This window comes from Perissodus microlepis, chromosome 4, assembly GCF_051167445.1.
Source record: "Perissodus microlepis isolate ML-2025 ecotype Zambia chromosome 4, ASM5116744v1, whole genome shotgun sequence".
NCBI classification, from domain to species: domain Eukaryota; kingdom Metazoa; phylum Chordata; class Actinopteri; order Cichliformes; family Cichlidae; genus Perissodus; species Perissodus microlepis.
Window position 1 is genome coordinate 5,104,012 of NC_140464.1, and position 128,625 is coordinate 5,232,636.

The 128,625-nt window shown below is 40.3% G+C and overlaps 9 protein-coding genes across 12 annotated transcripts; 1 reads left to right on the top strand and 8 right to left on the bottom strand.

The window, feature by feature from the left end:
• Positions 1-1,647: 1,647 nt before the first annotated feature.
• LOC146388097 (uncharacterized) lies at positions 1,648-13,970 on the bottom strand. 2 transcript variants are annotated; one of them, XM_084925200.1, is made up of 8 exons: positions 13,658-13,970; positions 7,640-7,699; positions 7,336-7,392; positions 5,237-5,296; positions 5,002-5,085; positions 4,872-4,910; positions 4,347-4,406; positions 1,648-4,254 (listed from the first exon to the last, which is right to left on the bottom strand). In XM_084925200.1, exons 1-8 carry the CDS (start codon positions 13,874-13,876, stop codon positions 2,014-2,016), a joined length of 2,820 nt encoding a protein of 939 aa, XP_084781326.1. In that variant the 5' UTR covers positions 13,877-13,970; the 3' UTR covers positions 1,648-2,013. The 2 variants fall into 2 exon arrangements, with proteins under 2 accessions (XP_084781326.1, XP_084781325.1); XM_084925199.1 differs by having other exon boundaries at positions 4,851-4,910.
• A 1,907-nt stretch (positions 13,971-15,877) lies between these two features.
• On the bottom strand, positions 15,878-27,547 carry LOC146388098 (uncharacterized). The gene is made up of 11 exons (XM_084925201.1): positions 27,288-27,547; positions 23,719-23,772; positions 23,548-23,643; positions 23,384-23,443; positions 22,169-22,219; positions 21,973-22,056; positions 21,855-21,899; positions 21,313-21,390; positions 21,155-21,214; positions 18,673-18,732; positions 15,878-18,561 (listed from the first exon to the last, which is right to left on the bottom strand). Exons 1-11 carry the CDS (start codon positions 27,501-27,503, stop codon positions 16,321-16,323), a joined length of 3,045 nt encoding a protein of 1,014 aa, XP_084781327.1. The 5' UTR covers positions 27,504-27,547; the 3' UTR covers positions 15,878-16,320.
• Positions 27,548-28,656: 1,109 nt separating this feature from the next.
• On the bottom strand, positions 28,657-36,522 carry LOC146388099 (uncharacterized). Of its 2 annotated transcripts, XM_084925202.1 has the most exons (9): positions 36,236-36,522; positions 35,134-35,190; positions 33,359-33,412; positions 33,166-33,249; positions 33,029-33,073; positions 32,701-32,772; positions 32,550-32,609; positions 31,453-31,512; positions 28,657-31,340 (listed from the first exon to the last, which is right to left on the bottom strand). In XM_084925202.1, the coding sequence occupies exons 1-9, from the start codon at positions 36,449-36,451 to the stop codon at positions 29,100-29,102; spliced, it is 2,889 nt and encodes a 962-aa protein (XP_084781328.1). In that variant the 5' UTR covers positions 36,452-36,522; the 3' UTR covers positions 28,657-29,099. The 2 variants fall into 2 exon arrangements, with proteins under 2 accessions (XP_084781328.1, XP_084781329.1); XM_084925203.1 differs by lacking the exon at positions 32,701-32,772.
• A 644-nt stretch (positions 36,523-37,166) lies between these two features.
• On the bottom strand, positions 37,167-42,377 carry nucb1 (nucleobindin 1). The gene is made up of 13 exons (XM_084925204.1): positions 42,269-42,377; positions 40,957-41,080; positions 40,751-40,858; positions 40,480-40,612; positions 40,069-40,172; positions 39,688-39,873; positions 39,501-39,591; positions 39,330-39,388; positions 39,012-39,104; positions 38,836-38,925; positions 37,884-38,054; positions 37,673-37,790; positions 37,167-37,584 (listed from the first exon to the last, which is right to left on the bottom strand). Exons 2-13 carry the CDS (start codon positions 41,074-41,076, stop codon positions 37,499-37,501), a joined length of 1,359 nt encoding a protein of 452 aa, XP_084781330.1. The 5' UTR covers positions 41,077-41,080; positions 42,269-42,377; the 3' UTR covers positions 37,167-37,498.
• A 501-nt stretch (positions 42,378-42,878) lies between these two features.
• Positions 42,879-44,475, bottom strand: ccndx (cyclin Dx). Its single transcript, XM_084925205.1, has 4 exons — positions 44,209-44,475; positions 43,879-44,094; positions 43,384-43,704; positions 42,879-43,163 (listed from the first exon to the last, which is right to left on the bottom strand). The coding sequence occupies exons 1-4, from the start codon at positions 44,473-44,475 to the stop codon at positions 43,014-43,016; spliced, it is 954 nt and encodes a 317-aa protein (XP_084781331.1). The 3' UTR covers positions 42,879-43,013.
• Positions 44,476-49,303: 4,828 nt separating this feature from the next.
• On the bottom strand, positions 49,304-59,188 carry tbc1d17 (TBC1 domain family, member 17). Its single transcript, XM_084925206.1, has 17 exons — positions 59,095-59,188; positions 57,335-57,430; positions 57,168-57,245; positions 56,957-57,068; positions 56,699-56,882; positions 56,432-56,543; positions 55,317-55,487; positions 55,101-55,226; positions 54,161-54,264; positions 53,640-53,734; positions 53,437-53,553; positions 52,247-52,347; positions 51,523-51,622; positions 50,765-50,862; positions 50,449-50,565; positions 50,276-50,362; positions 49,304-50,063 (listed from the first exon to the last, which is right to left on the bottom strand). Exons 1-17 carry the CDS (start codon positions 59,119-59,121, stop codon positions 49,902-49,904), a joined length of 1,887 nt encoding a protein of 628 aa, XP_084781332.1. The 5' UTR covers positions 59,122-59,188; the 3' UTR covers positions 49,304-49,901.
• A 3,725-nt stretch (positions 59,189-62,913) lies between these two features.
• Positions 62,914-71,576, top strand: akt1s1 (AKT1 substrate 1 (proline-rich)). Its single transcript, XM_084925207.1, has 6 exons — positions 62,914-63,057; positions 64,678-65,406; positions 65,499-65,766; positions 66,957-67,040; positions 67,126-67,301; positions 69,443-71,576. The coding sequence occupies exons 2-6, from the start codon at positions 65,014-65,016 to the stop codon at positions 69,578-69,580; spliced, it is 1,059 nt and encodes a 352-aa protein (XP_084781333.1). The 5' UTR covers positions 62,914-63,057; positions 64,678-65,013; the 3' UTR covers positions 69,581-71,576.
• A 110-nt stretch (positions 71,577-71,686) lies between these two features.
• On the bottom strand, positions 71,687-81,176 carry LOC146388104 (tripartite motif-containing protein 16). Its single transcript, XM_084925208.1, has 5 exons — positions 81,103-81,176; positions 76,259-76,285; positions 76,086-76,148; positions 72,851-72,990; positions 71,687-72,437 (listed from the first exon to the last, which is right to left on the bottom strand). Exons 1-5 carry the CDS (start codon positions 81,155-81,157, stop codon positions 72,033-72,035), a joined length of 690 nt encoding a protein of 229 aa, XP_084781334.1. The 5' UTR covers positions 81,158-81,176; the 3' UTR covers positions 71,687-72,032.
• A 7,103-nt stretch (positions 81,177-88,279) lies between these two features.
• On the bottom strand, positions 88,280-94,727 carry emc10 (ER membrane protein complex subunit 10). Of its 2 annotated transcripts, XM_084925210.1 has the most exons (8): positions 94,591-94,727; positions 94,389-94,455; positions 93,641-93,753; positions 92,851-92,964; positions 91,027-91,211; positions 90,695-90,788; positions 89,715-89,812; positions 88,481-88,593 (listed from the first exon to the last, which is right to left on the bottom strand). In XM_084925210.1, the coding sequence occupies exons 1-7, from the start codon at positions 94,678-94,680 to the stop codon at positions 89,726-89,728; spliced, it is 750 nt and encodes a 249-aa protein (XP_084781336.1). In that variant the 5' UTR covers positions 94,681-94,727; the 3' UTR covers positions 88,481-88,593; positions 89,715-89,725. The 2 variants fall into 2 exon arrangements, with proteins under 2 accessions (XP_084781335.1, XP_084781336.1); XM_084925209.1 differs by lacking the exon at positions 89,715-89,812 and having other exon boundaries at positions 88,280-88,593; positions 94,591-94,726.
• Positions 94,728-128,625: the final 33,898 nt, after the last annotated feature.

Here is a 128,625-nt window from a genome sequence, read left to right on the forward strand (position 1 = left end):
ACTTTAACAACTGAGTTAAATCAACGCAACATATTCATATTCAATAGACCTGTGCATTTTGTGTTAATAAAACGTGATTGAAACATGTTTAGACGAAGTAAGTTGAGCTCTTGGAATCCTTCACAGTTTTGTCACTTTAGTTCAACACTATTCAATACCTTTTACTCCAGTACTACTTGGTCACTTAAATACTACGTTGTCTTCATGTTACGTAGTGTTCAACAAAGTCTAGAGTCTTGTTTACATAAAAAATGAATGGATTTATAACAACTTCGATCCTCTTATCTTTATCTGGGTTGCAGGGCATAACCCAGAAGTGATAGGGTAAGAGGCAGGGTACGCCCTGGACAGCTCACCAGTCTATCACATAGAGACAAACAGCCATTTGCACTCACATTCACGGGTAATTTAGAATCACCAGTTAACTTAACTCTAATAACTGCATGACTTTTAACTGTGGGAGGAAACAAGGATACTGTAAACTAGCCAGATTGCAGATTTGAACCCTGGACCTTCTTGCTGTGAGGTAACGGGACTAACCACCACGCTACCGAGCTGTCAACCCAGGCTTCACAAAAGTAGGAAAGCTATGATTACAAGGCTTGATGCAGAATTTTCTGTACTTTTCCATCCTTGACAAGTTAAACCACAATAAATAGCAATAGCATACATGTGGTGTGTGTGTGTAGTTGTCTGCCTCTTATAACTCCAGTGATTTTCCTGCAGTTTGAAATCTCGTGTGATCTTGTGAATTTCGTGAGTCCAGGCAACTAACCACTCTTACTAGATTTTATCATGTCGTCTCAACAAGAACAAATTAAGTTGCTGAATTTCTTTTTTTGAGTGCAGACACACGGTTACTCATTCACAAGTGCATTTAGACACATAGAAATACACAAATACACATGTTAATGGAATAATCAATGGATATAAAATAATCAACAGCTGCAGTCCTAGTCAAGCATTAAAGCTAGGAGCAATCTTGGGATTTTAGTTGCCTGAATCTGCCTGTTACCCCCTGTAGAGTTGTCTGTCCAAGAGTACCAGTACCCCAGCGCAAGAAACCTCTCCGAACACTTACTCGTGTGATGCACATTTCTAAATTGTGTTTATTTTGTTCTCACAATGGCTGGATAGCTGGTGGAAATCTGGTGAAAGACTTCTAGCTGACTGGTTCTTGTTTAAACAGTTTTTGCATGGTTGGGTTCTGTGCTTTGGCTTTGACCTGTTGAAGGAGAAAAATGGCTTAAACTCAAGCAGCACCCACAGGGCAGGGCATAGTGTTGTTAAATGAACACTTTAATAACACCACAATCGTATTTGCTTTGAAAAGTTACACTGAGAAATCCTCCAGCATCTTCAATTGTGTCACACAAATGTTGTTCTAGACACAAAAAGCTCAAACCTGTGCCCAAAATTATCTTTACTTTTATTGGTATCAGATGATGTAATCAGTCTATTGACCTCAGACAAATTAATATGAAGCCACGTGAAGTATTCCTCATAGGAAGCTCTTTTGTCAACTGTTAGATAATGCTGGGATAATGATGGTGATTAAAAAAAACAAACGGGTCCATAAAGCATGGGTGCTGCTGGTATTAAAGCCAAATGAGAGCAAAGAAGCACAAAGATGTTCTGAAACGCATGCACATTTTCAAAAGTTTCCACTTTTTAATCAAAGCTGATATATACAAAACAAATGCAAAATTGAAGGACCTTCACTGGTGGTGTCTAATTTACACACAAAATATGGAACTGGTACTCTTTAACAGGAAGTTGTAAAGCATTGCACAAAATAAAAAAGTAATGATAAAATACTAATGTAAATCACTTTATTCCGCTGGTGCAATAATAACCTAATCAATGCAGTACACAAGTTGTGCTTGTTGCATGTTTCAGTACTGCCCACAGTGGGTTTATGATGATACATCAGTTGGAAATCTGTTGTTGGAACATGGAAAACATATTTACTTATTTTTTACTTGATTTCCTTGATTTAATCAGGGGTTGACTTTAATGTGTCTCAAACACAGGCATTCTCATGACATATAACTGACCCACGTGTTCAATCATGAAGCATTTGGAAACAATGTCCTGGGATGTTATTGCACACAGTTCATTTGAGTTCCTCACTTTTACAAGGAATTTGGCGATGTTTGTGTTGATCTGTGTGTCCTGGATAGTTGGCTGTCTGGTTAGTCGCTGCAGCTGCTTGCAGAAAAAGACCAGTTCTCTGCAGGAGCAGTCGGGCCTTCCTTCACAGCTGCAGGGTTTCGGTACAACGACCAAGGACTCCACCACGGCAAAGCAACTGCTCGTTTCTATTACTGAATTGTTTCTTTTTAATGTGCCACTGCACTCCAAACTAGTGACCAGCATGTTCTTATAAACACAACGCTTATATTCAGTTACACTGTCACGATGTGGCTGGCACCACGAAAGTGTTTCATTCTTCTGCAACGCTGCAATTTCTCTTGGTGTACAAACTCTCTGAGAGCCACTTCCCAGAGTCACTAACTCTTCTCCAATGTAATTTAATGACTTTGTAAAACGATCACAACTTGTCATGGAACAGAAGAAGTCTTTGATTTCTGTGCTGGCGTCCTGAAGGGTAGCACTTCCTTGTCTTATTATTTTCTCATATGAAAAGAAATTCTTGAAAATCTGTAATGAAATTGACTGCGTACCAGAGTACATCTGCAACAGTCTGCTGTTCATGTCTTGAAAAACAAACACTGAATTGGCCCACAAAAGCCCCCAGTTCCGGACACCTTCTGTAAGATGCGTCAACAAATGGCAGTCGTACGAACAATGCTCGAGTCCATAGAGAGACGGTATCTGTGCTACAAACTGAACCAGACACAACTCTGCACAGTTGAGCTCATCCTGAGTGGCAAAGTGGGAGAGGAGGATGTGAAGGGCACAAGGAAGAAGCATCCAGTGCTTGTAGTACACTGCTGGCAAAACATTCCTCAGTATTACAGGAGAATAGAGGAGAGCAAATGCTCTCCACTCACAAGCTTTCCAATGCATCCTCTCACTGAGGCTCCTGGGACTTCGGCTGATTTCATTTGGTGGCTGGATCTCACACAAGGCTCTGTCCAGGTCGTTTAAATGCTCATCTGTCAAATGGAAGTCCTTGCTGGCATAAAGCGGGTCGAACCACAGATTGACGAACTGACGGACAACGCCCAGACAAAAGCAGTGCATGTAATCTGGAACAAAGCCTTTGATAATGTCAAATGACGGCAAAAGAAACAGGAGACTTGGACCTTTAACCCCCATTTGACTCTGGTCATAACTATTTCCCATCACTAACTCAGCAAGTTGCACCGTTTCAGGCATGTGTCTCAGATCACAGCCGTCCATCTGTATCGGGTAAACTCTGGTAAAACCCCTGCCCTTTATAACCATCTCACCTTTGTGGTAGCAAAAACCACAACCAAATTCTTTGTTAAACGGCTCAAAGTTCTGCACCATTGCTCTTGCTATCGCATCACATGTGCATATTTTAACTGTTACCGTGGTGTGATGCTCCGAGCCGATCTCATCTTTCCAACAGAACCCTGCAGCAGACAGTTTCTGAAGCTCGTTAATGAACGGAGTCAAAAAACTCTGAACTTGTGGTTTTCCTTTGCCAAACCATAAAGTGTGCAACAGAACGTTTTTGCACCGTTCCACATACGGTAGTTCATTGATGGTACACAGGATGGGCCAGATGGAGTATTTTGAGGAGCTGAACACGGGCGAGCCATCGCAGTTGAAGGTGAGTGTAATACTGCCATCTTGTCTTTCACTCTTGTATTCATTTCCAGTGTGGACATCAGAAAAGGAATCATCCCTCGTGAAATGCTTCCCAAGCTTTGAGTGGACGCGTGCAAGGAGGTTTCTTAGCTGAATTTCTAGCGGCATTACAAGGAAGTAGTAAGCCTTCAAGATCAGATATTTTCTGCTCAAGCTCTGCTGGCACACACTACACTCATTACCGGGATCCACACCAAGGTAGTTTGTACACCTGGGGCAATAAAAGTGAATCTCAGTCTTTCCATTGTAATCAGTGGAATGTTTTTTTAAAAAGCGAAGCGACTTTGGAACACATCCGGGTACCACCAAGTTTAGGAGGTGCAGGAGATCTCTGGCTGCTGCTTTTGACAAGCCGTGCTTCACAATGAACGCCAGGAGGAGCAGGAGGAGGGCTCCCATTGTGACTGAAGAACCAGCATATATCTTCTTCTCTCCACAGAAAAACTGCTCCTAGTAACACAGGCCAGAAATATGCTTTAAAAGCTAAACATAGTAGAAACAAACCAAAATTTAAAAAAACAAAACAAATGAAAAATACTAACTGTCGGATCTTCTTCTGTAGTTTCATCGTCAGATGAAGCACAGCTCGTCGGTTCTTGGTACTATAACATATAAGAAAACGAGATACAAAATGTGTATTGAGGCAGATGATGTTTCTTAAACAGAGTAGACGAGGTGAAGGCTGGCAGAAATCTAGAGGATATAGGTGCCTGGAACCTTCTTATAGCCCCTGCACAATTATGAGTGGGGAATTTTATTGTAGAGACTATCTTACTATAATATAAAGCACCTGTAGGTGACTGTGGCTGTGATTTGGCACTATGTAAAAAAATTGAAATGAATTGAAATAAATTAGCTATTGTGAGCAACACATTTTGCAAGCTGTAATCCTGCCTCTTTCTACTAGGCAACAGGACATTTAAACGTGACGATCTATGGATGTTATTTAAGTGTCAGCCTCCAGTCTATGAAAAAAGAAGAAGAAAAAAACAGACTCAGTCTCCTCAGACTCCCATGTTAAAACTTCCTGTATGCATATACGCTACCATTTCATGGTCTGGATCTACCTCTTTGGTTTCTGCTTTCCCAGCTGTCAGATGACTGGCCTACGAGTCAAAAAAAGATGGATGATGACCATCTCAATGGCATAATTTTAATATCCTTAAAATACTTTTCACTCAAGGCAGCTTCACATACCGTAGGATCTTCATCTTCGTCAGAATCAGATGAGTAAGAATCTGTGTCCCCATCATTGTAGACTGTGTTATCTCTCGCAATATGCTGTCATGGATTGTAGCAAGAAAACAGAATGAGGCACCTTTTTCATTTTAGAAGTATAAAAACTTCTAAACATATCAATAAACTACATATGCCGGATCCATGATTTAATCCCAATAATAATCCCATGTAATGTTTGACACCCCTACTTTACCATTACATGCTCTGAATCTCCTCTTCTGTCATCTGTAGGCCCAGCAGACACATGAGTGGCCTGAGATAAAGAAAATTATGATTTCTAAGCATGATATGATCACATTCAACGTTTATATGTAATCACCATAGGATGTTTTGTATCTTCAGTATTAGATACTATTGTCTCCAAGTACTCCAACTAACTAATGGCCTCAATAAGAAATTTCATTCACCACCTTTTGACAACAGCTGTACTACAGTTAGGTCCATAAATACTTGGATAGAGATAACTTTTTTTCTAATTTTGGCTCTGTATATTACCACAATTAATTTTAAATGAAACAACTGAGATGCAGTTGAAGTGCAGACTTTCAGCTTTAATTCAATGGGTTGAACAAAATGATTACAAAAAAAAAAAAAAAAAAAAATGTCAGGAACTAAAGCATTTTTAACACAATACCTTCATTTCCGAGGTTCGAAAGTAATTGTAATTAAATAACCTAAAATATAATGTTATTTTTTCCCCCGTTTTTAATCCTCTGCCAGGCCTTTACTGCAGTGGCTTTCAGTTGCTGTTTGTTTTTGGCTTTTCTGTCTGAAGTTTAGTTAGGGTTAGGTTAAGATCAGGTGACTGACTTGGCCATTCAAGAATATTCCACTTCTTAGCTTAAAAAAACTCCCTTTGGCTGCATGTTTTAGGTCGTTTTCCATCTGTATTATGAAACAACCAACCAATCAATTTGACTGCATCTAGCTGGATTTGAGCAGACAGTATATCTCTGAACACCTCCAAATTAATTCGGTTGCTTCTGTCCTGTGTCACATCATCAATAAACACTAGTGTCCCTGTGCCACTGGCAGCCATGCATGCCCAAGCCATCACAATTACTCCGCCGTGCTTTACAGATGATGTGGTGTGCTTTGGATCATGAGCTGTTCCACACCTTCTCCATACTTTTTTCTTGCCATCATTCTGGTAGATGTTGATCTTGGTTTCATGTGCCCAAAAAATATTTTCCCAGAACTGGGCTGCCTTTTTTTGATGTTTTTTTGTTTAGCAAATTGCAGTCTAGCCTTTCTATTCTTGAGGCTTATGAGTGGCGCCTTTATTTACTTTCATGCAGTCTTGTCTTTATGGTAGACGTTGATATGGATACGCCTACCTCCTGGGGAGTGTTGTTCACTTGGTTGGCTGTTGTGAAGGAGTTTCTCGTCACCACGGAAATGATTCTGTGATCATCCACCACTGTTGTCTTCTGTAGCCGTATAGGGTTTTTTTTTTTTTTGCGTTGCTGAGTTCATCAGTGCTTTCTTTCTTTCTTAAGATGTACGACACTGTAGATTTTGCCACTCCGACTATTTTAGTCATTGCTCGAATGGGTTGTTTCTGTTTTTGCAGCTTACAGATGGCTTGTTTCAACTGCATGGAGAGCTCCTTTGACCGCATGTTGTCTGCTCACAGAAAAATCTTCCAAATGCAAGCATCACACCACAAATAAACTCCAGGTCTTTCATCTGCTTAATTGACATTAATGACATAATGAAAGAATTGCCCACACCTGCATATGAAATAGCCTTTGAGTCAATTGTCAAATTACTTTTGGTTCTTTTAAAAAGAGGTGGGACATATTAGGAGCTGAAACTCCTAAACCCTTCATCCAATTTAAATGTGGATACCCTCAAATGAAACCTGAGAGTCTACACATTATGTCCATGTCCATTATATAACTATAGATGGAATATGTTTCAGTAAACGGGTAAAAAAAAAAAAAAAAAAACTTGTGTCAGTGTCCAAATATACATGGACCACTCTGTGTATTTCACATGTATCTAGAGTGGCCAGGGAAGATAAATAAGCCTTCCATGACTACTCCTATAAAAATATGAAAAATGCACTTGATTTAAATCTGGTTGCTTATTTTATTTTCTCCCTAGAAGTGTGACACTGGACAAAGAAGCTTGCTTGGTTTGTGCACAAAATTTAAATCAGGTAAGTTTACTCCCTGAATGCACATTTTTACTCTATCCTTGCGGCCAATGTTATAGCCTCTCTGGATTTTAAGTAATTTTGGATTCTTCTCTTTCTAAACCTTAAAAATTCTCAAAACGATAATTTACCGTTTGATGGTCTGAATCTGTTCTATCATCTGCTGGCCCAGCAGACCCATGATGAGCCTAGAAGACAGGACTTTGTTATAAACATCTTCATGTGATCATTTTAATATTGTGAAAGAAAAAGCATTTCATTTACTGTAAGGCTCACATATACGGGTGCTACTTCAGTATCAGATGAGCGAAAATATATAATCTCGACATGAATGTGACGGCAGTCTTTCTGATCATTAACTGTAAAATAACATTTAATTTTTTTTCTAAGGTTTAATAATTCTTATTATATAGTATTAGTATTAAGGTATTTTACCTTTTTATGGTTTGAATCTCCTCTTCTGTTACCTTTTGGCTCAGTAGAGCCATGACCAGCCTGAGAGACACAAAAAGATAAATTAAGGAATCTACACATTATATTTGGTAATTTAAAGATGTGAAACATCAATTTGTAGCTGCCAGTGATTTTTAACAGGAGTATTATCATTGTTGTGGTTGACAAGCCTCATGCATCACTATTTGTGATTATGAATCTTTTCCTGTCCTCTATGGTCTGTCTTGTCCTCAGTGTTTTACTTTCAGTTATGCCTGTGCGTTTGTCTCTCTGCTTTTTCTATGTCCTAATTGTCTAGCTGGTGTTGTCATGTCTACGTCTCTCCATGTTTCCGGTTTTATTTAGAAAAATCTGGTGTTTCCATGTTTAATGTGTATAGTTGTACGTTCCCTGTGGTGTCATTATGTTTATTCCAGTCAGTTGTTTCCCCATGTGTTTCCACTTCCCCTGATCACCTCCTGTGTGTATTTAGTCTGTGTGTTTTCATTTAGTTTTTGTCAGGTTGTCTGTTTTCCTTCTCCCCGTCACTTCAGGTTTCCAATGTCTTTATGATTCTGTGATTCTGAGCGGTGTTTTGTTATTGGACTTCTGTGCAAATCACAGTTTGGCCATAACGAACACCTTGTTCAAACACAAGAGTGTCCATAAGTGCACGTGGCACCAGGACGCTCTAGGCCGCAGGTCGATGATCGATTTTGTAATCGTATCACCAGACCTGCGACCATATGTTCTGGACACTCGGGTAAAGAGAGGGGCTGAGCTGTCAACTGATCACCACCTGGTGGTGAGTTGGATCAGGTGGCAGGGGAGGACGCTGGACAGACCCGGTGCACCTAAACGCGTAGTGAGGGTGTGCTGGGAAGGCTTAGCAGAGGCCCCAGTCCGTGAGATCTTCAACGCACACCTCCGGCAGAGCTTCAACAGCATTCCGAGGGAGACTGGGGACATTGAGTCTGAATGGACCATGTTCAGCATCTCCATTGCCGAAGCTGCTGCTTTGAGCTGCGGCCACAAGGTGGTTGGTGCCTGTCGTGGTGGTAACCCCCGAACCAAATGGTGGACACAAGAGGTGAAGGGAGCCACCAGGCTGAAGAAGGAGTCCTATTGGGCTTGGTTAGCCTGTGGGACTTCGGAGGCAGCTGACAGGTACCGACAGGCCAAGCAAAATGTGGCTCGGGCAGTGGCTGAAGCAAAAACTCAGGTGTGGGAGGAGTTCGGAGAGGCCATGGAAAAAGACTTTCGGACTGCCTCGAAGAGATTCTGGCAAACCGTCAGGCGTCTCAGGAGGGGAAAGCGGTGCTCTATCTGCACTGTGTATAGTGCTGGCGGAGCGCTGCTGACTTCGACTGAGAAAATTGTCGGGCGGTGGAAGGAATACTTCGTGGACCTCCTTAATCCCATTGACACGTCTTACGAGGAGGAAGCAGAGTCTGGGGATGAGGGGGATGACCCGCCAATTTCCGAGGGTGAGGTCACTGAGGCAGTTAAACAACTCCATGGTGGCAGAGCCCCTGGTGTGGATGAGGTCCGCCCCGAGGTCCTGAAGGCTCTGGACATTGTAGGGCTGTCCTGGCTGACACGCCTCTACAATGTCGCGTGGAGATCAGGGGCAGTACCCCTGGACTGGCAGACCGGGGTGGTGGTCCCCATCTTTAAGAAGGGGGACCAGAGGGTGTGTTCCAACTACAGGGGGGTCACACTCCTCAGCCTTCCTGGGAAAGTCTATGCCAGGGTGCTGGAAAGGAGAGTTCGTCCACTAGTCGAACCTCAGATACAGGAGGAACAATGCGGTTTTCGTCCTGGTCATGGAACACTGGACCAGCTCTTTATCCTCTCAAGGATACTTGAGGGCGCATGGGAGTTTGCCCAACCAGTCTACAGGGAGTGCAGAATTATTAGGCAAGTTGTATTTTTGAGGAATAATTTTATTATTGAACAACAACCATGTTCTCAATGAACCCAAAAAACTCATTAATATCAAAGCTGAATGTTTGTGGAAGTAGTTTTTAGTTTGTTTTTAGTTTTAGCTATTTTAGGGGGATATCTGTGTGTGCAGGTGACTATTACTGTGCATAATTATTAGGCAACTTAACAAAAAACAAATATATACCCATTTCAATTATTTATTTTTACCAGTGAAACCAATATAACATCTCCACATTCACAAATATACATTTCTGACATTCAAAAACAAAACAAAAACAAATCAGCGACCAATATAGCCACCTTTCTTTGCAAGGACACTCAAAAGCCTGCCATCCATGGATTCTGTCAGTGTTTTGATCTGTTCACCATCAACATTGCGTGCAGCAGCAACCACAGCCTCCCAGACACTGTTCAGAGAGGTGTACTGTTTTCCCTCCTTGTAAATCTCACATTTGATGATGGACCACAGGTTCTCAATGGGGTTCAGATCAGGTGAACAAGGTGGCCATGTCATTAGTTTTTCTTCTTTTATACCCTTTCTTGCCAGCCACGCTGTGGAGTACTTGGACGCGTGTGATGGAGCATTGTCCTGCATGAAAATCATGTTTTTCTTGAAGGATGCAGACTTCTTCCTGTACCACTGCTTGAAGAAGGTGTCTTCCAGAAACTGGCAGTAGGACTGGGAGTTGAGCTTGACTCCATCCTCAACCCGAAAAGGCCCCACAAGCTCATCTTTGATGATACCAGCCCAAACCAGTACTCCACCTCCACCTTGCTGGCGTCTGAGTCGGACTGGAGCTCTCTGCCCTTTACCAATCCAGCCACGGGCCCATCCATCTGGCCCATCAAGACTCACTCTCATTTCATCAGTCCATAAAACCTTAGAAAAACCAGTCTTGAGATATTTCTTGGCCCAGTCTTGACGTTTCAGCTTGTGTGTCTTGTTCAGTGGTGGTCGTCTTTCAGCCTTTCTTACCTTGGCCATGTCTCTGAGTATTGCACACCTTGTGCTTTTGGGCACTCCAGTGATGTTGCAGCTCTGAAATATGGCCAAACTGGTGGCAAGTGGCATCTTGGCAGCTGCACGCTTGACTTTTCTCAGTTCATGGGCAGTTATTTTGCGCCTTGGTTTTTCCACACGCTTCTTGCGACCCTGTTGACTATTTTGAATGAAACGCTTGATTGTTCGATGATCACGCTTCAGAAGCTTTGCAATTTTGAGACTGCTGCATCCCTCTGCAAGATATCTCACTATTTTTGACTTTTCTGAGCCTGTCAAGTCCTTCTTTTGACCCATTTTGCCAAAGGAAAGGAAGTTGCCTAATAATTATGCACACCTGATATAGGGTGTTGATGTCATTAGACCACACCCCTTCTCATTACAGAGATGCACATCACCTAATATGCTTAATTGGTAGTAGGCTTTCGAGCCTATACAGCTTGGAGTAAGACAACATGCATGAAGAGGATGATGTGGACAAAATACTCATTTGCCTAATAATTCTGCACTCCCTGTACATGTGTTTTGTGAACTTGGAGAAGGCATTTGACCGTGTCCCTCGGGGTGTCCTGTGGGAGGTGCTGCGGGAGTATGGGGTGTCTGGCCCATTGCTACAGGCCATTTGATCCCTATACAACCGTTGCAAGAGCTTGGTTTGCATTGCCGGCAATAAGTCGGACTCGTTCCCGGTGGGTGATGAGCTCCACCAGGGCTGCCCTTTGTCACGATTCTGTTCATAATTTTTATGGACAGGATTTCTAGGTGCAGCCAAGTGGTGGAGGGCTTTCACTTTGGTGGCCTCAGAATCTCATCTCTGCTTTTCGCGGATGATGTGGTTCTGTTGGCTTCATCGGGTGATGGCCTACAGCTCGCACTGGAACAGTTTGCAGCCGAGTGTGAAGCAGCGGGAATGAGGATCAGCACCTCCAAATCTGAAGCCACAGTTCTCAGTCGGAAAAGGGTGGAGTGCCCACTCCGGGTCGGGGATGAGTTCCTGCCCCAAGTGGAGGAGTTCAAGTATCTCGAGGTCTTGTTCGCGAGTGACAGGAGAAGGGAGCCGGAGATCGACAGACGGATTGGGGCTGCATCTGCAGTAATGCGGACGCTGCACTGGTCCGTCGTGGTGAAGAGAGAGCTGAGTGTAAAAGCGAAGCTCTCAATTTACCGGTCGATCTACGTCCCTACCCTCACCTATGGCCACGAGCTGTGGATAGTGACCGAAAGAACGAGACTGCGGATACAAGCGGCGGAAATGAGCTTCCTCCAAAGGGTGGCTGGCCTCTCCCTTAGAGATAGGGTGAGAAGTTCAGCCATCCGGGAGGGGCTCAGAGTTGAGCCGCTGCTCCTCCACATCGAAAGGAGCCAGCTGAGGTGGTTCGGGCATCTGACAAGGATGCCTCCTGGGCGCCTCCTGGGTGAGGTGTTCCGGGCATGCCCCACCGGGAGGAGGCCCCGGGGCAGACCCAGGACACGCTGGAGAGATTATATCTCTCGGCTGGCCTGGGAACGCCTTGGTGTTCCCCCGGATAAGCTAGACGAGGTGGCTGGGGAGAGGGAGGTCTGGGCTTCTCTGCTTAGGCTGCTGCCCCCGCGACCCGGCCCCGGATAAAGCGGAAGAAGATGGATATATGGATGGATGGATGGAGTTGTTATAGCCAGTGCTAGTTTTTTCAGTTTAGGTTTTAGTTTCGTAATAAAGGCTCGCCTTTTGTTTAACCAGTAAGTAATTTTCTTTCATGTTCTGCTTTTGGGTCCGTTCCTTTAACCCCCCCGGTGTTCCCCACCGTGACAACTGCTGTTACCAAAAAATCTATGGCGGGATAATAATGGCCGACCAAAATATAAGTCAGTTAGAGTTAGATAAAGCACATTCCTTCAGTGTTAAAAGTGGGGCTGCACCTATTGATTCCTTAGTAACTGAGGATTTTATCAATTATTCCATCAATTAAATGACTTATCGGATAAGAAATACTTTTGTCTCGGCAATAGTGAATATTCAAACGAATAAAAAAATAATATTTTTTTAAAACAAACTGCTTCTTAGTTTCCATTTTACAAGTTACAATGTTTTAACAGTTGAACTCACTTTAACTAACAGTTTATGAAGGAAACATTTTATGAAACGTTAACAAAATAATTAATCACAATACAATATAATAAAGCATCAATACAACCCAAACAAGGCCATCAAATAAAATAGTCTTTAGTTTCGGTCTTACTGGAAGACTTTCTTATATTAATAAAGAGCTCTGACAGTGTTGTCTCCTGGATGAGGCAGATTTGGTGTGTCTTAACGTGTTTGTGTGTGTGTTTGAGCATTTAACGCAGCATATCAGCATTTTAATTTATGTAATATAATTTATATTTATATTAACCTACATTAGGAATCACTCTGGCAGAAAGTGGGACTAATTTAACCATCATGTCACACTGAGTTAAGAGTGTACATATGCTTTTATTTTGACCTCTGTGGATTTGCTGTAGATTTTGTCACTGTTTAAAACAAACAGTGGGTGGGAGGTTCTGAAAGGTTCTCTTTTCTTTACGTTGGAGCTGGTTTTCTAGTAAAGGTTTTTAACGGCGCTTATAGGAACAGCGCTCCACCTGAGCTGACGGCTCCATCTCTCTGCTCTCCGCCGGGTGTGCAGATCCCATAAAGAAACTATGACAGCATCATCTTCACTGCTGCCGGTGTGTTACCAATCTTTTTTCGTTGAAAACATGGGGACTGCCTGCATTAATGTTGTAAAGCTTTTTATTCACACGTATGCTCCCAGATGCATCTTCTCCTGCAGGTCTGATTTTAGCTGCAAACGTGGGAGAAACCCTCGCCTTTATAAGTTGAGATCTACGCAGTCGTGCATTAATTTAAATGAAGCAACGAAGCAAAAAATTACAAAATGAATAAAATAATAAATAATTAAATAAATAAGATGCGTCGAAGATGTTTTATGTATTATTTTTGTGATCTAGTTATTTGAATCAACTCGATGACTCGCTGCAGCCCCGCAGAGGTGCCTTTATGCACGCATGGCTGCACGATTTACTCTTTGCAGACTGATTATTAAGGTTACCTCGTTGATGATCTTTGTCTTTGCAGAAGTCTTTGTAGGGCGTCCACTTCTCGGCAGAGTAGCCACAGTATTGAATCGTCTCCATTTATGCACAATCTCCCTGACTGTGGAGAGATGAATACCCAAAGTGCGTGCTATTATTTTATACCCTTTTCCAGTTTTGTGCAAATTAACAATTTTGGCTCGTAAATCTTCTGAGAGCTCCTTTTTACGAGGCATGATTCACATGAACAGGAATATCCATCAATAAAAGCATTTGAATATATTTGTTGAGGGATTCAGCCACCAGGAAGCGCTCCCTCTGCACCGGAAGTGTGGACTTTTTCCTCATTTTTAAAAAAACAAACAAACAAAAAACAGGACAAAAAGCAACAACTTTCTTTGGGATTCTGACAACCTAATAATTTGTTAAAACAACACAGTATGAACTGCAAAGGTTATGATAACCACAGATAAGAAACTTGCACTCTTTTAAATTCCAGCCTTTTCTTCTTGACTACTATAAATTAACCAGAGCAGGTCAGTGATTTAATGTAGTCTCTATTTGAGGTTCACTCTAAGGAATCAAAATATGTAAAAAAAAAAAAAAAAAAAAAAAATCATGAAATTTCAATCTTTTTCCAACAAATGAGCTGCAAAGTGAATAGGAAATCTTGTCAAGATTTCTGCAGGGTTGGAAGGATGATGTCTGGTCTTCCAGCAGTCAGTTTCTGGAGAAATTTCGCCTCATAAGTCCCAGGAACATCCCAGAACATTTATTTGTTTGATGCACACTTCTAACTTGTGTTAATTTTGTTGCCACCATATCTTAATATGGTGGTGTATGGTTGGGTTCCATATTGAAGGAGAAAAGTGACTTAAACTCAAGCAGCACCCACTGGGCAGAGCATTGTGTTGTTAAACGAAGTGTATCCTGTAAAAATCTCCCACTTTAATAACACCACCATCACCATATTTCCGTAACAATGCTTTTAAAAATAATGTCAAGAAAACTCCAGCATCTTTACCTTTGTCATACAAATGTTGTTCTAAACACGAATACCTCAAACTAAGATTTTCCCCAAACCTGTGTCCATCTTCTTTCCTTTTCTTTTCTTCCCCTTTGTTGGTATTAGATCTAAAGTAGACAATGAGATTAACATCTTACTGATAGGAGTGCCCTGAGTGGCTCAGTGAACAACTCATCATGAGGACAAGAAGAAGCATCAGCAGTTCCCCTGGGAACAATGACAGGAGACAACCCGGAGTGTCTGCAGACTCACAGTGAAAGGAGGAAGGCGAGGCTGGGTTCAGGAAAACACAAAACAGGAATTCCACAGTGTGTGATAGACAAGACACAAACGTAGTACACAGTAAACAGCCTGTGGACTGACTTAACTGGTCATAAATGCGATCTGACATTCATCTTAGTCACAAGACAAACACAATAGGTTTACAACAGAGACAAAATTATAATTTTTCATGTTTTCAAGTATTGGATACTTCTAGTGTTGGTGGAAGAATTGAATCTTATAGACAGCCAAACATTTTGTCAGGATAATCTTGTTTGTACAGTGCTGTGAAAAGGTATTTGACCCCTTTCTGATTTCATAGTTTTTTGCATATTTGTCTTGGATGTTAAAGATAATGAGGCAAATTTAAATATTACGCCAAGATAACCTGAATAGTTCAAAATAGTTTTTCATTTATGAAGGTAAAAAAGCTATCCAAACCTGCCTGGCCCTGCGTGAAACAGTAATTACCCCCTAAAGATAATAACTGATTTTGAAACTTTTAAGACGTGTTTGTGATAACTGGCAATGAGTCCGTCACTTTGTTGTGTAGTAATTCTGGCCCACTTTTCTTTGCAGAATTGTTTTAATTCAGCTACAGATTTGCCCGAACTGCTTTGGTACACCTTGATTCTCAAACTCTCTCAGTGAATGGCTCTCTTGAGATCAGTCTACAACTTTTTTACATGGGTTGTACTCTGATATTCTGAACTCTCCAGAATATGATGTTTTGGGTTCCAGGGAGGTGACTCCTGTGATTGTAGAAAGAAGTCACATTCTACATTAGTCCATGGGGAAATAGCCCCAACTCCCCATGGACCAGTGCAGATCCATCTAATGACAACGATAATGATGGTGATTTTAAAGACTTATGGAATCCATAAAGCATGAGTGCATCTGTCATTACAGCTAAAAGAGAGAAAGAAACAAAGATGTTCTGAAACTTAAGGCAATTTTTCAAAGATTCAAGTTTTTAATCAAAGCTGATATTAACAATTTGATGTTGAATATAAAGCAAACATGAAATTGAAGGACCTTCACTGGTAGTTTCTGCTACATACCAAACATATGTACAGGTGCACTTTAATGTACAACAAGAAAATTGCACAACTGAAAAAGATAATAATAAAATAGTATTTTTAATGCACTTTGTCCGGCTGGTGCAGTAAGAGCATAAAGTAATGCAATACAGAGGTTGTGCTTATTGCATGTTTCGGTACTGCCCATAGTAGGGTTGTGTTGGATGTATCACCTGTTGGAAAATGGACAGCATGTTTTCTTATTTATCTGATTTGATCAGGGGTTGTCAAAGTGATTATGGTTGGTTGGAGCATTTGCAACATTCCCAACCCAAGCTCAGAGAGGTCTGACATGAATCATAAATGACAGACTTTAATGTGTCTCAAACACAGGCATTCTCATGACATATAACTGACCCACGTGTTCAATCATGAAGCATTTGGAAACAATGTCCTGGGAGGTTATTGCACACAGTTCATTTGAGTTCCTCACTTTTACAAGGAATTTTGCGATGTTTGTGTTGATCTGTGTGTCCTGGATAGTTGGCTGTCTGGTTAGTCGCTGCAGCTGCTTGCAGAAAAAGACCAGTTCTCTGCAGGAGCAGTCGGGCCTTCCTTCACAGCTGCAGGGTTTCGGTACAACGACCAAGGACTCCACCACGGCAAAGCAACTGCTTGTCTCTATTACTGAATTGTTTCTTTTTAATGTGCCACTACACTCCAAACTAGTGACCAGCATGTTCTTATAAACACAACGCTTATATTCAGTTACACTGTCACGATGTGGCTGGCACCACGAAAGTGTTTCATTCTTCTGCAACGCTGCAATTTCTCTTGGTGTACAAACTCTCTGAGAGCCACTTCCCAGAGTCACTAACTCTTCTCCAATGTAATTTAATGACTTTGTAAAACGATCACAACTAGTCATGGAACAGAAGAAGTCTTTGATTTCTGTGCTGGCGTCCTGAAGGGTAGCACTTCCTTGTCTTATTATTTTCTCATATGAAAAGAAATTCTTGAAAATCTGTAATGAAATTGACTGCGTACCAGAGTACATCTGCAACAGTCTGCTGTTCATGTCTTGAAAAACAAACACTGAATTGGCCCACAAAAGCCCCCAGTTCCGGACACCTTCTGTAAGATGCGTCAACAAATGGCAGTCGTACGAACAATGCTCGAGTCCATAGAGAGACGGTATCTGTGCTACAAACTGAACCAGACACAACTCTGCACAGTTGAGCTCATCCTGAGTGGCAAAGTGGGAGAGGAGGACGTGAAGGGCACAAGGAAGAAGCATCCAGTGCTTGTAGTACACTGCTGGCAAAACATTCCTCAGTATTACAGGAGAATAGAGGAGAGCAAATGCTCTCCACTCACAAGCTTTCCAATGCATCCTCTCACTGAGGCTCCTGGGACTTCGGCTGATTTCATTTGGTGGCTGGATCTCACACAAGGCTCTGTCCAGGTCGTTTAAATGCTCATCTGTCAAATGGAAGTCCTTGCTGGCATAAAGCGGGTCGAACCACAGATTGACGAACTGACGGACAACGCCCAGACAAAAGCAGTGCATGTAATCTGGAACAAAGCCTTTGATAATGTCAAATGACGGCAAAAGAAACAGGAGACTTGGACCTTTAACCCCCATTTGACTCTGGTCATAACTATTTCCCATCACTAACTCAGCAAGTTGCACCGTTTCAGGCATGTGTCTCAGATCACAGCCGTCCATCTGTATCGGGTAAACTCTGGTAAAACCCCTGCCCTTTATAACCATCTCACCTTTGTGGTAGCAAAAACCACAACCAAATTCTTTGTTAAACGGCTCAAAGTTCTGCACCATTGCTCTTGCTATCGCATCACATGTGCATATTTTAACTGTTACCGTGGTGTGATGCTCCGAGCCGATCTCATCTTTCCAACAGAACCCTGCAGCAGACAGTTTCTGAAGCTCGTTAATGAACGGAGTCAAAAAACTCTGAACTTGTGGTTTTCCTTTGCCAAACCATAAAGTGTGCAACAGAACGTTTTTGCACCGTTCCACATACGGTAGTTCATTGATGGTACACAGGATGGGCCAGATGGAGTATTTTGAGGAGCTGAACACGGGCGAGCCATCGCAGTTGAAGGTGAGTGTAATACTGCCATCTTGTCTTTCACTCTTGTATTCATTTCCAGTGTGGACATCAGAAAAGGAATCATCCCTCGTGAAATGCTTCCCAAGCTTTGAGTGGACGCGTGCAAGGAGGTTTCTTAGCTGAATTTCTAGCGGCATTACAAGGAAGTAGTAAGCCTTCAAGATCAGATATTTTCTGCTCAAGCTCTGCTGGCACACACTACACTCATTACCGGGATCCACACCAAGGTAGTTTGTACACCTGGGGCAATAAAAGTGAATCTCAGTCTTTCCATTGTAATCAGTGGAATGTTTTTTTAAAAAGCGAAGCGACTTTGGAACACATCCGGGTACCACCAAGTTTAGGAGGTGCAGGAGATCTCTGGCTGCTGCTTTTGACAAGCCGTGCTTCACAATGAACGCCAGGAGGAGCAGGAGGAGGGCTCCCATTGTGACTGAAGAACCAGCATATATCTTCTTCTCTCCACAGAAAAACTGCTCCTAGTAACACATGACGGGCCAGAAATATGCTTTAAAAGCTAAATGTAGTAGAAATGAACCAAAATGTCATTATTTTCATATGTAAAAAAATAACAAATGAAAAATACTAACTGTTGGATCTTCTTCTGTAGTTTCATCATCAGATGAAGCAGAGTTGGTCGCTCCTTGGTGCTATAACATAAAAGAGAAAGAGATATAAGCAGGTATATTAAGTTAAGGTGCACGAGAAAACCCTGCTGTCATGCTCACATTTAAGCTCCTCTTCACCTACACATACAGTCTCCAAAATAAGTGACTGAACTAAGGAAAGGTATTTAAATAAGAGTTGAACAAAAACCTCTCCTAAAACTTCACGGTAAGATGAACAGTACTACTACAAACACTTCTATACAATACTGTAACTCAGAGGTCACCAACTTTCATTTAGGATGTATCCTAAATGACTGAGGTTCAAGAGGTGAAGCCTAGTAGACACTTAGTGGTTACAGCTGCCTGTGTCAGTAACTTTGATGTGCCTAGTAATTCATAACTTTAAACCTAAATACAATCCAAGAGTGGTGTTTTGTTATTGTACTTCTGTGTTAGCCATTAGTGCACTTGGTACCAGCACCTGAGGGCAATCTTCAATAAATGACTGTGCTGAAATATCATCTGATCAGAAGTCCTATGCCTTGGACATCTGGGTTAAGGGACCAGAGATGCCACCATATCACCACCTGGTTGGATCAGATAGTGTGGAAGGGTGTTTGACAGACCTGGTAAATGTAAACACTTATTGAAGAAGAACTGTGAATATCTGGTGCATGCCCCTGTCCATAGGATCTTTAATGTTTATGTCTAGAGGGATTGGTCTTGCATCAAATTCCTCTAGATAGGTGCTTCAGTGGGCCATGTTCATGCACCTGCATGATAGAGGGAGCTGGAGCTGTGGTCATAAGGACATTGGTTCCTCCCATGTTAGTCACCACAGACCCAATGGCAGACAATGGAGGTCAGTGAGGCCATGAGGCTGAAGGAGGAGGCTTTCTGGGGTTGGTTTTACCCGGGGGTCTCCTGAAGCAGCAGATGGGTATCAAAGGATCACAAGAGCTGAGGCTTCTATAGCAGAAGCAAAAACTTGAGTGTGTGAGGAGCTCAGGGTAGCCATGGAGATGGACTTTCATTTCTTTTCATTTCATTTATTTATTTATTTCACACTTGGTACAACAGTTCAAACAAACCAACCACACTTTCTATCAATAAAGCACTACAGCACTACTTTAAGCTGGGCTCAAGGAAGTCCTCTCTGAAAAGGAAAGCAGGCCTTGGTTCAGGCCTTGTATGTTCAGAGAGGAACTGATAACCAGGACTGGGGCAGTGTAAAGAGCACCAACTCCTAACCTCTAAATCCAAGCTGTGTCGGAGTCTTTGGCACAAATTCAGGTACATTTTCAGTCTGTGTTGGACTCCATCAGGTTTGCTCCTATATCCAATCATATTTGGGACAAGTATGGAAAGGTTCTCATACTTTCCTGGGATGAGGAAGGTATCCCCTTTGAGAACTTAAGAATATAATTCACATTTCTTGCAGTTGAGGTGGTTCTGTTAGCTTCATGGAGCATGACCTTCAACATGCATTGCAGCAGCCTGTAGCTGAGTCTGAAATGTCCAAGATGAAATTTAGGACTCTAAATCTAAGGCCACCACTCTCTGCTGGAAAATGTTAGAATTCTGCCTTTTGGTTGGGGGAAAGATTGCTAAAGGTGAGGGTATTCAAGAAACTTGGGATCTTATTCACAACTGATCAGAAGGTAGAAAATGGATTCAACTGCTGGACTGGTGAAAAGGTAAGGAAAGGTTGCAAATACAAGTGGCCAAAATGATTTTCCTTCATAGGGTGGCTGACCTAAGCCTCAGAGATAGGATGAGGAGCTTGGAATAGAACCTCTGGTCCTTTGTGTCAAAAAGAAAAAGCTCCAGGAACAAAAACCAAAGCAAATGAAGAAGTGGAAAAAAACTGTCCTTCCTCCAGTGGCCACTTGAGACTGGGTTTAACCCCCCCAACAAAATAGAGTCAATCCCCACAGATTTCTGGCAAAATGTCCAGAAATGATCATATTTACAGTCTGGTACAAAAAACTGTTTCCCTCTCTATGGCTAATGTACTGCTTCATAACTACTTTATGACAGGCGGCATTTTTATTTTTACTCACCTGTTTGGATTTTATTAAAATTATCACTTCAGGGTGTGACTAACTGACAGGTGTGCTACCACAGCTGTTGTTGCCAGTAGCTTTCTGTTAGACCCTCACCTCCATAAATCTGAGCCACTAAGCTTGGCGTCTTGATTGTGTTTGTGGTGCTGGTTCCTCCTTTAATTTAATTATCTGTAGGGTTTGTATTTTTAACTTTTTAACTGTGCATCAGTTCTACTGAGTGAATTTCTAGTATTGTATCGATCTTTTATTTAGACTAGCAGGTATCTAGGTCTGTGCACTGCAGCCATACAGTTTATGGGTGTAATACGATGGGTGGATACATCATATTACACCCATATGGGTGTATGTACATATGGGTGGATACACAGTAATTATTTCTGCATGTGCATATTTACCATTTCATGGTCCGGATCTCCTCCTCTGCTCTCTGCTATTCCAGCTGACAGATGACTGGCCTAAGAGTCAGAAAAGGATGGCTGAGGAGCATCTTGATGTCATCATTTTGATATCGTTAATAAACCTACTTATCGTTACTTATTGTTGCTTCACATACCATAGGCTCTTCATCTTCATCAGATGAGTAGGAATCTGTGTTGCCATCACTACAGATGGTGTTTTCTTTCATAATAACCTATTGAGGATTTTAACAAGAAAACAGAATGAAGATGCTAACTGCCCCAAATTTCAATTCAATAAAGCACTTTGGTGGAATCTGATGACATAGGAGTTTTGGATTGTGGATGTGCAGCCAACAGATTTGCAGCAACTGTGTGATGTTATTACATTCTATAATGAATTAGGGTGGTTCACAAAGTGGCTGGTGATCATATATATGAAGTTCTGCAACATCACCTATGTAAAGGTGCAGTCTACACTATCTGCTATTTTTTGATCCCTCCCTAAAAGGACTAGAGAGGCCAGCTTGAATGTAACTGCAGTCAAATCTAGATCAGGCATGTTAATAATACTGAGATGGTATTTTTCTGTTTTTCCTATGCGGACTATGTCCATCCAGTGTATCTCTAGATTTTAAAAGGTAAACAGAATGAGGGGTTCTTCTCTTTCCAAACAATGCTTAAACTGAAGGAACTTTACCATTTTATGGTCTGAACTTCCTCCTCTGATATCTGACGGTCCAGCCTAGAAGACAGGAAATGATGAGCTACAAACGTCTCCATGTGATAATTTTAGTACTGTATGGTAGCTAACACACCATATTCTCTTCATCTGTTGCTTCAGTATCAGATGAGTAGGAATGTTTAATCTCTACATCCTTGTGGGTGGTGTTAAAGTCTCTCTGGATTTAAAGAGAAATATAGAATGACGTGTTTTACGGGATTACTTTTAAAAATCTGATATTTATTTTATACAAACATTTAAACAATTTTAACAAATACATAAACACTAACGTCTTGTTCTGTAGTCTCGTCATTAGATGAAACAGCAGTAGCCTTTCGCTGCTATAGAGAAAGAGACAGAAGCCAGAAGACAAAAAACACAAGTATCCTGTCACTCAAGTACACTTTAAGTTCATATACTCCGAGACATGACAAAATAAATACCCAAAACCTCAGTCAAGCACTAAAATAACTACTGCCATGTAGTAACCTAAAATGAGACATTATGTTCATTTAGAATGTTTCTTAAACAAAAGGTGAACACAGTAGAGTTAGTGGTTATCACAGCTATAGCGATACCCACATGTCATTCAAAGCATCCATCCAATAATACATCGCTTAAAACTTGAATACAATCCAAACCTGTGAGTTGTAAAAACCTTTTACCCCAGCACACTTGTTGTAAATGGGAAATTAACAATGGAGAGCATGGAGTTCCATGGAGATTATCCAAGTGTCAATTTGCAGGGCTAAAAATCAAAACCAAGCACAGAAGTGCCAAAAACTGCAGTTCCTCAAGTGGTCACTTGAAACTGGCTTCAAAAATGAGTCAAACCCACAGAGTGTCATGTTAAACTGTCCAACTTTAGAAGTAGACATGTTCACATCCTGGTACAAAAAACTGTTTTATTAGTGACATCTTCTTTTTACTCTAGCAGGCATTTGGGTGTACTACAGCCATAACGTGTATGAATACTGGTTGCTGATAACTTAGCATTCAATTCTCCCGTCCAAATGTGGTCTTGCGCTGAAAGGCCAACATGGCTGTGGCCAAAATACCAATGATAAGGCTTCATGGTTCTCCACATACCCACAGATGATATGACCATGGTTAAGTCCATCCTTCATATACAATCTATATGTATAACTCAGTTGCCATTTGAGGTACTGCAGTTTTCTGGAAAGGCTTCTTTTTTCCCATGCAATGAGTGCATATATAAAAAGTTGAACATTTAAATTTGGCTGGAAATGTTAGTTCTACTCCTAGCAGTATTAACTTGAAATTTCCAGGCAGACGACGTGGACTGGACAAAGATACCAGCCTGAATAAGCCTGGAGTCAAATTTAGATCAGATTTGTTTTTATTTCATAGTTTCCCCAATAGAGTCTTTGCACATTTTAACCAGACCTCATATTTTCTCCATTAAGGGTTATAATCTCTCTGAACACGTAAACAAAATTAGAGGGTTCTTTTGTTTTCAAACTTTAAAAATGAAGATGTTTTACCATTTTAAGGCCTACACCTTGTCCTCTATTATTTGATGGTCCAGCAGACGCACGTCCAGCCTAGATGACAGGAAGGGATGACCTATAAATGTCTTCATATGATCATATTAATATTGTGAAAAAAACAAAGCAGAAAACGCTTAATTTATTCTGAGCTCACACACCACAGGATCATCATCTGTAGCTTCAGTATCAGACGAGCAGGAATATATAATCTGTGCATCACTGCGAACAGCGGTAGAGTCTCTCTCGCTTTTTAACTGAAAAATAGAATGATATCGTCTTTCTATTTTTCCTCCCAAAGTTCATCAGTCCTTGCATTAATGAATTTTTACCTTTTTAGTGTGTGAATCTCCTCTGTCTTTTGGCTCACTAGGGCCATGACCAACCTAAGAAACAGAAAAAGATGCATCAAGACATATTAATGTGTGGCTGCACCTCAGATATCAACCTGTCATTGATTTCAGCAGCGTGATTAACATTTCTTTAATTAAACGAAGCCATCATGTGAACAGCCAGACCTTTAGGGGCATCAAACATTAAAAAATAATTTCATACAAATAAAAATGAAATCCTGGGAAATACTGCATTTTTAGAGACTGGAAAAGTAACGTGCCCTCTTTGTTGTTGCATGAAATATGATGTCACCCATGTTATTTAATTTAATTCAATTCAATTTTATTAATATAGCGCAAAATCACCACAACAGTTGCCTCGAGGTGCTCTATAAGAAAAATAATACAAAGAAAACAGAGAAAACCCCAACAACAGGGTTTAAAAGACACGTTGATGGTTTGGAGGAATTATTTACTGAAGTTAGCTCAGAAAGATCAATTGTAGCTGTAGATCATGTTACATCTGTGAGATGATTGAGTAATTTTTTTTCTCTAATGGTTAAAATTTAATTCATGAAGAAGTTCATGAAGTCATTACTAGTTGACGTTAAAGGAACGGTTGGCTCAACAGTGCTCTGACTTTTTGTCAGCCTGGCTACGAAGAGAAGCCTAGGGTTGTTCTTATTTTCTTCAATCAGTGATGAATAATAAGGTGTTCTAGCTTTTCATAAAGCAGCAAACTATTTTTCCAGGTCTTCTACAATAAATCTTCCAGATTAGTGAGACGTCATTTCCTCTCCAGCTTATGAGTTATCTGCTTTAAAGTCCACGTTTGAGAGTTATACCAGGAAGGCAAGTACTTTCTTTTTCAGTGGAGCTACAGTATCTAAAGTTGTACGCAGTTAAGAAGTAAAACTATTAACAAGATAATCGACCTTTGTGGGAGGAGCATTCAGGTACCTGCTCTGCACTGTGTTGGCACAAGGCGTTGAAGAAGATAACAGTGGGTGAATTATATCCTTATACTTAGTTGCAGCACTTGTAGAAAGAAATCTACTGTGATGAAATCTATTCCCCACTACTGTCTGAGAATTCAGACAGAAACTCTGAGTAAGGCCCAGGTGGACAATCGATAACAGCAAATAAAAGTGTTTTTTGAGTTTTTAAGCCAGGGAGGACAAGACGAAGCATCAGGCTTTCAAATGAATTCAAACTCCGCCTGGGTCCCTGGTTGATTAACAAGCTGGAGTGGAAGAGTTGAGCTTCGAGGATTATTGAGGCACAGGATATCCTGTTCACCTTGTTATTTCTCCGTGTGCATGTGTTTCACAATAACTACTGAAACAATATTGTGCAAGTCCATCCATCCATCCATCCATCCATCCATCTTCTTCCGCTTTATCCGGGGCCGGGTCGCAGGGGCAGCAGCCTAAGCAGAGAAGCCCAGACCTCCCTCTCCCCAGCCACCTCCTCAAGCTTATCTAGGGAACACCAAGGCGTTCCCAGGCCAGCCGAGAGATATAATCACTCCAGCGTGTCCTGGGTCTGCCCCGGGGCCTCCTCCCGGTGGGACATGCCCGGAACACCTCACCCAGGAGGCGCCCAGGAGGCATCCTTGTCAGATGCCTGAACCACCTCAGCTGGCTCCTTTCGATGTGGAGGAGCAGCGGCTCTACTCTGAGCCCCTCCCGGATGGCTGAACTTCTCACCCTATCTCTAAGGGAGAGGCCAGCCACCCTTCGGAGGAAGCTCATTTCTGCCGCTTGTATCCGTGATCTCGTTCTTTCGGTCACTACCCACAGCTCGTGGCCATAGGTGAGGGTAGCGTCACTGCAGCCGCAGCACCAATCTGTCTGTCGATCTCTGGCTCCCTTCTCCCATCACTCGCGAACAACACCCCACGACCCCTTGTGCAAGTCTTTGTGGTTAATTACAGGGGGTGACAAAAATAAATAACTTACATTTTGTAGCTAATCTAATTAAAATTCCTTTTTAATCTAAAAGAAATGAACTGAAATGACTTTCAGAATAGCTCATGCCTTTTTTAGCAAATAATTATATATTCACACTCTTTGGAAACACATTTGCAAACAACATTCAGAGATATTCCGGCTCTTAGAAAATGTAAATATAAAAAATCCCTCGTGAAATGCTTCCCAACATGTAAGTGTGACAAATCAGAAAGAAGGCTTCCTGATTTGTCACACTTATATGTTTCACATATCAAGGTAATTTTAATATTTCTGACAACCATCAGAAAGGATTACAAAGCCATTTATTAGGCTTTGCGACATCAGTGAACCACAGTGAGAGACATCATCCACAAATGGAGAAACTTTGAACAGTGGTAAACCTTCTCAGCAATGCTTGTCCTACCAAAATTACTCAAAAAGACTAAAAAGAAACACACACACACACACACACACACACACACACACACACACACACACACACACACACACACAAGAACAACTTCTAAAGAACTGCAGGCCTCACTTGTCTCACTTAATGCTAGCATTCATGATTCAACAATAAGAAAGACATGGGGCAAAAAAAAGCATCCATGGGAGAGTTCCAAAGAGAAAACCATTCCTGACCAAAAAAGATTCTGTGGACTAATGAGACAAAAGATGAACTTTTTGATAAGTTTGATTTCCTTTACATCTGGCGTAAAACTAACACAGAATTTCATACCAACAGTCAAACGTGATGGTGATAATGTGATGGTCTGGGGCTACATGGGCAAACAAAAGAAAGAAAAAACAACCTAGTCTAAGTCTGGACTTAATTCCAACTGAGATGCTTTGGCATGGCCTTTAACAGGCCGTTGATGCTCCAAAACCCTCCAGAATTGCTGAATGAAAACAATTCTGCAAAGAGTGGGCCAAAATTCCTCCACAGTGAAAGACTCATTTCCAGTTATTGCAAATGCTTGTATGCAGTTCTCGCTGCCAAGGGTGGCACAATCATATACCTCCCTTGGTTTAGGGGGCAATTATTTTTCCACACAGGGCCGTGTTTTCCCTCAATAAATGAAATCATCATTTAAAAACTGCACTTTGTTTTTACTCAGTTTATCTTTGCCTAATATTCTAATTTGTTTGATGTTCTTAAACGTGTGACAAGTATGCAAATAATAGTAATAATGACTAAAAAAAGACATTTTTTCAGTGTATCTAGCAAATAGTTAAACAAAGCTTCTTTCGGTAGAAATGATTTAATGACAGAAGGTTTTGCAGGGTTTTTTTTGGATACAATGTTACCACATTGAAACATCAGAGTAGGTGAATAGCGCCGATCATTTGTTACAGTGTAATGCAGGAAAACTCCCGGCTAATCGGATCTTACTTTGACACGTACCTCCCACTTATACACAGCTGGCACCACTGGCCGCTAAATAATAACTTCCATATTTTTTTCTTTCCAGTTGACACCAGTTATCCGAAAGCTGTGAAGCAGTGTTATTTTCATCAGGGTTCAGAGCTAAGAAGCTCGTCTGGATGCTGCAGGCGTCTAGTTTTGTACACACGGCTGCTTGATTTGCTGTTTGCAGAGTAATTAAGGGTTACCTCGCTGATCTTTGTCTTTGCAGACGTCTTTGTAGGGCGCCCACTTCTCGGCAGAGTAGCCACAGTACTGAATCGCTTCCATTTATACACAATTTTCCTAACTGTGGAGCGATGAATATCCAAAGTGCGTGCGATTATTTTATACCCTTTTCCAGCTTTGTGCAGATCAACAATTTGCGATCGTAAAGCTTCCGAAAGCTCGTTTTTGCGAGGCATGATTCACGTATTCATTACCAGTTTCAGCTACCAGGAAGCGCTTCCCCCTGCACCGGAAGTGTGAATGGATATAGTTTTTTCTTGAAAAAAAAAAAAACTAAAACTAAAAAAAGTCAAAAAATGTTTTTCTTTTTTGGAGGGGAAGGCTTTATAATAACGTAATAATGTGTTAAAAACAACAAAGTAAAAAAATGTAGCCACTATTATTATAGTCTCTTTGACCTTTCTTCTTGACTGGCAAAAATTAACCAAGACAGGCCAGTAATTTAATTATTGACCTGTAGTCTCTGCTCGATGTCATTTAAAGGAATCAAAAAAAAGTTTTTCATGGAACCCTATACATTTTTTCTATAATAAATGAGATGAAAAGTGAATAGAAAACAGCAGTGGGGTATGACTTTGTTTTAATCCTTAATACTTTGCTTCTTTCAGATAATGATCATTTTGAGGAGGGGGAGCCTGGGTTCATGAAAAGCATATGTAAACAGGGAGAAACCACAGTGTGTTATACACAGGATACAAACGTGAAAAAACAGCCTGTGGGATGACTCAACTGGTCATACATGTGACATTCATCTTAGTCACAAGACAAACACAATATGTCAGACAAGGTAAAAAAGCTATCCAAACCTGCCTGGCCCTGTGTGACACAGTAATTACCCCCTAAAGCTAATAACTGGTTTTGCCAACTTTAAAGACCTGCAGTAAAGTGTTTGTGATAACTGGCAATGAGTCCGTCACTTTGTTGTGTAGTAATTCTGGCCCACTTTTCTTTGCAGAATTGTTTTAATTCAGCTACAGATTTGCCCGAACTGCTTTGGTACACCTTGATTCTCAAACTCTCTCAGTGAATGGCTCTGTTGAGATCAGTCTACAACTTTTTTACATGGGCTGTACGCTGATATTCTGAACTCTACAAAATATGATTTTTTTTAGGGGTTCCAGGGGGGTGACTCCTGTGATTGTAGAAAGAAGTCACATTCTACATTAGTCCATGGGGAAATAGCCCCAACTCCCCATGGACCAGTGCAGATCCATCTAATGACAACGATAATGATGGTGATTTTAAAGACTTATGGAATCCATAAAGCATGAGTGCGTCTGTCATTACAGCTAAAAGAGAGAAAGAAACAAAGATGTTCTGAAACTTAAGGCAATTTTTCAAAGATTCAAGTTTTTAATCAAAGCTGATATTAACAATTTGATGTTGAATATAAAGCAAACATGAAATTGAAGGACCTTCACTGGTAGTTTCTGCTACATACCAAACATATGTACAGGTGCACTTTAATGTACAACAAGAAAATTGCACAACTGAAAAAGATAATAATAAAATAGTATTTTTAATGCACTTTGTCCGGCTGGTGCAATAAGAGCATAAAGTAATGCAATACAGAGGTTGTGCTTATTGCATGTTTCGGTACTGCCCATAGTAGGGTTGTGTTGGATGTATCACCTGTTGGAAAATGGACAGCATGTTTTCTTATTTATCTGATTTGATCAGGGGTTGTCAAAGTGATTATGGTTGGTTGGAGCATTTGCAACATTCCCAACCCAAGCTCAGAGAGGTCTGACATGAATCATAAATGACAGACTTTAATGTGTCTCAAACACAGGCATTCTCATGACATATAACTGACCCACGTGTTCAATCATGAAGCATTTGGAAACAATGTCCTGGGAGGTTATTGCACACAGTTCATTTGAGTTCCTCACTTTTACAAGGAATTTTGCGATGTTTGTGTTGATCTGTGTGTCCTGGATAGTTGGCTGTCTGGTTAGTCGCTGCAGCTGCTTGCAGAAAAAGACCAGTTCTCTGCAGGAGCAGTCGGGCCTTCCTTCACAGCTGCAGGGTTTCGGTACAACGACCAAGGACTCCACCACGGCAAAGCAACTGCTCGTTTCTATTACTGAATTGTTTCTTTTTAATGTGCCACTGCACTCCAAACTAGTGACCAGCATGTTCTTATAAACACAACGCTTATATTCAGTTACACTGTCACGATGTGGCTGGCACCACGAAAGTGTTTCATTCTTCTGCAATGCTGCAATTTCTCTTGGTGTACAAACTCTCTGAGAGCCACTTCCCAGAGTCACTAACTCTTCTCCAATGTAATTTAATGACTTTGTAAAACGATCACAACTTGTCATGGAACAGAAGAAGTCTTTGATTTCTGTACTGGCGTCCTGAAGGGTAGCACTTCCTTGTCTTATTATTTTCTCATATGAAAAGAAATTCTTGAAAATCTGTAATGAAATTGACTGCGTACCAGAGTACATCTGCAACAGTCTGCTGTTCATGTCTTGAAAAACAAACACTGAATTGGCCCACAAAAGCCCCCAGTTCCGGACACCTTCTGTAAGATGTGTCAACAAATGGCAGTCGTACGAACAATGCTCGAGTCCATAGAGAGACGGTATCTGTGCTACAAACTGAACCAGACACAACTCTGCACAGTTGAGCTCATCCTGAGTGGCAAAGTGGGAGAGGAGGACGTGAAGGGCACAAGGAAGAAGCATCCAGTGCTTGTAGTACACTGCTGGCAAAACATTCCTCAGTATTACAGGAGAATAGAGGAGAGCAAATGCTCTCCACTCACAAGCTTTCCAATGCATCCTCTCACTGAGGCTCCTGGGACTTCGGCTGATTTCATTTGGTGGCTGGATCTCACACAAGGCTCTGTCCAGGTCGTTTAAATGCTCATCTGTCAAATGGAAGTCCTTGCTGGCATAAAGCGGGTCGAACCACAGATTGACGAACTGACGGACAACGCCCAGACAAAAGCAGTGCATGTAATCTGGAACAAAGCCTTTGATAATGTCAAATGACGGCAAAAGAAACAGGAGACTTGGACCTTTAACCCCCATTTGACTCTGGTCATAACTATTTCCCATCACTAACTCAGCAAGTTGCACCGTTTCAGGCATGTGTCTCAGATCACAGCCGTCCATCTGTATCGGGTAAACTCTGGTAAAACCCCTGCCCTTTATAACCATCTCACCTTTGTGGTAGCAAAAACCACAACCAAATTCTTTGTTAAACGGCTCAAAGTTCTGCACCATTGCTCTTGCTATCGCATCACATGTGCATATTTTAACTGTTACCGTGGTGTGATGCTCCGAGCCGATCTCATCTTTCCAACAGAACCCTGCAGCAGACAGTTTCTGAAGCTCGTTAATGAACGGAGTCAAAAAACTCTGAACTTGTGGTTTTCCTTTGCCAAACCATAAAGTGTGCAACAGAACGTTTTTGCACCGTTCCACATACGGTAGTTCATTGATGGTACACAGGATGGGCCAGATGGAGTATTTTGAGGAGCTGAACACGGGCGAGCCATCGCAGTTGAAGGTGAGTGTAATACTGCCATCTTGTCTTTCACTCTTGTATTCATTTCCAGTGTGGACATCAGAAAAGGAATCATCCCTCGTGAAATGCTTCCCAAGCTTTGAGTGGACGCGTGCAAGGAGGTTTCTTAGCTGAATTTCTAGCGGCATTACAAGGAAGTAGTAAGCCTTCAAGATCAGATATTTTCTGCTCAAGCTCTGCTGGCACACACTACACTCATTACCGGGATCCACACCAAGGTAGTTTGTACACCTGGGGCAATAAAAGTGAATCTCAGTCTTTCCATTGTAATCAGTGGAATGTTTTTTTAAAAAGCGAAGCGACTTTGGAACACATCCGGGTACCAACAAGTTTAGGAGGTGCAGGAGATCTCTGGCTGCTGCTTTTGACAAGCCGTGCTTCACAATGAACGCCAGGAGGAGCAGGAGGAGGGCTCCCATTGTGACTGAGGAACCAGCATATATCTTCTTCTCTCCACAGAAAAACTGCTCCTAGTAACACATGACAGGCCAGAAATATGCTTTAAAAGCTAAATGTAGTAGAAATGAACCAAAATGTCATTATTTTCATATTTAAAAAAAATAACAAATGAAAAATACTAACTGTTGGATCTTCTTCTGTAGTTTCATCATCAGATGAAGCAGAGTTGGTCGCTCCTTGGTGCTATAACATAAAAGAGAAAGAGATATAAGCAGGTATATTAAGTTAAGGTGCACGAGAAAACCCTGCTGTCATGCTCACATTTAAGCTCCTCTTCACCTACACATACAGTCTCCAAAATAATTCAGTGTATCAAGCATTAATTAAATAATTGATTAAAAGTTGATCCAAAATCTGTGCACTGTGCAGCCCCACACACAGGGTGATCTGCACTAACTCACCAATGGAGATTTGCCGCGTTAATGCGGTTATGATGACATTAACGTCATTTTAACGAGATTAACGCCAACAGCACTACTAAAACTATATAATATTGTAACAGAGAAGTTACCAATGTTTGCTTAGGATGTATCCTAAATGGCTGAGGTTCAAGAGGTGAAGTCTAGTAGGAACTTAGTGGTTACAGCTGCCTGTGTTAGTATCCTTGAAGTACCTGTGCGCCTAATAATTCACAACTTCAAACTTAAATCAAATTTGGTCAAATTTGGTTTCCTGGATATGTTTACTCCTTCATCACAGACTGTTTTTTGGGATGCTTCAAAGGATAGTTGCAGATTTCGGTCAGAATCTGCAGATTATACAGTACAAATAAAATGTTCACGTTTCTCCAACGTTGTCTTCCCAACAGTTTCACTGGATGGCCAGGAAGCGTTCACGATGTCTTCTCAGGATAATTGGCGTCTGTCTTGTGTCACTGACGTAAAAGACGGATTTAATGCGACATGACCGTTCAAACAGCAGTCGCTTTCTAAAACATCAGATATGTATCGGATTCAGTACCACATACGAAAGTGACCCAGATCGGATTTGAAAATATCGGATTTGTGCCGTTCACACTGTCATAGCATGATCGGATATGGGTCGCATAGGGTCAAAAAGTCGGATTTGATGTGCTTTCGTCTGCAGTGTGAAAGTAGCCTAAGTTGGGCATCTTGATTGCGTTTGTGGTGTGGATTCCTTCTTTAAATTCATTATTTGGATGGTTTGCTTTAGTTTTAACTAAGTAATTATTGCACTTCTTTCTGCATGTGCATATTTACCATTTCATGGTCCGGATCTCCACCTCTGCTCTCAGCTATTCCAGCTGACAGATGACTGGCCTACGAGTCAGAAAAGGATGGTTGATGAACATCTTGATGTCATCATTTTGATATCCTTAAAATCATTTTCACTTATTGTTACTTCACATACAATAGAGTCTTCTTCATCTTCATCAGATGAGTAAGAATCTGTGTTTCCATCACTGCAGATGGTGTTATCGCTCTAAAAATTTAACAGGAAAACAGAATGAGGACCTGCACTTGAAACCATGCTATCTGCTATTTTTGGTTCCTCCCTAAAAGGACTAGAGAGGTCAATTTGAATGTAAATGTGGCCAAATTTAGACCAGGCATGTTAATAATATTGAGATGGTATTTTTCAGTTTTCTATGTCGACTAATCGACGCTGGATTTTAAAAGGTAAACAGAATGAGGGGTTCTTGTCTTTCCAAACAATGCTCAAACTGGAGATGCTTTACCATTTTATGGGGTGAACTTCCTCCTCTGATATCTGACGGTCCAGCCTAGGAGACAGGAAGTGATGAGCTACAAACATCTTCATGTGATAATTTATTGTATATCATTTATAAATATATATATACAGTAGCTAACACACCATATTCTCTTCATCTGTTGCTTGAGTATGAGATGAGTTGGAATATATGATCTCTCCATCCTTGTGGGTAGTGCTAAAGTCTCTCTGGATTTAAAGAGAAATATATAGAATGATAGGTTTTATTAGATTACTTTAAAAATCAGATATTTTAAACAATCATTTAAACAATTTTAAAAAATACATAAGCACTAACGTCTTGTTCTGTAGTCTCGTCTTTAGATGAAACAGCAGTAGCCTTTCCTCGCTGCTATAGAGAAAGAGACAGAATATAGATGTGAGCCAGAAGAAAAAGACCCAAGTATCCTCACAGTCAAGCACACTTTTACACTACATATGCCGAGAGATACATGACTCCAAAATAAATAACTAAAACCTCAGTCAAGCACTAAAATTAATACCATTATATTATAAACTTTAAAGAAGTTCACTTAAATTTAAAGCTTACATGTAAGCCCTCATTATTTTAAATCAGAAGTCACTGTAAATTTTACATTTACTGTCTAGTATAAAGACAGCATAAACAGTATACTGTCAGTAGAGTTGGATGTCTCAAGACCGGTCTTGGTCTCGAGACCACTTTTACGTGGTCTCGGTCCCGTCTTGGCCTTGCTGTCTCGGTCTTGCTGTCTCAGATCGACATAGTGGTCGGGAGATTTGGAGTCAACAGTATCCATGACACACAACGTAGCGTTCGATAATGTGTCATGCGCAAAAGCATCAGCTCTAAGAGCCGTGCTTAGAGAGTGCTTTGTATGTAATCAGAAGAGTCGACTCCCCTTGAGCGAGAGCCGCTCCTCACCTAATTTCCTTTCGCTGCTCAGCTCTCACACAGTGGTTCAGCTATGCTCCAATCCCTCCATATTGTGACCAATCACATGCGAGGATAATATCATTATGTGAAAAACAGAGAGGGTGAGAGACACGACAGTCAAGTGGAGCGTGCGTCTGTCCTCTCAGTAAGTGAGTGAGACAGTAGACAGCGGTGAGGAGGGCTGTGCGAGTGCATCGCAAAAACATATAAATATGCCTGAGACCTGTAAACGAAGCAGCATCTGGCTGCAGTTTAAAGACTTTTTTGTCTCGGTCTCGTCTCGACTTTCTCTTGGTCTATACTCGGTCTGTCTTGGTCTTGTCTTGGTCTCGATACCCTCTGGTCTTGGTATTGTCTTGGTCTTGATTTAGGCGGTCTTGACTACAAGTCTAACTGTCAGTGTAGACGACGGAGATCAGCCTGGACAACTCATAAAACATCTGCTCACATCTGGTTGAATTAAGTGGTTGAATTCAGATTACAAAGAGCAGTAAACCGCAGATCACCAGTACAGTTGTTGTGAATAGAAAACTAACAATGGAGATGAACCAAGTGGCAATCTGCAGGGCTAAAAATCAAAACCAAACACAGAAGTGCCAAAAACTGCAGTTCCTCAAGTGGTCACTTGAAACTGGCTTCAAAAATGTGTTAAAACCAACAGAGTGTCATCTTAAAATGTCTAACTTTAGAAGTAAACATATGGTCTGGCACTGAAAAACCAAAATTTCTGTAGCCAAAATACCAATAATGAGGCTACAAAGTTAGCCACATAACCATGGCGATATCGTGTGTGGGTAAGTCCATCCTTCATAAATAGTCTATATGTATAGCTCAGTTTTTAAGCCAACCATAAGTGGCCATTTAAGGTATTGCAGTTTTCTGGAAAGGCTTTATTTTTCTTATGCAGTGTGTGCATATATAAAAAGTTGAAATTTAAAATTTGGCTGGAGATTTTAGTTCCACTCCTAGTAGTATTAGTCTGAAAGGCAGACCAGTTGGACTGCACAAAGAGACCAGTGTGAGTGAGACTGGAGCCAAATTTAGATCAGAATTTTTTCTATTCTTAGTTTTCCCAGACATGATGGAGAGTCTTCGCACATTTCGTCTTTCTATTTTTCCTTCTAAAGTTCATCAATCCTTGAATTAATAAAATTTACCTTTTTGTGATGTAAATCTTCTCCTCTGTCTTTTGGCTCACTAGAGCCATTACCAACCTAAGAGACAGGAAAAGATGCATCAAGTCATATGGTAAACATTAATCTGTGGCTACACCTCAGAGATCAAACTGTCATGGATTTCAGTAGAGTGATTAACATTTCTTTAAGTGAACCCATTACCAAAATAATTTTATACAAATAAAAATTAAATTCTGGATTTTTGGGGAGTGGAAAAGTAACATACTCTTATTGGTGTGGACTGGAATAGGTAGGTGGGGCAAGTATTCACTGGTGGGATGTCACCCATGTTATATCCTGTTCATCTCGTTACTTCTTCGAGTGCATTTCACAGGAGTTACTCAAACAATATTGTGCGAATCTTTGGGGTAAATTGCAGGGGGGGGGGGGGGGGGGTCACTTGATCTGTGTCTCATGTATGATCACATGCTCACATACTGTGAGCTGGACCAATATATGGTACCATGAAGAAGTTATTCGTTTTCTGCTTCCTGATTTATTACACTTACATGTTTCATATCATCAAAGTAATTTTAATATTAGACAAATTTAACCTGCGTAAATAAAAAATGCAGCTTTTTAAATTTTTAAAATTTATTAAGGGAATAATCTATCCAAACCTACCTGACCCTATGTGAAAAAGTAATTTCCTCCCTTGTTAAATGATGACTTAACTGTGATTAATCGACATTTTTTGGAAAGCTGAGTTCAATTTCAGTAGCCACACTCCTATTTAATTACAGAAATCACTTAAATAGAACCTGTCTGACATCCACCGACCTGGAAAGGATTACAAAGCCATTTCTTAGGCTTTGGGACATCAGCGAGCCACAGTGAGCGATATTATCCACAAATGGTTTAAAACACCTTCTAAAGAAAAACAAGCCTAGTCTAGTCTGAAATCCAACTGATGCGCTTTGGCATGACCGCTGATGCTCCAATGTGGCCACTGGCCGCTAAATAATAACTTCCATATTTGTTTTCATCAGGGTTCAAAGCTAAGAAGCTCGTCTGGATGCTGCAGGCGTCTAGTTTTGTACACACGGCTGCTTGATTTGCTGTTTGCAGAGTAATTAAGGGTTACCTCGCTGATCTTTGTCTTTGCAGACGTCTTTCTAGGGCGCCCACTTCTCGGCAGAGTAGCCACAGTACTGAATCGCTTCCATTTAAGCACAATGTCCCTAACTGTGTTGCGATGAATATCCAAAGTGCGTGCGATTATTTTATACCCTTTTCCAGCTTTGTGCAGATCAACAATTTGCAATCGTAAAGCTTCCGAAAGCTCGTTTTTGCGAGGCATGATTCACGTATTCATTACGGGTTTCAGCTACCAGGAAGCGCTTCCCCCTGCACCGGAAGTGTGAATGGATATTTATTTATTTATTTAATTTTATGGGGGTTTATAATAACAAAATATTGTGTGTTAAAACCTGGAAATGTTGAAAAAACCTCAGTAGTCGGATTATTATAGTTTTTTTTTTATTCATTTACACTTCTACCAAAGAATGTGGTTCCTGCAGCACCTCCCAAAAAACTGGACCAGTTTATCTAAGCACGGGCTCTTTTTACTTACTGTTAATCTCTTTCCACAATAGTTCAAGAGTGTAAAATACCTGCTGACTGTTTCTTCGTTAAACTGTCCTTGCATATTTCACATTAATAAAATGCTCACACAAAAAGATCTTGTTCAGATCTTTCTGAGAAAAACTGAATTTCGGAAACAAGCGAATATTTCTGTTGTTTTCCTCCTTATCCACAAAGCGAAGTGTTGCATTACTCTCTGGAAATTCTTGACCTTGGCATGTAAAGTTGCAAATTTTGTTATATAAATAACAAACTTTGAAAATCTTCCTCCTGTCTTGGCTAAACAAATAAATTGGGTCAACTTGTGAGAGACTCATTAACTGTTCAACTTCAGCACCCACATAAAAATAATGACAATCGATCATGTCTGAAGCTGTGCGATTTAGTGTTGCCAAAAAAACCCCCCAAAAACACACACAGTGCTCCCAAAATACTTTTAAATTAAGATTTTATTCGGCAACGTTTGTGATTTTACACATGCGATTCTGCAGGATTGACAGCTTCACTGAAACTGAAGATTTCTGAGAATACATGTACTAATACCGTGTGCTTTGATATCTTTAATCTAATGTAGACCACAGACATGAACACTCAGTACACTCAGTATGTCACAATAAACAAGCCGGTCTGTCTGAACCTATGCACACAGATCACATAATGCATTTTGCAGAACCCATCTGGATATCTGTGTCAGGGTAAATCAAACCAAATGTGCGTATGTTTAGGTGTGTGTGTGTGTGTGTGTGTAAGCTGCCTGAGCACATTAGGTGTGCAAAGGCAGATTCTGTGGGGGTTCTGCAGGCAGATTATTTTGGGCTTCAGCTTCGGGCTCAGCTGGAGCTTTTGCCTCTGTGGGAGAAATATGAAAAAAATTAATGAATTAAAACACAAGCCAAAGAATGTAACAACAATGCTGGATATGTCACAGTCAGTTTACCTTTATCTTCAGGTTTCTGTGTCTGTGGCTGAAACTGTAGTTCTCCATTAGGACCCGCAGGAGGCTGCCCATCCACTGCCTGCTGTTCTTTCTGTCGCTGAGACATTTCTAATACAGCCTGCCATTTAAAAAAAGAAAAAAAAAACAACAATTAACTATTTTTTAAGTTTCAGATGATGTAAGAAAGTGACCGCCAGGCTAGGATCGTTACCTGCTGGTACTCTCTCCTCTGGGCCTCCAAGGCTTTGCCTCTCTCCCTCAGCAGCTCCTGCTCCTGAAGCAGAGTCTCAGCCCTCCTCTTCAGCTCTTCCTCCTTGTCCCTGAGTTCAGCCTCAAATCGCTGGAGCTCTTCCTCTGTATACACTGGCTTGTTTTCCAGAGTCTGCAGCGACAACAGCGGGATGCAGGTAACGCACACATCCATCCATTTAAAAAAAGAAAACATGTCCCTCCCTCTCCCCAGGGAGGGACATCGAGATGTTTCCAAACCAGCCGGGGCCTATAACTTCTCCATCATGTTCAGTGTCTGCCGCAGAGCCTCCTACTGGTAGCACATGTCCAACACCAGCACCTCACTTATGAGCCTCACAGGAGGCATCCTGTTTAGATGCCTCAAGCACCTCAACAGGCTCCTTTAGACACGAAGGAGTTGCCTCCCAAATAGCCAAGATTCCCACCCTATGCATAAGCTTACTTGTAATGCTTTTAACCTTTAGCTTATTTTTTAGCCACTACCTTGGAGCCATAGGTGAGGATAGGAATGTAGATCGACTGGAGATCCAACAGTTTTGCTTTCATGCTCAGCTCCCCCCCCCAAAAAAAAAAAAAAACCCACACCAAAGGAACGTAATACCTTGCCTAGGGTAAGGCAGAGACCTTCGCGATCTGATCCCCAGTCGATGAAATTAGTTAAAGCATTATGCATGCATTATCTCATTATTGAAAAGAACACCACTGTCAAACCCGGTCTGATTTTCCAAATGTCCATTGGTAAACAGGAATTAAAAAATAAAAAGTACATCAAAGACTTTTCATTGGGTCAACTTAACTGTTCAACTTCAGCACCCACACTTTCCAGGCTCATCCTGGGAACTTGAACCATACACCCAGTGCAAAGCATCCACCCACTTCCCCAACCTTCAGGCCACCTCTGAACTCCTTACCTCCCACTCTTTGGGATTACTGAACTCTTTCTTCTCTGTGGACTTGAGGAATTCCTCCAGGCTGACGAGCCGGTCTTTGTTTGCATCCACCTTTTAACACAGGAAGGTTGGCTGCGTCAGTTAAAGAAAAACCCAGTAAAGGTGGGAAATGGTGAGATAAATAATTAACAATTTACATTTTTCATGACATGCTCCCTCATCCTCAGCCTTTCTTCCTCCATCTCCATCATATCATCTTCCTCATTCTTTGGGTCGTAGACCTTCTCCAGCTGGAAGAGGGAAATAAACAGATGTTAGCCGCTACTCTGATGCTGTGCATATGTCTGCTGTCAGCTTGTAAAAAAGCCTGCAGGAGCCTAGGAACACAGAGAAGAGCTGCATTTTGAAGGAAATAGAAACCAAACCAGGATTTTAAGCAGTCTCAGGATAAAACTAAATCTAAATCAAAGTTTAATTGAAGCAGTCATGATGTGGATGTAAGCAGGATTGTACACCTCCTTTGTAAAGAGAGCCTCCAGTTCCTGCTCATCCAAAACACCGTCTTCATTTGTATCTAAATGAAACAGAGAATAAATGAGAACCCTTCTTTCTTTGTTTTTAAAAAAACATATAACCCATTAACATGAAAAAAAGAGAATGGCTTAAAGCGAGTTGCTGTCACCCACCATGCAGTTTAAAAAAGGTCTTGGGGTTGAACTCCTGAGGATCCAGTCCATCTGTCTCCTCCCAAACTTCCCGCAGCTGATCAACGCTACCCTGAGTGGGAAAAATATTTTTTAAAAACAGACTGAAAACCTGAGTCATTTCTAATGGTTTCTGATAAAAACGAACACGGATGTATCAGTCGCCCACCGGAGCGTTAACTTTAGGATGCTGGCGGTGTTTCTCCTTCAGCTCCTGCATTCTCTTCTCCTCCTTTTCTCTCTTCTCCTGATCCAGGCTCTTCAGGTACTCCCGCCTCTCGTGCTCCTTCAGCATCTCGTAGCGCTTGAACTCCTCGTGTCTCTCTGCGTCGTAGTTCTCCAGGTCCTTAGTGGCCTAGATGAAAAGCCAGAGAGATAAAAGATATTATTGCTGCTACTATTGCTGTTAATAATTTTTTTTTTAAAAATAGGTGAGGTATAGCACAAAATAGACAGTCTGATCAGTGTTGTTATGATTCTCGAGATCTGTTACACTCAAATGGACAAAAATTTCTAAAATTCTTCTTCATTTATCGCTGCAGCAACTTACCGTTGAGATTAGAAGCTCGAGATCTTTGGCCTCAAAGGTGTTTTGATTGTGCGGATCCAGATGTTCAAACTGCTTCAGAAGGGAAGCATGGTCCATCTGAAGACCTGTATGGATCATATGTGAATAACCAATCACATACTGGACTACCATTTGGTTCTATATATATTACTGAATAAATACACAGATTTGTACAGAGATTTTTTTTGTAAATAACAGACTGATAAAAATGGACTGACATACAAAATTTCCATAATCAGTTAAGATAAGAAAAAGTCAATGGTTCACAAATTTCTGTGAAGGTGTTAAAAATCTTTTTCATCTTTTAAAAAAATGTATTAAATCTAATAAGAACTTTAGTATACAGTTAACTGCAAACTTTTCAGTGATGTGGATCAAAGGAATCCCACTCACTCTGTGTGTTGGTGCTGTCCAGTTTGGCTTTTAGCAGCATCCTGAGACGAGAAACCTCCTGACGCTTCAGCTCATCCAAGCGAGTTCTGACATGATGACTGACCAGGTCCAGCTCTTTACTGAGACGCCCGTTCTGACGGCAAACATGAGAAATCCAGGTGAGTTTAAACAGTTTGGACACAACGCCAGCTGCTAGAATGTAAACAGTACACAGGGAAGCCTACCGACTGAGAAGGAAGAACGTGAAACAGAGGCAGAGGTGGAAACCAACCTTAATGTCCTCTGTGTTTGCTGTCTGCAGTTTCTCTCTGAAGTGCGGGTCTGTCTCTAAAACCTCAATCACCTCTCTGAGGTACCGGTCGTAGTACAGGCCAGTGTCCTATTTTGTAAGGAAAAGTTATCCACAACAAGTCTCTGGCCATAAAAACAGGTCACGAGGTAGAAGAAAAAACAAATTACAGAATAATGAGCCATTACCATGTTCTCTTCCTGCACTTCCTCTTTAGGGACCTGCTGGGCTGCATTGCGATCTATAGGCACTGACCAGACCTCGACAGAGATGGACAGGAGCAGGAGCCAAGCAGATATCCACTTCATCCTCCTTTGATATGAATATCAATAACATAAATATCTTCCAGTGTCAGTTCTCCTACATACCTACATTTATATGTAACTTGGTACATTAAAAAAAATCTGTATGAAGCATTTAACTCACAGAGAACCTCCTTCCCCTAAAATCTCACAACACACAACTCAATTATCACATTTTCAAACAAAAGACCCTGTAAGGATACTCATGTGCAAATAGGTCATGTTTCCTATTGTTTGATCATATTAGGGACATTACATTTACTTCATAATACTTGGTGTATACATTATGTAGATTTCCAGGAGTGGTTTATGTCTTCTGGTATCTGTAGTTGTAGTGTAGGAAGTGTGAGAAGGAGAATCTGATGGATCTTCACCAATAATAAACCTCAGGTAGTGCTCTGGACATAGTTTATCATCTTTCTTTCTATTTTTTCAATACTATATAATTTAACTCCTATACAACCTTAATCTCAGTTAACAAATTATACGCAATGGTTACAGCAGGAAAGTGAGCTAATCACTTTTAGGTTTTAATGTGATTAGTTGATGACCGATGAATGCCGAATTCACTAGATGACTGCAAGGATCTATACAAAGTCTAAAGCTGTAGTTCTTCGTAGATTTCGATGTATCCTTGGATTTATAAAAAACAGTATTATGACATTTTGATAAGAATTAACGCAATAGATGTAATCCAAGAGGGAAGAAGTGTTACAAATAGGAGCTATACCGGCATTCTGAGATGAGATTTCATGTGCCATTTGTAATGATACCATCTATATTATTATTTATTAATAAGGCATTTGTTAATTAATGGTATTGTTTAGCTATTGCTAGGAAGCTAACTAGCTTAAGTAAGAACACTACGGATGCGGAAAATGGATACGGAGTGATGACGATTTAGCCCCCCAAAAATAACCTATTCGTTAACAGCGAACCCCTGTCACTGTAAACCCAACGCAAACCTAAATTAATGATTCGCTTATGGCTTATTTCAGGCCTCTTTCGTTATTAATTGATTTTACAGATGACGATAGAGCTCCGTGTTTTCACATTGCCGTACATGTAAGCAAGAAACGCGTAGCACATTTCTTTCTACGACACAGTTTTCTCTTAATTTCTCGTACACTCGGCGTTAAAATGACACCTAAAACTTGTCATAACACTGAAAAACATCCTTACATAGGCAGTGTCTTACCGCAAGTTTGTTTTGGATATCTGACCCAATGCTTCAAGCACGAGCTGTATTTGCGTCGGATAAAACTGACGTCATGGGAATGCGGATCTCCTCCTGTGTGCTCCCTTCAGGTAACGTCGGAAATATCATACACATCATTTTTTTTTACGGGTAAGGAGCTTTGGAATTGTGATCACAATTTTGTATTATGGTGAACATAATGCAAGTTCACCGTGATAAATGTGCCACATAATTAATGAGACAAAATCCCCCTTTAGTGAGATAACATCAGATATAAAAGATTGCTTTTGGAGGCGCGTGGCTTTGCACATGAAGGCATCAACGGATATTAGGTAAAAAATAGACTCAAAATATGTACAAACATTTTTAATAGCTTTAAAAATAGATTTTCTGTGTATTGAACCCAGCACAAAAACACAAAGTTATGGTAAATTGAAATAAATTAACATAAAATGAATCAACAATTGCGCATGAATAATAAATAAAAGGTATAAATATGATTCTTTAAAAAAATCTAGGCCTAATATAAAATTAATAGAAGTATTAAATATGGCACGTGGAAAACACGCCTTTCCACAAATAAATTAACAAAAATAAATTAACAACCACACACAAAAATAGCTAAATTATATGAGGAAAAAATGTGAGAGCATTCTGAGGTCATATTGAATTTATATCAGTTTGACTGATGAGCTTAAAGGGTTTTGATTGGTTGACACTTTCAATGCAACACTTCATTCAGTGTTCACAAGTCAATCTCTCTCATGTCAGTTGGTGTTCCAGGCCTTTCGTTCTCCACCTCCTCGTCTTTTTCTGTGGGGCCCTGCTGAAGCCCACTCCTCAGACGCTGGTGGAGGGCATATTCAATCATCTCACTGTAGCACTGCAGGACAGCCTGGAAAGCAAGAAAGAGAAAAATGAAGTCTTTTGTGTAAGATATGTGTATTTCACTGCATTTGACAAAGCTTTGAAACAAGGAGGCCCTTCAAAACAAAAAAAAATGCTTCTTGTTGATTCTGTCCCTTTGCAAAATCAAAATTCCAACTGAAAACCTCATTTAAATCAAATCTAATCTAATAATTGAGTCTACTTGCAAACAAAACAGGCATTCTCACCAGGTCGGTCTGGCACAGTTCAGCCAATGCTTCACTCATAAGGGCCAGCTGAGTGAGGCCCTTGTTGCCCAGACCTCGTAGGGCACAGTTCAGTGATGCTGCAGCAACAAGCGATGGCGGGGCTCCCAGAAACCGGGAGTCGCAGACACACATGGCGGCCAGCGTGTCGCTGTGCCGCCGCAGGGTGGAAAGCTGCTCCTCTGCAGATTCACCACTGTCTCCTCTCTCCTCTACACAGGCGACAAAATGTGGGAGAAAATCCTGCGGAGTCACTGCTGCTGTGTCCCATCGGAGGGTGGCGAGGATAACACGCTCCATTTCCTAATGGAAGGGAGCATGAAAACAGGAAAATTTTAGCTGAAGCCCAACTTTATGGGCTACATTTGAAAGACTTTGGCATCCAGTGGAGACAAATCACTGTTAGGCATTAGAGGGCCACAGCTGGAAAAGACTCCCAAATGGGATTAGGTTATTCGGAGTATGAGATAAACTCACCAACAGGTTCGATGGCAGGAAGCTGTATTCAGCTGCCGCACACAGGGTGCCAGCGGTCACGCTGTCACACTCTGTGAGCTTCGAGGCTATAAGGATGCAGCCAGCAGCCAGGCAGTACAATGAGACCGGTACAGACAGAGACGCAGACAGGAACCTGTCCATCAGAGAGACAGACAGGGGGAAGACTGTCTCATCACAACCACACTCACAGCACACCTGGAGAGGAGGGAAAAAGGATGAAAGATGTCAGGATCACAGCTGTCCCGATGACATAACTCACCCAGCACTATGAGGCAAATCGAAAAACTGGAGCATGAGAGAACTGAATACCTCCAGGGCCCATTTGGTAAGCTCCTCCCTGCGCTCCGGATCCCTGTGGATGAGGGTGATGTAGAGCATGGAGGGCATGTATCTCTCCTCCACGTGAAGCAGCCTCTGGATCACTCGATGCCCCGACACTGTTGGGTCCCAGGCGGCTCGCAGCTGAGGCGAGCTACTGTTGTGGCCCTGGGCTTGTGCCTCCCTCTGGCTCTGATCCTGAGTCTGGTCATCCTCCACTTCCTCACACCACAGAGACACAGACATGTCTCTGTCCATCTGCACAGCCTGCTGGCTAAAATATGAACTTGTTTATGTCCAGGAGGGAATTAAAAGAAAAACCAACGTCCTTCTGCCACACGAGGAAGCTGAATAGTTTGCAGGTAAATGGAAGTTGGTAAATCACTGTAGAGCCTTCTTGGTTTTTGCTGAAATCAGTCTTCCTGAGGTGGCCCTGCTGAATATCCCCCCTCACTAGAAGCTCAAAGTTTTATACCCAGCAGTCGGGGAGAGAGGGGGAGTGGTCCAGAGGGGTGGGAAATGCCATAGGAAGGGGCAGAGACCCTCATGAGCGACATAAAATAATAAGTTAACAAACAATGCGATCTGTGCAACAATTGCCTCAACAGGTGGGGAGAGGGAGAAAGAAGGAGAGCAAGGGGAGAGAGGGAGGCAGGGGAGGGGAAAAGAGGAACAGACAAGAGAGGGTGTGGCCCGCAGGGACAGAGCAACAGCTTGTCACCGACAGTGAAAAAAGAGAAGGACGAAAAGAAAAGGCAACGAGGGGTGAGAGAGAGAGAGGGAGAGAGAGAGAGAGAGAGAGAGAAGCACCTCCAGACTGTGACAATGGGCATGGATGACAAAAGGATGAGGGTGTTTGTTTACAACGTGAGCACGGGAGATGTTAAACGCTGATGTTCAGTCTTGTCCTGCTGTCAGAGAAAGATCCTCAAGTTCTGATATTTTTTTAGTTTCCCAAACATTCATACATACAGTCCCATTATTGCTGTCTGTGCAGTTTCAGGGATTTTTGTGTCGTATAATGATTTGAGTCGGTGGTTTGCAGGTTTGCAATCCTAAAAAGTTGCTTATGTCCCAGGATGCATCTGGAGAACTGTGATTAAAAATTAAAGATAGATAAAATGAGAGTAAAATCTCACATTTCATTCAAGCGAGAATACCCCAAATGTTTTTTTGACAAAGATATTTGATGAGGTAATTCTAGATAGATTCTAGATTCTTTTGTAAGGAAACAATATAACAGCTGTGTGCAAACATACTAAACAAAAAAATGAATCAATTTTTGAAACAATTACAAATTAATCAATAAAGAAAAATAATATTTGACAGTGGGGTTGCAAACAGATTTCTTTTTTGGAAGCTTTTGCACTCTTTAGATGGAAACATTAAAATACCTTGAATACTGCACACATCTTGCGTTTCTCACCATTTATCAGGGGAGAGGAAGGGATTTCAAAAGTAGTTATAAATGTGTTCGTCAAACTTTTGGCTCTGAGCTTCTCTGTCGTCACAGATTGTCATTGTCAAAGCAACCTGCGTCCCCTTCGGTCTCCCCTCCCTGTGGCAATCTGCTGCTCTTGTTTAAAGAGCGGCGAGGCCAGCGGGGAGGGCCGGGCGAGGTATGTGCAACAGACAGTGGAGCCGGGCAGGTCAATGAGCCGTATTGTCTCCCTTTACAAATCAGTGTCAGACAACAGCTCCTGGCCTTCTGCCTGCTGCTGGCTCTTCGCACACACACACTTCACACATTCATGGGGTAGACACACTTTTCACGCACTCCCCGGGGAGCCCACTGATGGTCACAATGGGGTCGCACTCCCCAGTGGAGAATACAGATTGTATTTGACACACTCATTACAGGTGGCTCTTCACACATTTAAGGCGTCAATGGCAGCTAAGGTTTCAAATGGGAGTTAAATGGACAGAGATACGAACACCATGCCGTGGATCACCACGACTTGATTTCAGCTGAGCATCAATAATTCATACCTGCTGTGACAAAGAAGTGATTCAGTTTCATATGGAACCCAAAACAGTATTTTTATGGAGGGAAAAAAAAGAACACTTCATTTATCTCCAAAGTTGGGCAGGTTCTGTATTACAGTAACCAAAGGACTATAAATAAAAAACTCAGTAAGACAGAATATGACAAAACAATAGTCCTAAAATGGTAAACTGAACAAACATAAGAAAGATTTAAAAGATGGAAATACACAATGGGAGAACATGCACCTGAAATCTGTACTTATACTATGAGTAATGTTCCGATAAAGCACTTGATTAAATTTCGCTATTGTAAACGTAAGCACGAGCTACTTTGATGAAAGTCAGGAAAATAAAAAATAATCACAACCACTTATCTGACTTATCTGACTCACCAACATAATCTCATAAAATATTCCAAAACCTGAAAACCATATCATAACAAGCTAAAGCTAAAATCCCCAAGAATGCAGACCTGATTAAACTGACTAGAGTCCCACTTTCTGTGAAAATGCATAACATTTTCCTTCTTCATATGATGGTTGTTACTGAAGCTAAACTAAAAAAAAACAAAACACTGGATGTTTAAAAACATTTTAATTAACTAAAATAAAAATAGAAACTACACTCTGACGTGGACGTATTTATTGAGACTTTGGATGATTACAAGAAGGCTTTCAAAAGTTCTGTGTTTTTAATGTGATACATGATGTAATTTTTCCAAGTCTTGTGTCTAACATATGGCATCCACACAATAGTAATTAAAAAGACTGAAACCTAAAATTAATACCCCCCCCCCCCCCCCTCTCCAAATCAGAATCAGTGGTTAAAAACATATTAATATTATAACACATGTTTGAATGTACTACATGCAGGCATTGAATCTATACTGAAATTCTGAGTTCTTTTAGGGTATTTCAGGGCTTGTACATGAACTTACCCAAAGTTTACAACTAATTAACACAAGAGCACAATGTTTTCCCTTTAAAATATTCATGCAAGGTTAAAGTTTAAACCTGTACAAAACAATGCCAATGCATCCTGTGTCCAGTGTTCCAAGCCTAGACCAGATTCATTCAATTTTCCTGAGTAACTGAATTCATAGTAAACAAATCATAGATGAGAATCTCAGGCACAGGGAGTAGATCAGCAGCCACATTATCTAACTGAGATGGTTATTCTTAGACACTCTGCATAATGACAACACGAAGAGACATAATCCTGCAATTCTTAGTCGATTGTAGCATTAGTGAGAGAATATTAGGTTTAAAGCGGTCGACAAGGCCTTCGCCTATAAAACAGGCTTTGAAAAGGGCTGAAAGCAGATTGAGTTTGAATGAAGGACTGAGTAAGTTTGGCTCTGCCAGTCAAGTGAGGTCAGGATGGGGTGGACGGTGGGAGGGCGAGAGGGCGAGAGTGACAGATCGTCGGGCTGTTTAAGCACCCTGCTAAATTCATACACCGCAGCTGTATTCAAACAACATGGATCGAGGGGCTCGAAGACAGCCACCAGCCACAGGAGGAGTGCAGCAGGTCCTGAGAAGGGGGTGTGGCTGCCCGCCCCTCATTTTCCAGCTCATTTCCCAGGACAGTGGAGAACAGAGGCCCTATTTTCCCCTTGAGCTATTCACCTCACACAGACACCTGCTGGCCAGTGGGGGAGGAGAGGGCAGGGAGGGCAAAGTTTATCCAGTTCACAAGTTAAGACATAAACAAGTGCAGTTTACTGTAACAGTCTGTCAGTCTTTGACCTCAGATTTATCGGACAAATGTAAACGAGTCGTTGGAATCATTTTTACACAGACGCAGAGTAGCGAAACATCTTCACTAAATCAATGTATTTATCACAATTTTGGGACTATCAGTTGAGTTTTTGACAACATTTGGGTGTTACACTAAAGGGGAGCTATTACCTCTGTTATAAACAGTTACGATGTTTGATGGTCATATTAAATATGGCCAAAGTTTCAAATAATGAAATGACAGGGTGTGCAGCTAATCCCTGTGAGGAAAAAGCTCAGAGTGCTCTAAACACTCGGTTTAGGTATTTCTTTTCTACTCCTGGCTCTATATGATGTCAGTGAGAGCTGATATCCCTAAAGTAGTCATCTCAGGTACACAGCGTTGGCTGCTAGACCTGAGATGCATCTGCTGTTCAAAACTGCTGTTTGCAAGGGGCAACCAATCAGAATAAAGGTAGGAGTTAAAACAGCTCATTGATTGAGCTGGAATCTTTCTTATAGATTCCTGCATTCTGCATTTACATGTAAAATTCAAACAACTATTTCCCATTTTTTCAGTTTTTAAACTACATCTAAAATATTTGCATCTGGATAGTTTAAGATATATAACTAGAGATATTTTAAATATGTAAATATACAGATATTTACAGGCTATATAATTAAATATATACACTGGAGCCTATCCCAGTCTATCCCAGCTACCACAGGGCGAGAGGCGAGGAACACCCACACACCTCGCCAGCTCCAAGAAAACAAACATAACAGCACGAGAGGGAGAGAGAGAGAGGACCTTGTTATGGTGAGTTTGTGCATGAGGAGTAACTTTATAGGACCGGTGTGAAGTTACCCCTCACTGATATGTGTATTAATAATGGATTGCATTTATATTGCACTTTTTGAGACCCTCAAAGCGCTGTACAATTCCACTACTCATTCACTCTCACATTCACACACTGGTGGAGGCAGCTACAGTTGTAGACTGACAGAAGCGAGGCTGCCATATCGCGCCAACGGCCCCTCTGGCCAACACAAGTAGGCAGTAGGTGAAGTGTCTTGCCCAACGACCAAGACAGAGCTGGGGATCGAACCGGCAACCTTACAGTTTACAAGATGAGCTTCCAACCCCCTGACCCACGGTCACCTTGTGTATTATTGTTGCTGTGGATCTGCAGGTAAACTCAGACCTGCACACTGAGGCTCACCTCCACCATTTGATAAATGAATCCTTTTCAAGTCTTGGGGAGGATGTTATCGTCTGTTCCTTCCTCACCTGATTCTTATCCACAGGGGGATCAAGTTCAGTTATCTTGAACTTCTTCTGCTTAAGTTTTTACAAATGGATAAAGTAGAGTTTAAATACCCTGTTTTGTTATGATTCAACCATTTATTTGGTAATAACGAGATGAAAATGCTAGAACATCATACATATAGTTACAAGGCTTAATATTACCAAAGTGGCATGTGGAACCTATAAGGCATGCACAACCTTTGCATAGGGCTGGAATGGCATCTTACAGTACTAGCAAAATACTGCCAGTGAGTTTATGCTTCGTCTTTTTCCCTTTACAGGAGGAGTGGTGAGAGGGCCGTAAGAAAACACAAAATAAACTGAAACGTAATCAAGGGATAAACGAATTAATATAGTTAAATAATAAGTAAAAGCAGAAGAAAAAGTGTCATGAAAACAGGAGATGTAAACAAGTGACAAGGAAACAGAGGAGGACAGCAAACACACAAAAACAGCACTGCAAGTACGGCTATAGTGTTTAAACACGTTGGGTTGTAACTTTCATGAACACACAGTGAGAGAAAAGAGCCTCCACAGTGCCCCCTGCCTCTGACCATCAGTAACAACAGTCTTCACTCCATACCATGGGATAATATTTAGTACATATTTCATATATAAATGTCTTTTACACATCTCTTAGCGAGTGTCAGTCCACCAGCTGATAATCAGATTTAAGGGCAGCTGGGGCCACATGCTGAATTAGAAGCTGCAGCTCCTTCCTGTGATTGGCTGAGGAGGCGCTGTGTCTCGCTGGCCTGTGAGTCTGGGCTCTCTTCCTCTGAGCTGGGTGGGACGTAGAGACCCAGGACCTGCTTCACCTTAACAGGAAGCTCCTGGGGTGGAAAGGGAAGAGGGAAAAAGGGGAAGTTACAAAGCAAGCAAGTTGTTAAATTATCAGTTAACATAATATAGCACAAGATAAATTGTTTTCCTATTATATTCTGATAATACTAATAAAAAAATAAATAAATCTCAGATTTGGACCAACAGATATTTTACTGGCTGTATGTCGAATCATGAGGTATGAAGTGGCCCTGTGTCTTACCTTGCACAGAAACAGCTGTAGGTAGATGGCCTCGGCTCCACGCAGAACGCTCTGCAGGTCCAACTTCATTGTCAACTCGTTAATGTGCTGCAGATGAAAAACATTATAGAAGATGAAAATCTGTATGATTACAGAAAAAAAACAAAACTGTCATCTTTAATCCAGACACACACCTTCAGAATAGTGTTGAAGTCATGGTTCGAGCCTATCAGCTCTTCTCGCTGGGACTCGAGAATTGAACAGGCGATCAGCAGGTGAAAGTTTTCACATGGAAGACGAGTCCAGAGGACCTGAGGAAGAAAACACGATGCTATAAAATGCGATGTCAAGATGCAGCCCAAACAATCCTTACTGTAGACTGTAAAATAGTAGCACGTAATATATAAAAAAATTGAATATGGGATTTCAATTAAAGGTGAAGCATTCGGTTTCATAACAAAAATCAGTTCAAGACACAAATATGTTAAATTGGTACAGTCAAGCACTCACCTCCCACAGTGTGAGGATATCTTCAAAGGAAAACTCTCTCTTGAACCAGATGAGCAGCCAGCGGAAACAGAAGCAAAGCGAGCCGCTGTCCTGAGAGTCTGAAGGACATGCAAGGAAGGGAGAACTGGAATTTTAGTTCTTTACAAAAAAGAAATTATTATTGCACATTCAGAGTTTTCTCAGTTTCATACATATGCATGGCATGTATGTCACCTTCAGCATATCTAAACTTATATGTGAGAGGTCAGATTCAACAGAAAACACGGTAATGTCTTCCTTTTGTGCACCTCTGGTCGTCTTTCTGCATTGCTGCTATATTTAAGGTTCGACTTTGCCTTCGGTGTCAAACTGACCCAACCTCAAACTGTAAATTCATCCGCCAGGAACAACCTCTCCAAACCGAGTTCTACTATAACATCTGAGTAAGAACAATCAGTTGGGATGAGTGGAACTGTGGTGACATGACACAACAATCTTTGGTCACTACCTGCCCTAGCTGCCAGATTTTCCCTCCCTGTGACTTTATCTTCTGCCCCAAATGCCATGCAAATTGCTCCTTTTAGACAGAAGCACATGTGGTCTGAATGAGACCTCTGGGAAGTGATAGGAACTGAAATTAGTGCTGAGGTGCAAACCAACACAACAATGAAGGAGGTAGCTTTAAAACTTCTTTATCTTGCCCAGCTTTACTTTGCACGTTTCATTTTACGCTCTCACTTCTACTGTTAATGTGCCTGGCTAAATAGGAGCTCACTTACCCAGGAAGTCACAGAGTTCTGGGTCCAGCGCCTTCAGCAGGATACTGAGCTGAAGAAGCTGCTGCTTCATGGCCTCCTGAGACTCTTCAAAGTTCTGGTGCTGCAGGAAAGAAAAACAAAGACCTGTTCTTCAGCTGGAGTCTACGGCTTCTTACAAATACATCAATCTTTTGGATGTTTCTGCTTTGACACTCTGCTAATTTCATTATTGTTTTTCTTTCACTGCTTCCTCAGATCTCAATGATTAATATCACATTTCAGCACAACATAGAACCAGATGACATTTTTTTTAAGAGAGAGAATGTGCATTTATTAACATTTAATAAGGTGTAATGCTTGTGATTGTTGGCAAACAGCCTCAGGCTACAAACCAAAATCCAGTGAGTGTTTTTGTGGTTGCTTCACAACTGGAGACAGCAGCGAGTTAGCAGAAGAGCACACTGAGAGACATCCAAAGCAGTTTTAAGTGTGGGCTTTTTATATTCGTTCAAATCAGATGTTGATGAGGTCTCAAGTCACTGCACAAAAATCACTTCACTGGCCCAAGTGCATTTAAACTTTCAACGGTTATGTTTGTGCTGCTTCCGAGTTAATTATTCTCCATTCGGAGCAGAAATCGACTCAAATATAGAGTAACAGCTTTAAAAGCTCTTGTGTGTCTCAACAGAAGATCACGGGTTTGTGACAGACGATAACAAAAAAGAGAACAGATATTTTTACTAACCACCAGCTCCATGAATCCTGTCAGACACCAGAATGACTCCACCTCATTCTGGGTGACGAACAGGATAGGAGAAAGAAGATCACTCATCCCCTGCACATAACCTGCACCGATGAAAAAGGAGACCTGTGTTACAAACATATTTACATACATACTTTACTCAAACCGCTTTTAATCGCTGCCAAACCCTTTGTTGATTGGTCTTAAAACATCATGGACATCTCTGTTGTTTCACTGTTTATTTTGTTGTTTGCTGAACACAATGAAGTAGAGAAAATTAGCCAGTTAAGTAACAGGAAGTTGTAGAATATGTTTCCTCCTGTTGTTGCAAATCTTTCTGGTCACCAGACGCCACTTGTACTGGCACCGTAATGCTTGTTCAACTTTTATTTTCATATACAAACAATATGAAGTCATGTGAAAGTAAGCTACTGAATCACGTGGTGTACTTAGAGAACCAATTTTAGCAGCAATAGGTTGACGTGATGGGGGTCTATATGACTTCATCAGTATCTGGAGGAGTTTTGGTCCACTCTTCTTTACAGCATTGCTTCAGTTAATTGGGCTTTGAAGGGATTACTCTCTTAAGGTCCCACCACAGCACTTCAATCAGGCTGAGGTCTACACTTCAACTGGGCCCTTGCAGCACCTTGATTATTTTCTTTTTCAAACATTCTGTTGTAGATTTGCTGTTGTGCTTGGGAGAGGATGTCCTGTTAGATGACCCAATTTGGGCCAAGCTTTAGCTCTCGTACAGCCTTACATTTGACTCTGGAATACTTTTGTATACAGAAGAGTTCATGGTCTAGTCGGTGACTGCAAAGCCGTGGCACTGTCCTTCATGGCCCAACACGTCTACTTTGGTTTCATTGTTCCTGAAGTCTTGTAGTTTGCTCTTTCTAAACCTGCGCCATGTTCTTTTTAGAGAGAACGGGCTTTCTCCTGGCAACTTTTACAAACAAGCCATACTTGTCATGAACTTAGCTCATGGGTTTTCTGCTATTTCTATGCGCCTTGCACGGTGTGACCTTGGGGCGAATTAGTTGGGTCGTCCACTTCTGGGAAGATTGTGGCATTACACCTGAAAGATCCAGACCAGGAAACTACCAAAGGTGGTCTTTTTGTCAGTCACATGTACCGGTGATCAATTTATGAAGTGCACATCTGTTTACCAGCGGTTCATAAATACACACCCAGATCAAAGTTGTACATGCAGTAAGTCATCAGCACGTCATGAAGCAGGGTCAGTCCCGGATTGTCATTCCCAGAGAAGAAAGTGTTGTGTCTGTCTGTCCTGTTGACGTCTCTCTCTGTCACAACAGAACAAAGACAGTTTAACTTCTGACGGGCAGCTGACTAAACGCTGAACAGATCTTCTGTTATTAGACGCACTGACCTATCAGGCTTCTGTATCCTCTGAGGAGGGAGTTTCTCATCTCCTGCTCTTCACTGACAGACTTCCACTGCACCTTCATCCTGAAGTACTCATCCCTGCACACGCAGAAGGGTTGTTAAAGCAAGTGAATAGTTCAAGATTTTAGGAAATACACTGGCTCGCTGCTAAGCATTAAAAAAAAAAAAAGTGGCTGCATCTAGCTCAGGAGGGAGGTAGAGCAGGTCATCTACTAATTGGAAGGTTGGTGGTTCGACCCTGGCCACTAACCCAAAGTTACTCTCTGATGTATCCATCGGAGTGTGTGTATGTGTGTTTGAATATTAGCTATGAAAGCACTTTTGTAGGAGATGTGTGTGAACAGGGCAAGTTGTATAAAGTGTTTTGAGCGCTCAGGTGGAGTAGAAAAGCGCTATATAAGAACCAGTCCATTTACCATTTACCAAGCAAGGCAATGAGAGTGTTTCCCAAAGCTTCAATAAATTATCATAAAGATATGACAGGAAAAAAAATATTCTACTAACGTTTTGACCCGAAGAATGTCCTCTCTTTCCTTGGCAGTGCTGTTCCACGGATAAAACCCCAGCAGGAATTTCCATATCTCCTTCCTCAGTGAGTGTGTGATGCCCTGCAAGATACACAAAAACCCCATCAAAGAATGCACACCTGGTTAAACATGAGAAACACATGTTTGTCTCTAAGGCTACGTTCACACTGCAGGCGAAAGCGCATCAAATCCGATTTTTTTGACCCTATGCGACCCATATCCGATCATGGTGTGACAGTGTGAACGGCACAAATCCGATATTTTCAAATCCGATCTGGGTCACTTTCGTATGTGGTACTGAATCCGATACATATCCGATGTTTTAGAAAGCGACTGCTGTTTGAACGGTCAGGTCGCATTAAATCCGTCTTTTACGTCACTGACACAAGACAGACGCCAATTATCAGCGCCGGAGAAGCACCTGATAAGACATCGCGAACGCTTCCTGGCCATCCAGCGTAGATGTCAGTGAAACTGTTGGGAAGACAACGTTGGAGAAACGTGAACATTTTATTTATACTGTATAATCTGCAGATTCTGACAAAAATCTGCAACTATCCTTTGAAGCACCGCTCCTCTAAAACAGCAATAAGGATAATTACTAGGTTATTTACATTATTATGTAAATAACAAAATAACTTAAAGCAAAAATTGGGAAACGTAAAGTCCGAAGTCTTTATATTAAGGCCATCAGTCAAACAATATTGTTTGGTCTGGGTCTAAACAGAGCGCGTTGTGTGTGACGTCTTCTTTTGCGCATGCGGGCCGCTTTGAGCGTTCACACTAGAGCGCATTTGCTGTCGCATTTTATTTGTAGTGAGAACAAGCAGACAAAAAAATCTGATTTTATCAAAAAATCAGAATTGAGCATTAAGACCTGCAGTGTGAACGTAGCCTAACTCTATTTACTGTCCTACCCCTCTGAACACAAGTTCTTTGATTTTTTCTTTGCAAGTCACTCTCCCCTCAGAGTCCAAAAACTCCTCCCACTTATCCAGAGGCTGTCCCCTTGTTACATCTGGTTTGGGACCAAGTTCCACACCCTTGATGAAAGAAATAAAAGCAAACATTAATAACTTATTTTTTATTCCATTTATCCGCGCTCAAATTATCTTTTTGTATCTTTCTCTTACGCAGGTGATGAGTTCGAATCCGGGCTCTTCATCAGACTGTGGAGGCAAACTGGGATCCTGAGGAGTACGTGTGTGGATGGGGGACTCTGGAGGCCGAAGTGCTGCCCTGAAGAAATTTGTGACTTTGGAGAATCCACCAAATGTAGTGGCATACGGGTCATGGATAAATCTCTGTTATAGGTGAAAAAAAAGAATGTTTATGCAAATGAAGGCCTGTCGTTTTAAGTATGATGTTTCCTTCACTAATGTTAGCTGGTACCAAAGGCTATGATTAAAAAAGACAGATGAAACCACTGTGTCGCTGCCACCGCATGTAGTCCTGTGTTGATTGTCTGTTATATGTTATATGTAGCACCAAGGTCTTGGAGGACCCTTGTCTCGCTTCACTGTGTACTGTCCCACTGCATATGATTGAAATGAAATGCCACTTGACTTGACTTGACTTGACTTGACTTGACTTGACTTGACTTGAATCTGTTTGAAGCTCTGATGGTTTCATTTTTGGCCGATCCCATCTTGCTTTCTATATGCATAATCTGTATGAGAGCAGTGCACAGATACAGAAACCTGCTAATAATTTCTGTTTTGTGTGATCTATTAGTATAATTACCTGCACAGTTAGTGCAGTAGCTGAGGCGAAGGCTGGTAAACAGCTACTGGACAAATCTGCCTGTGATGGCATCCAACTGTCAATGTGACCGTGCCCAAATAATGCAACCTACTTTAAACATAAAAACATCTGAAACTGGTTTCGGAATTTAGTTGTCATCCGAGGGGAGACTGGCTCTGGAGGCCAAAAACTCTGAACTGCAAAAATGCTATAAACATGTTTATTACTACTCTGCAGTTGGAGGTGTTAACATCGGGGATCTATATAGCTCAAGCTGCTTTTAGAGGAAATTGAGATTTTGGCACTTCCACATTAGCTTTTGTTTTCAAGTTCTGATGCTGCTTCGGTGGAAGATGACCTCATCACTGGGTCACTGGTGTTAATGGACAAGCTAGTAATTCATAGATTTTAAAATGATTAAGTGCGAGATTACTTAAAAAATTACTCATTAGAAATGCAACATGCACTATCCTCTAAAAAAATAACAACAAAAAAATCTACTTACTGAGACAAGATCATTGCCTCCATCATCAAGAAACTGCAGCCTATCAAAGGACTGAGGGAGCGTGCCTGAGTCCTGGGGGTAGGCAAGGAAGAGCCGCCCGTCAAGTGGTGACCTGATAACAAGAACAGAAACCACATGACACGCTGACAAAGAAGCAAAGGGCATCTGAAACTGAGGTACTAATCAGGGTTTCTCCAGCATGTAAACAATGCTGGCATTCCACTGTAATTAGAAATCTGCTGCTAAAACGATTGCAGTGATGCTTACGGGTCCAGAATAATGTAGCGCTGAAGTGCCCTCAGCAGTTCCCGGGTTCCTCCTCTGTGGAAGTGCAAAGGAGGCAGTGGGTGGCCACCTCTACTAGTCAGCACGAGAAAGTTTCGACCCAAGGAGAACCGAGACCTCCGAAGAGAGTACAGCTCTGAGAGAGGCAGCGAGAACGCCCACTGACCTGTGAAAAAAAGAGGAGTTTTTAGTTTTCTGAGCACGAGCCTTTGCTAGGATCACCAGAAAAGCAGACTGCACCTAAATTTTTGACTGGGACGTGTTCTCGTTCTTTCTTCACGGTGCTTATAACTGCCCAGTCTGGCTCATACCCCGGGTCAAAGTTTGTATCCTCTTCCCCTCCATCACCATCCTGATCAAGTGGAGATTATTGGATGAGAATCCTATTCGAGCTAATAACAATACAAATACTTTTTATTTTTCAGCATGTAGCAAATAGATGGTTCCTAACCTTTTTGCTGTAGAGTACAGCAGGAGCGTTGCGACCGTCATCCTCCAGTGGACTCCACTCTAGAGCTGGCAGCCCAGCCTGAAAAAATAAAGACATGATAGGTTACCCCGTGCTTTCCTGATCATACCTTTGACCTAAACAGTCTTAGCTCACACAGACTTTCTTACCCGCTCCACAATGCGGATGAACCCTGGGATGCTAGTGTCCTGGTTACTCCTCTTGGCATTTGTGTGGAGGTATACCCCCTCCTTCTCAAATATCAGCTGAGGAGAAAAAAGCCCCACATAAATATGAAGTAGCAGAAATTAAGTGTAAAATGTATTTGCAGTTAAAGGTGTTTTTTTTTTTGATTGGTGTCAAATTTCAGTCACTCAAACAGGCAGGTAATAAGAATTTGCCTAAAGATTATTTTAATCAGTCATCAATAACTACAGTATAACTGATACCTTGTGTGGTTGAACACCACTTGTTTCTCTCAGAAGTTGAACTTGAACCATATACAAAGAGCAGGGATTTAATGACCTGTGCATACTCAGAATTCCTTTCGCTACTGGTGTTCTCAAGGTAAAGAGGTTGTCCACACCTCTTCACAAAGGCTAGGCACTCTGTGTGACATCTAAGCAGCATTTCAGGCTAGCCCAGCCCTGTTTTTGCCCAATCATTGTGGAATTTGCATGTTCTCAATACACCTGATTGGTGTATCACTCCACGTACTCTGGCGTCCTCCCATAGCCCAACGTGTCTTTTCAGCCCCAGTCACACACACAAACTGGTCAGTGACCTCCTGGCAGGCCAAAATCCTCCAGCAGCCACTTTGCCTTAGGAACCAGTGGTCGCCAAACAGTGGTCGGGCTAATTGGTGGTACTACACTGACAGTAGGTTGGTTGTAAACAAAGAAAGTTTACTGTCTTGCAGTTAAAAAAAACCCCAAACATCCACGTGGAATAAACTCATCACATGGCAGATGGATACAAGAATTAACGTCTAACACAGCTGATACAAACTGACTCGTAGTTATCTGAGGTCAAGTGAGAAAAACAAAACGTTATCATTGTAAAAATAACGTAAACTTTAGAAATCATGAGAACTAACTGAAATACTTACATGATAACACTCAACCTGTAAAATTAGCTCATTTAGTTTCAGTCTTTGTCGGTCAACACCACAAGCATTAACCCACAAAAACCATGGTGGGTTCAACTCAGGAAGCTAAATGACAGCTCGGTATTTCCTAGGAAATAGTTCAAACGCCTTAATAGCATATAGTTATGGCAAACGAGGTCTTCGAGACCTTATTTAGAAGATTAACGTATTTTCCTGTTATTTTTCCCCGTCTGAGAAACAAGAATTGGGTAAATTAAACCTCATTTGAAAAATGATTGACGATGGCTAAAACTTTTTGGAAAACTGGACAGCAAACTAAAATTAAAAACTAAATGATACTAATAAAAAATAAATAAATGCAAATGTAGCCCACCCAGTGCCCAAATGTGATTAACGAGCCCGTGCACCACGTGACCAGTCAAACAGCTGACCCGGCAGGTAAATCATAACAAAGAGCTGGTAAATGACACATTCACATCACATGACTATACAGTCACTGCTCTGCTCAGGTCAGTGGGTGAAATCGAGACAGCCAAACAGGAAAAGTTGAATTAAGTTCGCGACTTTCTGAACACACTTTAAGCTTTCATGTCTGTGTGGTTATACACACAACTATACAAACAATATATCCAGCTCTTATATCGAGCTAAAGCACCACGTAGCCCAGCTCGAGCTTAACGAACGTTACTGGAGATCCACAGCTAGCTTTAGGTGCTACCATTAGTCAGCTATCAGAAGTTCTGCCCAATATTCAACAGCACAGTTACCAACATTCACAGAAACAGCCAGTGAAAACGTGTTAAACATTTAATTCAGGAGTACCTTATAATCCTCAGCGCTTTGCTCCATTTTCCTGTCGTCTCCGTCGTTCTCCCAAAACAAACGTGACGTCAAGCTTCCTGCTAATGCAAAACCCCGCCCATGGCAACGTCGTGTCAGAAAACACCCAATCAGAACGTAATTTGTACTGCTTTGTTTTTAAATTATATTTTAAACGCTTTAATATTATTACAGAGGCCAATATTTATGTAAGAGTTTATGGTATTATTTGATTTGATTTGATTTTAATGTCAGCTACAGGCTGTGTCCTATTATGTCTGAATACCTTAATGTAATTGTTTATGTAATGCACATGACAACCACTAGAGGGCGGCAAACAACGCTGACTCTAAACAGCATTGGATTAGAAAAAAAAATAATAACTTTAGTTGTAGTCTGAAACAACAACAACAACGACAACAACAAACACAGTTACAAAGTGCCTCACAGTTAGGATGAACACCTACATCAAAAGACTGTGCACATCCCAACACACAGAACATGTGTTAAGTACTTGATGTAAACTTTAGCTAAAATAATGAGGAAATGATTACATGAGAGCTACTCTAGACTACTCAAAATTAGGTTTCAGCACTTTCTTTTTTAAACAAACCAATGACTCAGCTCACTTAAAGGAAGAAGAAAGGATGTTACAAAATGTACTGGTTTCAAAGACAGAAAAATGTGGGCATGCACAGCATTTTAATGTGAATGTGGCTCAAGAATATCACATAAGACCATAAAAATATTCCTAAGCTTCCATTTATGCTTTTGGAAAGTTTCATTTAAATAAAATATTGTTCACAGTTACATCAAAATATAACACTCTTTGCCTCAAACTTTGTGGGATCTGATCATCTTGCCTTGACATGACCAGAATGATCAATACAATACTACACACTAATACTAATACTAAAACTCTACAGTTACTGGAAAGATGAAAATATTTAAATTTAGATATTCTGAACATAATGGGAAGCGGAAGCGAATGGATGGATGGATGAACATAATGGGTTACTCGGCTGTCAAATTGCAGCTGAATAACCAGAGCAGATCGGCAGGCCTTAGACAAACTCGCTGCTTTCAGGGATATTTCAAAAACAATATTTCTGGCACTGATCTCGGTGGGGATGAACAGATGGTACCTTTCAGATGCAGTCGCAGTTTCAGGCATCCCTACATCCCCTCTACACCAGCAAGATAATTACATTAGAACAGAGGATATCCACCACAGAGAAATAATAGAGTTTTTGTATGATAGCCCTATATCTGCTGCTAAAATAGTGTGGCTGACTGGGGTTTAAATAATTCATCTATTTACAACCTTTTTATGTGTTTAGAAAAATTTTACTGTGACCAAGAGCTGCTATAATCAATATTTATTTGATTGAAACTTATTAAAAGGATAAATGTCAAAGTTAATGTCTATTTGGGAAATATATAAACACAGATTTATAAAGCTCTAGGAAGATCCCGAGGAGAGCGCAAAAGAGCATCTAGCTACAAAAGGACCACATCTCCCTGCCGAGCGCCAGCTGAGAGAAACATGACTCCAAATTCATGCTGATCTATAGCTACTGAACGTGATGATGATATCAGGGCTGTGCTGACAATTAGTTTCTTCTGGCCTCGCAAGAAAGAAAGGAAGAAATGCCACATTTAGAGGTGCTGACCCACATTTTATTTTTTACTATTGTGCAATTTCAGACAGTGATGTTGCACTTTTTCTCAATATAACTGCTAGACTACAGCTAACATAATTACACTACTCTCAGGTGTTTCCACATAACAGTGTAATAATCACAGCAATACGAGCGGCTCATACTGATCATTGGATAGATGTTTATTCGGCACCCAAGTGTGCTGTTGCAAGCTCTCATTGTGACCGCCAGGTGGCAGAAAACACACAACTCCAAAATGCTGCTGGTTCACCGAGGGCTGCGTCATTAACGACACTTTAAAGGGAGGGACGGCAGCTGCTGGAGCTATCCAGCTTTTACTGTAGAAACAACGCAGGCCCATAACTTCCGAGTAGCTGGTAGGGCAGGTGGGCTTTGATGAGGCTAGGGGGGACAGCTCCATGTGCACGAGAACAGAGCGAGCACGAGCCCGGCCCCAAACGTCTGTCACGTGTGAAACGTGCTCTCGAATGGAAGGCAGTAAACAGGTGACGTCAGAGAGGCGTCAAGTTAGGCAGAGTTAAAAAACGGATAAGAGCCAGAGAGAAAGAGAGAGTGAGTCCCGAGTTCAAAGAGCAGAGATAGTGGTAAAAAAATATGGCAAAGCATATTTTAAAAATATTTAAACTTTTTTTTTTAGCCAGGGATTTGACTTGTGTTTCTATACATGTATTTTTCTTTCTTTCTTTTCTCCAATTAAAATTTAAACTAATTTAGATGAAGTGGAAAGATTTGTTTCTAGGACGGCTTTCTTACATACACGTCTCAATTTTTGTTCTTAACAAAATAAATAAATAAACAAATAAAATAAAAAAAACTGGGTCAGAATCCAAGCTGGCTTTACTGATTAATTTAAATACATTAGCATCACCTTGACATTTGCCGTATTAAGTGAATGTAAAATGCTATATATAACACAAACCCTGGCATTATAAAATGGTTTATCATTTTTTTTAAATTAAATAAATAATTTATTGCTATTAACCTAAACCTAACTTAAACCCAAGTGCTTATCTTTTTGTCATTTAGTTAGTAAATATGTAGTGCATATGTAGTGTAGGTATTCCTTTGGTGCTTAGGAGATTCAGCAGTTGTAAGAACTGTGTTTGTGGGAGATGCTAAGGTAGCACAGGACCAAGTGTAATAGGCCGCTTAGTCTTGCTCAGAGAAGGAAGCTGATTCAACACAGTACTCTAATCTGTATGTGTGCAGTAGATTTACTGTTCCCTGAGTGAGTTACTGTAGCTGATTGAGTAATAACTGGGGATAGGTTTTCCTCCAGAGAGACTCGTTTTAAAGTATTTCCTCAGGAGTCATATACCCATATACCTGGGCTCCGTGGTGTTGAATTTCTGTCAGTCATTGAGTTGTACTTTCAGTATAGGGCTTGCTTTGTTCTGTTTGTGTTTAGGATTTTTAATTGACCTCAGTTCTTCTGTATTCTCTAGGACTTCCGGCGGGTACTGCGCACACTTAGGCCAGTGGACTACGATGGCTTTGTAGCTTTCTAGAAAAGTTGAGTGTAGTGATATGGGAGTGTGATCATGTAGTCAGGGTGAGGTCATTTTAATAGTACCCCAACTTAATCTTTAGTAGGACCAGTGGATTTTTATTATTATTATTTTTTTAACATTTTTTTAACTGATTTACATTTCCTTTTGAGGACCATACATGTCCACGCGACTCTCTGGCAATAAACTCAAGAAATGTATGTAACTACCTATAATTAAATAATTTCAAGTTTTGGAAGTTATTAGTAAATAAACAAGTTATCCAAGTTTACACAAAAATCCTTAAAAGCAAGTCTGGCCAACCTTGAAACACTAGGACGCTTATTTGATAAGTTATGTTGAAACTTAATCTAAATTCACTTTAAATGCACACTGAGAGATTAAAAAAATGCAGGTATTAAATTTATTTAAAAACCCATTAAAAAAACAATGGGTAACTGTATACTGATTTTTCCTCCTGTAAAGTAAGAGTTTAAAAAATACTTTTTCTCCGAAAGTAATATTTTTACCAACAGCTTTGAGTTCAAGATTATTTTACTTTAAATAATTGTATTTTAATTAATTAAAAAAAATGCACGCCGTTTTATGTTGACGAAACAGGCTTTTATTGCGAAATTCCTGACCGGAAAAGGCCTTATTAATCCTTGCTAGCTTGCTCTCGCTGGTGTCGAGCCTAGCAAGGGGAGAGAAACCGTGGTAGAAGGCACAGTACGAAAGATTCAAACAACTTTAAGGTCGATAAACATCTGGCAGCGTGGAAGAAAGAAACTGACAAGGTAGGTGAAGGTCTCACCTCGTTTTTGTAATTTATCTTTCCAAATCTTGACTCCTACTAAAGCCCGAAAATGGAGGTGAAGTGTGCTTCCATCATGAGGAGGTTGCACACAACACTGATTAAACAACAAGATCAGCGACAACAACAACAACACCAACAGCAACAACAACAGCAGCAGCAGTGGTGGCAACCGTGCAGTAATGCCCACAGCGTGCAGTTCAGAAATGAGACATAGATCAGTGCAGAGGTGGCAGTAAATGGGAGCAGGAGCGAGCATAGTGGTTTGAAAGCGGTGCAGTAGCTACAGTAGTTAGCATCGGTAGGTGTCATGCAGCCCACAGAACTGGTGGGGGCTGCGACAGTCAGACTAATTCATGCAGGTTTACACGTTAACCTGCACACACCTAAATTAGACCAGGTCCCATAAAACCAAATGTGGGTCAGAGAGCGTGTTTGCATGCAACAGTGTGGAAGGCATTAGGATGGCATTTTATTATATTTAACTTAATAAAATAAACTACGCAGGTTGAAGGTTTGGGATTGATCACACGAAGAACAAATATACAACAGTTTATTTGAATGCAATTGTTACAACTTCGTGTAAGCATAAAGGGAAGCTAAGGTATGTTATTTCAGCTGCTGTAATGTCTGGGGACCATCTTTGGGTGCCAGTAGGGGTACATCCATAGATCAACACTTTTTTTTTTTTTTTTTTGCTACATTCCTTGTGAGACTCACATGTTGACTTGTGTACACCAGACCCCCCCCACACACACACAACTGACTTTTTCAGTCTGAAAAAACTACGTCCAGAATCAACTTTCTATAATTGACTTGGGAGTGTTTTCTAGGTTGACTAAACCCCAGTTAACCTCTTCACATCCACCTAGTGAGTTGGGGTAGGGTTAGGTTGTCATCTTTCCCTTTTTATGGAGTTTGCAGGTACTTGTAAATGGCATCACCACTTATTTTGATATGGAAGAATTTTCCTTTCCTGCTGATATCTCAAAGGGATTTGTATTTCGGGCTAGAGTGAAACCACTGACCGTTTGCTTGCCAAGTGAATGTGTTAATCACTACACTATGGAGCTAAACCCATATAAAATTAGTGAATCGTGAGAAATGTTCCCATCTAACCCCTGCAAAATCAGTCTGTTTTTAATGTCTGTGACATGCAGTAACAGGAACAAGCACTGGTACTCTGTATGATTTATGTATTTTCTTACAATCCAGTGGAAAAATACCAAAGCTGAATTTTAGGTAATCTTTCCAGGGTCCTGTGTTAGGTGGCTGTTGCCTAATATGCAACTCTTTCAACCCCTACGTTATTTGATGGTGGCTGTTAAAGGGGTTAAAGTATAATTGGAATCCTTTAATTGTCTTTAAACATCAGATGTTCAATGTAATTAGAGGCAATTCCACTATGATCTCAGTTTAAAGTCTTGGATTGTGCTTGAAGAACTTTTAAGTCTTTTTGTAATGTTCTTTGAGAAGTCACAAATTGAGCCAATCAGTTGTCTGCATTTTTTTAAGTTCTTCCAACCTTTTTGTGTTTATTGTTCACATGAAAAAAAAAACAGCAGTGATTTAACCTAACTCTATTTATTTCTATTTTTTTTAGGTATCACCAGCAACTTGACAACACCTCTTCTCTCCCCTGGCTCTCCAGTGTGTAAGGACACCACCTTGTATATCATATCTCAAAGTCACCCAGTGCCTCTCTGCCTAATAGGTCCTACCCTTCCCCTTCATCTTCATCAGTGCAAAAACTATCCATACACCAGCAAGTGAGTAACTGTAAGTTTTCAGCCATTTGAGCAAAGTCAGACACGCCACAGCTACCAAAGTCAGTATTTTGTTAAGTTTGGTGCCCCCAAGTCCTCAAAGCTCTTCATCACTTCTTAGTATTACTCAGTTGTCTCATCAAAGAAATCTGTAAACAGCATTTAGCACCATTATGGCCTCCATCACGCAGTCATCCGAGCTCGAAATCCCAGACAACCACAAAGAGAGCTGGCTGGCACTACTTTCTGCAGCAGAAGTGTATTGCCAAAAGTCTGGCTGCGACCTGGCCATACTCACAGCCTGTAAGAAGTTCCGGTCGGTGACTGGAGAAGGAGAAGTGGGGAGGAAGCGGGAGAGCGGCAGTGCCTTTTCCAGGGAGTGCGATTTCTCTTATAATGTATGGGGTCAGGGATTTCTGGCTGAGTCGGCGCGTCGCTACATGGATGACATCGGTGTGCTGCACTCCACAACCATGCTAACAGCCCAAAAGCACACACGCCAAGCTGGAGGAGAGGGAGGAACCAAGCTAGTGGTTGACTTGACCTCTGACCCTGGAAACAGGGGGGTGAGTGAACTGTTTGCTTTAGATAGCAAACTGCGGTATTGATTCAGAAAGTCAAAATCTGTAATGTGTTTGATTCTCTGTTGTTGGTGCAGAGCTTAACAAGTGACGTTGTAGTGGGAGGAGTCAGTCCTAATGGAAGACTGTACTCCCAAAACTACCCGTCGATCTACAGCTCAGGAGCTGTGACCGGGCAGGGCGGCGGGCAGAACGGTACCGGAGAGAGGGAACGTGAGAAGAGCGCGTTGGAGGCCGAGCAAGGTCGACAGAGGTCTGGGATTGAGGATTTAGAAGAAGAGGGTGAGGATGAAGAAGAGGAAGAGGACATGGATGAGAGGAGACCCTATGGGAATGAAAGTGCAGGTGAGGAACGACACCGTAATCTGTTGCTGTGTCCCTGATCCATTTTCTTTTAATTTAAGAAAAAAACGTAATTATTATAATACATATGCCCACATATAAGTTCTATTAAACTACAATTGGTTTCACAAACGGACACATGAAAACCACGTCAGCGTCCACACTTATTCAGTTGTAGTTTGACTTTCTGTTTGCTGAATTATTTTAATAAAAATTCAACATGTTGCCTTTAGCTAGTCTGTTTTGTAGGCCTAAAGATGGTATTTGTGGCCATTCATTTATGCACAGCTCTCTTAAGGTCCCTCCACAGCATTTCAGTGAGGTTGAGGTCTGGACTGAGCCGTTGTGAAATCTTGGTTCTTTTTTTTGTTTGTTTTTTCTGTTGGAGATTTTCTGTTGTGCTTAAGATCACTGTCCTGTTGCACGATCCAGTTTCAGCTATTTTTAGCTGCTGGACAGATGGACCCACATTTGACTGTAGAATACTTGGGTAGACAGAGGAGTTCATGCTTGACTCAATGACTGCAAGGTGCCCATGTCCCGCAAATGATGGTGCAAAACAAGCATCATTCATCATTCCTCCACCACCGTGCTTAGTAGTTGGTGTGAGGTGTTTTTGTTGAGATCCTGTGTTTTGGTAAACTCAGTGCATCCTTTCCAGTATTTATCAAATGTATCAAAGTTTCATAACCATGCTCAGATATAATGCATGATAATCTTTCAGTGTGAGAGGTCTTTGAAATTTGTCAAATAATAATAATAATTATTATTATTTTTAATTTTTACAATCCGTCTCTAATTGTCCCTGGGCAAACCCAAAATATCTTCATGGGACTTGGTAGTGATTTGCTCATTTAGTCCTGCAGGCTCTCTGGCACCATTACTCTCCATCCTCGGACTATTTAATTGCTAGCTTTATGAGCTTTTATGAGCTGGCCATATTTTCCAGCCACACACACTTTAGATAATGAGGAGGTTGCTCATTATTCAGGTTGTTTCAGTTTTTTGATCATTAAAACGCTTCATTCGTTCCGTTTTCACTTTCTGAAACAGAAATGTTAAAACAAAGAGTTTTAAAACATTTCGATGGTGTTGAAATGTGTGCAAAAAACATTTAGGAAAAGAAAATGAGAAATCAATTTGTAATGCACGTGTTGTGTTTATTCCAATTCAAAGTATGCCTTCTGCTTCAGGTGTGTTCTCTATGGATGAGGACTCTGTTTCTCGGGACTGTGAGCCGTTCTTTGAATCTGATGGAGAGGAAGAGAGCACGGATGGTGAGCGTTCAATATCCTGAGCATCATATGTACACATACACATATGTGCATGAGCTGAATTTCTTTATTTTTAAATTTGTTTCAGGCTCCTTGAGTGAGGATGCCCCTCCGCCATCCCGCGGTATGGCTGTGGGTCAGGGTGCGTATTCATCCCGTCAGGCCCATCCCATGGCGTTGGCCCGCTCCCTGCCTGTATCTGTGCCTGTGTGGGGCTGCAGAGGAGGCAGAGCTGCTCAGGGAGACTGCAACAGTGGAGAACGGGTGAGCACATCTCGGACACTGAGGCCAAATGATCTGACCTTCTGTGTCACACATGGAGATCGGTGGGCAGCCAGTCAGTCGTTTACAGCTCAGACTTACTAGTTTTAACTCTTAACTTCTCTTAAGTGTTGATCACCATGGTTGGTTACATACAGACTCAGGTCAAAAGGGGCCAGCAGCACTGACTACTGAGCAATCGGGTAACTGGAAAAATTGTTAGAATCCTTACTGGGACCAAAACATTACATAAAACGCAAAGTGATAGTTTAGAGTATAAACCAGCAGAAACTTTGGATTGTAGGTTGAATTAGTGGTGCCTTTTGCAGTGTTTCATTTTCAACCATTTTGAATGTTTTTTGTTTTTTTTTAAGCATTTCAGCATTATACAGTTTAAAAAATATGCAGTAGACCCACTAATATACTTACATAATCCTGAATAACAGTCCAATAACATTCGACTCCAAAGAGAATTCAATTTTATTAAATCTAATGATGCATTTCATTTTGATTGCCCGTCAGTGACCTCACATCTGCTCTTATCAAACTAATCTGTGTGCTAATGTTATCAAATCGCATCACAACAACGTTCAGCAGCTCTCATGAATTTATTTGTAGTGCGTCTGTGTCGATCACAGATAACATGCTAGGCCACCCCACAATTTAATTTGCCAGATGGTGTCTGCTACTGTAGCTCTATGGCCTGCACTCATGTAATGTTAAGTTCGTGTGATGGATCATACATTGGAGGCTGATACCTTTAACTTACTAGATAATCTAAGTTATGTAGTACAGAACGGCAGCTGGGAGAGCAAGTCCAGGAAAAAGTGGAGTTTCTGCTGGGCCGAACTCAGGCATGCCTCTATCCACACGCTGTCATGCGTAAACAAATAATAGTTTGCATAAGTAAATGCATAATGCATCAAAGAGTGACGTGTAGGAGCTGCACAGAGAGTGTCGTGTTTTATAACCCCTGTTCATTGCCATAAATGAAAGGAGGGGGAACAAATTAGAGGTCAGATATGAGAAACTCTCAACTGTGCAGATGATTGATGCCTGCTTTGCTTGAGCTGAAACACCAGAGCTATCTGTTTGGGAGATGGTGGCTGCTCAGTTTGTGGTTGTTTGTGATATGCGTTCTTTGCATGTGAGCTGCACCAAAAGTGCAAGCGCTGCAGTTCTTAAAGAGTCATTTCAACGTATTTCATTACTTCATCTTGAATATGCTCAATACATAGCAGCACAGTTACAGCTGCAGTCTTGTTGTGCTTATGTAGGTTGATACGGTTCAGACTGGTTCTAACTTCTTCTTTAAATGTTGGGGATAGTGGGAGATATAATTAGGAATATGTAGATGTGGTACATTCAAGTAGCACTAAAACGTTTTAACAGCTGTGAATCGTTAGTGCAGTCATGTGATGCTTTTAAAAAGGTTTAAACAATAATAAACACATTATTTTTTGATGGTTTGATCTCGTTTCATGTCAGATTTCACTTTTTTTTTTTTTTTTTTTTTTTGTTGGATAACTTACCATGAGTTAAACTCAGTGCTGAGCTGAGGTTTATCTGGTGGTACTATCTGTAACTAACAAATTTGAATGGTATCAAATGTTAGAATGTCATTATGAGGTTTTCTGATTCAGAATGAATGCAGACATAATGCCTGGCTGGTAGTTTAAACACGAATGTTATAATCTGTTTAAGAACAGACAGTTTAAGGATTTTTTTTTTTTTAGTCCTGAAAATAAATTCTGGAAAAAAATGAGCAGACAGAATTCAGATGCTCTGATCCAACAGCTTGATGGGCATAGATAAACAGACCTCCTGAAAAGAAATGGGTCATGACATTTTGATAATTAAGCAGGCTTTTGTTTTTAGCGTTCATGCCCATTGGTGTCAGTCCATCCTGACATATTTCATGCTGTCTGAAGACTAAAACAAAGACGCTATTCATTTGCACCCATTAATGGCCATGACGGCACTGTCGAACACAACTGACAGAAAGAGTGTTTACGGTCGCGCTGGGAAAGTCGAACACCAGAAATGTACAGGAAATGAACATGAAAAGGCAATATTTGATACTGGTCAGTTTCAGTCCATATCCCTTGTTAACCCCTCGTTTTCCCTGTGTGTTTGTCTCTTAGTCGGGCTGTGCTGACCTGGAGCACATCGCTGCCAGTATGAAGGCTCTGCTGGCCCCTGGAGCCACTGATGGGACGGAAATGTTTGGGGCCCTGCCTCGACCCCGTCTCAACACAGGGGACTTCTCTCTCAAGCACTGAGTGAAGGAGAGGGTGTAGGGAGGGAAGGAAAGGGAGTGAGGCAAGTACACAGAGGGAGAGTGGTAAAGGGATAGGAGGAAATGTGGAGAGGAGTGACAGGAGGAACCCTGGATTTTCTGGCAAATGTGACGTACAGTATGTGACACAGTGTAAAAGCTAATACCTCCATTTATTTCTCACTAACCAAAATTAATGGCACATGCTTTGTGGAGTAACTTTCCTAAAGAAATGTGGTTATGAACACTAATAACGTTTCAACACTACCCCTGCCCCTCCCACTTCGTCAATACTAGCTTCCACGACACTACATTACAATTGGACCTCAAGATGTTTGTGTAGTGACCCACTGCACTGAACTAAAAGTCACTAAAACAGGGTGTGTAATCATGTACCTGGTGTTTTTTGGACGTTTGCCTTTTGGTCAGGTTACCTGTGAAGTGATGAGACTTTGGGGAAGAGCTGCCTGTACCCGCTTCATCATAGATGCTGCTTCTTTGTGCTTAAGTTCCAACTTTGAGTTGTATTAGCTTTATTATGAAGATGAGGCAATATGTGGTAGTTAATAGTTAAACTTTTTTTTTGATCGATGCCACTCTCAAGTCTGTTAAATGTTGAGGCATAATCCGGAGACTGTTAGCTTAGCTCGTCTCAGTTTGGCAAAGCTTTGCACACCAGAAAAGCTGAAAGCAAACCGCAAACTAGATGGACTCAGTTCAACCTATCAGCCCCACCAAAGCTAAAAATTAACATGTTATAACCCGCGTCTTTACCAACAGAGGGATCTAGGCCTGTAACTAGTTTATCCAGCCCTTCACAGCAGCACCCATCTGTGCAGCATTTCTAGCTTTACAAATGTCAACAAACAAGGAAAAATGGATACATTGGCCATAATTTCAGCTTAGGAGTGTTCAGGGGTGTTTCTTTTCACTGTCAGCATTACAGTGAAACTGTTTAAAGTTGTACTGTGAAACTGTACCCTTACATATGGTGTAAATTTTATAAGAGGTTCTGTAGTTCTTTACGCAAATTCGGCAGCATATGGTGCTAAAAATGGTTCCTACCTCCACCTCAGAATTACAGGAGGAAACTAACATGGGTCTAAATCATTTGCAATAGGTAGTGGTGCTTAGTAACTTTACTATGCACACAAAACTGTCTTTAAATCGTTGCTGTAAACAAATTAGATGCATGTTAATCAGTGACTTTTAAGAGCGAGCCAGCCCCTGTGCTATTTAACCTCTGGTTCTCAGTTCACATCTGCAAAGGCATTCGTGTTTCAAAGAAGGTAAATAGGCAAATTGGTCCTTTTTAAAGTTTAAAAATAGCAGGGAGAGTCTCAACTTTTATGGAGAAAACATAAATCCAACATTCCCCTGAAAAAAATCCTATAAGATCCGCACAGATCTGTCGGTTTAAATGCAGAAAACGTTTGCATCTGTTGGTCATTAATCATTGACGAGGTCAGATTTAACTGCAGGGCCTCGCTGTCATTTAGCTCAACATGCTAAAGTTGCCACATTTGTTTTTTTTTCCCTTCTGTATACTCCCATCATTTACCTGGTAAGATGACCAAGAGGCCTGCTGTTGCCCCAATAGAAACCAGTCTATTCCTTCTAAGGGGTAGAAACCAGTGGTTGCTTTGATATGAAGCTTGTGGCTTTAGATAATGTGAGCAGAGAGCAGAGGACACCAGCACCTCGTTGTAACATGCCTATTTTTACTTTTACTTTTGCCAATGAATGACTGACTGATAGAATGATTGTAAATCAAAACTGATTTTTAGGAGATGGGTTTTTTCTTTTTTCTTTTTTTTTTTTGCTCCTGATATGTTGTTGAAAAGATTGAATGAATGAGAAGACTGTGTGAGAGAGGGTGAAAGAGAGGTAGAGTGGATCTGAAAAGATAAATGTCCATGTGTGACATTTCGAAAAAACAAACAAATGTTCCGTTAACTACTTTTATGTTTCAAATAAAGGAGCAACACCAAGAGAAAAGACTTTCTGTGTCATTATAGATGTATTCTTATAAAAGGCCTCTAGAGTGTACCAGCGCTCTGAGTTTAAGTCTGCTAGGCAGCAGTCACACAGATATAATAGAAGAGCTCAGTGTTATTACACAATATGAGAGTTTATTGACTACATTTGGCACATACAAAACATCCAGACTGAATAAAACAGGCAGTCTAGCTCATGAAAAGTCCCAGCTGGATTGAAATATACCATTAAATGCCCATTCTTCTAAGTTTAAATAACACAGATAAATGCCCGTTAGTACGATATTTGGGCATCTCTGGGGACGGTCTGAAACCAATAAGCTTTCTTCATGCACTAGAGAAAGCAGAAATGGTTACAGCAATTGTTCCCCAAACATCACAAGATCCCCATCTCCCCCTGCTTTTTAAATTGATACGTGACCCTCCCTCCCTTTTCCCCGATTTGCTTATTCTACTGTGTCACTGATCCTTTTTCCGAATAAGGCAGAATGAATTGGTGCCAACCCAGAATCCAGGGAAGACCTTCTCCTGGAGGTTTTCTTTGAATTTGTGAATCAGCCGCACCTCCTTCTCAGCCTCTCCCTCCACCAAGAGGAACTTTATGATGCCTGCGGGCTGGTCGACGTAGACGCCCATGGTGGAGGACAGGGGCAGCTGGATGTCCACGTTCTCCGCATTGTGCCAGATCTGACAGCAGGAGCCAGACCAGCCGGCACCCCAGGAGGTTTTGTTCTCTCCGATGCCGCAGGGTCCGTCCTGCACCTTCCGGGGTGAGCTCTCGCTGACCACCCCGATCACCACCCAGCCGTCGTATTCCACCTCCCAGTACCCTCGATGGCCCAGCAGCCCTTCCTTGCACAGCACCTAAAGGTTAGTCGAGCCATAGTAGGAAATTAAGCTAGCAACAAAAAAATGGCTTCAAGAATTAAATGATGAGCAGAATTATTGATTCGATTTGCAGACAATTTGATGAAGTAATGTTCCTAATACATTTTTTTCCCAGTACATGCACTTCTGAACCTTTTAAATTTGCTTGTCTTTAATTATGGTAAACTGTCTTTGGATTCTTAATTGTTGTTGTCAGATCAAGATATTAACTTGGAAGACTCTAGTCATTTTTGATTTTAACATACAGGAAAAAAACACCAACATGTTGGTTCCAAGACCAAAAGTTTAAATAAAGTTCTGGTTCCTGTTAGTTTTATTTCCTGCCTCTTAGATGGGCCCCCCGAGCCTGTTCCCATAATGCCCAGAACGATGATTAACTCCAAGCTTACCTGTGGTGAGTGGTCGTATCTCTCAGGTCTCTGGGGATAAGGGCACACTGCATCTGATGTACGAGCCACCTTAGAGCCGCCCTCTGAAATCCACAACAGTTTCTCTGCAGTTTTGTCATCGAAAGAGAGGGGGATCCAATCTGAGGAAAGGGGAGGGCAAAAATGCAAACTAAGGCCGGGAGGCTGGTGATGGACTGGTGGCTGTCTTTCAGAGTAACCCAAAATTAAAGACTTTCAACTTTAAAATTGCACGTCTAAGTTTCGAGATCTACTGAATCCAACTCAGAAATTAGATTTTTGAGAAAGAAAACAAAAACCTTGATCTTAAATTTCTGTTGTTGCAGTTTTCAGAGTATTAATGTGCAACTTTTCTGTTTGATTTTTGGCTTAAAGTATGTTTAACTGATATCTTTGGATTTAATTGGGGGCACTAACCTAAAATAGTAATATTAATTAACTATTTTTGCATTTATTCCACATTATTGTAATTTTCCCTCCTCCACTACATAAACATTATTTTGTCATCGTAAGTACATCCTTGTGCATGTACTTGCCCCAAGTTCAAATCACTTGCATGAATACTTGAATACTACTTTTGCCTTTATTAAAACAGATTCAGGCCTTCTCACCAAACATCTGGACAGGTGTTCTGTCATTATTCATAGACAGCTGTGTTCAGCTTCTCTTTGTTTTACTTTTCTGTTAAGTAACCCAAAGATGTTAAATGTCATATTTTTATGACATAGAAACTGTTTTGTTTTGGACCGTTCCTCTTCTGACAGGCTCCTGGAATCTTATCCAAGGGTATCTAGAAATGCTATGTCCCCAGAACCTTTGGCACTCTACCACCTCGATGCTTCACTGTCAGCACTGTGATGCATTCATTGTGAAAGTCGTGGCTAGGTTCTTGCCAAACACGCTGGACCCCTTCTGAGCCGAATAACTTTATCTTGGTTTCATCTGACAGAAGAATGTGCTTCCTGCTGTTTTGTTCCGAACAGCCAGCGAGAGTTTTCTGTCACTGATGTTTTGCAGTGTCACTTGCACTCCCCGAACTGCCACATAAGATCTTCCATCCCAGTTTCAGTGAAAAGCCCAGTACCACCCCTGTGCAATACTTGTAAGTCTATTTTTCAGAGTTAAACTGTACAAGCAGCGCAATGACCATGATGTCAATTTAGGAGCACAACCACTGCTGCGCAGTTTACTTCCTCCACTGCTTTTTCACTTTTCTTTTTGTTTCTGTGATTACAGATTTTCTAACATGTGTAAATTTTTGTTGTGTTGAGTACATACATACATACAAGCTTTTATAGCTGACTTAGCTGTTTTTTGATTGTTTATAAGAGAAAATCTTCATTTTAGTGCTCCTGGAGTGATTAGGATTTGGAAAATATTGTGAATTACCATGTAGCTCTGTCAAATCCAGTGTGTTATTGGGAGTATTAGTAGTTTATATTAATGAATAGCACCTGGGTAAATGTGAAAAATTCTCTCATTTTGGGGATACTCAGAGCGAGAGTTGAGGAAAGACTTGATTAATGTGACAAGTGACCCTTCAAAGACGGGCTACGTTAAACTGGCAGGTGAACTACGAACACTGCAAACGTAGGTTTACCTACTTACCTATCCACCCACCCCACCTTACCCTTTTAGCATAATTAATTTAACTTTATCCACAAAATGCCTTTAAAAAAAGGCATGAATTACACTGGATCATCCCAAGTGTGTGTGGACAGTGTGACAGGCATTCCTTTAATTTCCTTAGTATTAAAGTGATATTTTTCAGAGGCTGGTTCTCATTTATACAGCCTGCATGAAACAACATGGTAAGAACTCAAGAGGCAGTTTTTGGGATTCATTTTTGGGACATTGTAGTTTCAACCCTGCACAGTAAAATCACCCACATTAGCTGTGCATTAGATGATCAATGATATTGTAAGTTAAACAGGTGGAGGTGAACCAGTAGAACCAGCTTGTTTGTGTGTGTGTGTAGGTCGGACCCAAGGAAGAACAGCTAAAGCTGAGGCTGATGCTTTAACAAGCAAGCAAACAAACATGAAGTGCCAGTGCCGTCAGATTCTCTGAACTCCTCATGATCCTTAATATCCTTCTCGGTATCCTTCCTTCGTTCATTATTGCTTCTCATTACTAGCTTTGTTTGGTAAAGATTAACTCCTGGGTCTGAAAAAGAAAGTCAGTGCTATAAACGTTTATTCTGTCTAACAGACAGCAGGGGCATCGTCTAAGGTTGCAGAAAGAGGTTTGTGTAGAAATGTCTGGGAAAAGTTTAATGTCTCAGTCGCTATTTTTTTTTTTTTAAAGTCTTATTTCATTCAGCACAGTTATTTTGTAAATTATTGTCCCATTTGAGTAAAAGAAAAAAGGATAAACTAAGGCATGCTGTGGGCCCACTGTATGACTGACACCCACTTTGAGGACACCTGCGCAAATACAGTATTATACTTATAATTTATTCCAATGTGGATCATGTTATAGTACATGTTTGCTGACAACATCAGTAACCTGATGATGTAATCTAACTCAGCAATGTGAGTGAATGAATCTCAGGGTTGGAAAAGCTTAAAAAAAAAAAAAAAGTTGGGTTATATGAGAGTCAGCCCCCTGCAGAGTTTCCCCTACAGTCTTTCTCAGAATCAGCTGCTTACTGTGTGAGCAGTGAGTATAGCAGGGTAAATAATATTTACTGACCCTATTTTAACAGTCAGCCTGGTCTAACCCCCCCCCAAACAACAACAGCCAAAAAACAGGCATAATAATAAACATTAGAAGCAACTATTGGCAAGTGACGAGGCAACTTTGAATCATTTGACATTTAAGTGGTGCGCTGTTTCTGTGGGATATAACATTTGTGAATATGCTGTTACATATTTATTTAATAATGTAGTTAGTGACTGGTTCTGGGACACATGTAATAGCCTTTTAAATACATATTAAAAAGTGTAATAGACTAATTTGAATTTGGTATTAAGTGATCCAGATATCTCAAAGTCTTACACCACGATTACTTTCTACATTTTTATTCATTAACCTTTTTATGTGGAACAAACTTTGACCATTATTATTTTAATCTTTGATCATCTTAATAAGTTTGCTCCATAATTCTTTTGAATAAAAAAAAAAAGAAAATAGCATGGCGTGACATTACTTAATTATTAATTATTCATGTTTTTTTCTTTACTCAGGAGCTTCATATTAAAATAAAAAGCCTTACATTTCATGAAGTCGGCCCTGGTGGTTGGTTCGGGGATATTGGGCTCATATGGTGGCAGTGTTACTGAAAAGAGCAGGAAAGAGTGGATAAATAATGACACATTGATTTAATTTAATGCATTAATATCCACATACAAAGCCTTCACAACAGTGGGACTCCATGCTGGTTTTTACCTTCTGTAGCACTACTGTTTTTTCTCCCTAGAAAAGAAAACGAGAGCATCATTTCACTGCCGTCTACTACAGACACTGTATATGGAATTACAGCCTGTCCTCAGACATGATTTCTCACATGAGCTTATATGACAAAAAGCTGAAAGCTCGAGACCCAGGATGGCAGCGGCGGTTACTTTAAACCTTTTCATCTTCCTCTACAGGCTGCACCTTCTTCATAGTGTCTGCCAGCACTGCAGCTGCAGTTAATCACCTGCTGCTCTCAACACACTGTAGATCACACAGGGGTATGCGTGAAATGTCGGCTCAGCACCGATTCATGGAGTTCCCTCATGCTTTTCGAGGTTCTGGTTTCAACGTATGGGACTCCGCATACATTTGCTGGGAACACCGTTCATGGCCACTGATGACAGGAAGCTGATTCTAAGAATAAACTTGTAGGATGCTTTTCCTTCCCACCGCTGTGGGCGTGTTTATCGTGTCACAGGCTCTCCGTTTGTTCTTCCTCCAGTTTGTGAGTCACTGCGTCTTCTGACATTCGGAGAAAACTGTGATCCCTCACCGGCCTGTCCGGTCATCAATCATGCCTCTGCGTATGTCAAGTTACCGTCTCTCAGATTTCACACAGAAAACGATTCGATTATTTTATGATTCACGCTCATTTAACAGACTGTTACATCCCGGTATTTATCTGATTTGTGTCAAAATGAGACAGAACAGGCTCGTTTTTCTGAAGTCCTATATGGAGGGTATAACTGTGTTCAAAGCTATGAAAATTTAATGAGAAGAAGTCAAAACACATGCTTTCTTTCACCTTTTAAGAAAAAATCAAGACAATTTAATTAAACTAAACCTCACCCTACTTAAACTCTGCTCTCCCTCCCCTCATTTTTATAACATAAGAGGCTGTAACAGACTGAAATATAGTTTTATGGCAGTATTATGACCGACTCCCTGATTGTCATTCATCTCCACTAAAAATGATAGTAAAGATTTAAGGCTTGGCCATTTGGTGAGGACATGTAGATTAAGGGTTGATTGTTCAATTATAATTGTATAAGTCGTTGCTTTTAGTGATCTAGTACTTCCTGCAGAGTGGAAGCTTTGTATGGGTCAGTACATAAAAACTTAATTTGAAAGTTATGCTTTTATTAAAGCTGTATAATATCTGTTGAATGGCCAGAATTACATTACTTTTACTTTGTTGTATACTTATTCAGTCCCAGTATCAGGCTTCATAAAAAGTCTTGAATTAAAAATAATGTAAGAAAATAAAAGCATCCAGTGCAGGAATATTTTTAACTTCAGTATTATGATGTAATTTGATTAGTTGATTTTAACTCCTTTAAATATTTGTTGGGTGTTTTACGGAGCGACAGTGCATCCTGTTTTATAAAAATCCTCATATACCTGTAAACTACTGTTTGTAGTTCCCGTCTGCCAATTTTAACTAAAGGCTTTACCAACAGGGGGCAGCGTTTTCCCACACCACCATTTGTTCTTTTGCCTGTTTAAATAAAGGTGATACTGACTTGCTGCATCATCTTGTGGTACAAACTTTCTTCTTTAATAGCATTAGCTCACTTTGGAAGCCTAAACAGAGGAAGGACATAAACTTGACAGGATAAATCGAATAAATTCATGCTTCAGCTTGATACATGTTCACTTTGATTTTATATATCTCCAGGTTTAGTTGATTTTTATATTTATTATTTTTTAATCATTGTCCTTATGTTTTTCTTTTTTTTCCCTCTTTTGTTGTATAGATTATTTAATGGGATGAACTACGAACTCTTTAAAGCTGTTTTTGATTATAATGGTTATCCTGTGTGTAGTTTAGATTATTAACAGGAATGCAAATGCACTGGATCCCGCGTCTTTAGAAAGGTGACTTCTGAGCCCATAGGGGTTTCCCTATGTCTGAAGAGGAGAATCCGACACATATCTTTACCCTACTTTACCTCTACGACCTGTGTGACCCTCCACTGGGGAGGATGCCAGCATCGTGACAACCAGAAGGACAAATGATGGCCTGGCATAACATCTGCAAACATCAGATATAATTGAAGGGCTGGCATTGCTTTCTCTGAAATGTGTTGTCTTGCAATTCTCTTTACTGTGGCTAATGCACCGAGGTAGGGTAGGGTTTCCAGAAGAGGAGTGGGCCAACTTTAAATGTGTTGGCTTTTCCTCAATGGGTAAAGTAATGTGTGTCACTGGGTGCTTTAATTAAAACCTAAATATATGCTGAGGTATTGTTTTGCAGGAGCTCATTACGCCAAGAACAATTACCTGATCAACATCACTAAGGCCAGAGAATTTGATAATTGGCTGGGCATGCAGACATATTAATTAAACCCTACTGAGTAGTAGGATTCAGTTACAGACAAGGTTTGAGTTTGGATATTGTCCACATGTCATGATTGACTTCAACAGCAAGCCTGCCAGTTTACAATGCACAAGCTCAAACGTTTTAATAGACTGATGCGTGCGCATAATGCTGCACCATTGATGGATGGGGCAGACAGAGATTTGGCAGGACGAAGCAGGATATCGTGAAGGTCATGAAGTCATCATTGGAAACTGTGGGAGCAGAAAGTCGCTGGTGACAGATCACTTCATTGGTCTTTCTTTCCCTCGTCCTTTAAGCTCTTTCAGAAAGGAACACAGCAGGTGGGATGGGGACACAATACAAGAAAAGCCTTCATTCTGATTTTTACTGGAATTGCTATTGGACAGATTAAAAAGGGACCTTTGAAGAAATGGCCAACAGTCATTAAATTCATCTCCAAATATGATGTCCCTGGCAACTGTCCGAAGGGAATAAATTGAACATCTCTGATAATCTTGGATATCAAGATATCAAGCCAGCAGTAAGTAAGATGGGTTACTGGAAATATTCCAGATCTCTGGCTGCACCGTGAAGGTTAAACATCTCTGGATTCCTGTCTACACTCAGCAGGATGAACAAGAAAGCCCCGCTGGGATAAACAGATTCCCCAGAAGATTGATGACTTGACACAACAGCAATAGAGACATGGAGGGAACAGAGTGAGGTGTGTGGCATAAAAATATTTAAGGGCGGCTAATGATTAAGCTGCAGGTTGTAATGAATGGATATCTGGAGGAAGCCATTTCTTAGGATGAGTTTCAGCAAGTTGACCGTTTTAAAACGAGAAAGATTCCCTGAAAGGTTTTACTTAAAACTCTGGTGCCCTCCCCAAGAGCGTTCGAGCTCAGCTCAGTCCAGCTGGAAAGGTCAACGGCGACTCTCACAGTGTATCACAAGAAGTGTTTGTTTTGGCGTGTCATGAGGTAAACCTCTTTTTTCACCCCCTCCCCAGATTCCTCTCTCAGTGGGACAGAGCTATCTGCACAGATCGGGTTCAGAGCATCCCACTGAGACAGCAAGATCAGAAGATAGTGAGATGAGGTGAGGGAGATCCAGGATCATCCCTCTAGTTCCTGTCAAGTGTCAAAACTTCCTGGCTAGAAGCCCTATGGGTGACGAGTGCACATGTGAGATGGAGATTGGAAGGACATAAAGTACACTCAGAAGGAAAAGGCCTTTTTGAAGGGCTAATACAAGTAGAAGAGGCTAATACAAGTATGTAGGCTCCCATAACAAATTTCCATTTTGAATTATTTAATTATGTTTAGAGTATTTTTATGCATCAAAGATTAGCTAATCACATTAGTTAGTTAGATTTGCCACATTACGCTTGCATTCATGTACATTATGGTGACAAATTAAACTTTTAATGGCACTAATTCCTCCAGGAGACGACAAACTGCAGAAGCCGCGGGTGCTATATGTTACATAAAGGCAAAATCAAACAGCCATAAATAACACCAAGATGAGCGTTTGCCTTTTGGTCCCTGAATTACTGTGCAGCATTTCACACTTCATTACTGTGGCAGCAGAGGAGGGATTAGCAACAATTGAGGATGGAGACTGAGGGAGAGCGGGTGGCTTGGGTTATGTAAGCTATTGTGGAATTGGAAACACTGAAAAAATCCATAAGAAGCAGGTAGGATATGGAGAATCTATATGAAATATCTTCCTCTAGCTGGAGACAGAGAATGAAGCAACGTGGGCATGTTTGGACAGGTGTGTCACGTTGCTTAGGGACAGAAACAAGAAAGACAGACAGAAATATGAGCACTGAAACTGCAGGCGAGGCTGTGACATTGACGAAACGATCACCACCCGGCGAGAGGCTCTTTGTTGACATGATTAATGGACCACAACAAACTGGCACAATCCAAGGTGAGGAAGGATATCTGGCTCCCAGCTAACGTCCACGGATGGTCAGCGTGAGGTAACTTAACAACGTCAAATAAACAACATATAAAACACATAATAAATCAGTAATAACACACTGTGACAGACTGTAATTAAGATTTTTAAAGTCCATAAGGAATGGTAAATGAACTGGTTCTTAGATAATGCTCTTTTACTCATTCACAAAAGCACTTTTTTCTGTGCCTAAATGCTTTCTATCTAACATTCACACTGAGCAGCGCAGGCTTCAGTATCAAGGATAATTTGGCATGCAGACTGCTGCAGCCAAAGATCAGACCGCCAACTTTACGATTAGCAGATGATCTGCTCTACCTCCTGAGCCACCTTAATTTAAAACATACAAAAAACCAATCAAACAAAAACATTTGGGTCACATTACATTTGAAAGTCAAACATTTGAACTGCCGTATTTGTCATTAAATGCATCACAGTATAATGTACTCGAGCTTTAGAATATTGACTACAACAGTTCAAATGTCATGAAAGACATATCGAAGACACGATGCTCATAAAGACTCAGGTGAGATTGATTTCTTACCTGCTTTCCCGGGTACGGGCATGATTCTCGTGTTTCTCACGGCGCAGTTTGGCATGAATCGGGGACGTCCTGTGAAAGTGCCTGTGCATCTCCGGAGTGTCACTCTTATTAACTTCCAAATCAGTAGAGAGGGGAGGTGCACGAGTTTGGGTTGGATGTACCGGCCATCCAAAGGGATGGTCCTGTTACTTGAAACTCCTGATCCTTTCTTGGGATCGCTTGATGGAGATGAGCAAATACATCCCAAGTATGCAAACTTATCTGCTTACACATGGACTGAGCACATGCACGAGGTAAACCCCAGAGCTTACATAATGTTTAGCACTGAGAAATTTAAGTATCTAGTTTAAAGAATGGGAGAAAAATATAGCAATGTGCCCAAACCTCTTTGTGTCATGGATGTAGACAAACAGGGACGTTGGCAGCAGATCCTTTGTGTTCTGTGGATTGCCTCATGTGGCTTCTGTCAATCTATTGGATTTGGCAGGTCTGGAACTCAAAATCTTTGCTACTTTGTTGTGTTTGTTTTCTGGTAGAAGCCACTGCCTTTGGGGAGTGTCATTGCCATGGTAGGAGGGCGGCGGTGAGGTCAACATGTCAAAATGACACCAAGATGAATTTGGAAACGTGCAAATTTTCTGCCAGAATATTGCATTTCAACATGAAACTCAGTGCTATTCATGCAGCCTGTCAGCGGTTTTAATGTTTTGGCTAATTGGCATATGCTCACATCCACAGGGCATATCAGTGCTTAGCCTTGTAGTGGCATCATAGAGGAGTCATTAGCATATCTGCTTAATACATGAAAGACCAGGAGGAGACACAAATCCCTGTAAGGGCTGCATCGGGAAGCATCTGGTGTAAAAATCTGTGCCAAGTCACATGTGTAGATCCATACACTATGGTGACCCTTTGCAAATAAGGACTCGTCCTGTCACCTCAGCAACACGATGAACTTTGACTGACTTTTTAAACTGCAGCTTGAACTGACTAACACAAGCTATAAGGGGGTTATTTTCTGTACAGAGAGTGGGAGATGTTTACCCACCGGGGAGCTGTCGTCAGCCCAAAAATCTCATCTATCTGCAGTTGCTTCGAGCGCACGTGGCAAAGAACTTGGAGCAAAGTTTATCAAAATGCTGCTGCACTTCAAGCTTGTAAATAGCAATTTCTAATTTCTAATTAGTCTGTTTGTCCAGATTTTACTCACATTTACTGTCAGTTATATTAAATAATTAAATATAACATTAGCATACATTTATAGTTAGTATAGTGAGTGTACTGTTTTGTGTTTGAAGATAAGATACATTTTTACAGTGTTGTGGAGTTATATGTTAATACTGTTGTAAACACCATACACAGGCATCCTTTTAAAGATTCTGTCCTAATATCAACCCACTCCTGATCCAGAAGCATCTTACCTGGGGAAGGAGAAAAAGAACTGGACCTTAATCATTGGTCCAAAGAAACGGATTGAAAGTAGGGAGGCCCTGAATCCATGATGTCTGAAGTCCAGGGTGAAGTTTCCACCATCTGTGAAGGCTCTACAACGTCTGCAGCCATATCATCATCTGGTGTTGGTGGTGGTTGGTTGGTGGTTTTATCAAGTCCAAAATCAATGCAACCAATTTTAGAGCCATTCAGCTTTCCATGTGCTGACAAGCTTTATGGAGATGCCAATTTCTTTTTCTAGCAAGACTTAGCGCACAGTGCCACAGCTACTACCAAATGGCTTGCTGACCATGTTATTACTGTAGCTTGACTGGCCAGCACACATGCCTGACCTGACATGGAATCTATGGGCTACTGTCAACGGGAAGATGAGGAACACCCGACCCAAAAATACACATGAGCTGAGGGTTGCTATCAAAGCAACCTGGACTTCTGTCTATGGGCCTGATTACCAACGATAACACACATTCAGTGGACGGAAAACATTCAAAGCAATGCAACAATCCATGGTGACGGAGCCCCCACCACATGGTGAGGGAGTTTTAGAAGCTGGACCTGATCTCACCGACTCAATAGAGGCACATCCTAATAATTACAGTCAAAGAGGAAATAACTCCGTCTCACTGTTATTACAAGAGGAATTTTAATGAGGCGCAAGTCGCAGCTTAGTGATGGTTCCTGTAATACTACATACACACTGTAAGCCATGAAAGCAAATTTCAGCACCTGCTGCTTACTGCTGTCAGTGAGCGGTCTAACCAGTATTGTACCATGACCTTTGGTCTATGTGTGTTTAGGGGTGCTACATTATACACTCAGCAATCACTATGTAATATTCCAGTGCACTTTACCCCCCTCCCCCCGACCTGGCTGTTAGGTGTCTGATCATGTTACTTCATTGCATGTTAACATGATGGGGCTGTGGTGAAATGTATAGCACAATTGGTCGCAGGGGATTCATTGAGTGTGAGACCGTAATCTGCGGAGGCCTGATGGGATGCTTTTCCGGGACTGTGAAGACTTCCCCTTGTAGTTTTCTTAGCTTTTCTCTGATTGACAAGGCAGGTGCTGGCCTCTCAGTGTTTTGTCCACATTTACAGTATTTGGCAGTATTTGGCTCTGAGTATGTATGCTATGAAGAGTGTTTATCCCAGACTGACAGAAGTGACAAAAAGAAATATTTCATGAAAACGATCAAAGCAACAATTTAAATCTACTTAATGAGAAGAAATAAGTAACATAGTCACATTTTTATGCAAAAGGTACACAATCTAAATCTGTTCTTGAATATATATAATTAAATATAGCAAAAGTGAAAGATGTGAGAAAGAACAAAGACAGCAGAGCATTAATGTGTCTATAGGATTTGACTATTTTACTTCATATACTGTAATTTTAGACCCAACAAGGGGATCAGGAACCTTCTTCAGGGTCACGACACATATACAATCAATTTATGAAATATTCATTCAAATAAATCATATCAAAAATATTTTTTTGGGGATTAAAAATTACAACTTCCTGAACTCAACATTTATTTACAGAGTGATAATTACCAAAAAATAAATAAAGAGGCCAAACAACCAAAAGGAGGGAACAGATAGGGTGGACAGGGTCTTCAAGGCCAAAACAAGAAGCACAGCTTATGAGTCTATGTTTGAATTTTTTTAGAAGTTTTTATATTTAATCTGTACTCTTAGATCATCAAACACCACTGGAGCTGTAGCTGAGAGAATACCATCTCATGCACGAGTAATATTAATTTAACGGAATAACAATTAGAATCCATCAGATCCTGCATCGCACTGATGAAGCATTGATACTCTGTTAAATGTTAGAGTTCTGGTTTCTAATGGGCTAAACTTCTTTATTTGATTACTCTTTTGTGGTTAATCAAATGCTGCCTCATTCATGCGAATGCAGTCATAGCTAGATTGATAAACCCTGAATGAATTTATCGAGTCGATAACCACCTTTATGTGACTGCTTAGCCTGATTGCCCACATTAAGATAAGTGAAGTCAGCAATCCTGGGTATGTCAGTCTTGCTTTGTGGTACAGAGCCTAACTGCCTGGCTAGCCACAAAACAAGAATTAAAGCCTTTATTGTCATTATACACAGTATAATGAGACTAAAAACAGCTCAGTAAAGGTGCGCACGTACTTAGCACATTATAAAAAACTATACAATAATATAACTATAAAAAGAAAGACAAGTCGTCTGGACATACTGGACATCGGTTTTCAAAACAAGAGAAAAGGAGGTTAAAAATAACATGGCAGCATGGCACAGAGCTTCTACCGGGCTTCCACTCTTGCATGTTTAGAGTGCCCAGATTTACAGTGTGAAAATGACAGGCCAAAATCAACTGGGTCGTTAAAGTTTGAGCACATCATAAAACTCATAACTGCTCATAAATCACATGGTGAAAGAAGGTTGGAGCGTCCTTCCTCACATAGTGACGTGCTGACATTGGTGCTCTCCAAACACAGAGACACAAGGTTTGCTCATTTTTCCCCAAAAACAGTGTTTTAAATTTTTTTTTTCCAACCCAGACTTGCTTTTGCTGAACTCTCTTTAGATTTAATTTCAGAACTCTCTTGTAATGTCTCGGTTCCCATTTTCTGAGACTGTACTCTCAGTGTAACCACAAATACACTGGATTCCATTCCTAAACATCAGCACAACAATAATGTGTCACTGTCAGGGTCCCCCTCCCCGCTCCCCGGTACAGGGACATACATCACACCCCCTGCTGACTTTCCCTCTGGATTTATTAGTGTGTGAGTTATGTAAGTGTGTAGCTGTAGTTCTGGTTTTTAAACTGTGTGGCAGGAAACATTTCAAAACAAGTTTAGTCTCGGCTCATTTAGCTGATGTTACACGAAAACCCAGATTGATCACCATCTCTAGTCTAAGCTCTGCTGCTGTCTGACAGAAGCAGATCTCTTTACAAATAGATGACTTTTGTCATATGGCTTATTTCATTCCAGCTCTCATCTTTCTCTCAGCTGTTGTTATCACCTTATCCCTCATGTTATTCATCAAGATAGCGCAGGCAGTGGCTGAAAACAGTCACAGAGTAGGACTGTGTGTGTGTGTGTGTGATTCTGAGAAAGGCCTGGTTGGTGAGTGGAAGAGGGCAAAGGGGACCAAAGTCTTGAGGCGCAACATTTAACCTCCCAAAAGAAGAGGATGTCCCTCACAGTTGGACATGCGGACTCAAAACAGCCAGTATGACTGACATATGCTGATGAATGTTGACTCAGGGATTCTGGGACATTCTGTTACTAAAGCCACGAAGCTGTAGTCTCTCTCCTTGACTCATAATTATAAATACACAGATTGGTAGCAGGAAATGCTCACATTAGTTCGCCCTAACATGGCCAGAGAAAGATCCGTGGTAGAGGGGTTGTCCCACTTTCATTTGGATTGGGCTGCTGTCCAAGCAAGTAATAGCTTGCTATTCTAGGATTATGCCTTTGAAATCAGTAGCATTAACAAAATCTCTTCAGTGAATAACTGTTTTTTCTTCCTTTCATTAATTATTATAGCTGTGATATATATTGATCACACACAGCTGCAGCTGATTAATGTATCGCTATCATAGACTGTAAATAAAGGATGGTGATAGCCACCTTGCTTTCAATCATGGTTAGTAAAGCCTTAAGCTGAGCATTTTGCTGTCGCTATCTTAGCTTCTTGAAACCCTCTGTGATGAGCCAAGTCTGAATCTGACTGATTTAAAGAGACTCTGTGATGTGATTCTGATGAGGACTGTAATTTATTCTGGAGCCTATCCAGCTGTGATGGAGAAAATGATGTGATACAAGCTGGACAGATCACCAGTTCATCACAGGGCTAACAGACAGGCAGGTGTGTGGATCCTTGAGCAAATGCCTAGAATGAGAATGCCGATTGGATAATCCAGGCCAGGTTGGAGGAACATGGAAACTCAATAGAAAAAGGCCCCAACCAAGCAGGTTGCAGAGCCTTCTTGCTTTTTACATTTTGATGTTCAGTGTGTTGCATTCTTCTCTTGCACTTTTAGTGTTTCCCCAAACATCCATTTTCTTGCATACATAAGAAATCATAAAATGCAGTGAAGTTTTTTTTAAGGGATATCCTTAAATATCCTTCTGTGTGTGCAGTTTTTTTAAGCAGCACTTACTGAATAAACTGTCACAATAGTTGACACTTGCTGGGGGAAAGCAGCAGCTGCTCTAATCCCACGGGGTTAACCCGGGTGTATTATAAAAGATTAAACTGCTGAATGGAGGATTTCCAGTTCACATGTTGTGAAGTGACACAGAGGCAATTCTTGCTTCACCCATTAGTGAAAGAAAACAGGAAGAAAGCCGGAATATACGAGAGCAGATAGAACTAGATTTAAAGTAACAGTTTTGAAAATAAGGCTAGGTCTTAAAATAAGTATATGTCACTCATACATTAGATTTGGTTACCCCATTTTCTAGATCTTATCATACTTCTTATCTGCAGTTTATTTTAATTTATACTTCTTCCATTTGCTGTTTTTGTCAAGAAGAGAGGACTTTTGCACACATTGAGTCAAACTGATTGATTTATTTCCTAGCCTGAAGTGCAAGTTTCCATTTGGACTGTTTGAATGCGGGTTGTCCAGTTTTAGCAACAGTTCCTACATGAACTGCCATTCAGTTCCATTAAGAAAACACATACCCTCGAAAAATGAGGCAACTAAAATAAAAAAAAATATTTAGATGGATAGACAACACTACAAGCCAGAGGAAAGCACTGGAATTTAATTTTGAGAACAAGCTCCTTACTTCATCAGATTACAGTAATAATAGTTTAATTAATTGGAAAGAACACATTATGTTGTCTTTTCATTTTTGTGGACATTTTGTCTGTTTGTATCATCTAAAGTTCAAACTGAGCATCAGAATGAGGAAGAAAGGTGATTTAAGTGACTTTGGTGTGGTTATTGGTGTCAGACAGGCTGGCAAGAGTATTTCAGAATCTGCTGATATGCTGGGATTTTCCTGCACAGCCATTTTTTGCATTTATAAGAGAGAATTTTCCAACAAAGAGAAAATATCCAGTGATCGGCAGTGCTCTGGGGAAAAGTAAGTCAAATGTTCACTTGCTACAACCAAGGTATGCAGAAGAGCATCTCTGAATGCACAACACATCCAGCGTTGAAGCAGATGGGCTACAGCAGCAGGAGACCACACCACATGCCACTCCTGTCAGCTAAGAACAGGAAGCTGAGGCTACAGTTCAACAAAACAGGACAATAGAAGATTGGAAAAACATCGTCTGGTCTGAGGAGCCTCGATTTGTGATGTGACATTCAGTGACGGGGTCAGAGTTTGTGAAACATGGAAACATGGATGAAACCTGGCTTGTCAAAACTTTTCAGACTGGAGGTGGTGATGTAATGGTGTGGGGAATATATACTTTTTTTTTTAACCATGCTGGATAACATGTCACAAAGCCCAAATCACCTCAAACTGGTTTGTTGAACACGAGCGAATGCACCACAATTTTTCACAAGTATTGATTTTTAATATTTTCTTTCACTACAGTAGTTTTTTTTTTTTTTTACCTCCACTGACTGAAGTTTTGGAAGCACACTACTAGTGCAACTAAATACAAATCGGAGTAAAGAGGACCTATAGTATAGTATAATAGAGGAGCAATAATATAAGCTTGAGTAATTCTCACTCAAAAAAACAAAGACAGCTCAAGTAATAAATACTTTATTTTCACATTAGAATTAAAAACGCAGTCATCTGCAGGGCACTATATCTCTTCTACAATGTACAGGTAAGTTGTGTGTGACCGACATGCATCTTCCATTAACAGCATTATGTACAGCAATGAAAAACTGCCCGAGAAGTATTGTTTAGTTCACAAAAAACAAAAACAAAACAAAAATTGTTGTGTTGTTGATCATCGGCCACCGCCATTGCCTGCTCCACCGCCAGCTCCTGCTCCCGACTGATCCTGAGCGCCAGACATCATCAAGAAGAGAACGAGAGGCACAATGTACATCCACTGGAAGAGAAGAAGAAAAGGGCAACTAAATACTGCAATATTTTTGGTTACAACATACAAATCAACTGTGATCATCTAGCATCAGTGGTTCCTGATTGGTCATCCCAGATTAGCTTCAGTTCATTTTCACAACAGAAGAGAAGAAAAGGCATAAGTGGGTGACAGGGCTATAGAGTGACGATCTCAGGGGTCAAACACCAAACACATGCTAAATATAGTCAGAATAATAATTTCGGATATACTGGTGGTTTATCCTGTAGACTCCCAATAATACATACTGGTGGATGCCAGTGGTATCCCTAAGCCTCCTAGTAGATACCCCTATGCTATGAATTTCAAAATTCTACGTCGTCTTGTTCTGAGTTATCACATTCACAAACTTGGGTGTCGATGTCGCCTGCCAACCCAGCGTAGTGACGACAATACACAATCAGCCTTTTACAGCTGACGAGTAAAAACAAATTTGATCTCTGTAATTCATGTTTTTGGCATTTTCACCTTTCCTCCCAGTCACACATGTATGAGAGAAACGCAGGTGGAATGTTAAAAATGCAAGTAGTTGAGATAGGGAAGGAAAATTACTTTAAATACCTGGGCCAACCCAAATGACAGACAGTGCACGAGAGAAATGCAGAATGGATAACAGCAAAAGTGAAAGAGAAGGTTTTAAGACCCGCTATGATGTACAGTTTGGAGACATTTACACTGACAAAAAGACAGAAGGTGGAGCTGGAAGTGTTCAGATTTTCATTGGAAGTGACAAGCACAAACAAGATTAGAAAAGAGTATAGGAGGGACAAAGTCAGAGAGGCAAGGCTGAGATGGTTTGAGCATGTGCAGAAGAGGAACACTGGATATTGAAGATAGAGGAAAAGAGGAAGATCTCAGAGGAGGCTGACGGATGTAGTCAAGGAGGAAATGCAGGGGGTTGGTGCTAAAGATCCACTGTGGCAACCCCAAAAGGGAGCACCATTGCAAGTATTTGGCATTGGACCTGAAGAGACCATGAAAAGACAGAAGGACAGAATGAGTGGACACAGAAAGGAGACGGGGTTTCATTTAGTCACGCTGACTAAAGGTTAAATACAAACTGAAGAAGGGGACAAGTAAGGAAACTGTACTTCAGTGGGACTCAGCTCTGCTCTCTGCCGCCCCCTGCTGGGGGCTGTGCTGAATTGGTGACCATGAGGAAGATTGCACCACCCAGAATCAAATACCACTGGAACACAGTACAGCATCAGGTCAACACAGATCAGTGAACACAGCAAGAAACACACAGAACAGCAAAACAAGACAGATTTAACAGGGCTCAGGCAAACTAAGACAGGATACAGGGCGGGATTCTGCCTGGAAAAAAAGCTCGAAGCTAAGAAAATCTGAAGACACACAAAACCTTACCACTGGGTTTAAGGGATTACTTTTTATGTTCTTATGCACTTTGTGGGAAAACTAATATTGGACGACTAGCAACACATGGATTCGTGAAACTGGGACCTCTAGCAAGCGACCAGCTGGCTGGAGCAGTTTTTGATATGAAAACAAATCAGACGAAAAACAAGTCTGCATACTCATATGCCCCATAAAGATAAACACTATCTGTTCCAGAATTAAGGGTTTGATTACACTGTCCATCTACATTTGACCACCAAGTCCAGTTCTTTTTACTAGTGTCTTTAACAGAGTTGCATTGCAAAGAAGAAGGAAAGGAGGAGGACTCGCATCGCTGCTTTCAGTGGAGTAAGAGAAACAAACTGAAAAGTGTACCTGTGCCTAAAAGGTACAGACAAATAACTTTTTCCCTCGTAGTTGGACACAAACTGCAGGTAGAAAAGAGCCTTTCAACAGGACAACAGGAACCATTTTGACTTTTTGGGAGATATTTTCACTTTTCTGCCATAAATACTGGCAAATGAAATAGAAGCAAAAGTGCAGTACAGCACTGATGTCTCTGGTGTATATTAAAACATACTAGACGTATTTGAAAAGATGTGATGCGTCTGAGAACAGAAAATACGAGCTTAACAGTCATTTTCATTTATTTATTACCTGTACATCTTTAGGCCCTTCTAGCCTATCAGCAGTTTTCTGTGTAATTACTTACATATTTAGCGATGAAAGATTTCTGCTCTTGTGGGTTCTTCCCTTTCTTCTCAGATTCCTGTTCCATCCGTTCAAGGAAGAAAGCCGTCTCAGGTCTGGAAGAAAGGTGACAATTAGTGTTGTGAAAGGTATAGAAAGACTTGTGCCCCCCAGGACAACTGACATAGAGCTGCTAAGCCAAGGCAAAAGCTAAACCAAAGGATGTGGAAAAAACCTGCAGGAGGCCTTGACTTATGCAGAGACAACCACAAGTAGAGATGGAAACAATTCAGATTGTAAAGAAGCTGTAAAGGAGAAAAGGACAAAATCACAGGTAAAAGCAGTGTGACTGACCCAGGTGCATTGACTGGAGCCATTATGCTGAGCGTGGTGTTGAAAATCTCAAGGTCGACCTCATCCTCGACCTCAGTGCCCCTGCAGGCCCCAGGTAACGTCACTATGGAGACACCGATGAGGTACCCGGAGACGTCAGTGTGGAGCGCGATCACATCGCTCAGATGGGACTCAACCATGGCACACTGAGGATCAGAGGAGAATGTTAAAACAATATATAACAGCTTATTGCTTAGAAATATTTACAATTTACACTAATTACACACCGTTTGAGAAGCTTTAGGTCAAAACTAGCACTGATCAAATATTTTAGAATTCCAAAGTGTGAATGCGTTTTTGTTTCTTAATTTCTATTGACAGGATCACAAAGTAACTCACGATATTATACTATCATAATACCTTTCCACTGATAGAGGGACTCTACTTCATACATTCATATATGATACATCACATAATCTGTGTATAAATGTTTACGTGTTAAAAAGAACCACGCCTTTCCTGTCTAAGAGTGAGAGCAGCGCGCCAGCCTCAGATGAATATCTGGCAATTATAAAAGAGGCTACTTCAATGGTATGCAAATAGTAGTTGGGCTACAAGAAGTCAGACCTCCAACATGTGCAATACTTTGCAAAATGTAAAAAATAGCTAAATATGGAAACAATAAACTTGTTTAATGAAAACATATAAGGCTAAGTTACTCTAATTACTGTTAAACTAAAGTTTTAAGTAGTTTTGTTATACTTAAAACACTAACCAGGTGACTTTTGTGCTTGCTGTGCCATTACTGTAGTATTATATTGCTGCTGCTGACAACTTCAAACTTGGAATTAGGTAGTCTATCATCATTGCTCATTGTACTCAAACATGAAAAATCCATTTATTTTGTTTGCACTAATAAATGCTGCCCGCTGCAATCATCAATAAAACGTCATTGTCAAATATCATTACACATATTCCTTGAAATACGGTGATATAACTTTGAGGCTACTTCGCCCACTCCTTGTGTCGGTTCATCTTATTTTATTTCAATTCTTTTCTTCCAACGGCCGACCTCCTGCTGTGAGAAATTTGTTCTTTAACACAAGTAAGTTAACTTCCATTAACTTTACTGCCTTTGATAAGGCCACCATGAAGAGTTTATCAAGTCAAATTGGTCGAGGAACTCACATTAGAATATGTATAACATATAACTGTATAAATATTCTGTTCTATCCTTTGTGTAAAAACATAACATTTCTAAACCAACTGTATTTTTTCCAGCATAGAAGAGCAAAAAAAGCAACAACTAGACTGTAAATTATTTGGGGAAAACACATCAGATTATATCATAATATCATCATTATATCATAAAAAACCTCATTCAGAGCCAAAATGTTTGCTCAAAGTTGCTCTTTCATAGCTGGAAGAAAATGTTTAATATAATTTTGTATTAACAAAAAAGTTTCTATATTTTGTGGTGAGCCGGTCTAGAGTAATTTTCATGATTCTTGAGTAAAGCAAAATTTTGCCTCACAATAATCATGTGAATTAATTTGCTTTAAACACCCATGAACATTTGCCAATAACAGCCAAAAGAACGAGGAGAAATAGGAGCTGGAATCAAGTTACAGTAATATATTTTAAGAACCTATCATTACATCCTATGATTTTACTCACTTTTCTCCAAGCCATGACCTTTTTCCTGTCTCCATCTAAAAGCTAAGTTTAACCATGCAGTGAAAACTACCCTCAAAAGCCGTCAATAAACATGTGCTCAATTTTACAGGAGGTGTTTTTTTTTTAATCTTATCTGTAATTTCTGGAGAATTTGAGGGAAATACATACAGCTCTGACGAATGCTGTGAGGTAGCCTTCCATCTGCCGCTCTGTCTGTCTGTCAGCCTGCAGGAAAACACGAGGCACTCTGATCCTGTATAGACCGTCCACTGCAGCCACTTCCTGTGGGGATAGCCACGTTAAAAACAAGTAATTTAGAAATGCATGTTCATACAGAAACATTATAAGGAGGATACATTAACAAATCCTGAACTGATACTATGGTTAATGTAGTATAAATCTAGGAAAGTTCACCTATCATTTTACTTGGCTAAACATCCAAACACATCCTACACCAGTGGAACAAGTGAGTGATGTTACCCACGTTGGTACCAAAATTTTGGGTGACTTTCAGTCACAGGTAATTCTACAGATGAGGAGGTGGTGGCTCAAGAAGAAGGTTGTCTACTTATCTGAAGACTGCTTATTTGATTTATAGCTCTTCAGGAAAAATGCTGAACCCCAAATTGCCTCGATGCATATGTGATTAAGTGACAGGTAAAAAATGTCTGAAGCTAACAGAATGCATGAGTGAGCGTGAGAATAGGTGACTGCAGTGTGCACTGCAAGTACAGACAAGTATTTGCAGTGCACAGGAAGAGTAGAAACAGCCCTTGCTATTTAAATACAGTTTTTATGTCCTGGTCATGGATGCCCCCCCCCACCGGCACCCAAAAAACAAAAACAAAAAAAAACCCCCAACTAAATATTTATTTGAAACAGGGGAAATCTCTCCATCACTGGGCCATCTTGGAAATGTGTAGATAACATCACTAAATCAATGGTTAACATGGTTCACCTTCAATTTGGTCCTGTCCTCGTCTGACAGTGGGTTCTGACTTAGTGAGACACTCGGCTCTCTTCCAGGCTTTAACAGCAGAGCTCCACGCACTTGAAACTTTGCTACATCATCTGAAAGAAAAAAAAGAAAAAATTACAAATGATAACAAGACTTCCCTGCTTGAAAAATCTGGGTAAAAAAAAGAACCAACACATTGTACCTCTACATAGTTCATAGTTAACCATAAAATGAAGGTAGAAGTCTGTCATCAAAGCAGAGTGTTTTATTATTGTTAAATGAAGGAATAAACTGTAACTGCCTGTTTTTTTTTTTATTTGATTGACATTGATTTTGCATTTTGAGAGTATAATAAATACTGAATTTGCCCATCCAGATGCTATGATTTCAAAGGGTGTTTAATTCTGCCCTGTGAAATGACTTTTAACTGTTTGTATTGTTACAGCTGACTTCATCCCAGATGCACGCATTATTGAGAATAATTTAATTTTAAACAGACAGAAATGCCAATGGATTTAGAATAGGATGTCATTAAAGCTCCTGTAGGTGTGAAGTGTAGGCGTTCATAGGTTGTTATAAACGCAAAAAGACAATTCTGAAAAAAATGTACATTTGTAGCAAATCAGGTACATTCATTAATAAATGCAAAAACATATTCTTGTTGCGTTAAGCTTAGTTAGCTTACCAACATAATCAATGTCGTATCATACAACGTTACAGTAAGAAAAGAATTATAAATGTTTCTTACCAACTTCAAATGAGTGTTCAAGAGGCACAGAAAAACCACTGAACTCAGTCTCCAAGGCATCACCAACCTGAGAATGAACATGAAATCCACTGTTAGCCTTTCAGTCGGTCATACACAGCTAATGCTAAATAGCTAACATGTACAGCATCCACTTCACTGCATTTAAATTGATGTCGTCTATGTTATAATACTTCACACTTACCCTTCTTCCGTTATTACAACATGCAAAATGTAAACATACGAAGAAAACAGTGGAAACAACAGCAACCTTAGATTGTACCACACGAGCCATTTTGACAGAAACAGACACCGGAAGAACGCCTCAAGTGGCATAACACATTAACTTCCGGCGATTTTCAAAACAAAAGCTCCTTTTCTTTTCTTTTCTTTTTCAAAAAGTAATTACGATTTCAAACAAAGGGTTAACAAACAACATAAAATTTAATCACATGCAAGTGTTTTTTCTTTTTTCTTTAAGCTGTTAGACAGCTTAATTACTTACCATCAATTAATCATTATCAAGTAATCCTACGTTGTCTGCATCATTCCTAATAATGATTGGAGACCTTGCACACTAACAGTTTGCACACACACACACACACACACACACACACACACACACACACACACACACACACACACACACACACACACACACACACACACTGTTGACAGAATGCTTGTAATAATCTGTCTGTATTTCTGGTGATGCCTTGTAATGTGTCAGCAATAATGAATTCCTCTTACCACATAAACGAGTTTTAATTTCTATTAATGCTGTAAACATTTTAAATTAGTATTGCTTTATATTTTGTCATGGAAAATTTACTTTAGAGATGAGCCAACAACCCCCAAAAACCTTTTCTATTTAAATTAAGATATTAATTTAATGTCAGAGTATACTTCTGATATTATTTAGGGTATAATTAGTATTGGAATAACAATTTTATATACGTTTAATATCTGTCACAATATGCCAAACATGCCAATTTACTCTCCTTTGCATTCTAAAACAGAAATACTGAAACAAACATGATAGAGATCTCTTGTAAGTGAGATTAACATGTACTGACACATCCAACGCCAGCAGAGGCTGCTAACAGATCATAAAACACTGCCTCGACCTTCCTCTCACCCCCATTACTTCCACAGAAGTGCCCCGAAAAGTGCAATTTTTATCAGCTGAATAATAAATATTTAAGGGGTAATTCATGTGTTACATCTTTTAGTCAGCATTTCATGCTCTACCTCAGCCAGAGTTTTATTTAGGTAAATGCCCTGCTAAGGGGTAAGTCTTTGATGAAACAAATAAAGCTCTTTAGATCCGCTCCTGCACTAATCTAAAGAGCTAGACCAGGGTTTTACATCAAGTCATAACTGGCAGCAGTTCACATCTGGCAGTGGAATGTGTCTCAAGTGACCTCTTATCATCAGATTTCTTTTCCCTGCTAGACTTTTTTTTTTTTTAATCTTTGCAAAACTGTGACTACTGCAATTAGAACTCACCAAAAAAACTGGAAATGAGGATTGCAGTGGCTATTTGAAGCCTTAAGTCTGGCTCCAGTACCTTCTCAATATTATTAAAGTTGGTAGTATGTACTTTGTCCAGTGCCAGGGAAGCTTATGGATTAAGTGTAGCCCTCTGATGTAGGGGTTTGAATGCCTGACAATTCAGTTACAGTGTTTCTGTTTAGGGGTGCTTCTCTCATTTCAAATTATTTCTCTTGTGCTCCTGCTAAATTAAAAGAAACCAAATACAGAGAGGGGGCTACATTAATACTTAAAATATGCATATATTGATTTTCTTTTTTTCGGTGGAGGAATGCACACTTCTTTCCCCAGAATGAAGTATTCAATCCTAGGGTTTTCTTGGTGGTGTTTGGACATCTACATTTAGAGCTGCTTGCGTATGATAAGATTTACAAGTATTTTAATCATTTTTTTAGATTTAATTTTGAATGGGACTTTTATGAAGGGTTCAGCTTTCTGTCAGTGCTCTATAAACTCAGAGGTCCTGCCTCAGTTTGTTAGCACATAGCAGCGTTCCTTCAGCTCAATAGGCTCAGTGAGTAAAGGCTGCAAAATGTGGCACCTCCAAGTCAGAATTTATGGATTGTTGCTGCTCTTTTCTGTGCCTGTGAGCACTGGATCCTGGCTCCAGCTGCTAATTTAACTAGGCTTGAAGGTGCTGGAAAGCTGTTGGACAATCCAAGGGTCAGGTACAAGAAGCACTGTAGCTGTGACTTGACTGATTAGAGGTACCCGCCAAATATAAAAGTATCAAACCAGAGAGAAGAGAAAACAGCTGCATGTTTCTGCCAAATGTGATTGATGCGATTTATTTCTCAATGCTTATTCTTGGCTGAAGAGTTCTGCTGACATGCAATAAACCCTCTGTGGATACAAGTGAAAGGCATCAATCATTTTAAACTTCACATTTCAGCATCAAAGTGCTGAAAAGGAGCTTTGAATTCATCGTTAATCCATTAAAGTTTGGAATATCAAGAAGTCAAGGTTATTTTTGGACATCCAACTTATCTTAACTTATTTATTTATTCATATAACTGTTTGAAACAGAACTCTTTTTTTTGTTTAAAAAAAGCATATTCCTTTATTATTCCAGACATTTATAAGAGTTACAATTAAGCTGAAACGAGGAAATAATGCGCAAAAATGGCTAAATAATTACTACATTTACAAAATTGATATTTTCCTATTGTCCCAAAACGGTTGTGTGCATCTCCTTAAAGGTTCGCTCGCAACCTGCTTTAATTTACACACAAATTCCTTCCACATCTTATCTGCCAACATTAATATATTAACATATTGTATGAACTGTATTTATGATGTATTCAAACCGGTTATTTGATCATAAATTATAGATGTGCACATACTGCTTTTACATTTCTGTTGATGGAAACGGTCTGTCTCTCTGGGCTTCGTCTTCAGCTTAAAGGAGGCAGAGCTCAGTATGGAACATATGGTGACTGTGGCATGTGATTCCCCCCCGGCTTTGCCTTTGAAACCATGCAGCCCTATACAGTATCCCCCCCCCCGCCAGTAGGAGAGCCCATTACTCTCTGTCACAGCCCTAAACAACGGTGTCACCTTACTATTCTTAGTCAAATATGAAAGCATGTATATTTATGTGAAATGACAACAGGACTTTCACTTTGAAGGAAGACACTGTCACGTCCTGTCTGCCTCCGGGCTGTTAAAAATGGAGCAGGGTGACAAATGAGAGAGAAAGCGAACAAGATGTGAGAAAAAAGAAAAAAACATCCGAAGTTGTAAATATGTTACCACAGTTTCACTAAAGAAAACATTTTCTCCCAAGCCTCAGCAGTGTAGTCTTTGTGAATAATTTTTTCATACTGCAGTGTTTACAACTCATCAGACAAATCAGATAATTATAGAAATTAAAATTGAATTGTTTTCAGTTTTTTACCGCCGCGCTAAGAATCCCTCTTTCCTCCGTTTACTGAGCGCGGCTGCGCTAGACAATTTTTTACAGGCTGTCATGCTGATCCTACATCGGGGTGGTGCAGCGCAGGTATGACTTCCATGTAGAGTTACACCACGAGGATCATGTGAGATTTTCCTTTATGCTGGTTCTGCCTGAGGCTCTTTGTTCTAAGAGGAAGTTTTTCGTTCCCACTGTTGCCAAGTGTTTCTCATAGAGAGTCAACTGATTGTTGGGGTTTTCATTCTAATATTCTAGGGTAAAGAACTGAATTTTATGCAACCATCCATCCATCCCATGGCTACATAGCAAATTAAACATATTACAGCAATCTACAGCAGTTTAAAACTTATGAACACTGCTCTATCTACACTGAAAAAAGGCCATGTTGGATTTACTTAATTCAATAGTGGACATTGGTTGCACACAAATGTTTTGCTTTGGCAGAAACTTAAACAACTGAGTTAAATCAACACAACTTTTTCATATTCAATAAACCTGTACATTTTGTGTTCATAAAACATGATTGAAACATGTTTAGATGAAGTAAGTTGAGCTCTTGGAATGTTTGAATCCTTCACAATTTTGTCATTTTATTTCAACACTATTCAATAACTTTTACCCCAATACTACTTGGTCACTTAAATACTACATGTTGTCTTCATATTACATAATGTTCAACAAAGTCTAGAGTCTGGTTAACATAAAAATTGAATGGATCAACGACTACCATCCTCCTATTTTTATCCTGGTTGCAGGGGGGCTGGGGCATAACCCTGAAGTGATAGGTTATGAGGCAGACCCTGGACAGCTCACCAGTCTATCACATAGAGACAAACAACCATTTGCACATTCTCGGGTAATTTAGAATCACCAATTAACCTAACTCTAATAACTGCATGACTTTTAACTGTGGGAGGAAACCAGAATACCCAGAAAGAAACCACTACAAACTAGCCAGATTGTGGATTTGAACCCAGGACCTTCTTACTGCAAAGCAACAGCACTAACCACCATGCCACCAATCCAGGAAATCCAGGAACGCTATGATTTCAAGGCTTGATGCAGAATTTATTTATTTTGTCCTTGACAGGTTAAACCACAATAAATAGCAATAGCATACACATGGTGTGTGTGTAGTTGTCTGCCTCTTATATCCCCAGTGATTTTGACATCTCCTGCGATCTTGTGAATTTCACGAGTTCAGCAACTAACCACTCTTACTAGATTGTATCATGTCATCTCAACAAGAACAAATTAAGTTGTTGAATTTTGTACAGATCCTCATTTAATTACATTCATAGAAACATGAAATTATTGTGTTCAAATTACAAGTTAGACTTTTTTAATGTAACAACCACCCAATTTACTTTTTTCGGTATACCAAAAAAAGTAGAGGCGGCTGCTCGACTCGACTGAGATGGATGCCTTCCTCAAACCACGATCCAAAGCGCGCAAGACTGAAATCCCGTGCAGTGTCGCGGGATTTAACATTGCTATATTATTGACTTACTTCACTCGAACATGATATGAACAATTTAATCTAGCCTCTCTGCATTTCATGTAGTTTCTACACTATATCCAAGAGCTGGCCAATCCATTTTTTTCAGTGTACCTTAAGTGTGAACGTATTAGAAAACAGCTTACACATCCCATATAAAGCAACATCATCAGTGGCATGTGCAGACATGTTTCTGTCCACTGGATGTGTGTAGGTTCAGTTTCCACTCTTTTTTGCATGGTTGCTAGCTGTCTAGGTTTGGTTTCTGGCAGTGTGTGCTGCACACATACTATTACCTGAAAGCAGGTACCTGCTGTGGCCAAAAGCACGCTGGTGTAATGCAGTGGACCCAAGCAGTATATTTTTCTGGTATAACTCTACAAAGATTGCAAAGTTGTGAGGTAGTTTTCTATGAGCACATTATAAGTATGTCCATCCCCACTGCAGAAATCTGATCTATTGTAAAATACATTTTGATGGGACACGGCATCAGAGTAAACAGGTTGATGATACTTAGTAGAAACTTTCTCAGGTTTCCATGGACCTGACTCAAATCAGGCCTAGGCCTAGCTGTTTACTAAAATATTGAAAAACGGTGTCTCAGATTTTGCATCACTGTTGCACAGCCTGTTCAAAACGTGCTCGCTTGGAGCCCAGCGGCAGGTCGAGGGTATTCCTTCTAAGCGAGCCTAGTCAATCTAAGCTTTTCAGATTTTTGCTTTCAGAGGTTTATTTATAAACTGCGTTATCTGTACAGGTGAAATAACTAGCTTGTTTTCAAATACTGCTGTTTTGTCAAAGCCACTGGCATCTGACAGTTATGCATAAGGTTTTCCTTTGGTGTATGTGCTGTCACTCACTGCTATGGATGCTTATAAAGTACATGCTTATGGCGTCACACTGTGCACCCTTAAAGGGGACTCATTAATAACTCCACATTTTTGTACTTGATTGAGTTACAGTTCAGAATAATCCTTATTTATATTATATTAGGCTTTGATGCAAACCCTTGGTTCACTAATTTACTGAAAGGAGTCATTGTAGCTTCTTTTAAGATCATCCTGCTTTTTCTTCTAATTGGTTCCACCTCTTAAAAATAGCAGTTGGGTGGTGCTTCTTGTGCCCATAGACAGAGCACTGTACCTGAGATGACATACTATAAATCTTATTGGCACTATACAGATTCAAGAGAAGAAAAAGTCTACTAGAAACTGAAGATTTAGAGTAGTGACCCTGAACCTGTGGCTCACCGGAAGTACTTGTACATACACCTTATTATTTCAAAGTTTGCCTCTGTCTAATAAAAATCAAGGAAACGTGTCATAGGTCTGCATAATAAGCATAACATTTAAAATATGTAGGACTATTGTTGGGAAGATGGTGTTTTAGCTCATATCAGGATATCCTCCTGTAGTCTTTGTGATGGGTGCAAAATAGAGCCAGAACTGCCAACACAGTGATAAACCCTTAACACAAATATTTTCCAAAGCATATTAGTAATTTTAAGTAGTGGAGCCACTGAATTTATTTGGTTGCTAGAAACTTCAGTGCTATTGATTAGCGAAATTTGTATGTAGGCCTCCTATTTCCCAGTTGGTAAGGAAAATAAGTTGCTTAGCGACCATTACTATGCAATTAACACTGCATTGGCTCCACCTCTGAAAATGTTTCGTATGATGTGGTGGATGGCAAATTTTATGCTTTTTTATCTTCATCTGAGCAATCTCTGCGCCTGTCGCCCAGACTATAAACAACCACATGTTCAGTTTTTCAGTTCAGTTTTATTTATATAGCACCAATTCATCACAACAGTTGCATCAAGGTGCTTCATAAGGTAAAGACCCTACAATATTAAAAAGAAAACTTGTTGTGGCTGTTGACTCAACCTATGCGGACACTACATGCATCTGACAGAATGACAGTATTTGACACACCAGGATGAGACATTTAGAGACTCCTTTGTTTATTGGTGAGATATACTCATCTGACCATTTTCTGTCTTTTTACTGCCATTTTCCATAAAATACTCTCATATCACCCAGAATTTAGTTTCTCAAACACAATAAAATATATTTACTTAACAGATTCTTTTTTAAATTATTGCTAAACGACATCCATTAAAAGCTTTAACCTCTATATAGTGCTATGACGCTGTCTTGGGAAAGCTGCTGTGAGAATGGAGGGGACCTGCTTCAGCTGGCATTAAGTGTTTTTCAGTGAGGCTTAACTAGTGCAAGCGTTAAATAACTCTGGTGTCATCCTCTGCAGGGAATCAGTGGAACATTTAGGACACCTATAGTAAGTCTTCTATAGCCACTTTGAATCCACAATATATGAATAATTTCAGCTCATTCAGAGAGTTTAGTCACATTATAAATTGCAACTGATGACCTGTGAATGCGTAAAATAGATTTATTGAAGATAATTCAGCTTTAAAGTAAAGTAATGTAAAGTTATGATATACAGTAAGTCTAACAGACTCAAGGACCTTTTATGTCCTATTCAAACAGCTCTCCATAATCTTCCTCTGGGGTATTTTGTTCTCCTTGAACATATGAATCTTAAGTTGCACTTACCTTAAATAGCTGTTCTTCAATCTCTGCCTCTCTTTCTGGCTTAAGTTCTCTCTCCAAAATTTAAGTCTCAAAGAATACGTATTATTATGCAAGGTTAGGGCTGCCTGAGTAATTTCGAAAGCAAAAAAAATGAGCGCCGAAACCAAAGGAAAAAAGAGAACTGCATATGGATGAAGAAATGGAAAGTGAAAGGCTTATTAAATGCATAATTTAACACTGATGTTTGTAATTTGGTCTACAGTAAGAGCTTACTGTCCTTTTTCTGTCATTTAAATCCTTTCTTTTTTTGGTAAATATATTGATTACGTCATATGTCACACATGTGAAGAACAAATCCTAGTGTGAGCATACATAGTTCAGGAACTCATAAGGTGACCTCTCTCTACTCTGACCTTGCTCCGTAAATCCCTGCATGAAGCTTTCCTCTCTCACAAAGTACAGCTAGTTGACAGCTATGCCTACAAAAGAACAAATGGGATTGTCATTGCCTATAGGAACGCACGGCTGCCGCTGTTTTGCTCTCATTTTTGATTTCCTTCCCCCTCTCCCTTTCTTGTCAGCTGGGGACAGTGAAAAAATCACTGGGTGGAAGAGGGGGAGAAGAACCTTAGGGTAGGCTTTTCAGAAGAGCAACACCCTCCGCAGGGTTATTGATATATAGTTTAGACCCCTTTTCATGACACAGAAAAATACTGGAACACCTCTTACAATAATTTTTCAACACAACCTACATGTTAATGGAACAACACAGCCCATTAGGAGTAGAAAGAATTGCCAAATACTCCTTATTTTGTAGCTAAGCAATGCTAAATGGGTATTCACTACAGCACAACATATATTTGTGGTAAACATACATTATATAACAAGTTAATTCTACATGATCAGTCTGTTGTGCTACAGAATAAAGTGAGGCAAGTGCTGGCTAGTGAAAAAGATTAGAGTCACAGAAGCCTTAATTTCAAGACCGTTAGCGAAAGCAAGGCTGATACTTGCATTTGCAGTGATTTTTACATGGTGACATAGTTCTCCCACAACCCTTCCATGTGCATACACGGAGAGCTGGAGGCAGGCAGAGCTGCAAGAAGACAGAAAAGAGCAGGCATCACTGAGAGACATGACACTGATTAAGTCTGATACGGGAGGAAGTGAGGACCTACGGGTTGCAAAGGAGGTTGCAGATGTGCAGCAACTGTCAGCGAGCTAAAACTTCTTAAAAAGCTCAGTTCAGTTCAGTTCAGTTCTTTTTTATTTCAAACATATACATTCACCAACGTTTCATAAAATCATTCCATACAGTTGTTTGAAAAGGAGTAGGCAGAAGTATTTATTTAGCCCTACCCCCTCAGGTTTACATCCTCATCATCTAAATTTGAACAACAAAAACGTATACAATGGCTTCAACTTAGAACATAACATCTCAAAAAAAAATATTTTCACATGTTCAACTAAAACTATATTTAGATTTGCTAATTTGCAGAAGAAAATAAACATGAGTTTGACTGCTGTCTTGGGTTAATTGCATTTTCTTCATTCTTATACTTATTTAATATTTCTTTTTTGAGTTTTATTTTAAACTGGTTTATATCACTACTGACCTTTATTTCTTCTTTTAACTCATTCCAGATTTTAACTCCCGCTATTGAAATAGACATCCTTTTAAATGTTGTTCTTACTCTTTGTAATTTTAAATTCCACTTCCCTCTAAAATTATACCTCCCTTCTCTTTCTAAGAACCATTTACTTATTTCGATTGGGAGCATCCCTTTCCTTACCTTATATATTATTTGCACTGTTTTAAACTTCACCAGATCCTGGAATTTTATAGCTTGCGTCCTAATAAAGAGTGCGTTTGTGTGAGCCCTATACCCCTCCTGATTTATTAGTCTAATGGCCCTTTTCTGCATTATGATTATAGTCTGAATATTACTTTTATATGTATTTCCCCAAACCTCTACACAATAACTCATGTATGGTAATAGCAAAGCACAATATAACGTATACAATGTTTTCCTATCCAGAAATTGTTTTACTTTCCCCAAGACAGCAATGCCCCGTGCTAACTTTCCCCTCACATAAGCATGCCCTATTTGTCAATTGGAAGTGTAGAGGGGTTTCCTTTGAGCCATCAGCTGATGTGGCCAGGGACTGAGATTGTCTGATCTGCTGGCACTGCAGCTGAGCTTGACTTTGTGGCCTTCCCAAGCTAAAGCTATGCTTAATTATAGATTTAGGGCATGGAAAAAAGGAAAAGACTCACTCTTCATTTTTTAAACATCCTAACCCTTATCAAAGTGGCAAAACATATTATCCTCCCCTCTAATAACACAAAACATCTGTGGAGTTTTACCACTGCGGCATCCCTCAGTCAAATTGTCAGTCAGAGCTCATTAGCATCAGTAAGTTTATTAATGTTCTGCCTACAGGGCCTAATGAGTTAATCAGCTGGCAGGTTTTCCCATGGGTTGGAATTCTTTATGGCTCTGAACCACTTTTACCCCTCATGGTGTCTCAGTGCCTCCTCAGGGCTCTGCAGCTACCACTAAGGTTTCAAGTGACAACATCTCTGTCACTCTCTTCCTCCTTCCTTGTTCTGCTTGTTAAGGGGGGGGCATGGCATTGGTACAAAGTAAAAGTGTTGGGTGGGCATGAGGGGGATAAGGCGGTGGTAGTGGTGGTATGGGTGGGGGTGGCGTAGGTCATAAAAAGGGATGGAAGAGTTGGAAATGCAGGCAGAGCCACTGCCAAGCAGGGACGAAGACGCTTTCAGAGGAATCGCTGTAAACAGACACAGTCATGCCTGAGCCCCAGAACCCAGGTAAGCTGGTTCATCCTGTGAGATTAGAACAGAAAAAAACAGATGTGGAAGCTAGTGATTCTGTGCAAGGTGCAGATGTGTGGGAGGAGAAAAATCAAGGCACTTCTAACTAATTTTAACCCTTAGTGTTTATTCTTGATAAAATTATCTTTTCAATCACAATAAATCAGGAGTTTTATAAAGTCGTTGGTAATGAATGACCTAATATAGACTACAATTTATTAGTGGGCATGCAAATTAAAGCTGTTTAATAATCTGTGGCATGAGTGTTAGGTTTATAGGTGCATGCCTTTTATTTGGTATCACTGTGCTGCTTTCTCTTTCTCAAACAACTGTTCTGAGGTATAGTGCGAAACTGCAACTGAGTTCAATGAAAGCTAAACAAGAAGTTTTAATAAATAAAGCATTACATTAACAAATATTTAAAAATACTTTCAGAGTTAAATGCACTTAGGTTTTTTTTTGGCCTAAATGTTGGTAATCAAAAATAAAATGATCCAAAGTTATGAATAAAGAAAAATATATTCTCTTTAGCTGCTTGAACTTGTATTTTCTTATAGGAAAAGTGTCTTGTATACATGACGTTTAATTTAGCTGAAAAAAGCAAGACGGTAAAAGTTGGCAAACTTGTAGTGATGTCTGATGTGAGTTTCGTAGTTATAACTGATGAAAATGCACATCATATGCAATTATCTTAAGTGACTATGCTTTATTACAGAGACAGAGTGCATACGCTTTGTTTTTACACTAAATCCAGTGTCATATAATTATGCAAAACTCCATACATTTTATATACACTGAAGTTATTTAATTAAAAGAAAAACAGAGGCTGTAAATGGCAGCAAATGCCTTCTTTTATTACTGATAATAAGCCCTTTCATTGCACCATAAACTGGAAGTATGTGGTTCCAGCAGAGCAGGATAATCTTCCCATGCATGTGGCATAACATTTGGTAATCTCAGCGCTGAAACATCACCACAGCACTGTGATGTAGTGTATGCTGTAATGTTTCTATCAGTCACTGGGTCTGAAATATGCTCCGCCGCCTTTGTCAGCAACAACCTCAAACTGTAAATCATCTTGCAGCTCGAAGCGGGAGAAATGAGAGCATGCATGAGGGAAGGAGTGAAGGAGGGCACGAGGGAAGAAAGAGGTAACAGATAAAAGCGGAGAGATGAGGGGAATGATTTGTTAGAGGGACCTCTGTCAAGTCAGGTGTAACTACCTTGCCGTCGTATCTCTGCACCTCAGACACCTTATCTATCTGACCCTGATTGCCTCCCTCATTCTATTACACTGTCTCCTCTGCTGGCATCAATCTCCCCATTCGCCAATCTGCATGAAGTTCACCATATCACTGCTGTTATGTAAAAGTCAGAACTCCCATTTTCTCAGATATATAATTCCGATATCTGTTTTACTCATTGAGCTCTTTCAAAGTCATGTGGATCAGACCAAAAAAGGCGTTTTGCTGAAAGCGACATGCGTCTGCAGAAGTCCGTATTTAGAAATGCACGTCAGCGTTGATGCATCATAAAATGCATTTGATGCACTGAAATCTGTCCCCTTTAGTGTACCTTATACCCTTTCCCTTTTTATTCTCCCATCAAGCAGTAATTCCATCCCTGCATCCAATGTGTCTCCAGGCCAGCGTCCTGACATCACACATATTATGTTCCTAACACCACATTACAGCCGTCACCCAGTCTCCTCTTGTTCTTGTGTTTCCACCCATCCCAAATTATTGCCCCGCTCATGAACTACCACACACATCCTCAGCTTTGGAGCCCCTCTGCCCCTGTCGATCAGCTGGTTACAGCTCATGTGACTCATCCAGTGTTAAGGCTGTTGGGGCTTCAGAAGACTTGGTGATCGGGAAGAAGCACGCATCCCAATAAACAGCCACAAGAATAGTTCTCAAGTGTAAAAGCGATGGCCGTGGTCTTGTGGATCCACAAAAGGAAAGGCGCCTCTAGAGAGGGAGGGGAAACACACTTGGATGGACCTTAGCTGACCCATATAAGACACGTGGAACGAGCCCAGTAGGATCATAGTTTTCATGTTAATCATGGATTGTTATGTCTCGTGAACCAGTGGGCTCTTTGGAATGAGCCAGTCACAGAATAATTAGACCTTGCGCACCAGAGTTGATGGTAATAGTTGCAGGGTGCAGGGTGACAGTTCGCTGGCGCTGCTCCACTGCTGAGCACGCGTAGACATAACAACACAATTTTTAATTACCAGTAACGCTGCCAGAGGCCGCCATCTCTACTCAAACACTCCCTCCCCTGTTAGCATACAAAGGAGCGCGGTCCAGCTTAACAAAAAAAGACTTTGAATCTGGCTTAGATTCATATGAAGGGCAGACGTAGACTGATAAATGCATTCATCCACTGCATCAAGTTCTTGAATATCTTAAGTAGCAGTAACCATACTTTTTTTGAGTGAGCACATCGAACTGCTCGGCTCCTACTCCAGTTGTTTTAGCAGAACTTCTGCAGACTTGTCTGTTATGCAGTATGATGCTGCTCAGACAAACGAAAACAGCTATCACTACTGCGCATTTTCAACGGCTACTTATGAGTGCGTGTAAATCGTCTGCTGATGTCAGCTTTTTTTAAGTCTCATAGACTGGATATAACAGCTAAGAAGACCAACTGTCAGTTTGAGGACTTTTGTTTTGAAGAATGGTCTTTGCCATCCTAGTCTTTTGGAGCCAGCAGTAGCTAAAGTAAATTCTATTTTCGCATTTAATTCTTGCTAGTGCTTCAGTGAGTGCTTTGCAAAGACATAGATACTTGATAAGTTGAGCATTAGAATGCCACTAATAAAAACCTGCACATCAAGCCAAGTTTTTGTCAAATAATGAATAGAATTAAATTAAATACAGACCAAGAGGCAGAAACACTGCAAATGCTGTTGAGCTGTGCAGTTTAGTGACTGAAAACAGGTGAAAAGTAGCAGAAAGCTAGTGGCTAAAGACATCGATGTCAGCATCAACCTGTTCCAGTCAAAACAGCCATGCCACAATAACTTAATACATTTTAAACTAAAGATTTAGATAGAAATTTGCCTCTGAATTAGAGATCAAGATGTTTTTGTACCAACCTGTAAAAAATGTTTATCTCTGCTGTGAAGTTATGCATACAGAAATCAGGTGAGACAGACTCACTTTTGAGGCCAGCATCAAGTGGTCATGGAGCCACAGTTTCTGCAACTTCTGGCTTCATTTATCAGCCAGGAGGTTGCTGCTTAGTTATCCTGAGAGTGGGCTGGCTGTGTTTTTTTAGGGTCAAGTCTTTATTTTTAGTGTATCTTGTGGGACCAGCCTAAAACCTGTTTGTACAACTTTCTGTGACTAAAGAGCGTAAATAGATGACAAAAAAACTCCAAAATGATTAATAAATTTTAGTTTGTTTCATTTTTTTCTTTTTATTTGAGTATCGAGCCACGGCACTGCTGCAGGCCTGTTCTCCATTGAGACTATGTCACTTTTTTGAACCATTAAATTATTTTTCAGCTTTTATTTTGTTTTAAAGTGAAGAAATTTTATCTGATTTCAGAGAGAGGGGATGTCCTTATTATGGTCACATGGCTCTGGCTGTGAGGACAGAAGCCCAAACTACCAGCTGTTCAAATCTTACATTTACAAGTAGTATCCACTCAGAAAAAAGGTGGCTTAAAGAGCAGGATAAACGAAATAAAATGGCTTTTTTCACACAGGTGGATGAAGTGAGAGGCTACACCAAGGCCAGGTATAAGATAAATAAGGATCAATTTGAACTCTGAATCATGCTACTCCAGCACAGTCCAAGAATAAAACTGCTTTCTCTAAAGGATGAATTAAGATGTGCAACTGAATTCTTTTGATCTAAACAAGGATCTGTCTTAGTGATAGTTACAGCTGGACCAATCATGTATCTGTGTGTAAAACTGGTGCCAGAGCCTGTCTTCTTGTTTTCACAGTTGTTTAGCAGAAGGTTAAACTTCCTGTATTCCCATGTCTATTATGTCAGATCCCTGCTCTTCAGCTCCCCAAACCACGCGTCTCACAACGGGTCGAGTGTAGCATTACTTCATACCAAGGCTATCATCAAGTTCCCACAGGTATGCGCCTGCTGCTTGATGGATTACAGACAGATGCAGAGTCAAGCAACTGTGCCATGAGGTCCTACAAAAAGAGTGTGAAAAGTTAACTGATCCCCTGAAATATCATTAACAAAGCCTCTCAGAGTGCAGCCCAAGCAGTGTGATGCGCAGTGGATACACACCCAGAAATGTATCCCTTTTTCTAAAAGCTTCCTCTTTGATCAGAGAGAGGCCTTAGCCTATTTGGAGCACAGGCTGGTGTTGATGTGAGCTGCAAGACAAAAGGAAATAAATGGAAAGCTGAAGTGGATGACAGCTTAATATGGTATTTAAAGCTGCCTTTGTTTACAGATTCCTCATGTCTAAATTAGAATTGCATTTAGTAATTGTTTTCTTATATTGAGAGCGCTTTGTTCACACAATGTCAATTCATTGAAATTGTCAGGAAAGTTTACAGCACTGCTATAAAATCTAATCTTCAGTTTCACACCCATTTTTCAAACCGATTACCAAATCCTTCCCTTTCTGCGCTCTTGTTCTTCCATAAATCTTCATCCTTTTGTGTGGCAAGGAGCGAAGAGGAAGCAGGGGGAAAGAGACATGACTGGTCCAATTCAAAGAAGCCATAATTCTTATCATCATCATTAAAAGTCAGTATTATATACAACCATCCAGTCTCTTGTGTTCCCTCCACAAGCTTGTGCGTCTAATCCCTCGGTCCGTGGCCACGATCAGGCTTAATGCAGGATCGTTGCAGAACGCGTACAAACGGAATAACATGGTAATGTCAGCACCGTCGGAGCTTTATCAACTTCTCTCAGTGGGAGAAACATTATTAGTGACCTTTTTCTTTATAGTAAAGTCTCTATAGAGCACAGAGCTTGCTTTTGAGATCAAGATGAAATACTGAAAAGAATGGGAAGAAAGTATATCATTTCATCCTTTCTGCTATAATAAATCAACACATAAATCACACACAGGTTCTCTAAAGGGATGACAGCACAACAATCTCGGGACCAAATCTCTCATCAAAGCACAGATTGAGGAAGGTTTGCTGTTGTACACAGTGTAAGGCTACAACTAATACCACCGCTTTCCTCGATCCATTGATTAGCTGTCTAAGGTGACGCCTTCAAATTGCTTGTTTTGTCCCACTTGCACTCAGTTTACTGAAGAAGAACATTTGAGAGGCTAGTAGCAGCAAATGTTAAAGTTAATGCAGAGATTATTGCATATATTTTCAGATTGCTCAACCAAGCTTTGTTCAGATTGTAGATTTTATGTAAACTGTGACCTTTTTAAAAAAGGAGGGCAATAATGATTAAAATGGTTCAAACCTAGACACAGTCTGGAGGAGCATACGTTCAACCATTTTCTTCTAAATCTTCTTCAAAGCACCTTTCACAACTTTTAAAGGTTCATATGAAAAAAAATCCCTTAAAATATTAAATATTGTTTTTTTTTCCTCCAACAAGCTAAAACTAAGCAGCCGAAAACAAAAAGTAGGTCATCCAGATTTGCAAAGACCGCTCCTGTTTATTTCCTGGTTGTATCAGTGCAGTTAAAACTGCGAGTTCCTATTTACCAGGCAGATTAACTCCCTTCCCGAGGCTTTCATTTTACAGATGAGTGGACATTTGATCAATACAGATTTTTTGAGTTTCAAAGTAATATTTTTTCTTATATTTGCAGTTATTTTGATCAACAGTTCAGAAAAAAAGAAGAAAAAGATCAATAAAATCTTCATAACTGCATGTTTTTTATTTTAAAACTGTGTCAGAAATTGATTTCATGGAAAGCTGCTCTGTGATGTGCAGTTATTATTTTTGATTCTGACAATCACTCGAATTACGGGAACAGCTGCTCTTTGATGTTTTACCCATCCATTACTACCTGCATGTCAAGCAACTATTTAATTGCTACTCGAGATTTATCCATTTACCTTCTCCTCCTACATGGAGAGACAGTCTATTCAGTACGTGATGCAGCTGTAAAGATCATCAAGACTGTCAAATTAACTTGGCAAATGATTGAGTGATCGGGAGGGCAGAGGCTTAAGCGTACCCAGATTCTGTTGACAGCTTCGCTCTCCATCCTCATCATAAAATGGTGAAACTACATCAGTCATGCTCTGCTCCCAGTGTGGATGCCAGCCAAGTGCCAATAATACCATTGATACTCATACACAGAGTCTGTTTATAAATAGACTGCTTTAATATTAATCTTCTTTTTATTTCTCCCCTGCTAATACACTGCATTTATATATATATATGTGTGTGTATCTGAATATTGTAGAAAATACAAAAAGTACAAAAATACTTTCGGTCACACCGTCATGCGATTTAAGGAAAGTCTAGCAACAGCAGCAGCTTGGCCACATGTGATTACTGCATACATTAATAAAAGAGTGAGTTGCTTTTATATTGGGATTAAGGTGCTTTACAGGCATTGAGGGATTCCCTGTTGAATAGCGTTCAAAAAATGCGTAAGAATTGGAGAGGATTGGACTTTCAGTTACTGAAAACATCACTCAGTAAGAAGCAGAGCTGCTCCCAGAGCAGAAGCAGCCTGACTGGTTGAGTTAAATCTGACTAATTCAAAAAGAACAGTCTCCGCTCTGAGGTTCATGATTTAATTACTTCCTGAATCACATTTATTTATTAAAACTGTTAAAAATGTATGGCTAAATTCCACTTTTTGGGCTCAACTTATAAAGAAATGTAAAGTGTTATGAAATGCGGGGTCCTACACTTCTCTTTTTCCATCCATTGCCAAGTCAAACCCCACATACTCACATCTCTCTTTAAGGAAACGTAGCCCACTGGCGTTACGTTGATTCAGTACACCCCTTGATTCAGTAGCTTGTAAAACCAACTTTAGCATCAATAACTTGAAAGAAGCATTTTCGGTATGACTTTATCGGTCTTTCATGTGGAGGAATTTTGGCCTATTCTTCTTTAAAACATTGCTTTAGTTCACAGAAGTTTGCAGGCTTTCATTTATGCACAGCTCTCTTAACGTTCCCCCACCTTAATGACTTTGTGTTTGACGAATGACTGCAAGGTGCCCAGGTCCTGTGGCTGCAAAACAAGCCTTCCACCACTGTGCTTGACAGTTGGTATGAAGTGTTTGCACTGATATGCTGTGTTGGGGCTGTACATCTAAACTTTGCTCTCATCTGTCCAAAGGAGATTTTTCTAAACACACCAGAGTATTCTGGTGTGTTTAGATGCAACTTTGCAAACTTAAGCTGTGCTATTATTGTCTTTTTTTTTCCGGGAGAGGACATTTCTATTGGCTCCCCTTTTAAACGAGCCATACTTGTTCAGACCTGTAATGTGTCAGGTGTAGCTCTTAAGCTTATTGAAGTTTCTCTGACGCTTGAATGGTCTTATTTTGGGATCAGTTTGATGGGACATTCACTCCTAGGATGATTGTGGTAGCGTATTAACACACACTTCATGTGTCTCCAGACCAACAAAACACCAAAACTTCTCCTTCTGGAGGAGCTCACACTAGCTTCTAATCTGTTGATCATCTGTCTCTGACTAGCAGCACCTGGCTGCTGCTTACTCCTACTTACTTGCTTAATCGTGTGGAAGCAGTAAAGGCGTAATTAGTTTGTTTTTTTAAAAGAAAGCATAAAGTCCTGAAAAAAATGTAATTTTTTCACTTGACTGTATTTGAGATGCACTGAATTGCTCAGTCTTTATTTACATAGGTCTATGTTGAGGTCTATGCTGTTCAAATTAGGGGTTTCCAAATTGTCTTGATATGACTGGAAACACCAAAACAAATGTTTTAATTTTGTTGTTTCAGTGTGATATGAATGTAATCCAAATTTTCAGAAAAGCAATCATTGGTTTGTAGTTAAAATCTGACATCAGACAGGTTATATGAGAGGCGTTTGTCCAGCCGAGAGTTTGCACAGTCAGAGTAGCAGAGCAATTGTCAAAAGTCTGTCACAGTACTGTGTAGTGGCATGCCCATTAAGCACACAATGCTAGTAAGTGGACTGACCTGTATCATTCAAAAGTTCCCTTGTGGACATGTACCAAAATCCCATCACACCTTTTCCTCTGCTTACCTTAAGCTGTTGATTCTGTGTCTTTGTGGGAAGTAATCTTAATCAATAAGTTATCTTAGATAGAATTATTTTATTCAATATAAGCACAGACACACATATGAGACAGTTTGATGTTGTGCAGCCCGTTAGGAGGCACAGATGTTATTTTTTTGCATGATTAAGATCTGCACTCTTTGGGGTTTTCTCTTCGGTCTGATTTCTTGAATCACCATCTGCTGACAAATGAACTTTTGGCATCTTAAAGAAATATTATATCTCATGAATGACACAAGTACTACAAATGTGTAACAGGAGAAATATCCTGTTTTTAAGTCCTGGTCTTCGTGCTATTTTGCCTCTGGAGCAAGTCTGACTCCAAAAAGCAAAAAAGTACTCGTCGGATCTGTTACATACATGCAAACGAACACACACAGCAACATGAGCTTATAGTTTCACCTGACACACTCATCCAGAGTGCAGGGATATGACAGGGATGCTGTGCAAAATGGTGCCAGGATGCATTAACAAAGTATGAGAAGCAGGACTGTGTTACCACCAATTGGCATTATACTCAGCTGGAGAGGAGGCCACACTAGCCCCAGTTTCTGGTTAACATGTCTGCTGGTGCAATAGCTTACGGTTATAGACAAGCTTAATGTATTCAGCGGTACTCCAACATGATGCTTCAGCAGAAACAAAACCGTGTAATGGGTGCCTCTTTTGAGCTGCAGCAGCAGCATCGGATATGTCAGTCACTGAGTTTAAAGGAGACAGCTGTTCAGTATCTAGCATCAAAACACACATTCTTATGAGGAATCTATGCCCTTTTTGGCTTTGTTCAGTGATGAGAAAGATTTCAAGATTCAAATGTTTGTCTTGGCCTGACTCCTTTGGCTTAACTGCCTGAATAAGCAGGAGGCGCACGCAGCAAAGGAAGGCAGGGAAATGTCAAGAGAGATTAACGAAGCACATTCCACAGAGGTTACCCTTCAAAAGCAAAACGTGAGGAGAGAGCGCGAGAGGCGGACGGAGCGAGAGAGAGAGAGAGCGCGCAAGAGCGAGAGAGACTGTCGAGGATCAGCGCAGAATTAATCTACTTATTGTTTTCAGATTTATGAAGAGAAACTAATATTTTTTAAGGCTAATTGCGATACGGCCCAGAAAACTCATAAGTTGCTGGTTCTTATTGTATTTTCTAATGCGTATGATTTGTAATGATTATAACATTACAGGGGAAATAGTAATATAAGTGATCTCTGGAATATAAATGTTTTTTAAACTGTCTCCAGTGCTGCGTGTTTCACTTGCGCTTCAGAGAACACAAGCACTAAGCCGAGTGTTTTCCTTAGTGCCGTGCAGATCAATACCTAAAGTTTAAACTCGACCATGACAAAGTCTTGTCTTGAGGTCAGTGTCAATAGGATTGATTAAAAAAAAAAGAAGCTCTAGCTTGCAGTAGCTTTATTCTATATAAATGTATTCTGTATAAATGCTTTTCTGAGGCACGTGCAAGGGCCTCACCTCATTGGGTAAAAGAAGTGGCAGATTTATTATTTTTGTAATTATTTCATCTTGGTTTTACTTCGTGTAGGATCAAAAACACACACCTCCGTGGATGAATAGGATCACTGTAGTCGAAATAAGATTGATATTTCCTTGTAGCAATTTATATTTGATGGCGTGTCTCTGCTCTGAGGGAACTTCTCTGGCCTTAAATGGAAAGGTCGAGACAGGGAAAGCAGCAGCTAGATCCCCATACAGAACAGAGCAGGCATCAAAGACCACAAATATGACAGTGACAAAGTTAGATACAACATGACAAAAAGAGATGAGCTAGAGGTGAACTCCAAAGCTGCTTGCAAGTATACAGCAGCCATGGGAAAGCCAAATGGATACACAAATGGGCATTGACTAATTCTTCTTGAATTGGGTCATTAGAGCATAGATTTGGTTTGCCAGCCCAAATGGTGCTGATTTGGATCAATCCCATTGCTCTTTCAGGGACTTGTACCAGCATGTAAAAAAAGCAGAGCTAACAAAGTGATGCTGGGCTTTTATTTGCTGGCAAAAAATGTTATTACCTCTGGTTTAGGGAACTTGTTTTCAGGATTTAAAAATGCTGATGTCAGATTTTGCAGCCATCACAGACACATACACACAATGTCCTTTAGCATTGATGTCTTAGGCATTGGCCACAGCAACACTGCGTGACAAAAGAAAGATTTTTGAAGAACTACAGAGCCTGAGGAAGGAGGCTGGAGGGGTGGCCATGGAGTAAGTCACAAGTTACCTTTAGGTTGTGTGTTGCACCTTAATTTGGTTTGTTTTCTCTCACTCCGTTTCTACTTTTTCACATGCTTTTTACTTTTGGCTAAGATTTAAGCACCAGTACCGACTTGAATAGGTTTAGGAAAATATCGTGGTTTGGATTAAAACGCTCCCCTTCATCGCATTAGCTGTGAAAGCTGAAGAATGACGCTCAACCAGTTGTGCTCAAATGTGAGGCAAAAACGTTTTTTCTCAGTGTTAATATGTCAGGACATCAAGGCAGCTGTGCCAAAGGACACATTGATCTTACCAAACAGCAATATTTGCAGGCTGGTTGAAGAAAATGTACAAGAGCTAAATCTAATTTATAACTGGTTCAAAAACCAAATTAGAACATTAAACTGCTCTAAAGTGCACGAAGATGAGTAAAATATCTAAAGCATAACTTATATGGATTATTACACGCTATGTGGTGAAAGATTATATTCTAGGCACACAGAAAACTCAGGTATGCATACGTCTTTTAGTATCTGTGGTCAGATAGAAAATCCCCTACCCAGGCACTTAGCTTAAAAATCCCCCCTGTGTCTTGACTTCAGTTTTATGACTTAATCAGTTTTTAGCCACAGTCATGAGGTGCTAAAGTCCTCGAGACGTTAAAATGATATAAGTGATAAGCTTTTGGTCTATAATTATGGATGCACTGTGCATCAAGCGATGAGTGTATTTAAAGAAAGTATTGGCAGTGGCAGGGTCAGCGAAAACGGAGTAAATCCTCTTGCAACACGCATCTCACATGGTATTTGTTAAATATAAACCATGTAGCCTATATCTCATCTCCTCCACCGAAGAACCCAATCCTTGAGCTGCTTGACCCCAGTTGGTCTGGCTCATTGTTCTTCTCTCTCCCAGTTCTAGTTTCTGCCTCTCTGCTCAGCCGTTTACTTCAGAGGAGAGTGGAATCAGATTAAAGTAGGACAAAGAATTGGTGGGACAGAAAAGTGCTGAGAGTGACGATTTGCATTAAGTGAAAAGTAAGATGGAATGGAGACCGCAAGAGACATTATCCATTTAACAGATACCTGGAAGACAGGGAAGCAGACGGCTGTTGAGTGAAATTATCTAGGCCAGAGAGGACCGTCGATGAAGCGTGGATGGTAATGAGAGCGCAGATGGATCCTCGCAGACAGAGCCTTCATCAGCTGTGCATTACCTTCAGCATTAGCAGAGAGGGTTCAAGGGTTACAGTGATCCTGGTTTTGACTTTGCGGCTTGCTCACAGCTTTCTCAGAGCTGGACAGAGAGACCTGCAGTACAGGAAGTGCTACTGGCGTGGGCTGAAGGAGAAACGGGTCACTTATGGATAATTAGAAAAGGATAAAATCGTTCTTTAAAAGCTGCACTAGGCAAGATTTTTTTTTAAATAAAATATACCCATCTTATCAGCTTTGATCACAAAGTGGAGCTACAAAAGAGAACTACGTCACTAACCTTGACTAACTGAGATGCTGTAGATTTCCTCTTTCTGCACATTTCAAATATGAGTGTTTTGTGGGAAAGTAAAGCTTTTTTTTTTTAGAGTACATTTCACATAAAATTTAGTTTCAGGGACAGATTGTAGGTGTGTCATAGGATTTACCTCTTGGACCTCTTGAACCTAATGAAAAACATCTAGATTATCACTGATATGCCTTGAATGTCCTGGATCTGAATGAGCAATGTTATATCACTTGAATTTGCAATAATGCTACAGAAATCCAGAGAACGTTCCTCCTGCTGAATTCTGCTCTTCCAGCCTATCACACCACTATTTACTCCCTTTACTCAACTGATATGGTCTGAAAAGTCTTGCCAATGGCCAGAGTTCTCCATTGTGGGCTAGATTTTCTAAGGCCTGAAAAAAAAAAACATACTCAGAGGTTATTATAGATATTTGTGTCCAGTGATGCCAAAAATATGTTGCCTAGCTCAGCTTTAACGGGTAATCAAATAATGTTGCAGCTGGTAAATGTGGTGCCAATTTCAACTGAGTTACACAGTTATGGGTAGCTTAATCTGTAGGCCTAATAATATGTCATCTGAAAGGTCATTACAGCAAAGCCTTAAACACCAGAGCTTTCATGTGTTTCCCAGCTTGATTTTGGATGTCGTGTTCGCTATTCCCTGTCGTCAGCAGGCCTGATTTCTTTTTGAGCTTGGCATCAGAAAAAATCCCCCAAAAAACAAAAATAAAATGAAATAAAAACAGAAAATGGATGCTGGGTAGTTTTCTAGAAAGTGAGCATCATCTCTTCCAGACTGGGCCGCTGCTTGTGGAAATGTTTTATTTGCTTGAGAGTTATTTTAAAAGGTATTTTTACATTCTATTTTTAGCTTCTGACATTCAAAGCCAGACTAAGTTCTAATATTTGTTTTTATTTGTATTGTTTTAATATAATTTCTTCTTATTTTTTAAGCTGTACAGCACTTTGGTCATCTGTTTTTCTTTTAAAGCTGCTCATAAATAAATTCACTTGACTCGGGGCATCAAATCATTTCCACAGTATGTTATAATGTTTCATATATAAAAACCCAGCAAAGTGAAAATTAGTTAACTTTCATAAAAATCTACTGGAGAGATAATATTTACCTGCTCAGGGTTGCATTTTATTATGCTGTGTATGTAAATGGATTTAGTTATCTTTCACTCCTTGAAACATGTCAAGAAATGTCAGATAACCATGAAAGAATCTGCTGAATTTCCCACTTTTTAATCATTATAAAAAAGTATTTTGTCTTTTATTTTGACTTATGGCAGAAAAGAAAAGAAGATACAAGACAAGAAAAAAAAGCTCTAAGGTGATTTAATGTTAGCTAATGCTCTATCTTGGTTTTCCAACACACTAAAGTAAGATGGTGTACATTGCAAACCTGTTCAGTATCAGCTCTTTGGCATCAGTGTGAGTATTTTATGCCTCAGGGGGCGTGCCAAAAAAAATTCACTTACTTATCCAAAGGATTGCCGAGGTATGCACGCAAATTACTTGGGTCTCTGAATGAATAGATCGGCTTGTCGAGTGGGAGACCCGTCTGGTAGTGCGACAAGAAAGATATCCTACTGGCCTCTTAGCACTCAAAGCTTCTCATTTTCAACATATTAACAAATGAGTACAAATGCGGCCAGCCTCATAAACAGCAGAGAAGGAGTATTGTGTTGAGAGAAAGATTGTCTCGCCGCTATTTGACATTTCACTTCTTGGAAACAGAAGCAATCTGTGTGTCTTTTACACTTCACGTGCTGTCTGTTTTTTCACGTTTATTGCCACTTGCAGCTGCGAGTGTAAAACGTCCCTTGTACATCTTTAAATATTTTCTCCGTGCTGCATTTTGGATGCTGGGTAATAATTTGCATTTTTTCACCCCTCTATCATCATCTGCATAAAATGTTTCACCTGGGATACACAGAAAAAATCTAAAGCGCTTGCTGATACTACCCTCATAATGCAAACTACCTAAATGGGAAAAAAAATAACCAATCCAGAGCAGTGAAAAGCTTATAAATTAGATGTGAAAGGGTGATCCTGATAATGTATAAAATCCCTGCGTAATCATGCAGAGAGGAGGTGGCAGTGACCTTGAAGGCTAAAAATTCTTTTGTGAAACCTAATTTACTGCACAATGAATGGTGCTGGGTGCAGTGGAGGAAACTGCGCAGAGACTGGTGAGTGTGTCACTATCTTGCTTGTTTGCGGTGAGACAGCACGCAGCTACAGGGTAAAAAGATCTTATACCGTACGTTTGTTTTAAAAAGCCTGTGCTGTTTTGTCATCGTATTTTCAAGTTATGATGTAAGGGGGGAAGAAAAGGTTGTCAGCTGGGATGCAAATTAGCAAGTCTAATCTCCTCTCTAATGTGTCTCCAGTTTATCACGTGACCAAAATGTTTGTTTTATTCATCTGTTGTTTAGGACGCCTCCCATTAATGCCTGCAACTGCAGATTTAGCTTTAACCGCAGTGACAGTTCTAAGATGTCACACCACATATAACATTTCAAGACAGTCAAACCAGAGTCTCTGAGCATCAATATCTTTCTCTCATATCTTGACACCAGTGAACCAAAACTCTCATTCACTCTCATATTGCTGTGCTGCTGCTCCACTGACACTGAATGAAGCTCCGACTGAGATTTCATACAATGACAGCTGAAACTTTTACATCTAAGAAAGCTGTACAGAAAAAATAGAAAGCTATAGAACTGCTTTTAGTCAGGAAACGCTCTTTCACCATCAAACAATGTGAGGAAAATGTACTCACACTCGGCTTTCCTTCCTGGGTTTTATTAATGTGCAATTACAGGTGTACAATATAGTTTTTTATCACAATTCATCCAACTCAGGGTTGCATGGGGGCTGGAGAGGCAGGGTACAACCTGGACACACCATGCATGCTTACACTTATACCTACTGCTAGTTTGGAAACATCAATTCATCTAACACGCATGCCATTGGACTGCTGGAGAAAGGCAAAGTACCCACAGGGAACACGATGAAAATGTGCAAACACCACACAGAAAGGCACCAGCTGGCCTGTGGAGTCAAACCCAGGACATTCTTACTGTGAGAAGGAAGTGCTAACCATGACACTATTGTAGAAAACTGTGGGAGAACTGTAGAAATTCTTTTTTGAAAGGCTTAGTAAGAGGTAGTTGCACATTTGAGACCCCAGACATGATCTTTGAGCAGGTACTGTTTGTTGTACCTTGCAATAAACTGCTATAAAAATTTGCTGTCTATTCATTTCGTTTTACATTTTCTATAGACTGTTGGGTTATGATTGCTTCAGTAACTCCTGCCTCGCGCTTTGCTACAATCAAAACCCTGTAAAACATATCAAAATGGAGCTACATCATTGCTCAGTCCTTTCTATCAAAAAGATAATAAAATAATCATAAAAATGCTTCACCCCGCTTCATTTTCTGTTGCAAATTTGGGGTCCAGTTCATTCTTGTTAACGCTGCCTATGAAACTGGAAGTTGGCGACTGAGAGTTCCCCTTTATTGATTATTTCTTTTAAAATTCTCTCATGGCAATAGTTGCACAACTACTGTGCAAGTTATGATGGAGTTACAACGAATATGCATAGATGGTAATGTATCCTAATTGAGTAAACAGTGTAATAAATTGTTTACTGAGGTGATAATAGAAACAGTAAAAGAACAGCTGAACAGTGTAAAGATTATATTCAGATTTCTTGACAATAAAGAATGTTATTGTAGATTACAGTAGTCAGATTGTAAAATAACAGTTTACTGCTGGCAAATCAGCTGCTGGTATTTCACTATAATTTAACAGGGAAATTTCTCTCACTTTACTTTCATGTTATTCTGTGGGGTTTAAAACCATTTATGAACAGTCTTTCATATGAAATTTTCCTCTGAGAGGCTGTGATATTTCCATCAGTAAAGTGAGACACCAGCGGGACTCCTGTGCATAGCACACACTTTCTGAGTTCCAGCCGTCTTTGGCAAAACGGTTATATTATTAATCACACATATCTGAAATCAGCACGGGGCTGTTTCCATGGTGATTTTGTGACATTTATTTAACGCCCCAGTTGTCTCTCAGGGTGAGAATTGTTTCTCAAAAACAAAACCTCCTCCCGTCTTCGGTTACATCATGTTGAGTCAAAGATTAAATCCTGCCAGCAAACACACCAACATCAAGGTAACATCCCTGAAAAACAGAGGACCAGACGAGCACCTAATAAAGCAAAATTCAGTGACCGACTTTCCCTCTGATTTCGAGGGGGAGAGAGGTGGGAAAGATGGTTCAGCAGGAGCCTAAAGAAAGTTTTAACTGCCTGCTGTGCCACAGATCCTCTCAAGGATTGAAGTGCTGAGAGAGGCATTAATAGATTGCTACATGAAAAACAAACCTTATCCAAAATAGAAGTGTTGCCTCCCCTTCAGTTTGCCACACATGGTATGCCAGCCTTCATCACAACCAGAGTGCCAAGGCTGAGCCTTGATATCTTAGACCCACTGTTAAGTAGGCTCATGGGACGCTCTGCCGTTCCAGTCGTGGCTTCTCGTTGGTGGTTCGGAGAGATGATAGCTGTCAAGATGATGTCCTTATTCATTTCTGTGGCTCAGCCCTTTAATAAACTTTGCCGTCTCAACTGTACGTCCCTGCCACAGTGAAACCTTCTTAACATTTAAACAGGGGCCCTAATGAGGGCGCAGACCTGCAGAATTATTTAAATGGATGGTTAAGATGCGAATGCTGCCAAAGCTGAATTATTACTGTGCTACTGTGTGCTTTAGTTTGTCTGGCAGACAGAAATTCATACCTAATCTGCCATCTCATTAAACACCCTAGAGCTTCTAAAGTAACCTAGATCTGCGATCCTGGAACTTTGATGTACTTATCCTATCAAAAGCATTTTTGTCTTGCGGCTGCCCCTTTCAGACTTTTTTTAAGCCCAATTATTCCTCATGATCGCTGACAAAATTGCTTATATTTATCTCAAGCTCACTGTTTCTGTAAACTGTGGCTCATTTGAATCATGCAGCATTCCCTCGCTGAAATCCAATATTCTGTCTTTTGCCAGTGGCAAACCCTACAGAAACCAAGAAGAGGTTCACAAAGCAGGGTTGCTGTTTCCCTGTGCGGGTACATGTGAATGTGTGTTTATGTTGTTAAAATGAAACTGTTTATTTTAAAGTGTATTTCATGTGCAGTGTGGTGTATTTATGAAGCTGTCTGATCACTGCTAGTAAAAAAAGAGTGTGTCCCTGCAGAGTGGTTCCCAAAACCTATCTGAAAGCATCTGTGTTGACGGTGTACAGCTGAATGTAAGAAACAGAATGATGTTTTGCATTTTAGATAAATATAGCGATAAACAAGCAGCCCTCGGTTATATTAGTTATTGTCTCGTGAGGATTCAGATTACAGGATGTGGCTCTTTAAACATTTTACCGAGTCTCAGCTCTGAAAGACTATCCAAACGCTGTGCTCCTAGTGTTGTATGATATGAAATAATGAGGACGTGCAAATTAATTTACATAATTGTTGTTTAATTGCAGCAGCCGAGGGTGTTAAGGATGCAGCAGCCCCTGCTGGTAAGAGCTTTCATGACATCTAAACTGGGCCCACTAGCTGTGCTCCAGATATCCAATTTATTTTTTGAGTAATGCATACAGTAGCCACCCACTCTAAGCAGAACATGCACTGGAAACAAATATTTAAAGAAATGCTTCTAATATAATTTTTTTTCTCTTGTTTACAGATAACAAGGGTAAGAAACCTGCGTTCAGTGTTGGTTTGTCTCTGTGTCACGCAGACTGTCTGTAGATCATCCTCATCCTCATCTTTCTCATCCTTTTCATCATCGCTGTCAGCTTCATCGCCTTCATCCTCATCATCAAAATAATGTCTTTCCTTCCACTGATTCAGAGATGTCAGGAGAGGAGGAGGGTAAGGTTTAAAGATGAACCCGAACAAACACAGAAGCAGTGAACTTCTGTGGTGATGGGGTTGAGTGTGGAGATGCATGATCACACACTTACACACATGCACTTGAGCAGTTCAGAATTCCTCGGTAATCACTTGTTAAAATCTCGAGCAGTGAAGAAGGTGTTTAATTCACGGGTAAGTGTCACACCGTGTATACACGAGCGCGTCTATGTATATGATATTTTTGGCTTTATTTAAATCTGTGATTACATGCAATGGATACAGATGAATATTTGCCTTTTAGCTACATTCATATAATTTACTGGAGCAATATAGCGCTCCTAAATTAAATCTTATTCGTGTAGGGAACAGCTGAGGACTTCAACCAATTTTAAATCAGTTAGAAAAAGATAAGCTGGCACCTTATCAGCACAATATTTATCCTGATATTAGTTTATTTATTTAATTAAAAAGTAGGTTTTATGTCTGATTTTTTGTTTGCGGCTTCTACATGTGTATCTATGTTTAGCTGATATACAAAAAAGTGTTTGTGATTAGACAAAATCAAACATGGAAGACAAATCGCCCCTTTTGGTTTTTCCAGAGGGGACATATCCAGAGAGGAAAACATTAAATTTAGTATTAATTGCTGCAGGTAAATTGTAATACAATTAAAGGCATTGAAATTAAAATCTCTAGGTTGTCATGGCTACAGAAATTCTTGCCTATTTCCTCATGTTTTAAATAGCATCAGTACTACTACTGTACTACCAATGCCGATAATAAAGATATGAATAATTTAGAAAGTAAATGTGTTCGGCAGAGCCACTGCAGAAGTCTGAACTGATGCTATCTGTGCTGCTAAATAAAACTATGGCAGTGAGTGGGACTAAACAATTTACACTGGTGTCATGAAAATAGAAATGATTTTAATCAACTTCCACATTAACATCAGTTGTTAATCCAAATGTCAGATAACCTGTTGAGGTTTTACTGTTTTCGTGAAGATAAAGGTTCACTAAAATGATCACTATAAAATAGACATAATACATGTTTTACTAATGGTTAAGAATGTTAGAAAACAGAATGGAGATTCTCAACCTGTTAACCTCCATCTTTTACGTGGATGGAAGCTTTTATATTTACATTTTAACATTTTCTTGTTCAATATGACTTTTAACTGGAATATTGAACCGTAAACTGTTTAAGTGTCAGTTAACAGTTAATTATTACATGTAATAATGAATTATTCTGAAAATCGGCTAAAGCTCATTTTCCTATTTCGAAGCTACAAACTGAAATAGTTAATATTTATTTTTAATTCAGGAGTAGTAAACCTGGGATATACCCAGCACCTCTAGCGCTTTCTGAAATGCCCGATGATGGGTTCACATCAATAATATAAATTATTATTACTAATTATTGTTGTTGTTATTGTTCTGGTTGTGTCATCACCCTTTAGTGTTTTCCAGCGTTCTCTATAATGTAAGATGCTATTTGTGAGAAAGAAAACTGAGTTTTATTTTCTTCTTTTGCTGATTTTTCCTCTTATTTCCATCAGGGACATCTGTAAGAAACATAATTATTTCTCTCTGCAAAAAAAATGCATGTTCAGCAATATATAGCTTTGTTCTGGGACCTCCCCACCCTTCTATGTGCATATGTAATCAGCTCAAACTGAGAGTTAGAGCAATTTAACTGGAAGTCGGGGGGCCTAGGAGGCACTTAACATATAGTAAACTATAATTAACTGTTGTTTACATATATAATATGTTCATAGATCGTGGCTGGTGTGTTACCTGTAAATAAAAGACATAGCCACTCATTGATTTATGAACTACTGTTATGAAACCTCAAGCCTCAATCAAAAGTGATGAGAGATGTGTGCGACTGAAAAACAAGGCTTTATCTGCCTTTTTGATAGAATTAAATATAATGTACAAAACAGGCATTGTGTTGTATTCACGAAGATGTGAAAGCAGCTTTAAGACCGTAAAGTTATCACAAAAGGGTTTACTGAAGTCACAGAAAACAAAGCTGAATTATTGTTTTTCCCCATGGCCTGGAATTGTGATGTCATCCATTAGTTTTGCATTTTCACGCCTCAGTGTCATGGCTTTGGCCGGCACTATGATATAGAGTTAGTGTACTTGAATTTAAGGTTGATATGTTAGAAAATGTTGCTTCCATAAACTGTATGTATACACTCAGATATCAGATGTCAACTGTTTTGGTCACTTAAACATTCCAGCTATGGACATTTGTTCATCTCTGGAGCCAGCCTCAAGTGGCCATTAGAGGAACTGCAGTTTTTGTCACTTTCACACTTCAAGGTTGCTCCTTGACTTTCCTATAGACTTCTATATTAAAATTCTCTTTTAAACCAAATGAGTCACCTGGTCCTGGTCAAGCAGGTTAATGCTCTTCCACATGCCCTTCTCTTTTCAGACCCAGAAAGTATAAAAAGCAATCTTTTATACAGTCTATGTTTTTGATTCTGTTGCACGATGGTCTTTATTTATATTTATGTGAATTTCCTTTAATCATAAAAAGTCATAAAAAAAACTCATAAAAAGTCTTAAATAACAGGTTCCCAGAGAGTGAAGTACACTTTGTTGCACATTTATGTGAACAGTCTATTTGTGTAATATGTTCACCCTTTAAGTTCACCTCTCTGGATTGAATGTCAGTTCTTATTACGGGCCAACTGTAATAGAGGGCATGAGCAAGAAAGTTGGACATGTGGTTCTCTGCTGGTGTATGTGTGAGTGTGTTCAGTCAAGATGAATTATTACATAAACCTTCTGCAGCTCACTGGGAGTGATTAAATGTGTGTGCACGCAGGTGCAATGATGAGGTAGAGCAGCGATTTCTACTCATACTCCAGCTCATTTATGCTTAGTCACAGTCTTTGAAGGGGTACATTGGCCAATATACAGTTAGAACCCAAATCAAACAATTCCAAGCAAACATGATTGAAAAAGCCAAAGCAACACTCAAAGCAAATGGCTGGCACAGCTTTAGTCTGTTCTTAACTCCATGACCTTTTGCTTAATATGCCATATGCCAGTGAACTTAGCTAATTTGTTTCTCAAATCCTTTCTGTTGTGCCCACCATGTTAGCGTTGGCTGCAGTTGGCAGAGCTAAAACGTTGGCTGTGATTTGAGAGTCCCGCTTTGGGAGAGAACATAAACACTGAGGGAGGCGTGATGTTTTGCAATCTAAAGGGAAACTCTACCGATCTGATCTCTCTCCAGGTGTAGCACCGTATGAATTTATATGTGAAAAAACAAAACAAAACAAATCTGATAAGCCTCTGTTGTTGGTTTTTTTGTGGGTTTTTTTGCTATTTTAAAAAACAAAAAAACAAAAGTGCTGCAGAAAGTTCACCAGACCTTGTGACTGTAAGCTTGATGTTATTTCTGTGATTTTAACAACATATGCATAGTGCATGTTAACAACTTCACCCTTACATGTCATGTATGGAGATATTTTGCATTTCTGGGGGAATTAGACACCACAACTAAACTGGGAAACACAATTTTTACCATTCTGTGATTACAATGGAGAACATGATCATAGCATCTAAAGAGTCTAAGATGCACAACGACAAACTAACACCCAGACCGACATCCGGTCCAGAGTACAATAGCAAAACAGAATCGAGAAGTCCTTCAGACAATCTAAGGTTACCAAAGTCAGAAATATGGTACCCTCTTGGGTGGTAAAAGGCACCCAAGAGGGTGGCACCAACAGCTTGTATTTGTTTGTGAGAACTCACGTTTTTTCCCCATTATTTTAGCATGGCAGAGAAGTTTAAATATGGCAGTACCCATCATCCAATGAGAAGACGCCAGTCAGTCTGTTGAGGTATTGCAAATTTAAATCATATTTTCTACTACTACAGGAAAAATTGCCTTTCCTTCTCGGCACAGGGGCATCTGAAACGGCACCCCCAACTTTTCAACTCAATTTTGTGTCCAGCCTGACTTGGGTCTCACAGATCCACCATAACAGAAACTTCCTAATTTATCTATCAAAAACCTCTGAGCCATCCTTGGATTGCTGCCTTTTGTTTGTTTTTAACTTATATCTGTAATCTGGCACACTGTTTACATCTGGAAGTCTCAGTCGACATCTGTACAACATCTGGATCTTGCCACCAACAACCTACATGCCGTTTTAATCGTCCCTCATGGCCTGCAACATCACAGCTTGAGTCAGTGCAGGGATTATTATGTTTTGGGGCCTGATAATTAAAATTTTCAGATTGTTTCCTTTTACACTATTATGTCACTTTCTGTGGCAGAAATGCAGCCTGCTGTAGAGGGTAAGCACTGTCCTGCAGCTAAATAGCGTTATAGGTGTGCTGATGTATGTGTGCGCTCATTTTGTCCTTACTCATCTGTAAAATTAAACACATTGATTTATCTCTACTATTATCACTATAACTCACAGAGGCACGGGCAGTTTATGACGCCAAGCACTTTTCTGTCATACTGTTTATTTACAGCATGCATTTGCATGGAAAGCTTACAGTACATTATATCTGCATTACCACTTATTTAGTCCTGTTTATTTACAAAACCTGTGCTTATTCTTCATTAACAGATTTAGGTAAGTGCTTTGCTTTGTTGTTATATCTGTGTGTTTGTGTGTTTGTCTGAAGATACTGTGGTTGTCTGAGTGAATAGGCTTATGCATTGTCTTTAATCCGATCTTTGTTGAAGCATTTTCATTCTTTATACACACACACACACATACACACACTCACACAGCCCTCTGCAGTCTGATGAGACCTGTGCTGTGCTGTGAAGACTAATTTCCATGTACCAACTGTTTCTTTTCATTTAGCCAACAATGAGCCTAGGGATGGTAAGCAAAAGACTCGACACAATACATGCCAGCTTGCTTGTGCTTTCCGTGTTTGTGCTTGCTTTGTGTCAGTCACTTTTTGCGTTAGTGGACATGGGTATCAGATGAAAAACGCTTCCTCACTGAAGCCTGGGATTGCTCTGGTGTTGCTTAAAGTTTCAGTATTTTCACTCAGCAAACGGAGACATTATGAAGATGCAGTTTTGTTGCAGACATATAGCCACGGTGATTTCTGGACATTGAACATAATAACGACACTAATCATGACGAGAATAACTTTATTTATGGAGAAAACAAAAGTGACAAAGTGTCCCACAGCAGACAGATAAAGGAACCTAAATCAAAAGGAAGAAATCAATGCAAAGGCGCAGCTTAAAGCAATTCAAGGCACGGCAAATTCAACTGATAGACTGTCAGATGAAACATGTTGATGGTAAAATGAGTAAATAAATACAAATATAGCAGATAACAGAAAAGCTTCTGACAATGTCTTGTGAAAAAAAGTCTTTCAAAAGGATTCAGAGTACAGTGGTTAGATTGCTTCCACCAAAGCATCCAAGCAAACGTCTGCTTTAAAAGTGAAATGATGAGATCTGATTGGTAAAAAGCGATATATCCTGCCTGTGTTTCTGCTGGATATATGCCATCTGTGTGTGTGACATGGCCTAATTATTACTAGTGCTGAAGAGTGTTACACTGCACTGATTACTGTTTACAGCCATAATGATTTTTCTGTTGTTCATGTCTTTACATAATGAGCTCCTCTAGTTTCATTATGTTTTCATACACTTAATAAGTAATAATAATAATATGTACTGTACAATCAGGATTATAGTATACCATGTGTAGTACTTGACTTTATAGAACTAGAGAAATCCCGACTACTCTCTTATCTTTTCCTCCAAGTGTGAAATGTGGAAACCAAGTATCTGTTGATTCTTTAGTCAGTGTCAGTGCTCACCTGAAATTACACTGCAAACTGCATACTAGGCATTTCAGTAATTAAATTAACACAGTGAATGAAGTTTTCAATAACCAGTGAATTAAGTTGCTCAGAATATTCATTTTAATGGGTTTCACTAAATCATCTTTTATGATTTGACACAAAACTATTATTAAACGGAATCTAGTACTATATTTTTTTTTAAC

Coding starts and splice junctions, on each gene's coding strand:
- LOC146388099 (XM_084925202.1), bottom strand. CDS start 36,451: ATGCCTCGCAAAAACGAGCTTTCGGAAGCTTTACGATTGCAAATTGTT. Junction 33,250..33,358: donor ACGAGACTACAGAACAAGAC/GTTAGTGCTTAT, acceptor CTTTAAATCCAG/AGAGACTTTAGCACTACCCA. Junction 32,773..33,028: donor GAAGTTCACCCCATAAAATG/GTAAAGCATCTC, acceptor TTAAATTTTTAG/AGCGATAACACCATCTGCAG.
- LOC146388097 (XM_084925199.1), bottom strand. CDS start 13,876: ATGCCTCGTAAAAAGGAGCTCTCAGAAGATTTACGAGCCAAAATTGTT. Junction 4,911..5,001: donor ACGAAGATGAAGATCCTACG/GTATGTGAAGCT, acceptor TTTGACTCGTAG/GCCAGTCATCTGACAGCTGG. Junction 4,255..4,346: donor CTACAGAAGAAGATCCGACA/GTTAGTATTTTT, acceptor CTGTGTTACTAG/GAGCAGTTTTTCTGTGGAGA.
- akt1s1 (XM_084925207.1), top strand. CDS start 65,014: ATGGCCTCCATCACGCAGTCATCCGAGCTCGAAATCCCAGACAACCAC. Junction 65,407..65,498: donor CTGACCCTGGAAACAGGGGG/GTGAGTGAACTG, acceptor TTGTTGGTGCAG/AGCTTAACAAGTGACGTTGT. Junction 67,302..69,442: donor ACTGCAACAGTGGAGAACGG/GTGAGCACATCT, acceptor TTTGTCTCTTAG/TCGGGCTGTGCTGACCTGGA.
- ccndx (XM_084925205.1), bottom strand. CDS start 44,475: ATGGACAGAGACATGTCTGTGTCTCTGTGGTGTGAGGAAGTGGAGGAT. Junction 44,095..44,208: donor TTACCAAATGGGCCCTGGAG/GTATTCAGTTCT, acceptor CCTCCTCTCCAG/GTGTGCTGTGAGTGTGGTTG. Junction 43,705..43,878: donor TCCTGCCATCGAACCTGTTG/GTGAGTTTATCT, acceptor CCCTTCCATTAG/GAAATGGAGCGTGTTATCCT.
- tbc1d17 (XM_084925206.1), bottom strand. CDS start 59,121: ATGGAGCAAAGCGCTGAGGATTATAAG. Junction 55,227..55,316: donor GATTCGAACTCATCACCTGC/GTAAGAGAAAGA, acceptor TCTTTCATCAAG/GGTGTGGAACTTGGTCCCAA. Junction 50,566..50,764: donor ATATCCTCACACTGTGGGAG/GTGAGTGCTTGA, acceptor TTTCTTCCTCAG/GTCCTCTGGACTCGTCTTCC.
- LOC146388098 (XM_084925201.1), bottom strand. CDS start 27,503: ATGCCTCGCAAAAACGAGCTTTCGGAAGCTTTACGATCGCAAATTGTT. Junction 23,644..23,718: donor GAGATTCACACACTAAAAAG/GTAAAAATTCAT, acceptor TCTATTTTTCAG/TTAAAAAGCGAGAGAGACTC. Junction 18,733..21,154: donor GAGATCCGGACCATGAAATG/GTAAATATGCAC, acceptor TTTATGTTATAG/CACCAAGGAGCGACCAACTC.
- LOC146388104 (XM_084925208.1), bottom strand. CDS start 81,157: ATGCCAAACTGCGCCGTGAGAAACACGAGAATCATGCCCGTACCCGGG. Junction 76,149..76,258: donor AAACAGTAGTGCTACAGAAG/GTAAAAACCAGC, acceptor TGCTCTTTTCAG/TAACACTGCCACCATATGAG. Junction 72,438..72,850: donor GATACGACCACTCACCACAG/GTAAGCTTGGAG, acceptor ACTAACCTTTAG/GTGCTGTGCAAGGAAGGGCT.
- nucb1 (XM_084925204.1), bottom strand. CDS start 41,076: ATGAAGTGGATATCTGCTTGGCTCCTGCTCCTGTCCATCTCTGTCGAG. Junction 39,592..39,687: donor ATCCTAAAGTTAACGCTCCG/GTGGGCGACTGA, acceptor TTTCCCACTCAG/GGTAGCGTTGATCAGCTGCG. Junction 37,791..37,883: donor AGAGGAGAGAGTACCAGCAG/GTAACGATCCTA, acceptor TTTAAATGGCAG/GCTGTATTAGAAATGTCTCA.
- emc10 (XM_084925209.1), bottom strand. CDS start 94,680: ATGGCTCGTGTGGTACAATCTAAGGTTGCTGTTGTTTCCACTGTTTTC. Junction 91,212..92,850: donor TCACAGCATTCGTCAGAGCT/GTATGTATTTCC, acceptor TCTGATCCTCAG/TGTGCCATGGTTGAGTCCCA. Junction 90,789..91,026: donor GCTCCAGTCAATGCACCTGG/GTCAGTCACACT, acceptor CCTTTCTTCCAG/ACCTGAGACGGCTTTCTTCC.